The 143,528-nt window shown below is 43.7% G+C and overlaps 5 protein-coding genes across 18 annotated transcripts in view; 2 read left to right on the top strand and 3 right to left on the bottom strand.

Moving 5' to 3' along the window:
* VTI1A (vesicle transport through interaction with t-SNAREs 1A) overlaps positions 1-12,713 on the bottom strand; it is a 357,198-nt gene extending 344,485 nt beyond the window's left edge. For 3 of the 9 annotated variants that reach the window (XM_042908243.1, XM_042908246.1, XM_042908247.1), the window contains exons 1-2: positions 12,481-12,710; positions 1,894-1,952 (exon numbers count right to left, since the gene is read on the bottom strand). In XM_042908243.1, the coding sequence (XP_042764177.1) occupies positions 1,894-1,952; positions 12,481-12,574 (153 nt within the window). In that variant the 5' untranslated portion in view covers positions 12,575-12,710. Of the gene's footprint in view, positions 1-1,893; positions 1,953-12,480 lie in introns of all 9 variants that reach the window. The other 6 variants (XM_042908242.1, XM_042908241.1, XM_042908245.1 and 3 more) reach the window with 6 other exon arrangements.
* Positions 12,714-12,987: 274 nt separating this feature from the next.
* Positions 12,988-30,217, top strand: ZDHHC6 (zinc finger DHHC-type palmitoyltransferase 6). Of its 2 annotated transcripts, XM_042908239.1 has the most exons (11): positions 12,988-13,234; positions 14,469-14,949; positions 16,701-16,792; positions 18,238-18,397; positions 19,864-20,025; positions 21,658-21,711; positions 26,200-26,367; positions 27,370-27,411; positions 28,092-28,237; positions 28,327-28,373; positions 29,605-30,215. In XM_042908239.1, exons 2-11 carry the CDS (start codon positions 14,683-14,685, stop codon positions 29,706-29,708), a joined length of 1,242 nt encoding a protein of 413 aa, XP_042764173.1. In that variant the 5' UTR covers positions 12,988-13,234; positions 14,469-14,682; the 3' UTR covers positions 29,709-30,215. The 2 variants fall into 2 exon arrangements, with proteins under 2 accessions (XP_042764173.1, XP_042764174.1); XM_042908240.1 differs by lacking the exon at positions 12,988-13,234 and having other exon boundaries at positions 14,903-14,949; positions 18,330-18,397; positions 29,605-30,217.
* A 1,260-nt stretch (positions 30,218-31,477) lies between these two features.
* On the bottom strand, positions 31,478-76,136 carry ACSL5 (acyl-CoA synthetase long chain family member 5). Of its 5 annotated transcripts, none has more exons than XM_042908581.1 (22): positions 76,121-76,136; positions 56,822-57,006; positions 53,121-53,226; positions 48,318-48,382; positions 48,101-48,202; positions 46,372-46,471; positions 45,197-45,375; positions 44,469-44,501; positions 44,329-44,380; positions 43,514-43,587; positions 42,836-42,913; positions 41,314-41,448; positions 38,704-38,838; positions 38,083-38,178; positions 36,467-36,539; positions 36,099-36,187; positions 35,684-35,800; positions 34,266-34,409; positions 33,525-33,626; positions 32,974-33,045; positions 32,470-32,611; positions 31,478-31,745 (listed from the first exon to the last, which is right to left on the bottom strand). In XM_042908581.1, the coding sequence occupies exons 2-21, from the start codon at positions 56,975-56,977 to the stop codon at positions 32,471-32,473; spliced, it is 2,049 nt and encodes a 682-aa protein (XP_042764515.1). In that variant the 5' UTR covers positions 56,978-57,006; positions 76,121-76,136; the 3' UTR covers positions 31,478-31,745; position 32,470. The 5 variants fall into 5 exon arrangements, with proteins under 5 accessions (XP_042764515.1, XP_042764512.1, XP_042764511.1 ...); XM_042908578.1 differs by lacking the exon at positions 76,121-76,136 and adding an exon at positions 73,713-74,062 and having other exon boundaries at positions 32,465-32,611; XM_042908577.1 differs by lacking the exon at positions 76,121-76,136 and adding an exon at positions 73,713-74,060.
* Positions 74,581-130,419, top strand: LOC122201838 (guanylate cyclase 2G-like). The gene is given in 22 exon segments (XM_042907804.1): positions 74,581-74,856; positions 87,130-87,522; positions 89,193-89,538; positions 91,085-91,194; positions 94,375-94,560; positions 95,987-96,131; positions 97,782-97,917; positions 99,043-99,164; positions 99,810-99,973; positions 101,952-102,089; positions 104,291-104,374; positions 105,109-105,213; positions 105,727-105,798; positions 113,074-113,242; positions 115,054-115,209; positions 121,001-121,178; positions 122,775-122,911; positions 123,816-124,009; positions 125,982-126,156; positions 127,562-127,669; positions 128,908-128,999; positions 130,315-130,419. Coding segments are annotated over 22 exon segments (3,591 nt in total).
* A 4,560-nt stretch (positions 130,420-134,979) lies between these two features.
* TECTB (tectorin beta) overlaps positions 134,980-143,528 on the bottom strand; it is a 16,945-nt gene continuing 8,396 nt past the window's right edge. The window contains exons 5-10 of the mRNA XM_042909155.1: positions 143,510-143,528; positions 143,306-143,389; positions 138,982-139,144; positions 137,400-137,472; positions 136,176-136,208; positions 134,980-135,029 (exon numbers count right to left, since the gene is read on the bottom strand). The exon at positions 143,510-143,528 is cut by the window's right edge and continues 85 nt beyond it. Of these exons, the coding sequence (XP_042765089.1) occupies positions 134,980-135,029; positions 136,176-136,208; positions 137,400-137,472; positions 138,982-139,144; positions 143,306-143,389; positions 143,510-143,528 (422 nt within the window). The remainder of the gene's footprint in view (positions 135,030-136,175; positions 136,209-137,399; positions 137,473-138,981; positions 139,145-143,305; positions 143,390-143,509) is intronic.

Here is a 143,528-nt window from a genome sequence, read left to right as displayed (position 1 = left end):
TCAACTCAGGATCCAAACAACTGACTACTTGTACAGTTCCATTCAGAATGTGCTTGCCAGCTGGAAGGCAGGACAGTCCTGACTCGCAGCTACGCTGTGTAGAAGGTCAGTCTTGTTACACGAAGGCCAGGAAGCATGAGAGAAAGAGTCGAATATAAAAAGAAAAGAAAGTACGGGGAAAAGCACTTGAGAAAAGGGGGCAACTTTCAAAACTGAGGCAGACATTCGAAGCTGGAGTCGGACGCAAAGCTGCTACTATAGAGGCAGTGACAGCACAGCAGAGATGAGAAGTTGATCTTGCAGGGTCCGGAGAGCATCCGACATTCTGATGGCTAGAAAAGAGCCAGCGACAGAGAAGACAAAGTAGCGGCTGTGCAACTCGCTGCCTCTGCGCTCAAAGTCACGGAGCAAAGGTCTGCTGTGCAGTGGGGAATGACAGCCACCTATTTCTTCAGACCCTCTAAAACAGCAGCCCCTTGTGTATGACCCTGTCAAGAAAAGTAACTCAATTGAATAAGTCTGGAAATGCTCCACACTTTAGCTGGCCCCTATAGTCCCTCCTTAGACATCCATAATGCCTCTTAGCCTACTTAAGGGTCCAAGAAGATTCTGCAGAAAAACAACAACCAAAAAAGATGCCACCCTCCAATTCTATTTAAGCCAGCTAGTTTCCCAAACTTATTTGAACTGGCAACAGCACTCACCAGAAACACACTCGGGGAAACTGTTGTAAGGATATTAGCAAGCGGGTACTGAAGGAACACCAGGCAGTGCCCTTCAGTATGTAGGGAAGCAACACTCTCATTTAGGACCCCATTGTGGCCACAAGCACAGTCGCACTTGTAAAGCTTGGCTTTAAAACCCCAAACTGGGAAACAACACCTTTTCAAACTTTTTGTTCCTTGATTTGCAAATATATTTATATCAAAAAGTAGAAGATAAGCCAGAGCTCTGGGTATAGCCTGTTTAAATACAAGCTCTTACCCCACCACTTGTGGCGTAGGACCTCAAAGTTACATAATCTTTCGGGGCCTCAGTTTCCCCACCTACAGAACGGGAACAATAATGGCACTGAGAATCACTCCTCTGTGGGTCTCTCACATTCCCACGTGTCTTGCTGGGCACGTCAGGAATACAAGGCCCTGACTGCTCCTTTCAAGCCATTTCTCAGGGTTGTATTTATAGGGAACAGCCCTGGGGGAGGAAATAATGGGCCCCTCCGGGACAAACAGCAGGCTTGCTCACAGGCTGCCACAAAGCAAGGCATTTCCCAGGCTCCAGGTTCCTTTCCCGGAAGGTATTCTGCTGTGGGCAGACGTTCTTCCAGGCAAACCCGCGTCACTCCTGTGGGAACTGGGGCTCAGGGAACCGAGGCAATTGTGCTGAGACTCGGGTGGCACCTTTTGCTGTAATAAAGTTCTTTTGCCTCTGACCGAGGAATCTCATGTCTTCCACCAGCATCCATGACACTATCGCAAACTTAGCTGTCACAAAGCAACAGGGGAACATCTCAGGTCCTTAACACTTTTTGACAGACAGCCTTTGTCTCACAGCGCTTGTGTGAACATTAAATATGATAAAGCAAGTAATGTGTTTAACCCAGTGCCTGGTACTGAGTATGCCTTTAACAAGCATTAGCTATTTATACCTATTAGGAAACGTATTATGAAGGAAAATAAAGGGGAGTCACTTAATGCATCACCTTCATTAAGAAGAATAAAATCCCAAGAGACTATTAAATTCTCTTCAATGTAAAAACTGATGACTTCGGAATTATAAACTGCTAATCGGAAATGTCTCACGTTTCTACAGTGTACAAAGCAGACTAGAGGAAGGCACCGGCATAAACAGCTCTGGGTTGATGTGAAAACATATCACTGAGTCTGCACATACCAATTCTTTCGCTTCTTCGAGCTGTTTCTCCACGTGGCCAACCATCTGCTTCTTCTCATCTGAAACAAACAAGAATACCAAGGAATTGCTAAGGATACACATCAACTTTAAATTGTATTAACCCATGAGTTAAATGGGTGATGAGTTAAGGAGGGCACTTGTGGTGGTGAGCACTGGGTGCTGTATGTAAGTGATGAATCACGAAATTCTCTACATGAAACTAATATTACACTGTATGCTAATTAACTAGAATTTAAATAAAACTTGGAAAAAAGGTACATTAAAAAAAAAATTCCTAAAACTGGGTGTGATCTTACAATCCTTTAAAAGATCATACTTGTAGGCAGCATGGGTGGCTCCGATGGTTAAGCGTCCGACTTCAGCTCAGGTCACAATCTCACGGTTTGTGAGTTTGAGCCCCGGGTCAGGCTCTGTGCTGACAGCTCAGAGCCTGGAGCCTGCTTTGGATTCTGCGTCTCCCTCCCTCTCTGCCCCTCCCCTGCTCGCACTCTGTGTTCTCTCAAAAATAAATACACATTAAAAAAAATTTAAAAGTTAGTACTTTCATTACGTATTGACTGTAATGGAAGAAATATTTGAAGTCAGAACTATTGATTCTTTTATTTTTTTAAATTGTTTTTTAACATGTATTTCTTTTCAAGAGACAGAGACAGAGTGCGAGTGGGGGAGGGGCAGAGAGAGAGGGAGACGCCAAATCTGAAGCAGGCTCCAGCCTCTGAGCTGTCAGCACTGAGCCCGACGTGGGGCTTGAACCCACCAGCAGTGAGATCATGACCTGAAGTCGGACACTTAACCAACTGAGCCACCCAGGTGCCCCAAGAACTATTGATTCTAAACCCAAAGTCATTACTTACTTGCTGGTTGTGGGATCCTAGATAAGAAAGAGTTTTGTTTTGTTTTTTTTTCTGAGACTCAGTTTGTACTGTCTAAAATGGAAATTTTAGGACTGGATTCTTTTTAGCTCACAAGGCTGATGCAAGTAAAATTACTTTTAAATTATGAAGTGCTAAGTCTCTGGATGTAGTTTATTCAAACTTCACCACCACCAAGTTATAATTCAACTATACTTCCCTTTTCTGAGAGACATGTCCTAGCAGATATTTTCAGAAAACTTCTCCCTGCCCCCATTCCAAAACAATCAGTCCATTTATTCAGAGACGGAACCTAAGTTTTGTGCTAAGCGAATTTACTGAACAATTTACAGTTTCGGTCTAACACCCTTCTTTTCTCAGGCAGTAACCTCACTCTTTTGAGGCTTTCCTCTTCACCAAGCAGGTCAATGGGAGATTCTATCTCCTTCTATGATCCTGCCCCTTTGATCACAGTGACCTAGCAAAGGATGGGCTTCTCACCCTAGTTGGACCAATCCCAGTAGCTCAATCCCTCTTGCCACACTTTTCTGGGGGGTGGAAGTGGAGTAGGCATATAACTCAAGCAGACCAATCAAAGTCCTACAGCAATAGCAAAATCTTTTCCTCTCTCTTGGTAGAGTTATGACAACATAAGTCTAGAAGCTGTTGGCATCCATTGTTTGAGCTACAAGAAGCAAGTTACTTTGCAGTGGTTGAGAATGAAGTCTATATTTAGAAACAAAGCTGAGGGATAGGTAGTAGGTAGGTAGGGAGGTAGATTAGGTACGTAGATTTAGTTAATTAGTTTCTGGTTCCAGATAACTCTGACACAGGTTTTGCTTGACTTTATCATGTCTTGTTTTCTTGAATTAACAGATTTCTTTTTTTGTTTTTAATGTTTAATCTTTGAGAGAGAGAGAAAGCACGCACATGCACATGAGTGGACAAGGGGGCAGAAGGGGGTGGGTGGTGGAGAGAGGATCTGAAGCAGGCTCTGTGCTGACAGCAGACAGCCCAGTGCAGGGCTTGAACCCATGATGACCGTGAGATCATGACCTGAGCCAAAACCAAGAGTCAGACGCTTAACTGATTGGGCCATCCAGCGTCCCTTCTTTTTCTTCATTTAAAGTTAGGTTTTTGTGAACCTAATGACTACTGACGAGCCCCGGGTCAGGCTCTGTGCTGACAGCTCTAGTAATACAAGAAACTAGAGAAATCATGAAGCTTGAAATGGGTACATTTAGTGGCTGACTAGCCCTTCAGAAGGATCGTCAACACTAAGTGGGGAATGTTCAGTAGAAGTTATGATTTTACTAGAATAATGAGGTTCTGCTAATCCCAACCCCTTCCCTTTGATCCCCCTAAACTACGGGGCTAGCTATCACGTACGTTTTGTATACACTCCAAACATTTCACCCTAAGAAAAATGCACATTTGAAATTAAAATTTTGTTTGATTTTGCTTCTTTGAAAAAGTTAAGCCTACATATGGCCAGGTTAAAATTTTAGTACATGACCCCAAATCTATTTCCTTTTGGCACATATGAATCTGCCTGATATCTCCATAAGTTATAATAGAACCACACTGTATTTTTGTACTAGAACAGAATATGAAATAAGACAAGCCCATCCTGGACCAAGAGTGAGATTATGAATTTACAGTTCAGAAGGAACATCTTGTTTTCTTTAAGGTGCTAAGTCCATGCATAAGTCCATGCTTATTAGTCCAGAACTAATAAGCAACAGTTTTTCTCACAAAACAAAACCAGAAGCCTTCCTTGTCCTGTATTTCCCTTTGCTAATGTCTCTCTCTTATACCCACAGTCACAATTGGCCTTCCTCATCTCCCATTTCCTCCCTATAATCTTGCTCTCATCCCCCACCATTCTACTGAAGTGACTCTTAAGTCTGATGACCTTTCCTTTGCTCAAACAAATGGGACACTCTCTGGTCCTACGTTTCCTTAATCTTGTGGCATCAGACCTCCTGCTCCTCCCATCCTGTCACTTTTTCATCTCCTGGCTTCCACAACACTCTGATTCTGTGATCCTCCTACAGGCTCACTTCTGTCTCCATGTCCTCTGCCAGCATCCATTCCCTCCATTTATCCTTTAAGTGTTGGTGTTCCTTGGAGTTCAGTCTTTGCTTTTCTTCTCTTATGACTATTGCCTATGTCCCTGGACAATTTCATCCCACTACCATTTTTAAGCTGCCATATTACACGTTTATGATCCCAAATCTTTATCTCTAATCCTGATATATTTCCAGGACCCAAGACCTTTAATCCCAATGGCTATGCCCACCTCCAACTGTGACTACCTGGCAAACTGCTATTCAAAACTCACTTCAGAAATCACCACCTCTTCAAAGCCTTTCCTAACCCAACAAAAAAGTTAGTCACTCTCCCTTACAGAAACACCTAGAACTCTTACCTGAGTCCAATAATTTATCTATCACACTTACCATCTCCTAGGTTGGGGGCTTTGGGAATACAGGATTCATGTCTTGATTATCTTTATAGTCCTAAAATCTAGCACTGAGCCTGTCATATGATCAGTTCTTGAAAAATGATGATGAATTGAATAAATAATGCAGGATGGTGTAAACATTGACAAAAGAAGCGAGGCTACCAACCACCCTGGTTTCCCTGCCTTCATATTTGCTCCTCTCTACCATTTAATCTCCCCAAAACCTGGCTATGATTGCATCACTTGAGCCTAGCAGTCAAGGTGTTCCACATTCCAGATCCAAGCAACCTGTCCAACTTTATTTCCAACTACTAGCTCTCTAGTGTGTACTCTACATGCTAAGCAGACAATTGATTTTTACCCAAACACACCTCTCTCTTATTTTTGTTCCCCGCTCCAACCCTTTGTTTAAGCTACCATTTAGGACTCTGTGGCTGAATCTAAAAGAATTGAGTCTGGCTAATAACCTAAGCCAAAAAAGGGACTTTATTAGAAAGACAGCTATTAGAATTAGAAGCGGGAAATCTTATTAGAACACACTGGAGTGACTCATAGAGTCAATGGTAAACATGAGCCCCCAAGCTCGGAAAGGACAGTTCCCAGGGTGGCTTGAGTACCAATGGAGCAGGAACTCACTGACAGTCTCTGCAAAGGGAGGGTCTCGAACAGCGAGGCCAACTCTCTTCTCTGCTCACTCTGCTCATGATTCGAATCCCAGCAAACATTCTAGGAATGCACTCACGTGGGTAATGTGTTCACCTCTTGATCTGGATAGGTGGCCTGTCAGTTCCACCAAGACTGGGTTGAGGTAGTTCCTCAATGGAAAATTGAGGTGCTGCTATCAGAAGATAGAATGGAGGATTCTGGGCACCCCCAAAACAACAGATACCTACTGCGCCCACTTTTTGCAACCTCTTTGAATATACCCTTTCCCCATTTTTTGTCTGCTAAATCCCACCTATCCTTCCAGGTGATTTCCTGGGACCGATGTTATCCCCTCTGAACTCCCAGACCTCTGTGCTCTGCTCTAGTGGCTCTGATGGTCATTAGAAACTGGTGTAGTTGTCTCTTCACCCTCATTTCCAGCTCCTTGGAGGCAGAGACCGCTCTTCACACATCTTTGTCCTAATCCTGTATTTCTCACATCTTTAAGAAAAGAATGAAAAGGTGATGATTTAGAAGGAAAGCATGAATGAGGAAGAAAGGAAGATGAATCAGGTGACCTTGGAAATATCTACCAACATTAAGCTTTGGCAACCTTCTAGCACAATTCATACATATTCCCAAGAAAGCTTCATGCTTTCCACGCCAAATGGCATCCCCTTTACAAATGGCATGTTCCTAAGATTCAGAACTTCATAACTAACAGCTATCATTAGTTTCACAGGGCTGTGTGTTGAACATTATCACAGTCAACCCTCAAGACAACCCTTTGGAGATATGAGCATTATCCCATTCTCAGGCAAGCAAACAAACTCAGAGTGATTAAAGAATTTCTCCAAAGTTAAACGGCTAGTAAGTTGCAGAGTTGGAACTCCAACAAGGTCTGCTGTCCAGAACTGAGTCTTCACCACTGATACCCTACATAAAATGCACTATACGAACAAATGTCATCACCTTTTTTGTATATAGGCTTGATGAATGCTGATATACACCTAAGTCTTTGCAGAGCATGACCTTCCCTTGCCCACTCGATATTAACACAAGTGCCTCATGCTTGTGTTACACACAAACCTACATAGTGTGATTTTTTTTTTTTTTTTGCCAGTAATAAAAGAAGGTCTTCACGAGCCTTGTACACCCCCTATAAAGTAGTGCAAGTGTCAGAGGGAACTTGATTTCAGTTGCTGCTACCTGTCTTTGTGCAATGCAGGTATTTTTAGAGAAAACAGCAGTGGAAATTACGTACTGGGAAATGCGGAGTGAAACTACTAACAGAGGAACTTTTTATATTAGAGAACTTAAAAATGGATATGTTACTAATGCTACACTATGTAGCATGGTGGAGAATGGTCACCAGTGAAACAAAGCCATTCTAGAATGATCCATGTAATAACAGATTAGAGTTGGAGACAGCAATACGAACTCATGTTTAACTTACCATAGATGGTTATGCATACAAATATTTTTTGGTATGTATACATACGTGATTCACTGTACACACGTGCATTTCCTTGTCTTTCAGCTGAGGGACCAGAAGCAATAAAACCCCAGGAGCTATGGGCATACCTAGTGTCCAGATCTTGGTTGCTAACACCATTTCTCAATAAAAGGAAGTTGGACTCCTTGTAGAAATGGCTGATCTAGGACTGGTATGGGAAAAGCACAAGATGATGTTGGAGTACCCTGGAGAGTAAGACAGTGCTAAAAAGGAAAAACCAAAAACCAAACCTGCAATAATAGGGGTATATGAAGAGTACACAGAAGCCAGCTGAAGGGGCTTCCCATGGTCAAAGCTGGAACAACGTGAGCAACAAAATAGTGTTGGAATACAAGAGAAGAAAAAAATAAAAGCATGAATCCGTGGATATAAATGATGGAATAAGCAAATGGAGAAGAACAGACAAAATCTCCCCTGCAGAGAATCCCAAATGATTAACACAGATGCTAAGCCTTCAAGGAGGTGGAGTCTGATGCCCAACTCCTGAAGTGTGGGCTATGCATATGGTTTCCTTCCAAAGAATATGGAAAAGAGGAGAAAGAGTAACTTTACAGTGGAGAAACCTGACAAACACTACCTCAGCCAGGTGATCAAAGTTAGCATCAGTAGTGATAAATTAAGTTACAGTATATATTCTTGATGGAATGTGATGAAAATCATGCTTTATTTCTGTACTCTTCTTCCCCCAAACCTGTAACTCCAGTCTGATCACGAGAAAGGCATCAGGCTAATCCCAACTGAGGATCATTCTGGAAAATGTCCTACCAGGACTCCTCCAAACTGAAGTCTAGAGAAAAGCCTGAGAAAATTGTCACAGCTAAGAAGAACATAAGAAGCCACGATTAATAAATGTCTTGTAGTATCCTCGATTGGATCCTATAATAGTAAAAGGACATCAGGTAAAACAAACGAATACACAAAGCAAAAGGGAATCTGAACAAAGTACTGCATGGACTTCATTTAATTGTAATGTATCAATATGGGTTCACTGGCTGCAACAACAAATGTATCATATTAACATAAGATGTTAATAAAGAAAACTGAGCATGAGATACATAGGGTTCTCTATATTATCTTTGTGATTTTTTTCTATAAATCTAAATGTGTTCTAAAATTAAAAGTTATTTTAAAAAAATCAATGAAGAGTTTACTCAGGTTAACTGAATTGTTGAAGGGCGAGAGGTCCCTCTGGGATTAGAGTGCGGGTATGGGATTAGAGTATAGCTATTTCAATTTACTGTGCACCCGGGTTCCTGAACTAGAACTGGAACTATCTCTTCAACTCTAACTCTCCAGAACAACAGAAATGTAATGCATGCAAATCGCACATGAAATTTGATATTTTCTAGTATCCACATCTTAAAAAGTAAAGAGAAACAAGTAAAATTAGTTGTAATACATGTATATATTTAGTTTTAGTAATATTTAGCCCAATATATTCAAAATATTATCATTTCACTCTGCAGCCACATTTCAAGTGTCCAGTAGCTACATGTGGACATTACAGCTCCAGAGCCACATGTATTTTAAGCAAACCACAGTATTCATAAATAAAAGCAAACTTTTCTGAATTCTCCTTCCTACAAACACTACAACTTACAAAGGCAAGAGAGACTCATGGAACATTTATGGCTTCTTCCATTCACAGCTATGCCTAGATGGTTTCCAAAAGCCTCCAAAGAGTGGCATAACTAATGAGCAAGACTTGAGAATTTTCTTCCAGAAAGGATGCCTGTCTTGTCCCATCACTTTCCCTTCTTTCCCCTGCCTCCCTTCTAGATTTCACGAGTTCAAAGCGCAATTTCCATTTCACATCCAAAAGACCGTGATCATTCACATCCTTCCAAATGTAGGCATTCTTCAAGAGAGATTCACCTAACTCTAGTCTAGGCAGAAAAGGAAGCAAGAATTGAGGTTTCCTTGAAGAGTTTAATTAATACCACAAAGTCTGAGAAGCTGGGTCCTGTCTAACCCTGCCAGCTGTTCTTCAGCAGTGTTAATAACATCGCTAATAGCTCATTTATCACGCACTTTTTCTGGTGAAAACAAAATGTGCTACTGTGTTCCAGACTTTCTTTCATTTGATTTTTACCACACCGTAAGTAAGGTTGAAGCAATTACCTCCTCTCGCCAATTTAAAGATGGAGGAAACAGGCTTAAAGGGACCAAGCAATTTGCTCAAGATTGAACATCTCGCGAGTAGCAGAACAGGTGCCATGTGTGAATCTCACAAAGTGGTAGGATTCACAGAAGATCATTTATCTCTCTGCAAATGGTGAAGTAAGCATATAATTGCAAAAGAACATTTTATTTAAGATTCTTGAGGAAGCCTCCCTGATGTAATGGCAACTTTGTACCTGCAAAGCATCCTCCCACTTAGGATTCATCACCAGAAGGAAAGGAACTTCCCAATTAGTATTAGGTATGTTTCTACCCATCCATTTTCCTGACTTTACCACCGAACACTAATCATTAAAATTAAATTCCAAATACAGTGCCATAAGAATATTACCAAGAGAGGGACTGATCTGTTTCATTAGTCCAAGTACCAAAATTATTTAAATTCAAACACTTCAGTCTAGGAACAAAATCTCTTTATTGTTTAAAACATACCACAGAGTAATCAAATTTCTTTTATAAAATAAAGTTTTAAAGTACTCCATCTTTTCTATTCTCTCTGGAAGTAACACTTTAATACATTGTGTATGCACAGCACAGGTTGAAGTTCATGGCAATCAATTCTATTCACTCTACTTCCATTTAAATAAGTTAATAAGTTGGGGAAATAAACTGCTTTGGCTGTAAAGTGTGTTCCAATTGTAAACTTTTTAACTCAAGTAAATTATAGTTCATCTCCTCTAAGTCAACCACTAATGATGTTCTGATGGGGAGGGACTGTAATTACTTTTAATTATACTGTTTTTCTCATGGCTGTACACACTGATGGTCCAGAGACATATCTGAAATTCATAACTGCACTGGATATATTTTTTCATTTTTTCTATTTATCAATTAGAAACAGATGATAAAGAGAGCAAGCATAAGTAACTATTAAGAGGAAAACTACTATATTTTTAAGAATTACTATTATTCAATTAGTCAAGTCAGTAAGCATTTCTCCAGTGCCAGCTCTACGGTCCTTTTTCAGTTCCAATGTAACTGCTATGTTTGGGCCTTATGCCATACTATACGTAAGGTGAGTCAAGGCTTTATTTTTAAGGTACCTAAATCAAAGGTTTCCTTCAAAATGGTAAGAATCACTACATTAAAACATAAAGACAAGGAAGAAGAAAACTGTAACAAAAACTGTTTTCTTGGAAACAGCTTTTACAACTTTGCACCCATGTATGACTTTGTTACTTTATAAAACACCTTCTTAACACAAAAGCTATTCACCCAAACAGAAAATGCTTCTTTGTTAAAACTGTTGCAATCAAAAATGAACAAAAATCCAACTGAAACCACAAGTCCTGATACTCTGCGACTCTGGAACTCAAGTCAAAGGAAGTCGCCTCCAGCAACACCCACAACAAAAATCAAGATGGTCTTGGGCAGTGGAGAAAAGCGGAACTGAAGAGAAGAGGCGAGGTGATGTATCATGAAGTGATGAGGCCATCAGCCACTCTCTCCACGAAAATCTCTGAGGCAGCAGAGCTCGGTGGTACGCTACCTTGATTCTCTCTTCTTGTTCCCTCACTTGGGCTCATAAACCTCTTTAAGACATCATCCACCTCTCCAGAACTAACTGGGACTTCAGGGGATGAGTGGGGTGTCAGTTCAGAGATCCTGGTCTCAAGCAAATGTCCCTATTAATAGAAAATGGGTCAGGGGAGGGGAAAGAAAAACGAAGAAATAAAGGAAGAACATTATTTATAAACACACAAGTTTGGGGGAAGTAGGGAAAGGGAAAGAAGAACGACAACTTAGGTCCAGCAGAAATTATTCTGGCATCAAGGACTGACTAACAAGGTGGGAATAGGGAAGCTGCCCACTAGTTCACAGATCAGTGAGCACCCTTTTTTCTGCACACTATACCCCAGAGCCAAGGTAGGGTCAAGTGCAGATGACAGTTCAGTTTCCCCGGCAAAACTAAGCCACAACTAACAATCTTACCTGCAACTAACTACTCAAATTAAATATGTACTTAGAGAAAGATAAATCCTAAAACAATGTCTCAGAATAAAAAAATATATATATATATATTTATATTCAACTGTTTATTTACTTAAACGTCTTTCTGAGCCCTTTCTAAGTAAATGCTAAGGAAATCAAACATAGCTCCCACATTCAGAGTTGACAGATTAGCATGGCAAGTAAGATATGCTAAAACTTCTAAAACAAGAACAAGAACACTTCTCGATGGGATATGTGGAATCCGAAAAGTGAGAAAAATTATCCTGTACCAAGTTTTACATAAAAGTGGGTTGCAGTCTTCCAAGAAGGATGAGAAATAAGAAATGGGGTTGGGGGTATGAAAAATACGATTATAGCAGCTAACACCAAAAAAGGGCTTTCCCTATGTTAAATCACTTAATCTCCACAACAACTCTATTGACATGTACAGTTCTCACCATTTTACCAAGAAGGAAAGTTGAGAGAGGTTTAAGAAACTTTTTAAGTGCCACGACTCTTAAGTGACAGAGTGGGGTTTTGAATCCAGGCACCATAGCTCTTAATCCTACTTGGCCGAACGTAATAGTATTATTACTAACAAAACAACGGTAGTGCATATTGCAGACCTATGATCTAGGTACGTTCATTCATTCTCTTGTAATACTCACATCTCTATTTTACAAATGAAACAAAACAAAACAGAACAAAAAACGAAGACTCAGAGAAACGTTCCCAAGGTTGTACAAGTAACAAGGCGACGAAGTCCAGATTCCAGCCCAGAAGGCTCAAATACCGAAGGCTCTTTTCGCGGCACTCCACAACCCAGCCTGGATTCTGCCTTTACCCTCAAGCAGGTCAGACTGCTTCGCCGCGGAAGGGCCCCTGAACCACCTAGCGCCCCAGAGACGCTCCACAGCCCGCGAGCCTCGGCGCCCTCGGGGCCACCCCCGCGCGGCCGGGGTCAGGGCTCTCACCAGGAGGGAGTCGGGGGACCCTCGCAATCTTGCTGGTGATCTCTGCCGTGAGCACCGCGAAGTCCTGCTCGTAGCCTTCGAAATCGGATGACATGGCGGCTCCGGAGTGATCGGCCCGGGCCGAGGCCCAGGTCGTGGCAGAGGCCACGCGGGACAGAGGAACACGGTGTTAAGGACCCCGGAGGCGGCCTCGACAGCAGAGCGGAGAACCGGGGACAGCTCCCAGCCGGGCCGCTTCCTGGTTGTTCGTCGCAATCTCAGTCCTCCGGAAATTGGCCTGTATGCGTTTTTAATTGCCCGCTCGGACTTCAAGATTTAAAAAAATTCGCTAAGGAAAAGCACTTCTATTAGTGCCCCCCAAAGCCTCCGAAAATCTGCGCGTTCTCATGGATCACTGGAAGCATTTTTGGCCCCTCCACTTTCTGGAAAGCGACTCTGGCTCCCCAAGCTCTAGGTCCCAGGAACCTGCTTCCCGAGGGAAGTCTGATGCAGCGAACCTGCCGGAAGTGGCTGTCACGGAGACCGCGCACCGGGCGGGAGCAGCAGAGCAGCGGCGAGAGCGCTGGCGGAGAGGCAGACTGGTGGGGGCAGGTCCCGCACTCCAGCTTCTTGCAACCGGGATTTGCTTTCTGCTTGCGCTGGACTGAGGTACCCATGATGGAGTTATCCGAGGAGGAGAAAACCTGTTCCGGGTGAGCCCAGGCCGCCCCGGAAATGCGATGGCCGAGGAGCGGGCACCAAGGACCAAACTGAGGTGGGAGTCAAGGCGAGGGATGTAACTATGATTCTGGCCGTCTTCACCCCATCCGAGTGAACCCAGAATCTCCAGAATGTTGCAACCAGCCACGCTTGCCAGCATGGTCCTCCCCCGAGTGAGGATTTCTAAGCGCTCTGCTCCAGACACGGGCGGGAAACTGAGGCACAAGGCGATGGCATCTGTTGCGTGAAAGTCTTTATTACCCTGTAACTCAGCTCTTCCCTTGACTCACTGCAGTCTGGTCGGAAATACCCTTCCACCGATCTTCCGGCCCTCGCCGGCCCGCCTTCCCTGCCCCTCGCTCCAGAGGCACTTCCTCATCTTTTTTTCTCAAATACTTTAATCCGTGTTCCTTCTCTTGTGTGCCTCCAGTCACGACTTCGCACACACCTCTGTCTCCCCGGTCCGCCCCTCCCCTCCTTTCACTCTGGCTTTGCTTTCACTCGCTCGTCTCTTTACCTTTGGCCCAAATAGATCCTTATGTTGGGGTTTGGGGGCAACCGCAGGCAAATGTGTAGACCCTGCCGGGCTCATACTTGACACTTCGAGACTCGGCAAGAGGCAGTTTAGAGCTCTGTGAAAGGAATTAGGTGGTTTGGTTTCTAGTCTAGGTTCAGCTGTTACTTGTGAACTTTGTGCGATCGCTTAGCCTTTCCAAACCAATTTCCGGATTCAGTCAACCTTTAAAGCCCTGCTCCAGCTCTAAAATTCTCGGTCTCCTCCAACCACCCACTAAAGACAATCACAGTTACCTGTCAGGTTGGAAACAAAGAAATAAAAACAACTATTTTAGAATCATGTATCCAGTTTACTCGCAGTTCAGACTCGAGCCCTATTTTGGATCAGATAAAAATACAGCAAAACCTTGGATTGGGAGTAACTTGTTCTGCAAATGTTCCGCAAGAGGGGCAAACATTTCCAATACATTTTAACTCGGTAAATGAGAAATGTCTTGCAATAGGAGTAGTAGGTGATGTGGAATGTCACATGGTCACAACTGAGTCAATGGTTCTTGAAATTCATTTTGATGTACCAGTGCTTTGGATTGCAAGCATGTTTCCAGAAGGAATTATGCTCGGAAACCAAGGTTTTACTGGCAGTTTCTTTTGCCATTTGATAAGGTACTCATTCCATAGCACATGTGAGATGCTTTTGTTTAAGTGGTTATTGGAGTTAAATATGGTATATAATAAAATTTTTTCACTGAACTTTCTCATTTTGTTTTCTCTAGATGGGGTTTCAAGCCAAGATACTGGATTCTTCTAGTTAAGATAAAGAGCTCTGAGTGTGTAACAGTGAAAATGTCATAATCTGCGTTAACATCCCACAACTTGAAGGCATGACAATTAAGGAACACTCATGGACTTGTGGCACATGGAAATGTGTGCACAGAAAAAGGAAATCTGTGATTTTCTAAAAGTAGGAAGGCATTCTTCCTCACCAAAATGGGTGCATTCTGCTCAGTTATCAAGTTTGAAAATCTCCAAGAATTAAAGAGACTGTGTCACTGGGGTCCCATCATAGCCCTTGGTGTTATAGCAATATGTTCTACGATGGCCATGATTGACTCTGTGTTGTGGTATTGGCCTTTACATACTACTGGAGGAAGCGTGAATTTCATCATGTTGATAAATTGGACTGTCATGATTCTTTATAATTACTTCAATGCCATGTTTATTGGTCCTGGCTTTGTCCCTTTGGGGTGGAAACCGGTAAGAAAAAGATCCCTTAAGATAAGGAACTCTAATGATAATCATATATTTAGTTTATGATTTACCTGCTAACCAATAATATCAAATACAACATACTTTTTGCGTTGGTAGAGACTAAGCATATTCTAATTACTGATCATTTAAAGTCAAAGAATTTATTTTGTATCTACTTGAAAATATTCATCTAAATCAGTACTTCCCAGAGAGATTTTGTTGAATACTTGTACTTCATTAAAAGGAAAGAAAAAGAAAAATGGAGGGGCTGGTGAGTCCATAGTCCTAAATTTAAGAACCACTGCATATAATTTCACAATGCAATTTGGCTAGGATCTTACAATTTCACAATGCAGTTTGGCTAGGATCTTTTTTTTTTCTTAATTTTTTTAAATGTTCATTTGCTTTTGAGAAAGAAAGAGAGCCTGGGTGGGGGAGGGGCAGAGAGAGAGAGGGAGATACAGAATCCGAAGCAGGCGCCAGGCTCTGAGCCATCAGCACAGAGCCTGATGTGGGACTCGAACTCACAAACTGCGAGATCACGTCCTCAGCCGAAGTCAGACGCCACGCAGGCGTCCCTAGGATCTTTTTTTATGTAATACGTTAACAGCCCTCAGAACTGAGAACAAGCCTTTCGAAATTGGTGACTTAAATCGTAGTTTTCAAATCAATGTTAAAATCATAACATTAGGAAGTAACAGTATGAATCAATTTATGGCTTTTTAAAAATTGTAGCAAGTTTATACTCATGAATTTCCATATTCCTTGCTGATGGGCACCACCTGGTAGCTTATTAGAAATGAAAAATCTTGGGCTCCACTCCAGACCTACGAATCAGAATCAGCATTTAACAAAATCCCCAGATGATTCGTAGGTGCATTATGTTGGAGAAACACTAGTGTTCTGTTTAAAGTGAGTACAACGATGAGTAAGATGAATTCATGTTCTGAAAAATCTTATAATTGAGGAGAGAAACCAAGGTAACTTGTGTAAGTAATTACACTATGGAAAAGAATGTGATGAGTGCTGTTGAAGCTAGAAGGAAGTGAGCGTTTTTAGCTGTGGACCTGAAAGGGGAGTGTAAATTTCCATAAATGGGAAAGAAGGCATTTCAGGCATATAGTCTGAAATAACGGACAGGTTATGTACTGCAAATAAGGCTGAAACAAAGGCAGATTCTGGAGGGCCTTAAACACATGAGGGATTTTTAGACTATAGGAAGGTATTAGAGGTTTTCAAGTGAAGCTCTGACATAATCAGAGTCATGTTGTAGGAATATTATTCTGACACTAGTTTGCATTGGAGAGAAGCTATAGTACAGGACAGTAGTTAGAAATGATTGAAATAGTGCAAGGAGGGGTGGGGAACCAGATTTCCTAAAGAGTATCAGCTCTGATGTTTGAATATCCACTTCAAGATACCTGCCAAGTTGACAGCTACCTTTTTTCTGAACTCCTACAAAGATTTTGGAAAAGTAAAACCAGCTACAATCAGTGACGATGGGTTTAGGTGGAGCATGGGGAAGAGAAATGAAAAGTGACTTCTGGGTAATTGGAATAGTGATGCTGCTGTTACCAGTAATTCATTATTTAAAAGTATTTCTGCTCAGATAAAAGGGCAGGAAATAAGCAAGTTCAGATTCCATCCTTATCCCCATCCCCCATAAAATCAAACCCTACGAAAGCATTTTCATAAGGCTTAACTTATTACTTAGGATCAGATATCTGATGGATTTTTGTTTGTATTTTGCTATCAAGGAAAATTCTCAGGATAGCATGTACCTCCAGTATTGTAAAGTCTGCCAAGCATACAAGGCTCCACGGTCACATCACTGCAGAAAGTGTAACAGGTACTGTATGTCTTTGCTACTCACTGGGGACTGATCAACGTGGTGACTGGTCTCCTGTTGTTGTTCTTTCTGTCACATCAGTCCTAGTCTTATTCTCTGCAAGGTGGCTTCTTTATAAAAAACACTGTCAAAATACTTCTGTCCATATCTCCATTGTAGTCTTAAGTTATCAATTCTGATAATAAGTAAATAATCCTCACTCTTTTTTGTTATAAGTGAAAAGCTTTTATTTATTTATTTATTTACTTACTTACTTACTTATTTGGAAAAATACACGTTTACTTTGCTTCTTATCCTGCCAAGAGTGAAAAGTTATGCCTCCAAGTTGTTTCTATAGGTCAGGATTAATCATGCTTGTCTTCTGTCATCTTAACTAGCTTTAAAATTGTTCTGAGTCTAAACTATAAAGGAGACCTGCTTTTTCCATTATTTTGGTTGGCTAACATTTACACTTTATCTATATCTAATAAATGAATTCAGGTGCGTATTATCACAAGTGTTTAATATAAAAAAAAAAGCAATGGAAAGAAAACTGAGTCACTATAAAAAATATGAAATAAACTGGTACCTTTTTATTTTTTTAATTTAATTTCTTAATTTTTATTTTAAAGAGAGAGCAAGTGGGGGAAAGGGGCAAACGGAGGGTGAGAAAACCTTAAGCAGCTTAATGCTCAGTGCGGAGCCTGATACAAGGCTCAATCCCAAGACCCTGGGACCATAAGCTGAGCTGAAATCAGGAGTCAGACACTCGACCGACTGTGCCACCCAGGTGCCCCTGGCACCTTTTTAAATAAACAGCTATTCCACTAATTAGAAATTTGTGATAAGAGTGTTGAGGTTTAGGAGAACGTTTGTAGCAAATAAACGTTTGGTATGAGGCCGGGAAATTTTCTTCTAGCAACAAGGGAAGGAAGCTCAGTAAGACTTTGCTTGTTATACCACACCTTATATTCCATAGTTAGTATGCTTAGCTCAGAGATTCCACATCTGAAGGATGTGGAAGGAAGGAAGGAAGGAAGTTAGTTCGTTCTAGGTCTGCTGGGTCCCATCCACCCCAGTGGAGATTTTGTGGTCTCTGTTGTACTCCGCTTCAGTCACTGCATTTCAGAGCTAGAGGTAAATCTGGAACCCATGCTTATTTCTCTATGATGAACCTCTTAGCAGGACTCCTGAATTCTTTAAGCAAACTCCCTTGTAGCAGACGTCTTTTCCTCAGAAGCTGTTACAAAGCCTGCCTTTTCTTGTGCTGTTTAGAAATTGAAAGAAGTCACTGGTCAAAGTTGTTTAAAAACTCGTAAAGACTTTACTCTCTGTTCCATAGAGTATAATTCCTCTGTGACTCATAGACATGCTGGATTCCTATTTGCTTGATCTTCTGAAGACCAAAGTGATTTAAAGTAGATTGGATTTTTTGCCTCATGTGTTACATAAATTTTTCTTGTTAGATGTGTGCTGAAGATGGACCATCACTGTCCTTGGATCAACAACTGTTGTGGTTTCCAAAATCATGCTTCGTTCACACTGTTTCTCCTTTTAGCACCGCTGGGTTGTATTCATGCTGCCTTCATTTTTGTTATGACTATGTATACCCAGCTTTATAATCGGGTAAGTGACAACGTTTGTTATAAAATCACTTATGCCAGATTAAATGGCAGTTATTATTTCAGGAGTCCCATTGGGAAATAAGATTTCTATGATTTAGGTCGGGAAACAATTTTGCTTTACCTGTGTATGAATTTCTTTAAAAAAAAAAAGTACTAAAATTTAATTTTTAAAATTAACTTAACAGAAGTCCATGGGGGAGGGGAAGGGAAAATAAAAAACAAAAAGAGGTTAGAGAGGGAGAGAGCCAAAGCATAAGAGACTCTTAAAAACTGAGAACAAACTGAGAGTTTGATGGGGGGTGGGAGGGAGGACAGGGTGGGTGATGGGTATTGAGGAGGGCACCTTTTGGGATGAGCACTGGGTGTTGTATGGAAACCAATTTGACAATAAATTTCATATTTAAAAAAAAGTACTAAAATTTAATTTTTAAAATGAGGAAAAATTATTTTGTTTTGGAAACTTACTAACTGTAGTCGAAGTTGATAATATTTTATTACTGTGTATATATAATTTATTTGATCTCACACTTTATAGCTGTGGTAAGAATAATTAGAAGAAAAGGAACAGGAAGAAAAAGACAACACTAATATTTTCTTTCCATTTGATTCGTGTGGCAAGGTGTAGTTCTTTTGTTCCAGTGCCTTGGAAGGTGCCTCATGAAGCAGGCACATGTCCTAAAATATGTAAAAGCTTTGGTTGATTTATGGGCAGGTAGTCATGAGATAAAGTTCAAGGGTCACAAATTTAAGTCCCTAAAGAAGCCTGAAAGTAAATGAGATTCATAGGTCTAATGGGACTGTGGCACCGAGAACACTTGCCCTTCACAGATGGGACAACCCATATTCAACTTCAGCCTCTTTTTAATGTTGGAAATCTAGTCCAATAATACTAGATCTTCCAGTCTTTCAGGAAAAATTAGAAAATCTGCATTTTTTTGTTTAGTGTCTCCTGATTTTTAAATGTTGGCACCTGGCTGAATATTTTAAAACATCTTGCAGGCCAGGCAATAGGCATCTGCAGGCCATATTTGGCCTGCATTTTGCCTGTTTTTAACCTCTGGTTGTGGAACATGAGGGAAGAAACAACTGAATCCTCGGCTATCTTCTTTCTGTGTAAGGTTCCTGTAAATATTGAAAAGCCAGGAGAAGATGGACGCCACAGTCACAATTTAGACTGATGACTAGTGCTGTTCATACATAGTAATGTTAGTGGGCTGTGCCCTGCGCTTTCGAGGAAATAATTAAAAACAAAGTGACATTTGAAAATAACTAAGAACGATATTGCGCATATCAATATGAGTTGAGGCCACAGTAGTAATTAGAAACAAATTGGAAATTCGTTTGCTTTTAGCCACCGCTTTAGGTTATCATTTGTTGATCTTTTCTGATCAAGTGGCTTTAAATGTTCCAGTAGCGTCTGACCCTTTATGACAACTGAATATTTCAAGTGTGTGTTTTTCTTTGTAGCTCTCCTTTGGGTGGAACACGGTAAAGATTGATATGAGTGCGGCCCGCAGAGATCCTCTTCCACTTATTCCCTTTGGATTAGCAGCATTCGCGGCCACCCTGTTTGCATTGGGATTAGCTTTAGGAACAACCATAGCTGTTGGGATGTTGTTTTTTATCCAGGTAAGTTCCTTGGTTACCTCTAGCTAAAAGTTGTCAACTTATCAGGGCTGCCTGTAATGAGAAAGAGATAAAGGCTGCATTTAAGAATGCAGCGTGAAGTGGATATTATTGTAATGTATTCCATCTAGGTAACTAATTTAACCTCTGGACTAGTCAGATAATTTTGAAGTAACTTTGCCAGCATTTCTAGGTAACTTACTTAATTTTTAGAATGTTAACTTGGGAGTCCTGTATCGCTTTATAATTGAGAAAACTCTTCTCCCATTTATGGTCTCTCTTGATCTTCACATCAACCCCCCCAGAAAGAGTTGAAGAGGAGTATTTTCCCTTCCGTACAGAAGAGTAATCAAATCACAGAAAGTGACTTAACCCAAGATCACTCACGCATGTATTCAGTAAACATAATTGGTAATACTATTTTATAACAGCATATATTTAATCATCATCATAATATAGCCAGCGTTTATTGCACACTTATTATGTGCAAGACACTGTCTTAAGGACATCACATATATTAACTCATTTAATCTCAGTAACAACCCCCTGATTTGGATGCTATTGAATGCCTACTCTGATGAATTACTCTGCTAATTTCTGAGAGTACAGTAATGAAAATGAAAAGCGTCCTGCCCCTAGGGAAGTTCACAATTAGTAGTAAACATGCAACTAATACTGGGTGGTGTGAGTGTCATAGATTTATGTACAAAGTGCTGCGAGAACACAGAGGAGGAGGATGTGGCCCTGAAGAGATCACAAAGTGGTTATGATTCATTCCTTTCACCGAGTCAGTTTATTCATTAATCGAAGGCCTGCTGTAGGCCAGGTGTTGTGCTAGGCCCTAGCCTAGGAACACAAAGGGGACTCCTTGCCCACGGGTGTGTCTGTACGGACCCAGCCAGACTTCGAGGAAATGCCGAAATGCTGGACCTGAGGGCTGTGATGCATCGCCCAACCCGTTTACACGCATAGTTTTAAAATACGCCGATTTTGGTTGTACTTCATATATTCTATTAGCCTGGGATCAAATTCTTTGAAAAAATTTCCCCGGTGCCTCTCATTAAGAATCATATTAAAAATAAACTAAAAACCTGTGGTGTAAAAACCCACATCAGTGGAATTAGTCCTAGCTAGGAGGGTCAGTTAATAGAATCAAGACTGAATATATTGGGTTTTTAAGGTAAGCAGAATATCTGGTCATGTTGGGATGATAGGAGTCACTTTCATGTAATAAATAATCATAAATTTAAGGTTAATTAAAAATAGTGATAGATTTTAGTAACAAAATACACAAGTACTGATTAAGTAGATTATATCCATATTTTATTAATACTTTGGAAACCTTGATCAGAAGATAGTACTTAAAACATGAATTTTTATCAAAATAGTAGATTCAGATTTGATTATGGATTGCCGTAATCATTTTATGGAGAGGCGTTGTGGTGCAGTGCTTAAGAACAAGAACTTTAGAGTCAGATGGAGCGCAGAGTATCTTGCTTAACCTCTGTTATCCTGGTATCTTCATCAATGGAACGGAGCAACAAAAACTATCTCCTGAGGTTACTATGAAGATGATAATCTTAAATGGACCAAAGTTTCATCATAAAATTTTACTGTTCATTATTTAATTTTCAGATGAAAATAATTCTCAGAAACAAAACTTCTATTGAATCATGGATTGAAGAAAAGGTAAATTTTAATAATTGTTTCCTCAACATCAATAAGGATTAGTTCATAGGCCAGATTAACTAATAAATGCCCGGAAGTAAAAACTTGACTGCCAGATGGCTTCCTTAAGTCATTTGCATGCCACATAAAAGGTAAATATAGGAAACATTTTGATTTATTCTTTATTTGACATAACTCCCACAGAAATCTGCTTCTCGTTCACCCTGGAGTTGGTGAAGAAGTCTAAACCACACATTAAACCATTTGGCCATTCTTTCTCAGGTTAGGGGAGAAGGCAGACCGTTTGGAAAGGAACTTCTGTCCTATCGAGGTGCCATTAAGGTGTTTTTTTTAGTGCTTTAAGACTAAAAAAACCTTATAAACCTGGATTATAGCATAGCTTGCCACAGACCTCACAACGTTTCCATTGTGATTCTGTTGTAAAAAGTCAGTCTGACTACTCCACTCCCTGCTTAAAGCTGCTCAGAGCCTCACCATCACTGGAGCAGGGGTTACAGACCCAAATGCCTGCAGGGCCAGCCGGTAGATAACCCAGATGGCAGGAACTGGCCTGTGTACAGAGCTACCTAACAGATGAAGCTGAATGTTGCCTCAGGGGATACTCAGCCAGTATCCTGAGATCATCTCGTTGTTTTTCAAGAAAAGCAAGAGATCTGGATTTCTGTGACATCTCTTTTCTATTTTTAAATATTAGCAAGAAATTCTCATTAAAAACAAACACACTTTGTGGGCCAAATAAAACACACCAATGGGACACATTTAGCCCCTGGCAGCCAGTTTGTGGACTTGAATTTATAGCAGCAGCCCTCAGATGTTTCGGTCTCAGGACCCTTTTACATCCTGAAAATTGTTAAGGGCCCTAAAGAACTTTGGTTAGTCTGTGTAATATCGACGATTGCCATATTTTGTGTGAAAAATTGTGAAGATTTATTATTTCATTTAAAAATAACAATAATAAAGCGATTATATGTTAATAAAAATCGCATATTTTTAAAACTTAGTATATTTTCCAAAGTGAAAACTAGGGAGAAGAGTGGCATTGTTTTATATTTTTATAAATCTCTTTAATATCTGACTTAACAGAAGACAGTTTGATTCTCACATCTCCCATATTCAGTCTGTTGAGATATGTTGCTTTGATTGAAGTATATGAAGAAATTCCAGCCTGACACAGATAAGTAGATAGAAGAGGATAGAGTATTTTAATAGGCTTTTTGGATAACTGTGGATATTCTTGGATACTACATTGAAACTTGACAGGTGATAGTTCCTGAAAGGTTAGTTGCATGGGAGATGTGAAGGTACATCAGTAAACTTTGTATTTTTTTACATTTAAATGCATCAGTACATCTTGCTCTGTGAATGGACCTTTTACCCATACAAGATTTTATAGCACCAGGTTTTGGCCATTTGGAAAATACAATTTCACAGAGTTATGAAGATTTTCCAAATGGTGACACATTCATTCACATCACTACCAAGTTTATGGGGGAAGATCTTTAAATTCTGGAAAGCTTTCAAGCTCATAGTGGTGGATACAGATTTTCCAAAATTCTAATTTTCACTTGAAAGCCTTCATTTTTTCAGTTGTTTACATTGAAGTAACAGCTTGAGTTTGTTCATTTTTGAGAAAATTTCTGCCAGGTACTGACATTTCAGTAACCTTACTGTGTTTCATTATTCATTCTGTCAAGTAAAAATAGCGTTGTGTGAAAGAAGCTGGCTCCACAGCTTTTGTTAGTCCCAACTCAAACAGATGTTCTCCTTGAGACAAACACATCGGAATGCTTTATGTGCACTTTCCATCTTGTCACACAGAATATTCATAGGACATCTACTTGAGGTTGAGATTTAATAAAAAAAATAATTTTTATTGCTTCATCAGGGGCATTCTTATGTAAAACTTTTGTTTGTTTGTTTGTTTGTTTTTTTTAACTATGAGTATGTACCAGTGAAGAATATGATAATCACTAATACAGAGGGGGCCACTGTCTTGATTCCTGCTCAAGGTACTGGCAATTTTACCCACTATTGCAAATGTCAACACAATGAAAAAAGCAAATGACATCTTAGTATTATGATGAAAGTTGCTTGACTTTGTTGGACCCCAAGAAAAGCTCTTGGGGACTCAAAGAGGTGCGCAAAGCATACTTTGAGAACGGCGGATAGACAAGTTTAAGTCCAAGCTCCTTAGCTTATACATAATCAAACCGTTCATGTCTTCCCCTTACCTGTTTCTTCTACCGCAGTTCCCACCCCTCCCCACCCCATTGCACTCTCGATACCAACTAATACCAGAAACCACAACTTATATTTTGTACATCCTGTGCTTCTATATCTTTCCACATGTCATTCCCTCTGCCTAGGACACTCTTGCTCCCTCTTTTTTGCCTGATTTCTTGTCCCTCAAGATTTAGCTTAGGTGCCATTTCTTCCTAAGAACCTTCCTTGACTCTCCCTACACTAGTTTAAGTACCTTGTTTGCCTTTCCCATAGCATCTATCACATACCTCTACCTTTTAACCCAGTATTGCTAGAATCCCCCCAACTTCACCGAGTGCTTCTCTTAGGCAGAGACCATGCCTCAGTCATGTTTAAACTACACTCATCCTGAGAATAGAAAAAGGAATAGATGTGAAATATAGTCTATATACAAAGTCTAGTCAAATAGTTGATCTGTACATAGGATTTCCTATATAAAGCGATTTGTATACTTCTGAAAAATCCACTTATGGACATTTTATATAAAGGCATGAATCCCAGTGAATGGATTTATCACAGAACTAAGAAGTTGAGAATTATCTACAGCTGTTTGCATTTAAAGCTTTTACTCTGAACTTACAAAGCCCTGCTGAACTTCATAAAATTGAACTTCATAACTTTGAAGAACTTGAACTTCTGAACTTCATAAAATTAAACTGTATGATCATAGATGCGTATAGTGGCTTTTCATGAGATGCTTTGTAGAAAGTAAGTAAAATGTTTTCAATTCTGGAAAATAAATAAATAAATAAATAAACTACACTCATCCTTAACCACGCTTTGTTTGTTAAGAGCCGAAATCTGTTCTTTGAGACTCTTATCCGTTGTGAAGACTCTGAAGCTTTATAAAAAGAGAAAATAAATTATCCTTTACTTTTTGGGTGGGGATTTATATAGTTCAGTAGATTCATACATACATATAGCTTGACAGTTCTTTTAATTGAATTTAATTCTTTTATTGAATTAACATCAATATTACTTTATAAGTAATTGCGAGAAGTTTTCCCTAAAATACTGTCCTGTGATAATAAAATATTTCAAGGTACCATTTCTAGTTAGCATAATATATCCTGATTATATTAATAATTTTTTTTGAATGGCCAAGGCTCTTTATAGAATACCATGCTAAATTTAGAAGTTATTGTATTTGTAATATTTCTTTAAATGTTTATTTTTGAGAGAACGTTAGCGTGGGAGGGGCAGAGAGAGGGGGTGGGATCCAAAGTGGGCTCTGTGCTGACAGCAGCGAGCAAGCCCGATGTGGGGCTGGAACTCAGGAACCATGAGATCATGACCTGAGCCAAAGTCAGACGCTCAACCGACTGAGCCACCCAGGTGCCCCTAGAATGTATTTTAAAACTGCACTCTGTTGCCAAGTAAAAAATACAAATAAATGATTATATTAAGTTCATAGAAAATTTATCGAAATCACCACAACTAGAATTTATACAAATTTCAACTGGGTTTGTACGCTTATTATAGGAATAAATAATGTATCTTTGTACCACTAGGTGTCAGTGGAACTTAAGAAATTCTAAGCCAGTTTATGTCCTTCTGTTAAAGCTAACAATTAAATTTAAACAATTAATTTATGCAACCTGAATATTTAGGTATATGCATAAAATGTATGTATAAATGCATATATAAGTGAATGTATATACATGTGTGGTGGTATAAAAAATGAGAGGAGATCTGCACATATCTGCTAATTAAAAAAAAAAAGTCAGAGAACGGTGACTCCCCTGGTGCACCTGCCCTGGCCATTCCCACAGGTGTCGCTGCCACCCAGGATGCACCATTACATTGTAGAGCACCCCACGCAAGAATTCTTCTATCCTACATAAACTCCTGCTGTTTATCAACAGCCCTTCTTTACACCTGGATCCTTTTGCTTTGCTAAACAACCAGGAGCAATGAGGATTTTTTATATGTGGAGTAAAGCTGTTAACTCTTTTAATAAGCATTTTTGAATACTTGTTCTGAAATAAGCCCTGTAAGACATTTCCTGAATGATCTACGAGGTTGGTGCTGGGTAGCAAGGTCCTCTTCAGATAAATTTGTCTATGTCTTCTGTGTACCCTAACATTACAACAAGGAGGAAGCTTTTCTAGGAGTGATACAGATGTGGGAAGAAACGTATATTACTGTCAATACTGCCAACAGTATGTTCCTTAAAGCCAGTGAAGGCAGAGGCGTTTGCCACTTTAACATCTCTGTTCCCCACAGGCTAAAGATCGAATTCAGTATTACCAACTAGATGAAGTCTTTGTTTTTCCCTACGATATGGGAAGTAGATGGAAGAACTTTAAACAGGTATTTACGTGGTCAGGGGTCCCTGAAGGAGATGGGCTCGCGTGGCCGATAAGAGAAGGCTGTCACCAGTACGACTTAACAGTGAGTATTTCTGTTCAATCTTTCCTTTCTGTCTCATTTTCTTCCTCTAGTTCCTCTTAACTCAAATGACGTTTTGTAGTAAAATAATGATTTTTTTTTTCAGTAAGGCACTAAGGTAACAGTCCTAAATCACTCCTTGTATCATGTCTTTCTGTTAATTTAAATCTCTCTTTAATTCTGCATATGTGTGAGATAAAGTCCTGATCCGTTCACTCAGTCCTATAAAATCTGGCCTACAACTGCCCTCCCAACTACTTCCTAATGGGAATCACCGTGTCCAGTCAACCCGGCTTCCTCGGTGAACTCCTTGTGCGTTCCTGCCACCTAATTCTGTCCATACTGTTTTTTCTCTCTAACATGACTTCCCTATCAGAAATAATATTAAGGTGAGTTTCAGCCCCACCTCATCGGAATTCGACACTTAACCATCTACTCTTGTATGGTGCTTGTGAAGTCTAACATTTTATTTATTTCTTAGATCTTAGACCTGTAATTTGACAAGATTCTGGCACAGAGGCCATGAGCTACCTCGATTTCCCCTACTGTGTCTCATATAGTACCATTTATTAAATTGTTGCTAAATAAGTCAAGAAAAGTGAGTCGTCATGATGACTTTTAGTCGAGACTCATGGATGAATCTCGCAGTCTGTCTGCCTTGTCTCTAAAGGATCTATGAGTCTGTGTATCATCCTCACCTCCGGGACTAGCCTAGAAGCCCCAGGAGGACAGAGAGCGCATCTCCCTGATCCCTGGGCTGTAAGGAATAGTCAGTGAGTAGTAGACACAGATGAAGATTGTAGAGGATACTGAGAAAAGAGCCCGTCAGCTCCTGCTCGCGGTCGTAGGGCCCTCTTTCCTCGCTATGAGAAACATGTGGCCTTTGAATTGTCAGCACTGTGAAGTGCTCGAAAATCAGGAGTTTGTCATGTCACTCTGATGCAGTAGATGGCAAAAGGCTGTTTTTCAACCCTGAGATCGTGTTTTTTCTTTCTGTATCTCCAGATTGAACAGTTGAAACAAAAAGCAGATAAGAGAGTCAGAAGTGTAAGTAATTTTTTGCAATGATACTAGTTTCTTTCTCCTTGTTGTCACGCTCTACACTTCTGTATAGTTTTTCAAATTGCCTTTGAGTAGAAGGCAACTGTTGGCTTTTATTAAATAATATTTCCTAACATAATTGTTGAAATTTGATACAGTTCACTTTTGCTTTCACTTACATAGTTTGGACTGGCCATTTGGAGGGAATGTAGTCAATTTACATTGCCAACAGAAAAATAATTATCCTCAGTCTAGCTCGTTAGTGTGAAACCCATCCTTACACTTCTGCTGTATAATATCACGGCCACTAGCCACATGTGGCTATTTAAATTAAATAAAATCAAATAAAATATTCAGTTCCTTGGTTGAACTAGCCACATTACAAGTGCTCAGTAGCTACACGTGTCTAGGGGCTAGCACATTGGATACCACAAATATAGAGCATTTCCGTCACTGCAGAAAGTTCTATTGGCCAGCACTGTTCTAGAATTTAATTCTTAGCTAAGTGCTTGAAATGAAGGGTAAGAAAAGCCTGGAGAACTAGAAACGTCAGTTGCCTCCTATAAAGGAACTGGGAGGGAAAGACTTGTCACCTGATACTTTGGGTCCACCTTTAACAATTTAAATTCAAACTTACAGAAATTCAGGGGTAAATGTTAGATTGTTCTTCTCATTACTGACGCCAGGTTCGGTATAGAGTAATAGAAGATTACAGTGGTGCCTGCTGTCCTTTGAATAAGGGAATCAAAACCTTTTTCACGAGTCCCTGCACTGAAGAGCCTCGAATAAGGCTACAGAGAGGGGAATTCATTTTGGCCACAAGAGGGTTACGGTAAGTGATAAAAGTAGTGAATTTCTTCTTTAATGACAAAGTTATCATCTCTCCTAAAAAGATTAATTTTAATCTCTTAAATATTTCAGATACTGGTTGTATGGAGATAAAATTCTCGATGATTCCTTTGTAGAAGGTATGGAAATGGAAGGGGGCGTTTAATAGAAAAGACTGCTAGTAATGATTCCATATTTAACAAGAATAACCCCTAACAGTCACTTGTCACATGCATCAGGGCACATAACAGACACATCCTCAAGCAACAGAAGAGGCTTCTTATGTTATTTCTGTACAGCACTTCTATTTTTCAGGTCTTTTTAATGGTTGCCAATATTGGAGCTCATTGTCACCTGTGTGACAGGTACTTGTGGAAGTGCCACTTGCTTCATGTGTGGTATCCAAGTCCCCAGCAGCCCTCTGAGGGAGGTACTAGCATTTACCTCTCATTGGCGAGGGAGCCAAAATGCAGTGAGACTGAACACGTTGCCCAAGGCCGCCCTAAAAACAGATTAGAGCCAGGGCTCCAAGCCAAGTGGCCTGTGTCCCAGATGCCTGTGCCACACACTCCCCACTGTGAATGAATATTCCTATTAAGTATTAATGGAAACTGATGGATTGAAATTTTCCGTGTCTCTGATTTTATTTAAGTTTTAGAATTGTTCCTTTTTATTTTTTTTAATGTTTTTTATTTATTTTTGAGACAGCGTAAGCAGGGGAGGGGCAGCGTGAGGGGGACAGAGGATCTGAAGCAAGCTCTGTGCTGACAGCAGCAAGCCCGATGCGGGGCTCGAGCTCACGAACCGTAAGATCATGTGTGACCTGGGCCAAAGTCGGACTGAGCCACCCAGGTGCCCCTAGAATTGTTTTCTTTTTAAGTAAAGATTAATCCTGGATGCTTTCTTAAAAACACTGGGTTAACTGTTAATTAACCCCATATGACTTCTTGGGCAGCCTTGATATAAAAATTTACATGTTAGGAAAAAACCTAGAAAGGAAATTCACAGAAGCTCCAGGGACATAGTTCCCTGAAACAGATAAAGTATGACAGTGTGCCAAAAACCCCACAATCACACATGTGTAAATGAATGCCCAAACTGGGACATTCCGCCCCGACTCCCCTTAGGGGTTGTCCTAAACCACATTAGCACCTCTCCCAGGTAACAGAATTTGAGAAATAGTGATTTTCTAGCTTGTTAGAAGCATTTAAAAACCATTTTTTCCCTCAAATTATGCTTATAAAAGATGGTAAAGGGCGAAAAAAGTAACGCATAACTAAAAGCTTATTGATTTGGAGTAATAGGACTTATGGGACTCAGCAATATCATTGCCGTGGATCTATTTCACCTCAATTTTATTTTCTTCCTCAGGTGTTTCAAGGATACGAGGCTGGTTCCCTAGAAACTGTGTGGAGAAGTGTCCCTGTGATGCTGAAACAGATCAAGCCCCAGAGGGCGAGAAGAAAAATAGATAGCTACGGTTATACTAAAATTATTCTTTAAGTCCTCTCCATTACTTGAAAACTGTACAGATTACTAAAGAATTATGCAATGAGCCTACTCTGGTTAAGGTGTTCTTTTCCTCAAAGGTGCCCTAGTGCCATAATCTAAATATTTTTATTACATTTTGAAATGGAGAAGCCATTCTGCATATGCCTTTGAATTCTTACCCCTTTTGCCACCTCTTCCTCTCCCCAAAAGGAAAAACACTTCACCCAAGTAAGTCAGTTGCATTTTCTCTAGGACTTTTTTTATGCGCTGCACACTACGGACCTCACCTGCAGATACAGTTCCCCCTTTGCCAGGAGCATCTGCATGTGATGCTTTTATCCTGTTTGCCCCTCAGTTGATATTTCTTATGTGATATTCTAGATACTATAGAACATAATATGTAAGATTCAATATAAGCTTAAATTTTATTACCTGTCTTTTAATAATGCAGATTTTGTCAAATCAAATAAAGATCAATGGATGTTCTGTATAAATCTAGTTTTTACTAGTTTCTTTTGGCTGACTAAAAAGGTTTGTCTTAGTTCTTTATGGAAAAACTTCTTTACAACCATGTGAAAAATTTGCACGTTTGAGCTGCTCATTCATTAAGCGAACCCTATTAATGGCATATTGTGATCACAGCATTCTAGGAAACTTTCAACCTAGTGAGCTCCAGCTGCTCGTGTGTGCTTGAATCTATCGAAGCCGGAAGCTTATGTGACTGGTAGGACCTAAGCTGGTGGATTTGGATGCTTAAAGTTGGGCTTGTCTAACACAAGTAGAATTATAGAAGTCACCTACTCTGATACTAATTATTTCCAAGGCAGGGAATTTGAGCTCTGGGCGGGGGATCAGGCATGTAACAGCACTTGGGAAAGGGCACTTGGCAGTGAATAAAACATGACTCTGTCCCATTCTAGTGATAGGTGGGGAGGTGGACAGAGAAGCAAAACCTGCATCACATGGAGCCATTGATTATGAAGAAAGCGGGTAAGATGGTCTGATGGAAGGGACCCGAAGCAGTTGAGGGGACAATCATGTGCCTCTGGGAGCAGCTTGCGTTTCAAGCAGAGGGAATAGCCAGAACAACAGGCGGGGATGTGCCTGGCATGTTTGAGGAATGGGAAGGCAGCCAGTGTGGTTTAGTTGGAATCAGTGAGTTGGGAGTAGGAGAAGAGGTCAAGGAGGTGATAGGAGCCAGGCCATGGAGGGACCTGTAAGTTAATTCTTGCCTTCCTTTGTTTCAGATACTCAAGAACAGACATTCAGCTTTTCTGGGCTCAGGGTCTAGAAAGACCATCCAGGAACATTCTTCTTACCTCCAGTTAGAGGACAGAAAGGAGCACTGTTCAAGTCTACTTAGAACACAACAAAGATGGTAAAAGATGAAATGATGAATTATGTGCTTGGTTGGAGTTGGGACCCGGCTGGTATTTATTTTATTACTCATAGCTGTGGGATGAGAAGGCCTGGTTCTCTAGACATTGCCTTCAGTAGCCACCAATCCTGGTTGCATACAAGAATCACCTAGGGACCCTTTGAAAATCCCAATGCCCAGGCTGTACCCCAGACCATTTCAGTCAGAATCCTTAGGGAGGCAACCAGCCATTATTAGTATCTCTTTAAACCCCTCAGGGAATTCTAGTGTGCAGCCCAGTTTGGGAGCCACTAGCTTACTTGACTGTTAAGCGGTCCTTGTCTAAGACTGATTCTGATTCTCATCACGGTCCGTGAGGAAGCACACCCCACAATGTAAGTGTTTGCAGTGGTTTATTTTAAAGACTTTACAAGTGGAAGCAACACGTGTTGTCTGAGGGTGAGGTACAGCAGGAACTGGAGTCCAGTAAAGATCAGTCAGTTCCTTCCCAGAAGATAAGCCTGTTGTGAAGGCCTCATGCTTGTCCATAGGCCTTTGTTCCCAGTTCAGGAGGCTTTTCCTCAGTGCTAGCTTCATTTACTGGAAAAGTGCACTTGACATAAGTTTAAACTCCTTCCCCTGTAGCTTCCGGCTCAGCAGCAAACTGTAAAGAACAGATTTAGTCACCAGATACTACTGGAGAGAACACTTCATGAACATTCTTTTTGGACAGGTTACAGGCCCACTTTTTTTTAATTCTCCCCAGAGAAACCAGTAAGTTTAGGAAATGTTCAGTATGATCACACTTCCCTTCTGTTGACAGATGTTAGTATACACAGAAGTACATAGGAGTTTGTCTCTTAATATTAGTTATAAGAAAAGGTTGATTAAAAATTTCAGTGGTTTTGTGGAATCGTTAGAAAACATGAATTACAAACCACTTTTGAGAGCTTACAGGTCTCTTAATTTGAACATCGGAAGACCTAAGTGTTGGGACTGTCAACAAGTTAGGCTTACTGTAAAACCGTAAGGAAGAAGTCATTTTGGCTCTTGAACTAGTGGTCACTTAGGCTAGAGATCGTGGGGGAGGGACAAAGAATGACAAATGGGCCTTGAATAAAAGTATGCTGATAAAAGTAGACCCAAAACCTAAATGTCAGCAATATTTAAGATGGAAAGGACAAATTTGTGTAGTTCAGGGCTGAGCTTTTACATGATAAGTCTCTCAATATTTTTTAAAAGCCCCAAAACTATGGTTTTTATTAATTTAGTAGGTAAAATAATAGGAGGAAAGACAAAAAATGAACATAAGATTAGTATTTATCCATAGTCCATACTCCTACAAGGCAGGCTACCGCTGAGCCCCGTCCAGCTGCCAAGTACCTTACCCTACTCCTGGATATTTTCATACAGGCTATTGATTTGGGTTTGAAAGTACTTGGCAAGCTCTCCGCGCTTTGCTTTCAACGTTGGGGTCAAGAGCCCATTTTCAATGGAAAATGGGTCTGGATGAAGAAAGATGCTTTTGACCTGGAAGAGAAGATACACACACACATGTTTATTAGCAATTCAGACTTTTCTGCAGAGACTTCTGCATGCTATGTGAAGAACTTTATAAAAGTGGGGTTGATGAAGTAAGGATAAAGACAACAGTAACGCATGCCCATTCCCAAACTGATAATTTGGGAAACGAGAGGGGAGAACGGATAATTGACAGCAAAAAGGACTCTACAAGCAACTATAAAAAGTCACTGCCATTTGTATTTAATGCATTAATGGTACAAAATCTCAAATCAATTCCTTGGGAACTACATTAAAACCCCGTTATACATGCAAACTTTAGAACTTTCTAGTGTGACTTGAGATAACTAGACAACTTCAGTAGTACATACCTGTTCAAAGGATTTAAGACCACTTTCTCTCCCAATTTTCTGCAAGTCTTCTAAAATGGCTTTATTTATAACCTAAGAAGAGAAAACAAGCTTAAAGCACGGCTATTTGAAAAAGAGACCACAAGAAAGGCTAAGCGTGAACCAACTCAAAATGCGTACAAAAGGTCATCAGGGTAAAAGCAGGATATAGGTGTATGTATGTACAAGCACATTTTATGCTTAATAATGCTCAAAAGACTAATGAGAAGGAAAGGCAAATCTAAATGTTAGCAGATTTTCTCTGGATGGTATTTTTTGATTCTCTATTCTCCACATTCATGCTTTAAAAAGAATAGAGGGTTTTTGTTGTCGTTTGTTTTTAACTCCCCATCCCATCCTATCCTCCTATCTAATAAAACCAGTCAATTTCAGCTACAGCCACCTATCCTAAGTTCAAGAACAGCCAGTTCTTCCAGAGAGGATGGCATCATTGGTGCCTGAGTTGGTGGGGCCTTTACTCTCCCACGGTGGGCCCCGTGGGTATGCATAGAACTTTCTTAAGCAAGACTTACTTGGTTTTTGCACAGTTCTTCAAGGGAGCCTTTAACCCCAAGTTTGGCTGCAAAGGAGGGCAGCACTTCTGGGTCAGGAACCACCACTCCCACTAAGGAGGACTGTGGAAGGCAAACCGGGAACAAGAACATGTGAGAGCTAGGATAGCGGTGGCCCACAGTGGATGACAACAGCAGGGTTATATCTTTGGAATAGATACTTCCCAAGACCTCAGCTCAATATAGTGTCCAACTCTTTCCTCACCATACATTTAAAACCTTCATGGAACTCGGATCCCATTTTCCTACTCAATACCTTTTTACAAAGATGTTCTATTCGATATCGATTACTCAAAAAGAAACCGTGTTCAGCCTGAAGCCTAAAGCATCTCTGGCCTCTTTGCCAACCCTTGCTCACTCCCCAAAAGCTAAGTTTACGCACGGTATATACAGTTTGTAGCTCTAGAGGAACTCCCACTGTAGCGGGAACTAAGTGTGACATGAGGCTGTTTCTTATCAAATGACTACCCATTGGTGCAACCATGACAACAGATGCCATCTGTTTACAGATGCCATCATAGTTAGACCATTTTTGTTTTTTACATTGTATCGCCTTATTTGAGGGTTGAACTGTGGCTTCATTTCTTCGGTTTTATAAACTCAAATCTTTTCATCCTAAACCCGTTTATACAGATTTCCTGTAGCTACAAGAACCGGCATGGCCTGTGCCTGAAAATGGCTAATGTTGAAACAGTATATTACCCGTAAGCTATCCCCGTGCACAAAAACTTGCAACACCGGTCTACTCCTGATGTAGATATTTTCTATCTTCTCTGGAGCAATGTATTCTCCTTGGGCCAGCTTGAAAATGTTCTTTTTACGGTCAATGATCTTCAGAGTTCCATTCTATACGAAACAGAAAACAGCATCAGTGTTTTTGAGCCCCAGAAACGATGTCAGCGTAGAGGGGGAAGAAGTCACAGGTATTTTCCTTCTACATCTTGACTTCACTACAGACTTTTGAGCAAGCTTTCATTTCTCTTTTTTGGCTTTGGGGAAAGGGGAGGGGAGCAGCTTCCAGCAATAACCTATAGTGTTATGTCCTTGTGGAGGGTCCACGTGCAACCTCGGAAAACATCCCCAGGACCTGCTGAAGTTGTGTAAATGGTTGCCTCATCTAATGAAGAAGCTTTGCAGCTGTGAGTTTCCAAATAACGTAATTTTCAATTATTCCATTTCCAGAACTCTCAGGAATAGGGAAGGACTTATCTTTTTAAGACAAAATTTTTTTTAATGTTTATTCATTTTCGAGAGAGAGAGCATGAGCGGGGAAGGGGCAGAGAGAGGGAGATACAGAATTTGAAGCAGGCTCCAGGCTCTGAGCTGTCAGTACAGAGCCCAACTCAGGGCTTGAACCCACAAACTGGGAGATCGTGACCTGAGCCAAAGTTGGATGCTTAACCAACTGAGCCACCCAGGCACCCTGTGGGAAGGAGTTATCTTTCTTAAGACTTTTGAATTAGTTAGATCTCCCCCTCCTTGACTCCCTTCCATGTATCCCTCCTGTTAGATCCTGGAGCAGGCTAAGATAGCTTCATGGTGCTAATCAAGTCAATTATTGTGCTTCGTGAGACTGAAGCAGGGCCGGCGAAGGCTCTCTGACCAGCCACCAGAGGTCATGCGCAGCTTCATTTCTCTGAGCTTATTGGCCTGAGGAGCTTAGGGTCTTAGGGATTTAAATTGTAGAACTGGGCAAGTGGCAAATACAATCCACATGATCACACTCTAAGTAGGACAACAGACTGAACCAACCATGGAACCATCAAGGAGGTTGACTCCAGAAATTAGCCATCAAGTCAGCCTAACAGACATCATCTGGAAGTGACTGATAAGGCTCAGCCTTCGGTAGTGTGAGGGACTTTCTCAGAATTATATTTTTGGTCCATGGGAGAGCTGGGTCTAGAACAACAGATCTCCCACCTGCCAGCCTAGGTTCTTCAACTGTATTTTCTTCTCTTTATAGTATGAGGATGCCACAAGCCGGGTAGGATTCAGACGTAACTCCTCTAAGCTGCCTCAGCTGATTAATCTACTCATATCTCTGCCTGTCTTGCTTATAAGCAGGTAATTCTCTTCAGTCCAACGACAGAGGCTCCTGGCAATTTTGAAGAAGCACCCACCGGGAGCCAACGACCAATGTCTCCTGTGTGAAGCCAGCCGTCCTCATCCAGAACCTCCTTGGTCTTCTCAGGGTCCTTCAGGTATCCTTGGAATACATTGCTGCCCTTGATGCAGATCTGCACATAAGACAGCACAAGCTGGTAACAGTGGGAAAGGCTGCAACTCCCAGCAGAGGCACTTCACAAAACGCCTGCTCCCACCTCCAATCGTTTGATGGTTTCCACTACAGTGTGAAGACCACCAAATTTTACTCCCTGTTGTAGGGGATAGGAAAGTGAGACTCAGAGATGTCCATTTCCTTGGTCAAGATCTCAAGTCAAACCCAAGTCTCCTCCTCACAGTTGTGTGCTCTTTTTGACATAAATAGATTTACTATGGATGTCTGGGCATGACTACAGAGCACAACCTACCCACCTCTCCTTCACTGTTCACTGAAAAGTAGTTCATGTCAGGCACATCTTCTAGCTTCACATGATTGCAAGCCAGGGGAACTCCGACGTGGCCTAGAAAACACCACCTTGAATCAGCTGGGAAACCATGAAACAGTGATAAATGTCCAGGAATGTTTCTGACTTATTTATGGATTGACTCTAAAACAAGAAAACTGAAAAGTCATCCAGTGCCAATGCTGGATAGCCAAGATAGAAAGGTCTGGACTGAAACTTGAGTTTGGCATTTGCCACATTTGTCCAAAGCACTGAGGTTATCTAACTCAAGCCCTAGTTCCTTTAGAACCCTCCTGCCAACAACTGCATCTCCCACCCAGTAGGTGGAGAACCTACCTGATGTCCAGTCTCCAGGTAATGTAAATGTACAGCCAGCAGAACATTCTGTTTGGCCATAAGCTTCAAACACCTGGGGAAACCAAAGAAGGGTTTGAGACTTACTCAAGAGAAAGCATGAGGTGGCAATACCCTGTGGAAAGACATGAGGAAAGCAAGGTCTCTGAGGCTTGGAAGATACTTGGTGTCCTAACACCTTCAATCTGCTGGTCGGGGGCAAACAAGCACATAAGCTACTGCACTGGGGCGGGGTGGGAGGGGGCAGTGAGGGGGCCTGTGATAGGCAGACTTTGTAGAGATGGAGAAGAGGGCATTTCCAGGAAGGGTGTGACAATAGGACCTACGTATCTGTTGGTTTTAGGGGCTGAGGGAAATGAAGTCATTAAGAATGGCCAAGAGGGTGCTAATTTGAAAGAGTAGATGACCTCTAGCCTTGGCCACCAATTAGAATCATTTTTGATGGTGGTTATATACAGAAGGGGACACTATGAGGACACAGTGTTTCATTTGTGCCATGAATGTTGGTCAGATGGATGAACTAATTAGCTATTTGGGGGAAAAGAGAGAGAGAGAATGTCTACACCCAAGCACTTGTACTAAGTTCCAGATGGAACACAGGCTTAATTAGGAAAAAGTAAAACCATGAGATTATCAGAAAATAGGAATGAAAGCAGTCTTATGAAATACTGGAGTTAGGAAGTCCTATCTAAGCAATTCAAAAACCACAAATAGAAAAGATGAATCAGTTTGATTATGTAAACATTTGAAACTTTCATATAGCAATACACAAGGCAAAAAGATGAGACTAGGAAAAACATTCACAAAAAAACAAATATTACTATATGAACTCTTAGAAGCAATGTGAAAGAGAACTTTATTATCCATTGGCCATTTTTCTAAAAGAAAATAATAGAGTAATTCCCGGAAGAAATACAAGTGCCATTAAGTGATAGAAAAGATGTTCAGTGTTAATAAAAGAAATAGAACTGCAGTGAGACTTTTCACACATCTGCTTGGCTAAGCTTTAAATGACTGGGAAAGCCTGACAATGGCAAGAATGTGGGGGAAATAAGATCTCGTGTATTATTTACAGGAATGTATGAAAAGACAAGATCTTTCTGGAGGGAAGTGTGATAATCTACATTCATATGTGGGAAAAAAAAAACCCATATATTTTGACCCAGTAGTCCCTACTTGCAGGCATTTAATACCCTAAATTGGTATTTGCATCAATACTAAAGGATACACAAGTATCCTTATCACTTCATTGATTATAACAGTGAAAAAATAGCGACTTAAATGTCCATCCATAGGAGACTAGTTACTTAGGTACATCCAATAAACTAATAACCATTAAAATGATGTTGGTCTTTATTTGACCAGGACCAATGTTGATGGGGCACTGTTTAACAAGTATTTTAAAACTGATGCCAGTTTATGTAAAGGTATGTATGTATGTATACAGATGCATAAAGAGAAGGCTATTTTCTCTTGACTTTGAGATTTTTGGTGACACTCTCTTTGGTGCTTTTCAGTTGCGTTTTCATCTTTAAAAGAGTGAGCTTTTTGTGTGCACAAGTGAAATAGGCTATTTTCAAAGAAGGTGCTTGGCTTACCGGACATCCTATTGCCGCCCGGAGGAACACCAAAACTGGGCTGGAGATGGGGGCAGCTCCAGTGACCATGAAGCTAACCCTCCCGCCAAGGCTGTCCTGTTCAGGAGAAACAAAAGAGCTGCTGAAACCTATGCCCTTGGCTTCAGTTTCTTCTACTGCAAAATGGGTAGAACAGCCTACCCAGTGTTTTTATAAGAGTTAAACTAGTTAATTTACAAAGCACTTACACTAGGGCATGCCATTGAGGAAAAGCACTTAAAATATTAGCTTTTATTGTCACTTACATCCCTAGCTGAGACTAGACTTGCAAGTTTTTAAAAATTTCCTCAGATGATTTATATTCCCAGACCCTTCACATTACTTATAATCTCAACAGACCACCCAAGAGAATAAGACTGTGTGCCAAAACTTAAGAAAATCCATTTTCTACTTTTTGACCAATTTCCTTTAATGACAAAGTTGTCCCAGAGAGACCTCACCTCAAAAGGGGAGTAAACCCAGTAAGTGTGAAAGGATATCCCATTAAAGAGACACTCAGCCATCAGAGAAAAAGAAAAGTATGATAAGCTAGCAGGAAGCCCAGATATTTGCCTGGCTCTGTCCTGTACCCAACCAACCTACCTGGATCTTTCCAAAGATGAGCTTGTCCCAGAAACTGTCACGCCTGATGATACCCTTTTTTACTTCACTGAATTTACAGGAAACAGCCAGGTTCAACAAGAACTTCTTCAAGGGTGTCTTGGCTTCATTGTGTACCTGGAAAATGATAGTTCCTCTTAGTTGGAAACCTACTGGAGATACTCACCAACGCCATTCACCAGTGAGCAAAAGATAGTGCCTTCTTGCTTCATACGGAAGTGACTTTCATGTCATGAACTGCATTGCTAAATAATGATGATTCCAGAGAATTAGGGCCACGCTAAGAAATAAGTGCACTGAGTGTATAGGTACAGAATTCCAGCTCCTCCAGATTCCTTGTCCTTGGCAAACAACTTTGACAACTGAAATAAGCGTGTCCTCAAAATGTTGTCAACATCTGCCTACCAAATCACCTGGGGGTACTAGATAAAAAACAGCTCAATGGACAACACCTTTAGGGCTTTGATTTAATAGATCAAAGAAAGGCCTAGGAATCTCTCCCTCCTATCTCTCCCTCCCCTTGCCCTATAATGCTTATGTACATTAAATATGGAAAAATACCACTCTTATCTGTAACTAAAGTTTGTTTAACCACACCATACAAAACCCAACAGATTTTTCTATTTATTTATTCCCTTTGGACTTAATTATGGCACCATCTTACCAGCTCATTATTTCCCTAGACTCCCTTACTCTTGCCTCACTGTGACTAATCTATAAACCATGTACCTGCCAAAGGGGAGCTTCAAGTACAACTCGAAGAAATCCCCTTACTTCCAAAATGAAATCCTGAACCCCATATTCTGGCCTTCAGGACTCCATCCTACCAGAAGTCAGATTCAAGGAAATCAAAGTTCTTTTCCAGTTCAAAATTGGAAAAGAACTCTCTAGCCATCTTCCATATTTACACTTCCATTTTTAAGCCTTTAGCTAAATTGAGCTATTCATCCTTAGCCCCTAATGCCAACTGTGCTCTAGGTTCTAGGCATCTACTTATGCCTATACCATCATTTTGTCAATATCTCACCACCTCTCTCCGAGATCTATGCTCAAATGTTGCCAGCATCCTGTCATTCCTGATACCTCTTTCAACCTTAAGAGATTTATCTTCATCATTCACAAGGCAACTTCCTCCTAATATATCACTGACAGAGGCTGGAATTTGTAGTCACAGTAATAAAGTCCTTCATTTTTAAAATAAGTTGCAGAGTAAGCTGTGTGTTTAGTATTACCATATCATTAAAAAACTATCAAAAGTAAAAATGTCTAATAACATGAACCAAAACCATAACAGCCGCCAAATCTAATAATTCTGTAGCATGCTGACAGCTGCTAGGGTTGTTAACAATTCTGTTAAAACTAGCACTTTCAATATTCAGGGGTCATCTGTGTGCTAGAATGCTGCCTGCCCCATCACCAAAGCCCCAGGATAGTACTGAGATTCACAAGTGTGAAGGGGAATGCTAGAATCTCAGGGGTGGAGTCCAAAGCATGTGCAGAGTGGCCATGTGTTATTTCCTCGGGGATCCCATGTCTATGGAATTGTGAGATGATCAAATATCTGATTAAGAGCCTGGACTCTATTACTATATTGCCTGGGTTCAAATCCCAGTTCCAAGGACTCCTTGGAAAAGTTAGACAATCCAAGACTTGGGTGAGAAACACAAAAGATAAGCTTGGGACATGTTATGGGGAGTTATGTCAAAAGGACACATGAAGAACTTGATTGGGCTCCCAATTTTGATGGTGGGACAATTTGAACATCAGAAAGAATGACTGAAATGGATTAAGCATACAACTATGCAAATCACGAGTTCAAAATATTACAAATGAAAAATCTTGGTCATTTCTGAAGATCTGTGGGGCACCAATTCATTATTCTAAAGATTGATAAATAAAGGGAAAGAACACTTGTCACGTCTTTCTAGAAGAATCTCAGCTAATGAATGCAGGAGAAATGATTAAATTGAATTAGAAAAATCACCGTGTTGTAAAGTTGAATGAAAAATAGAGCAGTGATCAATGACAACTAACTACTATGTGACAGTTTGATTCTGGCCCAAACCCTTATTGGTTATGATTCTGGCCAGGTTTTTTTTTTTCTTTTCTTTTCTTTCTTCCTCCTCTCCCCTCCCCAAGGCTCAGTCTCCTCAGCTGGAAGTTGGGAACAGTAAGTGTGGATGGGATTTCCTGTGTTTTTGCAAGGATTAGATAGTGGAATGCATATGAAATGTTGCCCATGGGCCTGGTACCTCAGCAAGAAACTCAAGAGCCTATAGGCATTATGAAAGCGGAGTAACACCTCCTCAATAAGTCAGCTTAGTTTTGAGGGGCTCCCTAAGTCCCTGACTTGAGCTCTTTCTCCAGATCTGGTCCAAACGATCTTATCCGCATGAAAGGAGTTTTCATTTATTGTGGTTTTTTACAGTTGCATTTGTGAATGTGGCTATTAGGTGGATGCTCATGGGGAGTAGGGGGCGTATGTGGGAAAACTTTCTTAGCAACGTAAAGTCCCTAAAAACCTTAGTCAGGCCTAAGCCACAGACCGTTCCTTCATCTCCAGGGCAAGCCCCACAGAAGCAAGGTTGGCACCTTATCGTAGATTCTGTTGAGTAGTCGAGGCACAGAAGGAAACACTGTGGGCTTCAGAGTTTTCAGGTCATCAGGAAGCAACCGAATATCTCCTTGGAAGAAACCGACTTTGGCACCACAAGAGTACACGACAGTCTAAAAGCAAAACCAAAGAGCAGGGCTCAGAGCCAAAGGCCCACTTCATGGTGGCGGGAGGGGGGCTGTCTTGGGCAGAATTGAGGAACTAGGTTGCCATCCACAGGCACTTTTCTCTGTACAGCACCCTCCCCACAAATTTCAGATACCCAGAACTCTGAGAGCCTGTGCCCAAGACAGGTTGGAAACTCATTTCTGCTGAGGTGGCAGGACAGGGAAGACAGACCGTGAGATGGAGGGCCCACCCTATTCCACCTGTAGCTCTGAGTGACAGTTCGAGACACTGTCCTTTGTAAGAGACCGTCCATCATGTAGCACTAAGAAAAACCCTGCCACTGAAACCAGAACATGCCTATGGTTGGAAGACTATCTCAATGTCGGAGGTGTTAGAATGTGAAAAAGTATGCTTATTAGAGTTCATATTTTATTAATCAGATGCCAACACTTTTAGCCCAAGGAACTGAATTGTTCATTTTGGCATTTCACGCATCAACAGATAAACTGGTTGAAGAGGTATTTAAGTGAGTAGCAGCGAGGGGATTTTCCATCCATACTACTGCATGTGTTTTGGGAAGGCCAGCACTATTTTCCGTTCTCAAATCAGCCCCAGAATTGCCTGACAAGCCTGGAGTCCACTGACAGAAAGGCAGCTCTCTGGCATTCATATGATCCTAACTGGCTCTACTTTGACACATACTGAACATCTTACCCGGATCAAATGTTCCTTCTCTGCACCTTTGTGGGAAACTTCCTTTTCTCTAACCCTAGGTCTTTTTTTTTTTTTTTTTTTTTAATTTTTAATGTTTATTTATTTTTGAGAGAGAGTGAGAGAGACATAGAGCATGAGTGGGGGAGGGGCAGACACACACACACACACACACACACACACACACAGAATCCAAAGCAGGCTCCAGGTTCTGAGCTGTCAGCACAGAGCCTGATGCGGGGCTCACCCCCACAAACCGTGAGATCACGACCTGAGCCAAAGTCAAACACTCAACTGACTGAGCCACCCAGGTGCCCCTAACCCTAGGTCTTTTAAAAAAATTCTAACAAAAATAAAATGTAAAGGAAGAAACAATATTCCTATCCCAAAATAGAATTAAGAGCAGATAGTAAGCTCCTGGCTATGACGTCACTGGACTCACAGGCCCCTGGGTAAAGACAGGAGCAACCATTAATTCTGCTGGACATATATAGACACAACTAGAAAGGCTTGCAGCAAGTGTAAATGCCAGGGTTAGGACTCAACTGCACCAGCTCCCTGTGTGCTTCTTTCCAATTAGAGAAAGGATCACAAATGTTGTGTAGCTGCCTTTGAAATAAACATGGAACTACTAATCAAGACTGCCTTTTCACATACGTGGTAGGAACATAGGTCACTCACCTGTACAATCCTCTCAAACATATGAGCCAAGGGGAGGTAGGAAATGGACACATCCTCAGTGGTGGGCTTGAAAATACACTATAGATCAGAACAAGAAAGAGACACCATTGGATTAGTGCTAACTTTCTATTCTAAAGGAGATTTAAAAGCAGCTCCTATTAACTACAGTTAATAATACTGTGTTGCAGATTTGAAAGTTGTTAAGTGAGTAGATCTGAAAAGTTCTCATCACAAGAAAAAAAACTATGTGTGTTGATGGACTTGGAATTTATCACAGGGACCATTTTGCAGTATATGCATATATGGAATCACGTTGTACACCTGAAATTAATATGTCAATAATATCTCAACAAAATTTTTTCTTTAATTTTAAAGAAATTGCCAGGATTGCCACACATAGTTGCACAGGTTGTGCACTGTATGACTGAAGTTAAGGTGCTCCTTTAACTTCACTGAGTGTAGATACATGCAGTGATTCTAAGAGACCAAGGCTGGAAAATGCACAGTCCTCTGGACAAAGATGCACCAGTATTTGTCCACACTGATTCATTGTCAGGCCTTTAACGTGGCTTTTGGTTTTGTTTTGTTTTTTTGTCTCTGCCTCCTCTAACATCAAGATTAAAATCTTATGACGGATTTACATTTTAATGAATACCTCTTTTTAAATTGACCACTGACCTCCATACATTTGAGAAAAGCAGAACTGTTTGCAACAATATTTTCATGGGTCAACATGGCTCCTTTAGGGTCACCTGTAGGAAATAGGACATGGAAAAAAAGACCCTTTAAATAACTAACAGGTAGCCTTTGGTTGTGAAATAAGAAGCTGCATTCAAACGGTTCTGTTCCAGAGAGTCAAGAGCTTCTCTGGTCACTGTGTCTTTTTTATGAATGGTATAGGACTCCGTTTATGAATGATTAATGCACCCAGAGACACTACTGCTGACAACATTGCTAGACTTCTACTACCACAGAGGGTACAGCCACAATCTCACATTGCAACAGTCGAAAATAAAACTCCAAGTGACCCCCCCCCCCAACCTTGCACTGTTTTCATGTTTAAGACTTCAGACCTAACTATATTTCCTAACTATCACATTACAAACTGGCACATGGGGCCATATCTAAATCTACTCGGAGTTATAACAGATAAGTAGCTTCAGGGGTAGGGATGGGCACACACTGATCTGTGTAGAACTGTCCCTGAGTCACCTTGATTGAAACCATTCTGGTGGGTCAAGTTGAGAGAGTGGTGGTTGGGGAAGAAAATTGACTCTGATGCCATCTGTATGGTTCCTGAAGTCCATAGCATGGAAAAACCTCCCCATGTGTTCCATGAAGTTTACTTGCTTATACTTACATTTTTCCACGTGGGCATCCATACTCAAAACTTGTATGACCCTAAGGATAGGGTATATTTACCAGACCAGTGGTGATTCACACTATGTTTTTGGCTGAGCAGAGGCCTCTGGGACAGCTTCATGGGCACTGACCTGTGGTCCCACTGGTGAAGCAGATGATACTCAGGTCTTCTGGTCTAGGGGGCTAAAGGAGGAAGCACAAAGGATTAATCTACCAAGAGCTTTGGGAGTTGAATATGGCAAGACTCAATTTTGGGCAGAAGAAAACTTACCATAGGTTTTCTGAAGTTCTCTTTGCCTAGATTCTACGTGAACAGAAAGCCAAGAAAGGAAGTCATCGGTTAAGATGGACAGACTTATGACAAACACAGCCCTCTCTTTCCTTTTCCATGTAAACACCTCCCTTTTCTGTGGGAATCAAAGCAATGCTCTAACCCAGATCAGGCCTAGAAGCCAATATTCAGGCAGGGAAGAACATAAGGTTTCCCTAGAATACCAGCCTCAAGCAGGCAGATTTCAGATGTCCAAACTTCCCATTGTATTCTTGCGGTCCAGTCATCTAGGACCATTACTAAATCTTTCTGAATAATAGGAATAGTTGACATTTCAGGGCTCACTATATACCAGTCGCTGTCCTGAACACTTTATATAGATTGACTCATTTAACACTTTACAACTCCTCTGTGAGTTAGGGACTATTTCATCCTTATTTGACAGAGGGGAAAAGGGAGATGTGGAGAAACTTGCCTAAGGTCACCTGACTAATAGATGTGGAGCTGGAATATGAACCCTGTAACCTGACTCCAGGACCCACATCCTTAACTACCACTGACCTCAGTATTCATAAATCCTCCACTTAGAAGACTGTGCCCATTGACCACAGACCTTTCTTCTCCTCTGGCATGGCTTCTGAATTGTTTTAGAGAAATAATTCTCAAACTTCACGGCATGAGTCTCATTTACTCCTCTTAAAGCTATTATTTGAATTTAAAGCCCATACCTCAGCATCAAACAGCAATAAGATCTCAACTCCATTTTTCTCTCCTCTTTCCTTTAGGTCATCCTCAAAGGGATCCATGAGGATGATCAATTTCAGGCCTGGGGTGAGGCCCTTCTTCACATTCTCTATCAGGAGAGATGCCTTTTGGGGAGTGTCACAGATCACCGCAGAGATATTAGCTGGAAGCAGAAACAGAGCCAGAGGTCACCTTCATGGTACCTGCTAGGTACCTGATTGCCTTGCAACAAGGAAGAGATTTTTGAAAATTTCAAAGCTAGTGGGTACCCAAAGGAGATTATGTCTGCAAATCAGATTTATAATGCAGAAAACCTGAAACATTCCATCGATAATAAACGAGCTTAATTGAAACAGAAGCACCTAGTTTTCATGCATGCTACCAACACAGTTTACAGTTTCTAGAGTCATGTAATTCTTTCTGCTTAAGAATACAGACAACAAACATGGATCACTTAGGTGTGGTCCTGTCACTGTGTTTTATTTTGGGGAGGGAAGTAGGGAGTAGAAGAGAAAAGGGACAAATGGGATTTCAGCAGACAAACATTTTATGATTCTAAATGTTAGCATTTGCTGTGATAGTTGTTTGTAAAAATAAAAAAACGACAACAACTGCTGATTATGTTTATAGTTTAAATGGGTCTACTCACTCAACCTACTAGTTCTGGGACAGAAGGTAAGATCTTGGATATGGGAAAGAGCTGTTACTTGACCTTTGAGCTTGTACTTATTTCTCTAACCATGGTAATCTTTTTCTACAAATTCACCATGGACATTGGTGCATGCTGGCTAACTGTACTGACTTGGATTTACAATGATAGGAAATGAGATCAGAAGTTCCATAGTGATTTAGTCGATTAAATGACTTAGTCACTCACTCGATGACCTTTTATCCAGTGTGGCCAAAGTAAGGCATCTTATCTCTAAACTATACTGTCACACCGTGCCACCTTGAACATTTTATTGAACTTTCTATCTGTACATATCCCTGCTTGTGCTTTTGGTAACTTCCTTGTAAATTATAGCCTCGGTACTACAGGACAGGAAAGACTTGAGCAAATTCTGGCCATAGCATTCCAAGTCTGTTAACCAAAGCAGATATTGAGGAATCACTCAGCATGAACACAGAATCAAGTTATAATTTAATAGCAAAGCTTTACCCTTGTTGACAATGTATATGATGGCGTCTGCTCCCAAGGTATCATACAGGGGGACGGCTACCATGGAGTATGTGTAACAAGCCAACTCAGAGATGATCCACTGTATGGAGAAAAGCTCCAGTAAGAACTAGAGAACGCTTTGAAAGGGAAGAGTATTACTTCAGTCATTCAGCCCACAAATGCTTGTTTGAGGCCTTCGTGTTGAAAGAAATCACGTGGGGCCCTAGAGGCTTCCATTGCTAATGCTGTAGAGTACAGCTAAATAAAGGAGATAAGCTAGGCGCGGAGACGACTACTACACAAAGGACCAAAATCCAAAGGTAGAAGTGCAGTAAGTTCTATCCATAAGAGGTACAGAAAGCATTCGTTTTAAGGAATTTAAAGGAAGGAGAGATCACTTTTGGGGTGGCGTAAAGGCCATCTGGGACTACTTTGGGGAAAGTGATGGAAATGGGGCAGGGCTTTGAAGGACTGGTAAGATTTGACTATGGAGGTGGAGGCAGAGCAGGCATTCAGGGAAGAAGGAAGTGGATGAACAAAGATAGGATAGCACAACATCACTGTATATACATCAAGAAGCGTGACGGTTAATACAAAATGAATTGGAAAGGTGGGTCAGCATCTGCGAGTGGTGGGCCTTAAATGTCAGTCTAGGTGTTACGGACTGAGTTGTGTCCACCCCCCAACCCCCCTGAAAATCATGTTGAAACCCTAACACCCAATGTGACTGCTTTGGGAGATAGGGCCTTTCAAGAGGTAATAAATAAGGTCCTAAGGGTGGAACTCTGATCCGATATGACTGGTGTCCTTAAAAGAAGAAGAAGAGGCACCAAGGGTAACAGAAGAGGCCACATGAGGACTCATTTTGAAGGCAGCCATCTGCAAGCCAAGAAGAGAAGCCTCAGTAGAAACCAAACATGCTGACACCTTGGTCTTGGACTTTCAGCCTCCAGAACCATGAGAAAATAAAGTTCTATTGTTAAGCCACCCAGTCTGTGATATTTTGTTGTGGTTGCACAAGCGGACTAATATCCCAGGTTTGGCATTAAGTTCCTAAATTAGAGTCAAGGATATCCCTTCCTATCGAGGCTGGGTGTAACAAAGTGGAGTGTGTAGATTCACCCAAAAGTGCAGCCAGTGCCCTCTCAGCTTTTAGGTTAAGCAACTGGCTCTAGTAAGCATAGGACTTCCAACTATTCTGAAGCATACAAAGGCTTTCTCTGAAGATACTGGCCTAATGACTTAACTAAAGCTTGAGTCCAATCATCTTAATGTCTACGTCTTCTTTCAACTCACTATATAAAGATGGTTATAGCCACTCTCAGTAGCAATGGGTACCTTGTTTGACAAGTTCAAGTACAACATGAATGTTCCAATTCTAATACAAACACCTCCCCTCCTTTCTACAATGTCCACAAGCTCTTATTTGCCAGCTCCCCACAGCGTCCTTACTTTCTCCTCATTTGGCAGAGACTGACTTAAAGTGAATCATAATGGGCTAGGAAATAAGAGAAATCCAGTTACCAACTTAGATCATTAGACATTCAACCAGGGATTAAGGAGGCTCTGAGCTGTAACTCTTTACACTGGAACAATATTTAAAGAGTAGGAGGTCTTTAAATAGTTTTGGTAAGTCATCAGCAAGTATAAAAGTATTGGTTTCAGGGTGGGGTTTAAGTCTTTAGACCTAGCCCTGACTCATTTCTGGAGTTAACTTCAACATGGTTACCTCTGGCCTATTCTGAGCAAAGATGCCAATGAATTGGTCTGTTGATGGCCCATATCCTTTATGCAAGAGACAGGAGCCCAGGTATTCTGCTCGATCAGACACCTACAAGACGGGGGTGGGGGTGGGGGCAAAAAAAAAAAAAAAAAAGCAGTCAAGAGACCAAAGTAGCTCAGAATACCACAGTAAGAATCTATCCAATACCATGGGCATGACTTACCTGCTTGTAAGACAGCCATCTGTAGGGCTGGTTTGGTTTTCTATATCCCAAGCAAGGCCCATTATCTAAAAACATAACATTAAAAGAAAATCAGTCCATCTGCAAATCCTTTGGACCAGAGAAGATAGCAGGAGATTAGGAAGAGACAAGACACAAAGGAGGAGAAATCCAGTATGAATGTGAGCTACTCTTGTGAAGGAAATTCAAAGGCAGTAAGTACTCAGTTCTCAAAGGCAGAAAGAGTTTTTACAAACTACATTAGAAATATTTAGAAAGTGCATTTGGAACTACATTTGAAACATTTAGGAAATGTTTTCAAACATTCAGGGTGTTTCGGTGTTGGAATATGTGACCCTTATTGGAACAGACATTTGAAGAAAACTGGCAGGATGGACAACCCATATGATGTGAATAAGTAAAATCCCACAAGAAACACAAAGAACCTATATTGGATAATCTTGGATTGAGCTTCCTTATAATAAGAGAAATGTATGCTCATAAAAAATATGTAAAAAATCAAAATATGAGCTGTCAATGATTCCATCACCTAAACACCATTATCATTATCAAATATCAAATTATCAAACACAAATATCATTAACACTGATCTTTATTTTCATAGTTCCTTTGTATAATTTTACAGGGTTATGTTCATTCCACATATACACTTTGGATCCTGCTTCCTTCTCCCATCTGATTTAAAAATTCCCATGTTGTCATGTCTTCTCTATAGAGATTTCAGTGGCCTTTTATGACCATCCGATGAAGGGTTCTACTGCAGTTGAATTTATCTCAGTATGAGTATTTAGGTTGTTTCCAAATTTGACACCTTAAATAATGCTATAATAAATACTCTCAAATCCTAATTTCAAGTTTAGGACATTTTCTTGGAGTCTCTGAAATGAAATAACTTGGCTGGGGAGGGCTTGGGGGTTGTGGCGGTCAGTGGAGCTCTGCTGCACGAAGCAGTTGTGACAATTGGCTTTTCTCCCACCAGCGACATATCAAGTAGTAGACACTAAATAGTATCTTTTTATCATACTTCTGGTTTGATAGGCTTAAAAAGTACTTCCGTCTAAGTTTCTTTAACAGCTATTCAGGTGGGACCTTTCCCCTCATTTCATTTACTCTCTTGAATCACCTGTTGATGTACTTAGCCTGTTTATAGAATGTCTTCTGAGATACTGAGACTCATAAGGAACCACAGTGACATATGTGCACTTGTGCACACACAGTTGCACACCTGTACACACGCACACATACGTTCACCTTTTATTTTTTTTTTTTAATTTTTTTAATATTTATTTATTTTTGAGACAGAGAGAGACAGAGCATGAACAGGGGAGGGTCAGAGAGAGAGGGAGACAAAGAATCTGAAACAGGCTCCATGCTCTGAGCTGTCAGCACAGAGCCCGACGCGGGGCTTGAACTCACACACCGCGAGATCGTGACCTGAGCCGAAGTCGGACGCTTAACCGACTGAGCCACCCAGGCGCCCCGTCACCTTCGATATTTTTACAATTGTGGCGTACATTTGGCAAGAGAAGAATGAAGCTTCCTAATTGCTGAAGGTTGGGAGCTCCACTTGCTAGAAACAAACAGTAAATGCGGCTTTGAAAGTCACGGAAGTGGTGTTGTCCAGCTAGGGAGCAACGCTAACTAACGGAGAAGCCCCCTCATCCAAGCCAGAAATAGACAGAGTTATAAATAGAAAAGTGGAAGTGAAGGAAATTTTACCCAGAGGATCTAGCCAAATTGCTGGAGGAATTCGGATCTTGCCAAAAGGAAGCATTCTGAGACAGAGTTACTAAGAATTCAGAGGTAAATAAGTGAACTTCCAGCCTAAGTGACAGAAGGAAAGGGAAAGAAAGCCAGGAAGAGAGAACCACTCTGATTAAAGACATATTTAAAAAATGAATGAGGAGACTGTCCACGGGAAACATTGCTACTTTTTCCTTCTGCTGAAACAGCTGCACGAATGTGCAAGAAGTCAAGCCTGACACTAACTTTCCCGGAAGCCGGGCACGTGCTGGTCTGCAAGCTGCTCCCAGCCACTTCTCCATCCCGGAGAACGCACCTCCCATGGCCTACTGCTGGGATCCCTTGTATTAAAATCCTCACTAGTGATAGCTAGCACCGATGGCATGTGACTCTGGGCACATGGGTAACTATTGTTACCCCTAAGGCCCAAGGCATCATGAAGGACTGGGGCAGTTTCTTCAAGCCCACTCAGTAAGAGAATGGTGATAAATGTGGAAATGCCATTCTGCATCCCATCACTTCCCTAATGATGAACATTCTAGCAGAGGCCCACGGCCCAGGAACAAGTCAAATAATTGGCCCAAAGGGGCACCAACTGAAGCCTCATTAAACTCGGTGCCCTAATCAGCTTCAGCCTGATTAGCCGAAGTCCTGACCAGGCAACAGCCTCGCCTTTGATTAGCTTCGTCCCTCTATTCTAAGGTGCGGCCATCTATAAAGAGCCCACCGGTGAACAATTTCTTGGCCAAATTGCTGCCCTCAGCTAAGTAGAGTGGAAACTCTGGCTCCCAGAGCCCCTGGGAAGCTTTGTCAAAGATTCAGATTCTTGGGTCTCACTGTGTGGAATTCTGATCTGCTGCAATAGCGCAGAACTAGAGGAGAGTGTAAACACTCTCCATAGATGATTCGCAACAGAGACCATCTATTGGGTAGGCGTTAAAAGCATATGTTAGGGCTGATGTTTTCATCTCCACTTGGGACCAGACGTGTCATTTTCTGTTTCACGTGCCTGCTTCCACGAGAAACCCTTTTAACTTTATCTGCTTAGTTTTAATTTCGTATCAAAAAACATCTTCCTTTTTTTGAAAACTATGTAATGTTTCTTAATTTTGTTTTTGGGATAGACAGAGTGCGAGTGGGGGAGGGGCAGAGAGAGAGGGAGACACAGAATCCGAAGCAGGCTCCAGACTCCGAGCTGTCAGCACAGAGCCCGATGTGGGGCTCGAACTCGCAAACTGTGAGATCATGACCTGGGCCGAAGTTGGACGCTTAGCCGACTGAGCCACCCAGGCGCCCCTTGAAAAACCTCTTCTCAATGAAGTATCATACATGCCACTTATCATGTGCTAAATGGCTTGTTTCCAGTTACAATAACAACACAGTAAAGAAAACTCACTGAAGCAAATTTTGAAAAAGGGAAAGTTCTAGGGGCGCCTGGGTGGCTCCGTCAGTTGAGCGTCCAACTCTCGCTTTTGGTACAGGTCATGTTCGTGAGATGAAGCCCCGCTATCAGCACAGAGCCTCCTTGGGAATCTCTCTCTTTCTCTCTCTGCCCCTCCCCCCACCAAAAATAAATAAAGAAACTTAAAAAAAAAAAGAAAAAGAAACTTCCAAAGGAAAATCTTTTATGTTAGCCATATTGTATCTAAAGTTGCCAAAAAGTAAAGAAACTGATGGTTGGTTGGGGGTTTCTTTGTCATTTGCACGGAAGTCTAAATTAAGTGCTGACCTAGAGCCAGAAATAACCAAGTACAGTCCCCTTTGGAGACTTCAGAGAGAAGTTTGCTTTACAATAAGCCTTTCTTTGTCTGAAGGAGCAACTACTTTTATAAAACACTTAAGAGCTGACTGAAAATAGAACAATCTAGTCAAACGGTCAGATTTCAGAATCAGCTGCAACATTTTCTCGTTCCATCACCTTTGGAATGTCCCCGAACCTCTGACTTGCTGTTTCCTCATTTTTAAGAGTAGAGGCAATAATAACTACTCCTGAAGGTTTGGCTAGATGCGTGTAGTGCCTGCACGGTTTGCACCTGGCAGGAGTTGGCTGTTACATATTGCCACAGGTAAAAGGCAGAAGGGAAGAAGGGATAGGAAGTCACAGAGGCAAGGGCGCCTGGGTGGCTCAGTCAGTTAGGCATCCAACTTTGACTCAGGTCATGATCTTGTGGTTCATGAGTTCGAGCCTTGTTTCAGGCTCTGCGCTGACCGTGCAGAACCTGCTTGGGATTCTCTCTCTCTCTCTCTCTCTCTCTCTCTCTCTCTCTCTGTCTTCCCCTCCCCCACTTCTGTTCTCTCTTACTCCCTCAAAATAAATAAATAAAATTAAAAAAAAAAAAAGATGTCATACAGGCAAACCCATGTCTGGATAAAATGTCACCAAAGACTAAAGATGTAGGGAGAGCTATAAGCTGGTTGATTTTGGAAGGAAACTAGTGTGCCTCGCCTTGTGTTCAGTAATACAGATATAGGTAGTGAGCCTTGGTATGTACCAAATGAACCTGCCAAAGTGCATGTGGTGGTGTTTCTAAGGAGGTCCAAAAGATAATTGCCTTCTGCGATACTAAAGAGTAGTGGCATGGACCAGGATCGGGGTCAAGGACAAGGTAGATCGGGAGCCCTGGATGCCAATTCCGGCTCATATGCTGCATCTGTAAATTCAGGGAATTGCATTTACGAAAATCCCGTTTCTGAACAAATATAATGGACCCGCGAGCTAATCAAAATACTTCCCTCCACATTATTGTCAACTCTTTACCAACTTGCCGGGGAGGTCCTCTTTGTGTTAAGTAAGGAACAGATTCAGAGGCAAAGTGATTTTGCACAAGGTCACACAGCAGAAAGGGAAGAACTGGTTTTAAACTCAAGTCTGTCTGACACTGGTTCTCGCCCCCCCGTTCTGATGCTATGTCCCCTGCATTTTGTATGCCAGCATTCTACTCAGACTACCGTTGGGTTTAAGAAGGGAGACAGGGGAGAAGAGGTATACCACAAGACCACACGTTGGTCTTCTTGCAGTCAAGGTTAGACTTCCAGGCCTACCAGACACAGCAAGTCCTCTTTGGAAAGTTTCATACAGCGTCCTGGCATCTGAGAAGTAGTAATGCAAGTCATTGTCCTTCTGGCCAGCACCCTTCCGTGCTCCTCCCTAAAACACAAGACCAAGTTTAGGCCAAGCCTGAGTGTCTCCTACCCTTTCCAAACCACTATGGATTGAATTCTTCAATTCAACCATATATTATATATTCAACCATATATTATATATTCAACCATATATACTGAACATTGAGGTCCCAGGAATGGCCCCTTTATTATTGAATGAAGTTTTAAGTCTCAAAATAGTAGTATCTCCACATTATAGAAACCCAGTGAATGTCACAGTTACATTTTTGGCACTCTCCTTCAACCCGTCTAGACACACACACACACACACACACAGAGGAGACATAATACTATAATTTTATATTTAAAAAAAATCACACCAAGTTTAAACATCTGTCAAATGCATACTATGTTCCAGCACTGTGCAAATACTGCAGATGCAAAGTGAGTTAAGACAAAGTCACTATCCATCAGCATCTCATAAATGAGAGTCTACGGAGTGGAGGTGAAAAGGGAAAACATGCGACTATAATACTGTGATGTGCACACTGTAATACCAATGTACATTCTGGGAGATGAATAATGCTACCCACTCTGGGTTAAGTAGAAAGGTTGCAAAGAAATAATACTTAATAGAGACTTTGAAGATAAGTAAGCACTTACCAAAAAGTTTTTTTAATGTAATTTTATTCTTAGGGATTAGGTGTTTCTTAAAATTTTTTGTAATGTCTATTTATTTTTGAGAGAGAGACAGAGTGTGAGCAGGGGAGGGGCAGAGAGAGAGGGAGACACAGAATCCGAAGCAGGCTCCAGGCTCCGAGCTGTCAGCACAGAGCCCGATGCGGGGCTCAGATTCACAAGCCATGAGATCATGATCTGAGCTGAAGTTGGAGGCCCAGCAAACTGAGCCACCCAGATGCCCCTACCAAAAAGTTATAGTTTGGTAACTTTGGTAGAGGGGAGGAAAAGGAGAACAATTCAGAGTGAAGAAACGGTCTGGATAAAGACGCAGAGGTGAGAAGACACATTGCCAAGCCTGGTGGATAGCTAGAGAGCAAGGTGTTAAAGAGGGATGGTATTGGGGCGCCTGGGTGGCTCGGTCAATTAAGCGTCCGACTTCGGCTCAGGTCACGATCTCGTGGTCCGTGAGTTCGAGCCCCGCGTCAGGCTCTGTGCTGACAGCTCAGAGCCTGGAGCCTGTTTCAGATTCTGTGTCTCCCTCTCTCTGTGACCCTCCCCCGTTCATGCTCTGTCTCTCTCTCTCTCTCAAAAATAAATAAACGTTAAAAGAGGGATGGTATTGTGGCTGGGGATATGCCTAAAAATGTAAGTTACTGCCGAGAAAAGGGCCAAAAAAGTACAGGGGATAACACATGAGGTTATAACAAGAGATCTAACTTAGTCTAGAGCATCAGGGAAGATTTCCAGGAGATGGCACATAAAGTCAAAACGTCAACAACAAAGTTCCCTGTCTAGCAAAGGAAGATAGGATCTTAACTCTTTGTTTATAAGGAAGAAGGAAAGATGATTCAGACTCAACTTTTGGTAACTGGATGAGAAGAGATGCACTTAACTGAGAGCAGAAGGAGAAACAGGAAAATGTGTGTGTGTGTGTGTGTGCATAAGGGAGAAGATATGAAATATAGAGATTTGTTGAATTTGAGTGTCACTGAGATGGACTGGAACTGGGGAGATTTCAGAACTAGAAAGTCAGATTCAGGTGTCATAACCTTTTAGGTACAGGGGCGCTTGGGTGGCTCAGTCGGTTAAGCGTCTGACTTCGGCTCAGGTCACCATCTCACAGTCCGTGAGTTCGAGCCCCGCGTCAGGCTCTGTGCTGACAGCTCGGAGCCTGGAGCCTGCTTCAGATTCTGTGTCTCCCTCTCTTTCTCTGCCCCTCCCTGCTCATGCTCTGTCTCTGTCTCAAAAATAAATAAAAACATTTTTAAAAAATTTAAAAAAGTAACCTTTTAGGTACTCAAGTCGTGAACGAGGGATTTCCTCAGCTGGGGATTGGCAGACTATAATCTGGGGCCATATCTGGCTTGTCATCTGGTTTTACAAAAAAGGCTTATTGGAACACAGCATGCTCATTCATTTACATGCTGTCTGGTGATTTCATGTTACAGCAGCAGAGCTGAGTAGTTGTAACAGAGCCCGTGTGGCCTGCAGAGCCTAAACTACTCACCGTCCGTCCTTATAGAGCATGTTCACCAACCCTTGTGTTAGAGAAATCAAGAGATGGTGAGATGGAAACTCTAGACGAGGGGGAAGAAAGAAGCTAAGTGACAAAGACTGTCTTGCAATTAGGAAGAGATCTCACTGAAGGATATTATGAAAGACAAAAAGAGAAGTTTTAAGAAAGATGAATTCTCAAGTCAAGTGAGAGGAAGGCTGAAGGAGAAATCATTGAATGTTGAAGTTAGGTTATGCGTGAGCCAGAGGAGTTTGGGGGAGATGGTAGTAACAGGTGAGATCTCAGCGGGTCAATGGTCAGAAAAGGACATCGACAGGCTATTCTTAAAGAACTCTGGTGGAAAACGGGAGGATTGAAAGGAGGTGGTGATCTGAAGCTGCGGGATGAGCAGCATAGGAAGATGTCAACGAAGAATGTGCAGACATCCCAGGATAAAAGCGGGGTGGTGGAGAGTGGAGGCAGCTTGGAGGAGATTCTCGAGCAGAGGAAAGAAGTTCCTGAAACGATCAGAAGAGGTTAGCCTTATAAAGGAACAAAAATGCTTTCTTCTCTGAAAAGGAATGAATGTGAAAAATGAGGAAGAGAACATTCTGGGAGCTCTGCCTTTGCTCAGAGAGGTAGGAAGCTGTGTGACTTGCTGAAAGTTGGGGAATTGAGGCGAAAAGCCCTCTTCAGCTTCTGCCAGTTTTAAGAATGAATATGGACCCAAAGCCAGAATTTAACTTCAGGAAATAACCTCTTTACCATTCTCAGGTATTGGGTATCTCAATGACGGCTTTCTTCTGCCACCAACACCGGCTCTATCGCCTAGATAACAGGTCAGCAAAATTTTCCCGTAGAGGGCTACATAGTAAAAACTTGGGGCTTCGTGGTGCACATCTCTTTTTATTTGGTTAACATCTCTTAAAAGATGTAAAAACCATTCTTAGCTGGCTAGCTGCTCACATAAAGGTGGATTCTGCCCACGGGCTGTAGTTGACCAACCCTGATCCAGATTATTAGCATCCTAAAACCTAGCTGTGGTTTTATGGCTGTTACAAAAGAAAGTACGCCAGTAATAGAAGTTGAAATTTGTAGATTTTCTGGCGATGGTTAACCTAAAAGGCTTCCTTTCCAACGCTATACCTGATTCTCCTCCTGAGTTATGCCAAGGACTTGGATTACATTTTGCGCTTGATCAAACTAGAAAGAGGAGGGGCGCCCGGGTGGCTTGGTCAGTTAAGCGTCCGACTTCGGCTCAGGTCATGATTTCACGGTCCATGAGTTCGAGCCCCGCATCGGGCTCTGTGCTGACAGCTCAGAGCCTGGAGCCTGTTTCAGATTCTGTGTCTCCCTCTCTCTCTGCTCCTCCCCTGTTCATGCTCTGTCTTTCTCTGTCTCAAAAATAAATAAACGTTAAAAAAAAATTAAAAAAAAAAAAAAAGAAAGAGGATTGGTCAGTTACCTCGATTCCCACCGACTGGTTGTTCAAATCCACAGGAGGGAGGACTGGCTGCGGTCTGTTGATCAGCCACAGGAAGATGGCAGTTCCTAAGGTCAGGATGCAGATGAGTGCCGGAGTTGGAAGTGGAGAAAACAAGAAGTTAAAGATAAAAAGCATCTTTGTGAATAGCAGCAGGAAATTCAGGCCTTAAAAAAAAAAAAAGAAAAGAAAGAAGAAAGAAAAAGTTAGAGGAAATGGCCATATATATATTTTTTTACTCGATAGTTGCGTTTACAAAAGGACGCACACACATACACGCGTGCACTCGCGCACTTCTAACCCTCCAACAAACCAGGGTTGGACTTCTCTCGGGACAGAATTTCTCTTACCGTTTACTTCAGCAAAGTTGAAAATAATACAGTACATTCTCTACCCCCCCCCCCCACCCCGCCTGGCCACAACTTGACTATCCTCCCACAAGGCAGAAAGGATTAAAGGAAACAGGTTAATCATTTCCTAGACAATTTTGCAAAATGATTGCCTTTTTGTTTTTTGGCCCAACAGGGCCTAGAAGAGCCTTTCTGGATCCAAACTAAGCTGGTTGTCAGAGGAGGGCACCCTGGAGAGCTTCTCCTGCCCAGTCAGACCAAGGGTCAGGAAGGACTCTTCTGGCTGGATTTTTCTAGTACAAAACAAACAGAACAGGGAACCTCTGTAGAGGTGACAGAGCAGATTTTAAAAATCAAGCTTTCTGCATGAATGACATTTCCTGCTGACCAGCTACACCTTGCTCATTGCTTTCTTTCTTGAAGCATCGGGAGAGTCTCAGGGATCAACAGCATCTCAGCTTGCTGTGTCCAATGTCCTTTCCTCCAGGAAGCCTTGGAGAAACCATTTTTACTGGAGGCAATGTCAGCCAGGTACATGGAAAAGGTGCTGGAAAATGCACCTGATGCATGGTAGCAAGTGAGCACTGAAGATTGAGGCCAGGAGGAGATCTCAGGGAACTGAAAGCAGCAAAACTTTTTCCCCAACCCAGCTTTTCTTGTAGCTTCTAGCGATGTCTGGCTTCAAACTGCTCTAGTAGAAGGAGCTAGTGTTTGGGCAAGTCCTAGGAATTTACTCTGGCTAAGGCCATCTCTCCCATCTCTTGCCTCACAGCTTTCAGACTGGATTGTTTGCGAAAATCGTGGAATTTAATCCAACCAATGTCATGACATAGCATTTTACAGATAAGCAAATCGGAGCTCCCAAGGGTAAAGTGACTTGTCCAAGTTCACTCAGCATTTCCTGCTGCCGCTTCCCCATCAAAATCTGCAAAACCCCTCTTTCATCCCGAGTCTAGCTTTGGAGTTCAAAGAGACTGAATCTGGCTGGAACCGTAGAGGTGACGGCAAAGGAACATCTGAGTGTTCTCAAGAACACAAATTCTGAATTGCCTTTACTGTCACCTCTAAGATTCAACGGATAAAGAAGAGGTGGTTTATATATACAATGGAATACTACTTGGCAATGAGAAATAATGAAATCATGCCATTGCAGCAACGTGGATGGAACTAGAAGGTATCATGCTGAGTGAAATAAGTCCGTCAGAGAAGGACAGATATCATATGTTTTCACTCATATGTGGATCTTGAGAAACTTAACAGAAGACCACGGGGGAAGGGAAAGGGAAAAAATAGTTACAAACAGAGAGGGAGGCAAACCATGAAAGACTCTTAAATACAGAGAACAAACTGAGGATTGACGGTGGGGGGGCGGGGGGGTGGAAGAGAGGGGAAAGTGGGTGATGGGCATTGAGGAGGGTACTTGTTGGGATGAGCACTGGGTGTTGTATGTAAGCCAATTTGACAATAAATTCTATTAAAAAAAAAGTTTACTGCAGTGCCTTATGGAATAGTATCTCAGAGATGAGACCAAACATTCCCACTTTAAAATTGAGAGAACAAAGCAAGCCTGAGAGAACAAGTTTTATCAGATAAAGATCATAGTTGCCCTGAGAACTCTGAGAACTTTGGGGCTGCTGCCATTAGCTGGAATCTGGAACTTTCTCCCTCCACCCCAGCAAAGGCTAACCGAGCTCAGGAATTGTGTGTGGGAGCAGGCATGGTCACAAGAATGCTTCAGCCATTTTAGCATTTTTCTGCTCCCTGATTGGCTATTACCTGAATTTGGAGCAGTCCCTTTTCCATTTTATGGAGGAAAACTGACCTTCCAGAGACTGGGATGACTGTCCCCAACTCCTTGGTGTCTTCCACATTGTGTTTAGGGGAAGAAAAAGATGACAAAACAAAAACAAAGGCAAGGCCCCACAGGTGCTAGGTCACATAAGGACTGGGGGTGTTACCTACTGTGACCGCCTGCCAGGATTGTGAGAGCTGGGATTTTTAGAATCCAGCCTGTCCTGGACTTGTGAAGTGGCACGAGCCAGCCACCCCAGGCGGGGAGGCGGGCCGCCCCAGGGAAAATTATGAAACTGACAAAGCAGGTAGCAGAGCTGAAGCGAGGAGAGACCTGCTCTGTGCTCACCCATCCTGCCACCGCCAGCCCGGTTCCTGAGCTTGGGGACACTGCCACAAGCCTAGTATCTTCTGATCTGGGATTCTCTCCTCTGTCCTAATCTCACCTTCAAATTAAGAGATTCTTACCTTCACTCTCCTTCTCACCTATGAGAACAGCCTGTCACACTGAGGACTTTTGCTCCCTTCTTGCAGACGGCAGATTTACATTTTAACAAGCGATTTTGCAAACTTTGTCTTCAAAAGAAGGGCTAGAGGTGAAATTTCTGTGGCAGGTGGCAGCCAGGGATGCGGGGAGGAGAGTGGTCAAAGAGTTGGGCAGATAGCACAGAGAGAGGCAAGGAGAGAGACAGAACCCGTGAGCAGAGCAAAGTCAGCACCTGCTGTCGACCCGGGCTGGTTGTTACCACACGGTAATGTGAACCCACGATCACGAGATCATCAGATTTTGTGCTCCCTAGAAAACCTAACACACTGGATTTTTACGAATCCTCAGTTTTAACTACAGGCCCAAGCAGTAAGAGTCTGGTATGGGATGAACAAAAAGACATCTGGATTAATCTGGACCATGGTCTGTCAATTCTTAAGCCTTCCTTTCAGACATACTGAAGTTACACAGCCCATGGATGTGATGAGACTGGCCACTTGGATACAAACAAGGGAGATACTTATGAAAGCCAAGCCCACAGCTTCAGGAGAATGAAGTACCTTGCTTGCATTGGCAAGGGATTTTATTTGGAGAAGTCACTGAGAGATATATCTGTTTGTCAAGTGAAATAGCTTACTCACTTTGTTTGCTATTGTAAATCAGGTATTGAACTCAAATAGGACATGTGCAGAATATCAGACAGTTCCTCTCTGCCTCTCCACATTGTTAAAAGTTTATTTATTTTGAGAGCGGTGGGGGGGGGGGGGGGAGGGAGGAGCAGAAAGAGAGGGAGGCAGAGAATCCCAAGCAGGCTTCATGCTGTCAGCCCCTCACAAACTGAACTGTGAGATCATGACCTGAGCTGAAACCAAGAGTCAGACGCTTAACCGACTAAACCACCCAGGCGCCCAGCCGTTTTAAAATGTACAATTCAGCAGCATTTAGTACATTCATGATGTTGTACAACCATCATGTCTAGTTAGGTCCAAAACATTTTCATCACGCAAAAAAAAAAAAACCCCAAGTGCCCCTTAAGCAGTTAGTCCCCCTCTGCCCTTCCTCCTCAGCCCCTGGCAACCACTGATGTACTTTGTTTCTATGGACTTACAAATTCTTAATATTTCATATAAATGAATCGTGTATACGGGACTCTCTGTGTCTGACATTTCTCACTCAGCATATTTACAAGGTTTATCCACGTTATAGCATATATCAATACTTCATTTCTTATGGCTGAATAACATTCCATTGTGTAGACAGACATTTTATGGATTCATTCATCAGCTGGTAGATTTCGGGGTTGTTCCTACATCTTGGCAATGGTGACCAGTGCTATGAACATTTGTATGCAGATTTTACTATTTTCAGTTCTTTATGGTAAATACCTAGAAATGGAATTACTGGGTCACATGGTAATTGTATATTTAAACCTTTTGAAGAACCACCAAAATGTCTTCCACAATGGCTGTGCCATTTTACAGTCCAAACAGCAATAGACGGTTCTGATTTCTTTATATCCTCACCAACACTTACTATTTTCTGGGGGGTTTTGATAATAGCCATCCCACTAGGTATGAAATGCCATTTCCCTAATGACTAATGATGTTGAACATCTTTTCATAAGCTTGTTGACTATTTGTATTTCTTCTGTGAAGAAAGATCTATTACAGTCCTTCGCTCATTTTTAAATTGGGTGGTTTGTCTTTTTGTTGTTGAGTTGTAAGAGTGCTTTACATATTCTGGATACTAGACCCTTATCAGATATATGATTTGCCAATATTTTCTCCCATTCTTTCTTTCTTTCTTTCTTTCTTTCTTTCTTTTTTTTTTTTTTTTTTTTTTAAGTAGGCTCTAAGCCCAGTGTGGGCCTTAACTCGTGACCCTGAGATCGAGTCAGATGCTCTATCAACTGAGCGACCCAGGTTCCCCTGCTCCCATTCAGTAGTCTGGATAGCCTTCTTAAGACATACACATATTTTTAACCTTATGATGCTAGTGCTAGAGAGGATTTGCAACTATATCACATAACTCTCTCATTGTTCAGTTGGGAGAAGCTGAGAGCCCAAGAGATGGTAAAACCTTTGGGCTACACCACTACTGAACTGGGAAGCTCTGGTTACCATCCCAACCTTTAGAATCCATTACAATTTCCAGATATGTTCAAGTAAATGAGGAGAAAAGCTACTGTCTCTTTTGTCACGTGTCCTTTGTCATTCAAATTACAATTCTGGTTCAGTCATTCAGTGGAACCCTCCACAAGGAGTTGATGTGGCGGCATTTCCTTCTCTCTTTATATCACTATTTGGGAAGGAATGGAGGAGGGGAAAGTGTGAAGGTGGCAAAGAGGAAAGAGAGCTGTGTTACACCGTACGTAGGAGTGCCTGTTCCAGGTCATCTACAGATTGTTGAGCAAGCCATACTACACATTAAAATGGTTAGGATGGCCCCAGGTGGAAAGCTTCCTTCACTTTTTGACGTGGTGATAGTGACATGCTGTAGTCCCTTCCACCAGGATGTCCATTTGTCCCCAGTCCTCCCCTTGGCTCCCTCCAGGGTCTTCCCTCCTCTGTGGTATGAAGTCACTCGTCTCCTGGCTCCTGACACATTTAGTTCCCAAGCTAGCTGAAGGATACCTTCCACCTTTATACCTGCTTGCAAGCTCCCAGGACCAGCCCCCGTGTCTAGGTTATGACTACCCCATATTCAGCTCTGAGTTTTGCTCCTTTGAGGATTTGGGCCACCATTTCTTCATGAAGTCTCATTTTCTGTGAATGAAGTCCCCAAATGGACCCTTCTACTATTCTAGTTTTTGGTCAACTATGTTTATTGCCATGAAGCTTTCAGGTTATCTTCGACCTACAAATATTGTTTTGTAGTCCCTTTTCTTTGAAAGATCTTATTTTTCCTACATGAATTCAGGTTTCCACCCATATGTCAATTCCCTTCAAGCCTCTGTATTTGCTCTTCCCTTTGCCTGAAACACTATTCCCCGGATCTGAAACAGTGTGTAATACTTATAGGCTGGGCCTCAACTCAAATGTCACCTCCTCAGAGACTTACTCTCTCTGATCACCCTACTTAATATTGCCTTTTCCACTCCAGTCACCACCACAGAACCTTGCTTTCTCTTCTCCATGATACTGTTCACTATCTGAAATAGTCCTAGTCCCTTATCATCCGTTGTCCCTACTGAACTGATGTTCTAACTAGAACAGAGATTTTTGTTTTGTGCACTATTGTATCTCCAATGCCTCCACCATTTCTGGCACATAGTTAGCTTTTGATGAGTGGTTCTTGAATAAATGGCCAGTTTTCTGGTTTAGAACTGTCTGCTTTAAATCCTCTGTTAGACCACGTTTCCCTTCCTAAAACTCAAACTCCCAAATCTTAGATCATCAAAAGTCACTCTGGCCAATATTGAGATAGGTACTCCCATATCAGTATTTGGCACAGTATTGGGTTAGGAATGGTAGGAAGTGAAAAGGAGGCATTTCTAACACATACCCAGGACTACTCAGGATGAGAATATACCTCTGAGCTTGAAAGACTCTACAAGATGAATCTTATCAAATGATGTCATCTACAGTAGTAAGTGAGCAGGAAATCCAGCCTAGAAAAAATAATTGTGTCAAAGAACAATAAGGCAAATTATCTTTGCTTTTAGGCCTGAAGAACTAACTATTTTCTGTGTGGTAACGAGATATAAATTGCAATCATAAGCTTTTGGGGAAAAAAAAAATCTACCTTCTAGAATAGTATACTAATTTGGATTTAATTGGTTTCTCTGTTCCCCTACATGTATGGACTCATTTTGTGGTGATAGACAGCTCATTAAAAGGGAGACCAGAGTCCCCAGGTTCTTATTCCCAATTAGTTAACACATTCTTCTGTACTGAATCACTTAGTTTCTTCTAGGGACTAGGTCACAAGCCTTTACGACTCATAATGACTCCAGAGGGGCCTGTGTGTTATTTAGGAGGCTGTATATGAAAGTTATGCTTTCTTAGTTGGGCTTTAAATCACCTGCCCAGGCTCCATTGTTAGTTTCCCTAAATCCCTGCCTCCCCCTCCAATGTAGGAAGCTTCCACCTCAGTTCTTAACCACATAGTTAATATTTCTAGACAAATTCCAAAGTAATGGCAAAGGTCAATAGAACATTACAAACATACAAATAGCTTCATGAAAATAACTTTTCCTTAACATGCAGTGAACATGAAGCAGATGTGCATTCTATTTCAAGACCCTTCACCAGTATCTTCAGAGGTCTGGAGCTAAGGGTTTTCCACCTTTTCTTACACCAGTTTACTCTTCTGCATCAAATATAGTTTTCTGCTTTTGAAAAATAAAAGATATGATCCTGTTTCTTAAAACTTAAACAGTCAGAAAACCCTGATATTGGAAAAGCATTGACTTCAAAAGAGGGTCAATCTCAGCTACTCATGCTATTTAAAATGATGTAAAGGTCAGAAGGGCCAACATTCGGTTATATCTGAGATAAAATTTGTTGTCATATTTCCCAATTAAAAAAAAAAAACAGCTGAGAGGGGAGTCCTAAAAACTCTCTAAGGAAATAAGAGGCAATTAGAAGCCATGAAATAATTCAATAACGTGGCTAGTTACCACATTGGTAGCTAGAAACTCAATAGCTTTACTTTATTTCATGCAAATAGCTGATTCAAAAGTAATGGGGGAAAAGTCATTCACAATAGCATATATAAGAGTAAATGCGTAGGGGCGCCTGGGTGGCTCAGTCGGTTAAGCGTCCAACTTTGGCTGAGGTCATGATCTTGTGGTCCACGGGTTTAAGCCCTGCGTTGGGCTCCTTGCTAACAGCTCGGGCCCTGGAGCCTGCTTCAGATTCTATGTCTCCCTCTCTCTCTGCCCCTTCTCCACTCACCATCTCTCTCTTTCTCTCTCTTAAAAATAAACATTTTTTTAAAAAGAATAAATGTGTAAAGTCTCTATTTAAAAAGTTTAGATCTGAGGGACATAAGAAAGGCTTGAAAACTGGAAACACATGCTTGAGATAGTCAAGAGGACCCCATATCCCTAAATGTATCTATACATTTAATGTAACTTTAATAAGAACCAACAGAATTACTTGGGAAATGAAAAGTTGATTCTAAAGTTCACCCAGAGGGGTGCCTGGGTGGCTCAGTCTGTTAAGCCTCCCACTTTGGCTCAGGTCATGATCTCATGGTTCATGAGTTTGAGTCCCGTAGCAGGCTCTGTGCTGACAGTTCAGAGCCTGGAGCCTGCTTTGGATTCTGTGCCTCCCTCTCTCTCTGCTCCTCCCCAACTCATACTCTGTCTCTCGCTCTCAAAAATAAACATTTAAAAAATTTAAAAAAATACAGTCCACCCAGAAAAATAAAGCTTATTAATAAAAGTCAGAAATTTGTTTTAGAGTTTATTTATTTAATTTGAGAACAGACAAGCATTAGCAGAGGTAGGGCAGAGAGAGGGAGACGGAGATCCCAAGCAGGCTCCACACTGTCAGCACGGAGCTTGATGCCTGGCTCAAACCCACCAACTGTGGGATCATGACCTGACCCAAAAGCAAGAGTCAGAGGCTCAACCGACTGAATCACCCAGGTGCCCCAAGAATCAGAAAAGTTTTGAAAACCAACAGGAATTGGGGCTAGGGGGGGACCAGAGAGTTCAACATTACCACATTTGCTTCTGATAGAGCTAGAGAAGTTTTCTATTGATCATGAATACACAAAACTCTGAACAAAATGATCCTGAAACTCCCAGGGGATATATTCACATATACTAAATTGCATTTCAAATAAAGATAGATTTTTTTTTTACTTAAAAGTATCAAGACAACTGGTTAGCCATTCAGAGAAAAGACATCAAGCTGATCACTGTCTTACCCCCCCAACAAAAATTAGCTCAAGATGGATCAAAGACTTAAATATGAAACAATGACAACCGTAAGAGTATTTGGGGATAAAAAGTATAAGAGAATGTTTTCTTTTTATAATTCTGGTAGGAGGAAGACTTGAGATAGACACAAAGCCTAGAAGCCATAAATGAAAATGTTGGCAAGCTTACATAAAATTTTAAAAAATATTTGCCTTGCAGGAAAGATACCAGAGACAAAGATAAACTGGGAAAAGTATCAAATACTTTGCCTATCTAAAGAGCTCATTTCCTCAATAAGGAATGCTTAGAAGTCAACAAAAAACAAAACACAACAAACACAATAAAACACAAAGCAAAGGTCACAACCAGAATGTTCACAGCAAAACATTATTTATGAGAAAGACATTTATCTTTGCTTAGCATTTAATAAATGCAAATTTAAATGAAATGCCTTTTCCCCCACCCATAAGAGTAGCAAAGATGAAATAGTATAAAATGCACTGTTAGGGAAACGTAAATTAGGTGCGGTCTCCTTAAAGACGTGCTCATTGCCTTCTAACACAATTTAAAATGTGTGCCCTTTGAACTAATGACCCTACTAGTAACTCATCCTGTAGAAAGACATCAGTTCTATAAAATATATTACAAATGGCTGTTCAAGGTACTGGTTAGGAATGTGGTCCCCTACCCTGTGTGAACGTTTTTGTTACCCGCGTTAGATAACCTCTGTGTGGTTTCTTTAAAAAAAAAAAAAAAAAAAAATTTTTTTTTTTAATCTTTATTTTTGACAGAGAGACAGAGACAGAGTGCGAACTGGGGAGGGGCAGAGAGAGACAGAGAGAGAGAGACACAGAATCCGAAGCAGACTCCGGGCTCCGAGCTGTCCGCACAGAGGCTGACACGGGGCTCGAACTCACAAACAGCGAGATCATGACCCCAGCTGAAGTTGGATGCTCAACCGACTGAGCCACCCAGGTGCCCCTGTATGGTTTCTCATCTGTAAAATGGCAATGAAAATATCTTCTTCGTGATTAAAGGAGTTAATGTACCTGTAAAGTACTTAGAACAGTGCCTGGTGTATAGAATCAAGTATCAACTATTCTGTTCACTATTGTTACATCTACAGGATTTTTTTTTTTTTTTTTTTATAATGCGGGAGACCAGGAAAGCCTACCTTGATAGGAGAGTAACCAAATAAATCAGAGCACTGTCACACAGTGTGCTCTTGGCAGGTATTATAAAGAATAAAGCAGATCTGTATGTACTGATGTGGAAAGGGCTCTATGATACATTACTGAGTAGAAAGAAAAAAAAAAAACCCACTTGGACAAATGCCTATGTGTTTGTGTTTCTGAAAGTATATTCCTCATATGAAAAGATGTATGGAAGAAGAGAAATCATGAGTGGATTTTCCCGGAAAATTTCAAGTATTCAATCATTCAGCCAAGAGATATTTAAGGGCTTGACTGTATATTGGTGTCATTCCAGGTGCTGGGGACATGGCAGTGAAACCCTGCCCTTGTGGGGTTGTATTTTCTTGGGGAGTTTGACAAGTCTGACCAATGACTAGATTATATAGGATATGGAATTAAAAAAAAAAATAGAATCAGGGAAGAGGATTGTGGACAGCAGGGGTTAAGTTTTCAAGCAAGTCTCATCAAGAAGGTAACTTGAGAGTAGGCGCTGTTTAACGTGAAATACGTGTGCTTTACTGCTTTAAAAAAGACGAGCAAAAACCCAAGAACAAACAAGAGCTCCAAATGACCCCACCTCGACCTGAGGCAGCTGATCGAGAAAGTTCCACCACCTCGGTTGTTGACAATTCATGTGCCTGTGCCTGAGAACGTGGCCTCAGCTTCATTTCTGCAAGTGCAGCCTTCCCACCACCAAAGCCACACTGAACGTGGCCGTTCTGAGCGCTCGCGTTGTGTGCAATCCTCTTAGCCACAGAGTGAGCCTGTTCGGACAGCAGCGCTGGGGGTGGAAACGTTTTTCATCCATTTCTTTAGCAGATAAAGAGAGCAAAGGTGAAGTTTGAGTCACAGGGCCAAAAGGGGCCCTGAAAGGGCACCTTTCAACATTCACTGCAAGGAGCCGAGAAGAGGCTGGCGTAAGATCCTGACCTAGGAGATGGCAGTTGACTTTCCAGCCAGTCACCGCTGCCCAGGTGCTCAGGCCACCACTCGCGCTAGCCTTCTGCAGCAAGCAGTTCCAGGTCACTGGACACAGACCGCTCTCTCCATCTGGGGCCTGGTACCCAGTGTGCTCGGAGGCACACACACCAGGCGATGTCCCCAGGCAGACAGCAGAGGGCCGCCTCCTCTCCACGGGCTCAGGCAGGACAGAGCAGGGAGACTGTATTCCCAAAGGGGACCCCTATGAAGTCCCGGGGGGGTGGTGACTGAGCGGTCATTTCCACAGCATGGAAATATTCTGTGAGTGTTTAATTAAAACAGGAAAGCGATATCAAGGTCACACGCCTTGCCCTTCCCCGCCCAAATGCTAGGCCATAGCCAACAACTCCAATTTGTAAGGCAGCTGGCAGGGAGAGGGGGAGGGTTAGGCTTGAAATGGTTTTCCTGGCCTGCGAGCAAGCACGCTATAAATAAATCAGGATGTTTTTAATGCATATCCATGGGTAATAGCTTTGCTGCTGAATCACACACGGAAAGCTCCAGGAACCAGAGCTCAGGAGGCTTGTACGAATCGGAGGCGGCTCCGTTCTATCCTGAGGTTTGGGCCTCAGGAAAGCTTCCTGTGACTCAGTGGACGCCTTGGCTGTGAGTGTTCCCAGGCAGTAGCTGTCTGAGCCTTCAGGGTCTACTACACCCTGCACAGAGCCTGAGGTCCAGCAGGAACCCTCTAGGTCCCAGCGAGCCACTCGTTCCTTTTGCTTACCAATGGCACAAGTTCAGAGGAGAGAACGAGGGAGGAACATCTGTTGAAGGAAACAGGTTGCAGCATTCAGTCCCACAAGGACCCAGTGTGCTCCTACACACACAGATGGGGCAGAGGTGGCTGAGTCCTCTTCTGAAACGCCACAGCCAGGGGCCACATGCCATGACATTGACCACACCAAGCAGCTTGACCTGAAGGGGCTCAAGGGTCACTCATTCTACAAGCGTTTGAATATTTGAGCACCTACTATGTGCCAGGCAGTGTGTTCGGCGTGCGGAAAGCACGCTGGGACTTCACGGTCAAGGAGGAGATAAAACCAATTCCCCAGGCAGTAAACAAATGCTTAATGGCGTATACACCAGTGTTGGCAGAATCTGGTGGACTGGAGAGCTCCATGTGGCAAGAGAGAGATTTACCCTCTATACTTTATTTATAAAATTACATATTTTGTTTTAAAAAGGAAAACAAAGGTCTTGGACCAACTGTGTGCCCAGCACTTTGCCATGTGCAGAGAGACACTTAGAAGACCTACCCCCTGCCAAGAGCCTACTGAACACACTTACAGAAGGATTCAGTGTGGGAGACGCAAGTGTAGACTGGACTAGGTGAAGGGGGCTGTGTGGAGACTAGACTCTCAAGGATGTGTGGTTCTTGATCCCCTAGGTTTATGGCCAATGGTGTCATTTCCAGGGTCAATCAAGGAGGATGACCCCACCAATTAGGCCAATGGCTAATAAGTCCCCAACTAGGATTCTAACCATGATTCTGTCAAACCATCTTTCTCAACTGTCATCTCTGTCTCTGTTTGTTTTTTTTTTTTCCACAGAGAAGGGAGGGGAGGGGAAGGGAACACCCAGATGTGGGGGCAGAGGTAGAGTATGACTAAAGGCGCTGATGTGGGACAAGCATGATACCTGGGGAAGGGAAATAGTGAAGGGGTGTTTCTGATGCAGGTAGAGGATCCATCTTTAGTTGAAAGGAAGGTGGGGGAGAAAAAGCCTCCAAGAAGACTGAAGGTGACAGTATCTGGTACTTGGTGGAGACACCATACAACTCAACTAGAGCCATTTCAGTTCATAAATACCAGAGAGCCCTAGGGTGCCAGGCCTTGCCCTGGTGAGTAGGATTTAACAAAAAAGCCCTCATTACATTAAATACCACAAGCCTCTTAACTCGGTCCATGAAGACAGCATAGGATAGTTGAGCCACCCATAGGCTGACAGCCAGCAGTGACAAATCCCACTGGGTCTCAGATTGACACAGTCAACCTTAATCTACCAACAAACCACAGCCCAGCAGCCCTACCCTGAGGAAAACCTTGTCTCAAAAAACACCCCTCAAGGCTTCCCAAGTGTGTTGCTCATTATGAGAACGGGGATCAGGAGACTCAGCACCAGAAGTTCATGGGACTTGATAAGAGAGCCTGTAAAAAGATAGTCTGGACAAAGTGCTAGGCCCCCATCACCCATGCAGGAGAAAAACAGTGAGTTGAAACTTTGTGAAAGGGGCCTTCCTGCCAGAGCTCCTGCAGAGTCAGCCCTCAAATTACCTGGTTGGCCGCCGGTCATAAGTCACCAGATTCAAAGTGCAAACAACAAGCTTTATGGCCAACAGTCTCATTTACAGCAACAAACTTTGAAGGCCTTTGCCCTTCCAGGTGCCAGAGCAGCAGCCCTACCCCTCGCGTGGCCCTGGGGATAGCTACATAAAGTCAATGGCGTCAGTTTCCCTCAACTGCACGCAAAAGGGGACAGGTAACCGTTCCTACTTAAAAGGGGTACTGTATACGGAGCCCTCTAGGCACTGCTGGTCATGAGAGGTCCTCAGGAAGCCGGGATCTCTTTCCCACTTCCGCTTCCCCCCCACCGCCCCGTTCCGGACTCCTGGCCAAGTACCAGGTGTCCTACCCGGAGGCTTCCTGAAGGAGAAGAAACCAAGACCTTCATACTGTCACTGCCCTCCACCTTGTGAGCCAAGGTCTTAGCAACTCCTTGTTTCTATTTAAACGAAGGATTTCTCGTTGCAGAGGGCATCATGCACCTCTGAATTCTGACCCAGGTATCTCCTCCGACCCTACCCCACCCCTGCATCCTCTTCCACAGCTACCCACCACTTCACACATCCTAGAGGAGACTGACCCACGGAGACCCAGAGTTTGGCTACCAGCTCCCCCAAAGAGGGTCAATACTATGGCCTGACCACAGAAGTACAGGGGCTGCTTCGCCTTCCAAACTCCAAATCTCATGTATTTATTGAGACATCATGGATTAAGAGCCTAGGAACTATCAGGCCCTGTGTCCTGGGGAAGAGTGAGCGAGAGAGCCCTTTTTCGATGCAGAGGCATGGTTGCTTAAAAGAGATGAAGACCTGGACGTATTTACAGCAGGTGTGCTGAGAACAATGACGGCTGACTCAGGGCTGCTGGGGACAGGTCCCCCTTGCAGGGTGCTGCCACGCATGAGAACCACCTCAGACTGCACCCCAGCTGAGGGTCCATGCATCTACTGGCCAAAAATAGGAAACAGACAGGAACAGAAACTTCATTCCTGGTTAGTAAACAATTGCCAAATCCTGGTTTGGTAAGTCACCTTCCCAGAAGCAAGAAGATTGTTTTTTCTTTTCCCAGGTTCAGTTCACATACCATCAACCATTTAAAGTGAGTAATTTTGGGGCAAGGGGGCGCCTGGGTGGCTCGGTCAGTTAAACGTCCGACTTCGGCTCAGGTCCTGATCTCACGGTTCGTGGGTTCGAGCCTCGAGTTGGGCTCTGTGCTGACAGCTCAGAGCCTGGAGCCTGCTTCGGATCCTGGGTCTCCCCCTCTCTCTGCCCCTCCACCTCACCCACTTGCATTCTGTCTCTCTCTCTCCAAAATAAAAATACATCAAAAAACAATTTCTTTTAAACAAAGTGAATAATTTCGTGGCATTTAGTACATTCACAGTTTTGTGGAATCAACCACTTCTATCTAGTTCCAAAATACTTTCATCACCCCTAAGGGAAACCCTGGGCCCATTAAGCAGGTACTCCCGATTCCTTTCCCGGTCCCTGGCACCACCCACCAATCTGCTTTCTTTGTCTACGAATTTGAATGGGAAGGATTTTCAAAAGAGAGATTTCTCCCAGTTTCTAGTTCTTTCATCACTAAACTAGACCAGACTCACTGGAACGGAGGCACAGTTTGCCCTTCGGTACTACACGAGCCAGGATTCAAATCCCAGTTTCTACCTTTCCTTAAGTGTGTCTAGTTTCTGTACTCGTAAACCTCAGTTTCCCCATCTGCGAAACAACCCACCTGCCTCCCAGGACCGTTTTGAAGATTAAAAGATAACCCCGCCAACACGAAGCCCAGCCTTGCCCCATAGGAAACAGTCAATGAACGGTAGCTGTAACATTGGCAGTTCTAGAAAAATGTCAACCTGAGAAGCATTAATAAGTATGTGAAGTCAAGATCTGCCCAGGTCACCACACAGGAAAACCTTTTCACGAATGCAATTTTCTAAGAGATCTGAAGAAAGGCTAACTCTGCACCTGACTGGTTGGACCATGGTTTTTCATGTCACACAGACAGCTTCGATCTCTGATGTTGGAAAAGCTACTTATTTCCCTGAGCCAATTCTCTCAGCCGTAAGATGGTGAAACCATCCATGTCATAAGGTTGCCTTAATGAAATGTTAAGAGCAGCTATTATGAGCTGGTGCTTAACTCTAACTGGCCTCATCTTCCTCTTCTCCATTCATTCTCGGACCCCGAGCCTCTCTATAGAATCTGTGGCCCTCACTGCATGTTTAGCACGGAGGCATTCGATCATATACTAACATTATAGTAGGGGTTTTTGCCCTGAAGTGTTAGAATATAGCCTGAGAGAGAAGACTATGTTAGGTCAGGACCTAGCCAAATACCTGGCTGAAATATTCTGTTTGGCCTTAGCCGTGTGTTGTTGTTTTAAATTAAGTTGGAATGTGTTTCTATCTGGGGGCACATCTACCTTGCATTTTGCTAGAGACCCCACCATCTGCATTTTCTTACCTACCATCTATTTAACTCTATGATCAGCCTGTTCCATAAATATCTGTGGCCCTTGTTCTAATTTTTTGTTCCTTTTATTGTGTCAAGCACACAAGTGACGTCTACAAGAATTTAGACCATGCCTCTTCTAAGAGGATTCTGTGTTCATCTCAAATACTCATCAATTGGAGGGGACCACTACAGAGTAACGCCCATGCTGCAGTAGAAAGGGAACGTTCAAGTGAAACCAATTATTCTGTTTTTATTTTTCACTAAATAAACCTTTTTTTTTAAGTTTATTTATTTTGGAGAGAGAGAGAGAGGGAGACACAGAATCCAAAGCAGGCTCCAGGCTCTGAGCTGTCAGCACAGAGCCTGACGTGGAGCTTGAACCCACAAACCGTGAAATCATCGTCTGAGCCGGAGAAAGATGCTTAACTGACTGAGCCACCCAGGTGTCCCTAAATCAATCTTTTTAAAATCAAATGACATTTTATTATTATTTTAAGTTTACATATTTTAAGAGAGAGCATGCATGCAAGTGGAGGAGGGGCAGAGAGAGGAGGAGAGACAGAGTCTCAAGCAGGCCCGACACGGGGCTCAACACCACAGTTGTGAGATCATGTCGTGAGCCAACATCAAGACTCGGATGCTCAACTGACTGAGCCACCCAGGTGCCCCTAAATTGTCTTATTTTTTAGGACTCTGCTGCTGTTAGAGAATACCAATCATCTACAAATTGGAGCGATAGATCGATAGATTCAATCTTACTTTTCAAACCACCAAAGAAGATTAATACCCCAGAAGGTAGCAATCCCCAACCATGGAGTCCCTTCCCAAAGCTCACTCTTTTTTTTTTTAAAGTTTACTTATTTTGAGAGAGAGAGAGAGATCAGAGAGGGAGATAGAGAATCCGCACCGTCAGCACGGAGCCTGACACGGGGCTCGAACTGGTGAACCGTGAGATCATGACCTGAGCAGAAACCGAGAGTCAGATGCTTAACTGACTGAGCCACACAGGCGCCCCCCCCCCTCCCCACAAAGCTCACGCTTTGAAAGTCCTTGAAGTTCACCTTAGATTCAACATGCGGCCCTACCCCTTAAAACTGATCTAAGTCCGTTCAGAAACCATCCATCCCTCCCTCACCCATTAGCTCTCACCATAGGAAGGAGTCAAATTTCACAATGAAAACTGAAGAGGTCTCGGTTCTGGTCCATCTCCTCCAAGAGAGACAGGTGAAAGAAAATCCAGTCCACATGCCCCACATTCCTCCTTCCCTTCACCCCTCCTGATAAGGACAGTTTAAAAGTGTCCATTAGAGAGCTGGGAGAGAGAGAGAGAGTGCTGACACGTGCCAGGCACACAGCAGGCTCTAGACTGGCTGAAGCTGGGGGTTGGGGCGGCCCCTCGCCTCTGCCCCGTGCTCACAAGACCCCTTGCTAAATACTCCCTCAGGAAGGTCCCCTTACCCTGTGAAGGGGTCGCATCTGTTGGCGCTTCCTGCAAATGGGGTCTCCTGGCTCCGGGTTCCTCCTGGCACAGAATCCTTGTCCCTCTTCCCTCACCCCCAGTTCCTCCAAGGATAGGCTGGCTCCAGAGCATCCATGCAGAGGGATGGCTCGGCTCCCAGCGTCCCCAGTTGTGCCCTGTGTGAGCTGTCCCGAGTCAGGCCATGGCCAGGCTTTCTAACGTGCTCCGGGACTTCACTTCCTGGTTTTTCTTTCACAACTGAAAGTGGAAGCGTTCTGAGCAGGAGGAGAAAAGCCGCCAGGCTGCCTGGCTCCTTTTCAAAGCCCTTAACCCCAGCTCCTAAAGGCTGAAACAAAAGCCAGCCCGAATCGCACCATTCACCCTTGGCTCCTGTGACTGACTACCTTGAAATGAAGATCAAAACAAAACTGGACTGACTTGAGGTGCCCGGAGCAGAGCACCAATGCCAGAAAGGGGACACCGCTCCCCGTCTCGACTCCCAGGACAGGAAGGTCCAGCCCGCTGTTGCATCCCTCCCGATGGTGGGGCACCTGGCACAGTGTCACCCTCCTCCAACCTCTGTCCTCCCTCCGCCTGCCTCAGTCCCCAAGCGCTTCTGATAAAGCCAGTGGAACCAGCAATGACAGTGACCCAGACGGAGAGCTTTTGTTCTTTTCCTCTGACACAATCAGCTGCCCATCCTTTTCACACCTTGAAATCTAAATTAAAAAATAGATTCTGCTGCCTCCTTCACCTCCAATTAAAGCTGGGAACTTTTGAAACCACAGGAAGGCAACGAGTACGTATGTCCTTAGCTGTCCAGTTGATCTCGTATCTTGCAGCTTCTGGAAAACCCACTGTACGTGCATGAGCCAGTTGACAGGAAAAGGCAAGTCACTTCTCAGTGTTACCGGAAAAATTGTTCCGAATGTGCAGACCCCTAAAAGGGTCCTGGAGATTGGTCTGCAGGATGTCAGAACCTATAGTAGCTTCAGAGGATTCACCTCGGGCTGTGGCCACAAAAGGGCGCAGGAGCTCCCATTCTCGGATTCGGAGGCAGAAATCATGAGTTCTCCGGCTTCTTCCTCCTCACCCCCCACCTTACCTCCCAGATGCCCAGTGGTCCCTTCAAGAAGGCTCATGGTAAGTCTGACACAAGCCTGACCCTTTACCAGAGCTAGATGAGGGTTCATTTTGCTCTACAGAGAAGAGATCCTAAAAGCCTCCAAGCTAAAAAGCAGCCAGGGCGAGCCAGGTCAATCTCAGAGAATGGCACCTGATCCCTGGGCCTCACAGGAGCCCCACTTTAGACGTAGAAGAAAGACTAAGTACGGGAAGAGGAGGTTAGCCACCCTGTCAGTCTAGCTTATTGGTCATTTCGTGGCTGGAGGGACACTTGGCATTGCTTAGTTTCAGGAGCTCATTCCTTTGAGAAGCAGCTCGGTCCAGCAGAGGTCAGAGAATGGCAGAATGGATGTTAAGTCTCAGCTATTCTAATACCCTGAGTGCTGGCTTCTTTTACCAGCTGAATGGAGAGCGCTCAGGGCCAAATGAGCTTTTTCTTTTATTATTATTAATTAATTAATTTACTTTTTACTATTTTCCTCCAGGTGCGGGTACTCAAGTTGAGAAGTGCCTCGATCATTTACAAATTCTAGCAGAGCGGCATTCCTATTTGATCGTATGCACACGTCAATAACACTCTCAAGATTTCAGGAAATAACGGGAGGTTTTGACAACACAAGAATTCTGTATTCTATAGCAGCAGCCTAGGGCGACAGGACTGGTCAGAAGTCTAGTCTTAGCCACACAACCTTCGAACTAGTTAGCCCAGGCCAAGTTGTTGAACAGCCCAGACACACTTTATTCATCTATGAAATGGGAACAATACCACTTACCTTCTAGAAGGTGGTGAGCAGATGAGGTAACACAGGTCACACACCTAGTACAGACCTCAGCACCCAAGGGAACGTCTGCTGAGGACTGAAGGTCTCTCCCCCCCAGTCCCTTCCAAATGGGAATCCCTGCCATCAGCAGCTGGCAAATAGCCCTTGTAACCATGCTGACACAGAAATTTTTGAATGGAAGATGAAGGAGACATACATCTTGGTTTTGTAACTCTTAAAATGTTTGCCTATTTTAGTTGGATTCAGTGAAATTAACAACTTTCTCTCCCAAATCCACCTCCTGCCAGCATTCATAGAGCCTTGATGTCTCCACGCCTTTCCACTTGGTTTCTGCTTTGCCTCCCCACAAGTCAGCTGAGATTACTACTAAACCAAATGTAATTTCATATAGTAAAAGAGCTCCAAGGCTGAGGAGAGACACGTGTCTTCCCTCCCCACCCCTGCCCTTGCCATCCTGTCGGTGTAGAAACCAGAGAGTAGATAGTGTTATTGCAGCTTACCTTGTAGGAATAGGCAAACTTCCCGGGGCCAGGAAATGAACCCCTGACAGCTGGCAGCACTGGTTCAGCACCACATTCAGATACCTCTGTCCTTTCCTCAGCTCCTGCAATGAGCCCACATCTGAAGCCTATGCGTGCTGCCCTGAGAGTCACCAAAGACTCTCCTGGAACCTTTGTACCTGTTGCAACAGAGGTTCAAAGGTAGAAGTTACCTGTTCCAACACTTGAAATAACATCCAACAGCGAGAAGCACAGAATTTGGCAAAAGGTTAAAACAGAGATGGTTATGCAAGGGCTTAAGAGGAAGGAGAAGAAAAAAGATAGCCCTCTGCTCAGAAAGCTAACATGCAACAAGCAAAACCTTTATAAAGCCCATACCTCAGGGGAAAGAAAGTGGACAGACAGGGCTTGGCATCTGCCTTTGGGACAGAGTCCCTGAGACCATGATAGCAAGAGGGAGGTCCAGTGCACAAGAGGGAAAACTCGTTCCTTGAGTTGTGGTTGAGCAAAACATGAGAAGCCACGTTAATTGGCTCAAGCTAGGACTTTACGGATCAGATAAGAGAGGTCTGCATTTCGAGATGGGCCTTTTTCTAGAAGAGGCCAGTGACCCCTCCAGAATTAGAACGTCTCCAAGACAATGCGATGAGGCAAGTGACTCTAGCATCCAGACCGAGGGACAAACCTACCTGGGTCATATTTAGAATGCAGGATCATGGATACAGGCTGCACCTCCCATGGATTTCTTGTGTGCCGGGCCAGCAGAAACTCGTGGAAATGCTGTACTAGGTTTCTTCTCATTGGATTCAGTCAAGCAGCCAGTAATATCAACATCAGAACCCAGTACCGCTTCCTGTTGACTCCTGTGTGAAGCAGTGGCCGCCACATTACCAGTGAGGCCTTATTAGGTCACATTCTCTTCCAGGTCTTAGGTGCATTGATTCTTGAAAGTCCCTTCTTTGCACACAGCCCTAGTCCTGCCTTAGTACTTGAAAGAAAAGGGCTTTCTAAGAAGTGACTAAAGGAGATACAATTCAACCAGAACTGAGGCCGTAAGTCCCACCTGATTGGATTCATGCCAAGTTGTGTTAACTGGCAACCTACTGACGGCATACCTGCTGGAGAGCGAGATACTCCAAGCCGGTGGTTCTCAGGCGTCAGCGAACATCACGACCCCCTGGAGAGCCTGTTCCAACACAGCTGGTGTCGGAGCTTCTGATTCAGTAGGCGTGGGTTAGGGCCTGCGAATCTGCATTTCTAATAATTCCAGGTGATGTGGATGCTGCTGGTCTGGGAACGACGCTAGGAACACACTCGGAGCCACTCTGCCTTCAATGAGCCCGACTGTTGAGATGTCAAGAGGGACTGTGTTTGGGGTAGTCTTGGTTATGGTGACCCTGCAGTTGGGGGGCGGGGCGGGCCATTTGGCACAGAGTAGAACTCACCGTGTGCTCCAGAAGAGAGGTGTTACTCAAGGTCAGTAGGCAGACCAGTCCCAGAGTAGCGCTTTGGCAATAACAGGACGTATTGCCATTCCCTGCCCCACTCCTCATGTAAATATATATCAAAGCCGCACAGCATGACAACTAGACAAGCCACGTGGGTATGAGCACAGGCATATAGGGGGCATCACCTGATCCAACAAACTTAGCTTTATTCTTAGGGTACCTGAGACAGTAAAATTGAGAAACAGCTGAGGCATGGACTTTAGTAGGAGAGGGGAGTCCAGAAGCCAGGTCTCCAGTGCCCCATCTCTTGATAAATCATCATTTCCCATAACATCTCACTTCACAAAAACACGTGTGAGCTAAGGCTTCTATACCACATCCTCTATTTCTCCCTCCCTTCACACAGCCATATGCATTTAGAATTCAATACAAGCAAACTCCTTCTGGGCTTGAGCTCCCGTAACCCTGACAAAGTGCAAACCTTAGTTATTGTTTTAGGTCATTTATAGGCAATGTGCTCAAGATGTGAAGAGTCTGACCCAACAGCTACAGTTCGGACACACTCACACATGGTGCTCTGGTCAGTGTGTTTACATGCCCTCCCCTTTGGTAGGGACAAAGAAACGACAAATCACCTACACAACAGTTCTAGAAGACCAGGAGCCAATACTCTAGGGTTTTGTAATACAGCCTTGAAAAAGCCAAGATACATCTCAGGATAGGGGCTGACAGCTCTTTAGAAACAGAACCCAGGTTTTCCCCATTTTTGAAAGCAGGGAAAGACAGACCTTATAAGCAGGTCAACTTTTTAAGTAGCCCCACAGTGCATTGATGAAGCTCCTCCCAGTTTGTAAAACTTTCCCAATCTATCTTTTAACAAACCTGTGAGGTATAAACGGGGATGCTGCAAACCTTCGGTGGCTGTTGGGGCCCGTGACAAGGGCAGTTACGATTCGTGGCTTAAAGAACACTTATTTAGGAAGGATCTTTGCCTGTTCTAACAGCTAATGCAAGTCTTTAGAAGTAGGGCAACATGACCCAAGAAGAAAGAGAAGAGTTCTAGACCTATCAACTGAACCTACTCATGTTAACTTAATACTGATGGCTCAGAAAGAAAGGTGAGATGTTCCTCTCTAGAGGTGGCGGAATAGGAAAGACATTGTGGTGGCACAGAGTGGGGGACTGTGAGGGACTGACCTTTAGCTTCCCACATGGCAGAGCTGACTTTGAAGTTTACCCTTCTACTGAGATGTGAAAAGGAAGGGGCAAAGTTCCTTAAACTCCTACCAAGTGTGCCTTAATCAGCCATTCCAGTTATCAGAACTCCATACCCACCCTTTCCCTGGTTATCTGGTGTTTCAAAAGGCTTATGGCATTCAAAGTACACCTTGCCAGGTAGCAACCCAAGGTTCTCATGCCAGCTCCTTTCTGAAGGCATTCGAGATGTTCATGAACATTACTGCGCACCTCCCGTGGGATACCGCTGTTCTAAGAACTTCATCTGCATTATCGTATTTAATCTCACTGCATCTCCACGAAGAAGTTGTTATTTTGCAGAAGCAAAGCTGAGAGGCCAATTAACTTCCCCAAGGCATGTGGCTAATAGCGGACAGAGTCTCAGAGTCAGATATTGAATTGAAGTAGCCTGGAGTCCAGAGTTCAAGGGTGTATCTATGAGTATGATCCATTCGATGAACCCTATGCAATCTTGTGTATATATATAACTACACACACACACACACACACACACACACACACTTATCTTGGGAACTTTCATTGGTCTCCCAAAGAAAATTAAGAACCATGGTCCTAGAGGAAGCAGGACACAATGCCAGCCATATGGTTCTGATGCCAAGGATGAAACAACAGCTACCTTTTCCCTCCTCAGAAGGGCTTTTTATCTGCCTGGATATCCTTCCTGCCACTGAACTCATTTCCCACGCACGGCCTCACTTCACACAACTAGAGGGGCCAATACACTATACATCCAGTTGCGCAAACCTCAGGTTGTTCTGCTCAGTTGTCACAGCTCCATGCTGGGCCCTGCTATCAATCCTGTACCATGGGGCATCACTGTACACGTGGGAGAAGCTGGCCCCCAGCTCGTTTTCATCAACCTGGGTCATGGACAGCTTGGGCACCCAGGCTCTTGAGGCCCACTTGCTCATTCTTTGTGGGAAGGAAGTGTTACTCAAGCACAAGCACTTGGTTGATGAGACTGATGTTTGCACAGATTGCAATAAGAAGTTTTCCCTAACCCCAGATAGGCCACCCCCGCCCCCTCAAAGAACACACACAGCAAATTGCCTCATAGACTTATTCTCAGGTTCATGATGTCAACAAGGTTGGAACACAGTGACACAGGCAACTTTCTCCTTTGTTAGCAAGAGCTTTCCAAGAGCGTTTCTGAATCAGACAGAAAGTGGAGAGATCCCCGGGAGAGGGGTCAGCTCTAAATTCCCAGAGCCCACAACAACCCCATAAAAATCATCGCTGTTTCCTGGCAGGTTAGAAAGGTAGCTCAGAGGGAAAATGGTGATCTGTGTGGTCCAATACGGTAACCAGGGCCTGCATATGGCTGCTGAGCACTTGAAATGAGTCAAGTCTACGTTTAGAGGTTTACAAAACACACACCGAATTTTGCAGACTTAGTTTGAAGAAAGTAGCATAACATCCCCGATTTTAAAATGCTGATTACATGTTGAAGTGATAATATTTAGGATGCACTAGACAAGTAATTCTACCTGTTCCTTTACCTCTTATAATTATGCCTGCTGAAAAATTTAAAATTAGGTATGTGGCTCGCACTGTATTTTCCTTCAACAACACCGATTAGGCCCATAAGTCCTCGGCCTGATGCCTACGGAATATAAACAAAAGGTGGCATCACCCAGCGGCAGCAGCAAATGTGTTATAACTGCTCTGGATGAACTTAAAGGCAGCAGGGTCTTCTACCTGTACCCCTGGTTTACACATCCAACAGAGTTTATGACCCTGACTGAATCAACAGTCCCTTATTATAAAACTGTTAGCATTCCTATCATTCCCTGAGTGTTGTTCCATGCCAGGCACCGTGCTGTGTGTCCTACACCTAGGACTCCATCTAATCCTCACGTGAGCTCATCAGGGTAATTACAAATAAGGAAACCAAGGTTTAGACACTGTGTAACTTGTCCAAATGAGCTCAAGTCTCCTTCCAAACCTGTGCTCCCAACCAACTCACTACACTGCATCCTCCAGGAGAGTGGGTGACAAACAGTAGATGGGGGACATCAATACTCGGGGGGGGGGGTATGCCAACACCTCCTTCACCATGCCTTCAAGGACATGGTCCTCTGCTCCGCAGTCTTGGTTCACTGGGCTCTCTGCATGAGAGAACAATCCTGAGTGTGTGGCTAGAGAGCCATTTGGGAAATTTTCACATGAGTGGTTCAGGAATATCAGGAAGTGGGAGGGGTTCTGGTCTCTCCAGACAAGAAGCCAAAGAGGGTGGAGGAGTCAGAAGGGACATCCTGCCTTGCTTCACATGATTACATACCAGAGAGAGGCTGCCCAGATGACCAGCCGGCCCCTTATTGGATGGAGAAGCATATCGTGCTTAGGAGTTAAGTGCATGCTCACCAGAGAAAGATGTATTAAGGCAGGGGCAGGCTCTTTATTTGCTCAGTGTTTGGGACACTGTGGCACAAAGGTGTTCTCGGAAAACTTACAATTTGATTGAAACTGGCTTGGGAAGTAATTGTATCACTGTTAATCATTTAGGATCTTTGATTACTGAGCAGACAGCTGCCCTCCCCCCCCCCCCACCGTCTGAATGTTTTGGGTCTTCATGCTAAGGCTTTACTGGGGGGTCAGGAGCCGTCATCTGGGAGATAGGATTGAAGACCACAAAATAAATATTCAGATCAGAAATATGGCATTTAGGCCGGATCCACCTGCTAAACTTCAGGTTATCCCTGTAGCCAGAAGAAAATTTGAAAGTATTGATCAGAATCCCTAGAAGGTGAAAAGCACTGGCCAGGTGTCAAAGACACGTTCCTGGTGGAAACAGGTGTGGGAAAGAACACCACATCACAGGTCAGAAGAAGTCTTTTAGCAGCACAGAATAAATATCAGGTGGTTGAGGTATATAAGAGGTCACGTCCCTGTGAAAGAGGAATCTTTGCCCCTCGCGTAAACATTTTCAGACACATGACTGGCATGTCTCCCTCAGAAAGCCAAGGTCAGTGGCCCATCCTTGGCCTGGTAGGAGAAGTGTGCTCATGGTTAACTAAAGGAATGGCTTTGGAACCAAGGAATCTGCCTTGTTTCAGTTTTGAGAAACACAAGTTCAACTTTTTCTCCCCTTTCCTATGCCTTGTTGAACACTTACTTACTAGAAGCTTTGTATTGACTGCATCACAACTATTTACAAGAGCTGAGAACACGACGGGGAAGTTGAAAGTTCACACTGAAGAGGTTAATAGCTACCTTTTCCTTGCTCTTACTTCCAGGATGGCTAGTATAAGGTGTGGTAGATCTCCAGGAATGCTTCATTTAGGAACCTGTAAGCAGGACCTGGAATGAAACTTGCTGCCATCATCAAGCACGGAGCACTTGGTTCGCTAGAAATCTACCAGAGTCCTAGGGTTTTAGGACAAGAAGCTCGTAAGGTCAAAGGGCTCTGGCCCCTGCCACTTTCCTACTTCACCAATAAGAAAACGGAGGCTCAGATTCAGTCTTATTTACTTGGCAAAACCTGAGGTTGATGCCTTTGCTGAGAACACACAACGAGATGCGAGAGAGTGTGGGAGAACGGGGGTGATGGTTGCCTCTCCTTCGGTCTTTCCCTCAAGGTGATTACAGGCTCATCTTGGTGTATTCCAACACCTTCTTCTGCTTCTGGACAAGTTCAGATCCACACATGCCAAACCTTTACTTCTTCTCTACACGTGATTAGGCTACATATTTATAAATTGAAAGGAGATGGTGGGGGCTGGGGGGAGCAGGAGGGGAGGGAGGGCCGCTGGAAAAAAAGCCAGAGGTCTTACTAAAACTCTACCACCCTGGACGCAGCTAATCTTACCTGATCATGGATATTGAACAGCTGGCTCTGAATCTGGTTTATGGCCCAGGCTGGTCAGCACTGAGGAACCCATAAGTCAGGCTAAAAGAACCCTCCCTCTGCAATAATCTCTTTAGGAAATAGAGATGGGATAAAGTAATTAGGAATCAAAGCACTACCCCACTGACATAGAGAACCAAACTCTGTACCTCTGCTGGCCATGCACAGTCTACCTTTGTTTTAAACCATCATCAGGTGGAACAATGTAGCTGCCCCAATCCACCACCGTGGCACTGGTAACTTGCCGGCATGAGAATCTCCTAGAGTGGAGGAGGGCTGGAGAAGCAAAGTGGAGAACCGAGTGCCCCCTCCTTGACACCACAGTGCCTACCCGGCCCCTTAATCTGCTTTTAACCTCAGACCTTCCCACTCCGGCCAGTCAAACGCTTCACACAAAGTGGGTGGGCCTGTAACCATGGCCACCTTTCCACATGATGATTGCCATTACCTGGGCCGTTGCATCTGTTTCTCTCCCACTCTGAGGGCAATGGAGAAATGGAAGGGACTGAGCTCAGCAGAGAATGATCAGAGCCTACGGAGGTAAGCCAGGTGCCTAGAGGTGTGTAGACTCAGGCCTCTGTGAGGTTCTTCTGGCCTGAGAATTCAGATACCATGAGTTAGAGCCCCTGCTTTTCCTCCCCAAATCCAAGTCTGTAGAGTTTAGTTTTTATTTGTCCCCCCCCCCCCCATCTCCCAGGGAGAGAAAGAGCATGCATGAATGGTAGAGGGAGAGAGAGAATCTCAAGCAGGCTCTACTCCCAGCGCAGAGCCTGACAAAGGGCTCGATCCTATGACACGGAGATCGTGACCTGAGCTGAAGTCGAGTCTGGATGCTTAATTGACTCAAGCCACCCAGAGGCCCCTGGAGGGCTTATTACTAATCAAAACTTTCACTTTTCTTTCTCATTGCAGACATGAAGACAAAAAACATGAGAAGGAAAGTAAAGAGAAGAAAAAAACACCCATATAATTTCCCTCATCCAGAGAGAGCAACTTACAGTGATTTGGTGTATGCAATCTTTGCTATACAAACTTGTGTGCCTCCTTAAGAAAATAAAAATGGAATAAGGTACATCCCACTTTTATAGTGTGCTTCCTCACTTAATACTATCTAAGTCAATAAATGTACATTTAAAATATCATTTTCGATGACTGCATGATCCTCGAACATATGGGTTTGCTCCATGTTACTGATCCAGGCCCCTACTGTTAGACATAAAACTTGTGTCTGATATAAAACAATTTTTTTTGTTAATGTTTATTTATTTTTGAGAGAAAGAGAGGGCGCGAGTGGGGCAGGGGCAGAGAGAGGGAGACACAGAATCCAAAACAGCCTCCAGGTTGTGGGCTGTCGGCACAGAGCCTGACGCGGGGCTCGAACCCACAAACCGCGAGATCATGATCTGAGCCGAAGTCGGACGCTTAACCGACTGAGCCATCCGGGCGCCCCGTCTCTAATTTTTTAGATTAAAATTTTCCTTTTAATTCCAGTTTAGTTATCATACAGTGTTATATTAGTTTCAGGTATACAGTGCCATTGTTACGTTTTATCGTATGATCTTGTTCTTTAGGACGGATCCCCAAAAGTGGAATTTCTGAGTCAAAAATGCATATATCCTAAGGCTTTTGGATGCATGTTGAAAAACTGCTACCAACTAACATTTCTTTTTTTTTTTAAACTTTTTTTTAAATGTTCATTTATTTTTGAGAGAGAGAGAGAGAGAGCAGGGGAGGGGCAGAGAGAGAGGGAGACAGAATCCCAGGCAGGTTCCATGCTGTCAGCACAGAGCCCGACGTGGGGCTTGAACCCATGAACCATGAGATCATGACCTGAGCGGAAACCAAGAGTTGGACGCTTAACCAACTGAGCCACCCAGGCGCCCCCCAACTAACATTTCTATAAGCAGCGTATGTCTGTTTATCAGACCCTCACCAACACTGAACTTCACTGGTATCTTCTTCTGGTTTTGACCATGCCCACTTGTGAGCACTTACAAATACAAAACATATTTATACTTATTATGATTAATATTAATTTGCATGTTTAAAGGCCCAACACTCTGTTGGATCTGAGGATCCAAAAGGGGACACATACAGTCATCTTGGCTTCAGAGTTTCTCAGAAAAAGACACTCTGGAAATGTGAAGAATCTAAAATTATCTAGAGTGGGATTATGAGCTTTAAGAAGTTTGTATATGGGAGGGGGAGACGGGATGCAGTGTATGTAATAAGACATATCCAGACTCCTAGCTTTGACATGACTGGTGCAATGATACATCCATCAGGGATGTTCCTTTATTGAGTTCCTACTAAATGCAGAGCACTGTGCTGAGGAATTAGGTAATCTCACAATATCTTTACAACATCCTTCTGTAAGGGGTGTTATCGTGTTCTTCCGAAATTGAAGAAACTAAGACACAGATGTAACTGACTTTCCCAGGATCACATACATCTGGTAAGCATAGGGGTAAAAGAGGTTCATGGAATTCTAACTATGGTCAGAGCACGGGAGTCCACACTTGATTTTTTGGCCAATTGACACAGAGCTGTCCTAGCAGAGGAGAGAGAGAATCTGTAACTGGGTGGAGAACCAGTTATGATGAGTTTGGTTTGGAGAAAAGCAACCCCTCTAATGCACAGGTTTGAAAATGGACCTCTGAGGTAGGCTAGACCTAAGGCTCAGTAGTCCCATCCTGGGTGCTCGATACTGAAGGAAGGTAAATAGATAATGAATAGTGATTGGCTATCCTTTCCTTCCTCTCACCTCAGACTGTCTCAAAGTCTCTCAAACCTTAGCGTACCTGGGGATATGTGAGGGTCTGTTAAATGCAGATTCCAGGGGCGCCTGGGTGGCGCAGTCGGTTGAGCGTCCGACTTCAGCCAGGTCACGATCTCGCGGTCCGTGAGTTCGAGCCCCGCGTCAGGCTCTGGGCTGACGGCTCGGAGCCTGGAGCCTGTTTCCGATTCTGTGTCTCCCTCTCTCTCTGCCCCTCCCCCGTTCATGCTCTGCCTCTCTCTGTCCCAAAAATAAATAAAAAACGTTGAAAAAAAAAAAAAATTTAAATGCAGATTCCAAGGATAAACCCAAGACATTCTGGTTCAGAGGGTCTGCACTGGGAGCCTGGAATCTATACATCTGACCATCAGGAGAGACTGAGGTAGGTGGTCCTTAGATCAAGCTTTAAGAATCACAACAAGGGGTGCCTGGGTGGCTCAGTCAGTTAAGCGTCTGACTTCGGCTCAGGTCATGATCTCGCGATCTGTGGGTTCGAGCCCCGCGTCGGGCTCTGTGCTGACAGCTCAGAGCCTGGAGCCTGTTTCAGATTCTATGTCTCCCTCTTCCTCTAACCCTCCCCTGTTCATGCTCTCTCTCTCTCTGTCTCAAAAATAAAGAAATGTTAAAAAAAAAATTAAAAAAAAAAAAAGAATCACAACAAGCCTACAGTGCCGAAATACATAATCCCGAGGTGAGTTGGAGATGCCAGCCCCTTCTCTGCCAGTGGGATCTAGAAGAAAGCTGATGGTAGATGGGGAGTGAACCATTTATACTTATGAGCATTTGCCCAGCTGGTGGCTGGGTCATCTTACCTGGGGATAGCGATGGCTCCCCAAGGGGCCTGCCATCCCTGCAATGTAAAGCAAAATTTCTCTGTAAAATATTATACATGTAATATATCACATGTAATTCATCAACAAAGACCTGTCCTCAGCTCTGCCCTGAGCTGCGCAGCGGGAGAGTTCGTGTTCATCCATCAGTAACATCTCCCTGGTGCCCTAGGCCTGGGTGAGGGATACAGACTATACCAGCTGTTGGTAATCCCACTCACAGCCATCACTTCACTTAATCTAGAAGAATTTCCTGGAAGATAGGTTCAGCAGGTGATAATAATCATTGTGATAATGATATCAACATCATCAATCACCACCATCATCTAACATTGACGAAATGGCTCTTTGCCCAGATATTATGTCAGGCACTCGATCACTTTTAATCCTTACCATGTCACTTTGGTGAGGATCCCTTTGCAGTCTTATCCCCACTTTATGGATCAGGAAATGAAGGCATAGAGACGGGAAGTAACATGTCCTAGGTCACACAATATATGGTGAAATCAGAATTCCAGCCCGGGCCATCTGTCCACACTTGAGTGGTTCTCGTGATTTTTATTTTACTAGCAAAAGGCTAGTGGAGATGGAGTGGGAGTTACGTGACCTTTCCAGGACCATTATTTTGTCAGAGGTGTCACTGGACCCATTACCAGGGCTTTGATGACTCCTTGCCCCAGTTTCTTTTTTCAACACTGCTGCTTCTAGAGGTGTTAGGACAGACTCTGAAAAGGGAAGGTTTTGGTTAATTAATGCCACTGACTGGAAAGCAAGCTGCGGTCCTCAGGGAACTCTGCACAATCATTTAAACTCCTGCCTTGAGTGGTCAGGAGGCTCCTGCTGTGATACAGGTGTTAGCTGTCATCCATGGCTCCCAGGGTAGGTGCGGAGGCCTCAGATCTGAGCTCCGTTGGGGGATTGAATGTCATGTTGCCCACCCAACACTAGTTCTGACACTCTTGGTCAGCATGCTGGTGACTTGGCTTGAGGCTGCTAAACTCACCATGGGCTTCCAGGCCCCCTGGAACATCTCTCACCCATTCAGCGTGCAAAAGCTGGGTGCGGGCCTCCAGATGGCCATGGACAAGATCAACTCAGAGACAGCAGATTTTGGAAACTTCAGCTGGGAGTTCACTTATACCAACTCAACCTTCAGCACTGCAGAGTCTCTTGTTTTCACCAACCAGGTTCAGAGAGAACGGATTCCTGCCCTGTTCGGACCAGCATGCCCAGAAGCAGCAGAGGTAGAGTATAGCCTTTCAGAAACTTTGGCTGAGTGTCCGTTGGAAGGGATGGTTTTTTATTTTTTTTTTTTCAACGTTTTTTTTTTTTTTTTTTTTTTGGGGACAGAGAGAGACAGAGCATGAACAGGGGAGGGGCAGAGAGAGAGGGAGACACAGAATCGGAAACAGGCTCCAGGCTCCGAGCCATCAGCCCAGAGCCTGACGCGGGGCTCGAACTCACGGACCGCGAGATCATGACCTGGCTGAAGTCGGATGCTTAACCGACTGCGCCACCCAGGCGCCCCAGGGATGGTTTTTTAAATGATGGCACAGGGGCACCTGGGCGGCTCAGTTGGTTAAGCAGCAGACTTTGGCTCAGGTCACAATCTCACAGTCGGTGAGTTCGAGTCCTGCGTCGGGCCCTGTGCTGATGGTTCAGAGCCCGGAGCCTGCTTCAGATTCTGTGTCTCCCCCTCTCTCTGCCCCCTCTCCAGCTCACACTCTGTCTCTTTTCTCTCAAAAAGAAAGAAACGTTAAAAAAATTAAAATGATAGTACAGACTGGAATAATCTCTTGGCAAGGGTGACGTTATACATACTAACTATGTAGGTCTTGAGTACCATTTCTTTGAGATGTAATGAGACCATGTAATCATAACAGTTAACATTCTCTTTAAGGAAAGCCTTTCAAATCACTAATTATTAGTTCACTCCCTAACTTGTTGATTGTTTAGACTTGGTGCTATTGTACGTAGAACCTTCTTATTCACTCTAATGCTGTCAGCCACATGGCTCACAAAGAGTAAGTGGAAAGTGAATGCTTCGTTTCAAACAGAAAAATATCATTTGCTTGTGTAGATTTCCCTTTGGTGTGTGTAATAAATTATTCAGCGATGGTAAAAGTAAACGGCAAAGAGTGAAGTATGACATATTGCAGTAAGCCAGAGCAAGCAAAGTAGACAAACACATGGCTTGTAGCTGTTTAGCTGATGAGATTAGCTTTGCGGAAGTCCTTGGCATCCCGTCTCTGACAGGTGTTAATGCAAAGCTGACTAGGAAGGAACATCACTGTCCTCACTCTCAAACATACCGGGGAACTATCAGTACTGGGTGCTAACAAATGAAGTTCACATTTGAACTTGGATCTTGATCTCTTCCGGAATTTTTCCTTTGACATATTTCTAGCTTTCCAGAGCCATCCAATTTCCAAAGGCAAATTCAAAGGCCGTGGAGTGTGTCTTCATTCCTCCACCCTGACCCTTCACATCCCCAATTCCCAAATCAGAAGTAATTTCTTACTTAACTCCTATAAATCTATAGCCGGTAAGTATTGAATGGTATACTTAACTCTAAACTATTTTTATATGCCTTAGCTCCTGAAAGAGTTGATCATAAGCTCCTTTAAGAGCAAGATCTCCACAGTTCCTTGTAAATAGTAGGACCCTAATGAAAAGTATTGAGAAGTAAATAAGGAACAAATCGATCAATAAATGTTCGCTATCGTTATTCTTGTCCTTTGAGGTTTTGCATCCTGAAGATGGATCCAAGACATTATCATCAATATTCCAAAAGAGAGGATTCAGTCTGACCCATAGACTCACTGAATCCAAAGTTTACGCAGACACCTTCCAACGGGGTTTGAGTGTAGCCTAAACCGAGTTATGGAAAGGTATCCTTTTGGTTTCTTTCAAGATTATTGGCTTGTTGGCCTCAGAGTGCAACATCCCTGTGTTGGACTTTGTTGGACAAACTGCAAAACTGAAGGACAACTTATATGACACGTATGTGAAACTTGTGTCGCCCATGCACAAAATTGGTGATGTGCTCCAGAAAAGTCTCCGGTACTTGGGCTGGAAACACATTGGGATGTTTGGAGGTCACTCTGGGACTTCCTCCTGGGACAGAGTGGATGAATTATGGAAGGTTGTAGAGAACGGACTCAAATCCCATTTCACCATCCCTGCCAGTGTGAAATACATCAACAGCGATCCAGCCTTCCTTCGAGAGAATCTTAGAAGTGTGCCATTGATTGTCAGAAGTAAGTAGGAAAGAGTCTTCCATTGCTTATGTTTATAGAGACAAATAGGAAAGCAGATGGTTTGGAAAAAAAACTAAGAACTTCATTTTTCTATGGATGTAAAAAGCAGAAGGAAATGGTGCAAAATTAATGATACATAAAAGCATCACCAAGAACAAAGTTATTTTTTCTTTAATGTAAAGTGAAATCTCTGATGCTATAGTGTTATGATGCACAGAGCCAGTTTTGGAAGCATCTTCCAGATGGGCTGGGTCTTTGCATTTGGGTTATCGTTTAGAGATGGGCTGTGGAGATAGAAAGCTCTAGGTTTGAAACCAGCCTCTGACACTTTCTAGCTGTGTGCTCTTGAGCGAGTACATTAACCTCTCTGTGCCTCTGGTAAGATGGAGACAATTATCTTAGCTACCTCACAGAATGGTGAGGATTAAATGAAGTCATGCCTGTGAAGTGCTGAACACAATAACTGGTCAGCATGTGATAGCAATTATTTTTGTCATGGTACTTATGAGGCTCTGCTTTCTGGCATGAATTAGTAACTGACTCCTTTCGTTCTTCCAATAAACTAAGCCTTTATGGCCTTTACGGTCTTGGGACTTGGGGACGTGCTGATCCCTTGGCCTGGAGTGCTACCTGCAATCCCACCCCACCCCACCCGGCCCTCTTTCTGTGGATACACAGCTTCCTCTTCTCCTTCCAGACTCAGCCCAGAGCCCACTTGCTCCAAGGAGTCTTTTCGGACTACCTGACCTGGAGCAGTCCCCCCTCCCACCACCACCTCACCCACATCAGTATGAGAGCATCCTTCCCCCCTCACTAATTAGAATCTTAAATGCTCTCGGTAATCTCTTCACTTGCATGCCTTGTGGCTGTCAGCTCCCTGAAGGCAGGGGCCTTCTCTCTTGCTCACTGCTGTATCCTGTCTGTAGTACAGTGCCTGACGCACAACTGGGACTCAAATCAGCAGATTATCATTTGCCTCCTTTGAAAAAATAAGTCACTACTTCATTTGGGTGTCAAAATGCATGCTGATGTGTTTGGACGGAGTAAAAGCACCGTGACCTCTGCTTCCTGTCCCCCCCCCCCCCCCCCCCCCCCCCCCGCCCATCCAAAGTCAGAAGGTCTGAATGCTCCTGGTTCTGGGTCTTCTGTGAACTCCTCCTAATTGCTGTGTGGCTGATGAGCCACAAGCCAGATCTGTTGCTCTGAGTGAATTATGTGAAGAAATGAGAGCCCAGAAAGTGGGCTTCTTTTGGCTTGTACTTTGGGAGAGAGCGCAGTGAGGACTTTTGTGACACCAGCTTATGTACTGCTGGTGTGGTTCCGGAAGTGCACATGCTGGGAATAGTCTGGGCTTTCCTATTTCCTAAAGCATGCTCAAGGAAAGAAAAAGTCCACGTCTCATTGGCTCATTTGGAGTGGCTTCAGGCTGGACTTTACAAAGTGTGTGTGTGTGTGTGTGTGTGTGTGTGTGTGTGTGCATGTGTGTAGTGTGGGCACATGTGCATGTGAACATGTACAACTGGCTGACTTTGTTTTCTCTTCTTAGTTATCATCTTAATCGGCAGCTCAGAGGATGCAAAAATTATGCTGCTGGCTGCAGAGAACCTGGGACTCAACACAGGAGAATTTGTCTTCATTGTTTTGCAGCAGTTGGAGGTGGTGCTCATGAGCCCTCTATGCTTCCCACAGTAAGAAGTAGCAAGCAAGGAGCACTTGCTATGCACCAGATGCATCAGCTCTCTGAGTACTCACTACTATCCCATGAGGCGGGTGCCCTCGTGTTCTCCTTGTAGGATCAGGACCCTGAAACTGAGCTGAAAGAATTTACCCAGAGTTCTTCTGCACAGTAGGTGAGAGGTCTCTGGTGGAGCCCTAGGAAAAGCCTCAAAAGGCCAACATACTGGTCCCATTAGACAATTCTTAGGTGGTTTGGTTCATTCGGTAATGGTCGGGATGGCTAAAACGTACCCTGTACCTCCTCTAAGTACCAAGGTACACATATTACTTGCCTCATTGCTCTCAACACTCCCAAGGGTCCCGTGGGACAGCTATTCCATGCATAATTTACACGCATCATGGCTCTCTTATTTCCAACACTCTCGTAAGGTGGATGTCACTAGCATTCCAGACAAAAAAAACAGAGGCTGAGCTAACTAAGATACCCTACCCAAGAGCTCAGAGTTCTTGAGGGGAATAGCTGGTCTTCCAAATTGGGTCTTATGGACACTGGGACTGAGCTCTTTGCCCCGATAGCTCTGCCTTATGGAGTGTTTACTGGATGCCAGGCTCCACCGCGAGTATTTGACATAGTAAAACCCATTTCAGCTCACACCACCCCATGGAGGGCTACTTTTTATGGGTCCTCTGTGGACTCATAGATGAGGACTCATAGAACTTGTAGATGAGGAAACTGAGATCCTGAAAGCTGAAATAACTTACCAGAGGCCACATGACTGGTAGGAGAGAGAGCTAGTATTTAAATTTTTTTTTAATGTTTATTTATGTTTGAGACAGAGAGAGACAGAGCATGAACAGGGGAGGGGCAGACAGAGAGGGAGACACAGAATCTGAAACGGGCTCCAGGCTCTGAGCTGTCAGCACAGAGCCCGATGCGGGGCTCGAACTCACGGACCATGAGATCATGACCAGAGCCGAAGTCGGACGCTTAACCGACTGAGCCACCCAGGCGCCCCAAGAGCTAGTATTTAAAGCCAGTGGGCTGTACATTTAATCACCACACCACACTAGCAGGCCACTTGTACTTAGCTATGGACACACTGTATAATTTTTATGGCAGTTTTATCTTTCTAAAATGAGCTTGTTTTATACAATCATGAGCTGAAATAGGGCAAAAGGGAGTAAAGAAAAACGTATAATAATGTTCCAGATTTCTTTTATCTTTTTATCAAGAGTATTTTCGATTGCCCAAAGTGTCTCAGATCTCTCTGGGCAGCCAGCTGGAATTCTACACATATGCCAGACTTCCCAGAACATCCTCCCACCTTCCCTTGTCACTGCTGGCCACCCCTTTCTCTTCATTTCTGTCCCCTCTGCCTTCAGACAGATGAGGAGATGCTGGGCCAGTCTCGGTATTGACAGAGAAGCCCTTCAACACCCTTGCTGCTTTTTCCCCAAACCTTGATGATCACATTCCAGTTGGCTTATAGTGGCAGAAATCATATAGAAGTAAAAACATACCACACAACGTCCATGCAATTGAATTCATGCTGCTCTAAAAAAAAAAAAAAGAATAGCATAAATCCATTCTAGAAAAAGATTCCCAATGTAGGCTTAGTGGGGGACAAATCAAGGTGCAGAACAGCATTATAGTGTGATACTACTTAAGTAAAATACACACGCATACGGAACTGACAGGAGGGAGCCATAGGGGAATCGGGGAAGATTTTGTGGTCTTTCATGTATATACAGGCAATGAGTGGGCATTCATTTCATAATAGTAATAATATAGATAATAATGATCATAACAAACCACCTAAACCATAAGAAGAAAATTGAGAATCAATAGTCCTGATGAATGGATAACGAAGAGGTGATATATGTATATATCACCTCTTTATATATATATATATATACACACACACACACACACACACGCACACAATGGAATGCTTCTCAGCGATGAAAAAGAATGAAATCTTGCCATTTGCAACAACGTGGATGGAGCTGGAGGGCATTACGCTAAGTGAAATAAGTCAGACAGAGAAAGACAGATATCATATGTTTTCACTCATATGTGGAATTTGAGAAACTTAACAGAAGATGGGGGAAGGGAAGGAAAAAAAAGTTACAAATAGAGAGAGAAGCAAACCATAAGAGACTCTTAAATACAGAGAATAAACTGAGGGTTGATGGGGGTGGGGGGCCAGGGGTTGGGGAAAATGAGTGATGGGCATTCAGGAGGGCACTTGTTGGGATGAGCGCTGGGTGTTGTATGTAAGCAATGAATCATGGGAATCTACCCCCGAAGCCAAGAGCACACTATATACACTATATGTGAGCTAACTTGGCAACAAATTATATACCTATCTGTATCTATATCTATCTATATCTATCTATCTATCTAAAGAAGTAAAAATGATATTACAAAAAAAAATCAGCAGTCCTAAATTTTTCAAGTTTTTTGCCACCCATTGCTAGAAGGTAAGGTTTCTGCATCTTAAGGTCTTGACACGCCAGGTAAGTTATTATTATTTATTTATTATTTTTTGGCTTACTTCCCACTCTTTCAACGCTAGCTCGAAAATGGGTGGGCTCCCAGGCCCCCTGGAACATCTCCCATCCATTTAGTGTGCAAAGGCTGGGTGCAGGCCACATACAGTGATAACAGCCAGCATTGACTGAGGGCTTAACTTACACCAAGCTGGGCGCCAGGAGCTTCCGTGGACTATCTCACTTAATCCTCACGCAACCCACAAGGCAGTGCTATCACTGTCTGTATTATATTAGATAGGTGAGTAAAACCAGGGCAGGAAGGCTGTATACCTGTCCAAGGTGGCAGTCATCAGCTGGTGGAGCCAGAAGTCATAGTAAGGCCTGCCTTTCTCCAGGCCTCGGGTTCTTATTGCTGTGTAACACTGAGATGTAATTAAGCAAAAGTTAAGAGCTTTGCACATAGTGTGTGCTCATTAAATGCTAGCTGTTTATGTTTTCTTTGGCTTATCCCTCGCTTAATAAATTAGAGCCTAAACTTTGTCCTGAAAGTTGTGTTTCCAAGGATCGCAGTGAAGAGATTCAAATTCGACGTTGACTTTATGCGGTTCCGTTGAACAGGAGTATTTCGTACAGAATGACTATGTTTATTTCATTGTGTTTCAGGACAGTTTTTGGAAGGAGGTGTTGACGAATCAGAAGGCGATGCACTCCTCCACGGTCTATGAGTCAGTGTTTCTCATAGCCTTTGGCTCCTATGGAGAAGGCCCTGGAGGTGAAGACTTCCAAAAACAAGTCTACCAAAGGCTGAGAGGACCACCCTTCCACAGCTCCATATTCACGGACGAGCAGGTCTGATGTGGGGCCTTCCTGCACAGGCCCCTGCCCCCTTCTTGAAGGATGTTTGTTTGGCTCTGAGAGTCTCCCTCTTATTTCCCCTCTGCTTGCCTCACTCCCCTAACACACACACACACACAGACACACGCACGCAAATGTGTCTGTGCACACACACAGCCACACACTTTCTCATCTTCAACAGTCCAAAATATACAGTAGTCTGATGCTGTCTTGTGAAATCTGCACCCCAGGACCATAAAGGAGGACAGAGGTCACGAGATGAGAGGTCAGTGGCCTTTGGAATCAGAGACCTAGGCTCCTATCCCAATTCTGTTATTTACTAACTCTGGGCCTTGAGGTGAATTGCTTAATCTTCTACACATCTGTGTCTCCCCCCAGAAAATGGGACTCATAATGACATCTGCCTCTGGGGTGTGGTTTTGAGTATCTAATAATACAGAACATGGAATTAGCAGAACTGATACCAGTGGGACGTCAAACCTCAACAATTTCCTTTCCCGGCAGGATGCCAGGAGCAGGAACCAGAATGGAGGGATCAGAGATGTGGAGCTAGGACAGGTCAAGGCAAGCAGGTGGTCTGGAACAGGGAGAAGAAGGTCGGGAGAGAGATTAGCAGCCAGTGGTGGTCTCTGTATGTGTGGGATGATGGGGGAAAGTGTCTCATTTCCACAGAGAATTCTTTATAGAGACACCATTGGCCAGAGCTGGAACCACTTCCAGGGTGGGGCTGAGCTGACCTTGAAGGTGGTGATGGGTCACTGATGACAGGCCTTCCATTAGGAACAAGGTGGCCCGTTGTGGATCCTCACACAAAAGAAAAGATGATCAACTGACAAATACTGGGGGAGTCGTCTACTAAGTGTCATCTCTGTACCAGGTTCTCCAGGGAGAACCTGCCTGGCCTCTAGTCAGCACTTAAATTTTTGTGGACCAAGTGGGTAGAAGAGAACATGTATTGAAGACCTACTATGTTCCAGGTAGTGAGAATGGGAGTATACCTATTCTACCTCATTTAACTATCCTTATCATTACCGTGACAGCGGCCTTCTCATTTTGTTAATCGTGAGGTGAGATTCAGAGAGATTCAGAGAGGTTATGGAACTTACCCCAAGACTCAACAGCCAGTAAAGCAGCAGGGCCAGCCTGGCTCTGAAATCTGCCCTCTTTCCATTAAACCATACTCCCTCCCACCCGTGGCCTAAAGAGCCGTGCCTGACCTGCAGGATCACGTGATCTCCCCGGGCCCAGGAGGCCCCAAGAGGCCAAGTGTGGTCCGTGCTATGGGATTTGATGGCACAGGCCCGGACACGTGGAGGGCCCTCCTCTCCCTGGGGGACAGCGGGGACCACGGGTGTGTTCCAAGGTGAAGAGGACAGAGAGAGAGAGAGAGTCCTCCCTGCGTTTGCCTCCCTCCCTGAAGGTGAGCCCTTACACTGCCCACCTTCGAGACGCGGTGCTGCTCTATGCCCAGACGGTGAGGGAGCTGGTGGCAGCCGGGCGAGATTTCCGAGACGGGCAGCAGCTGGTGGGCACCCTGAGAGACTCCTGTCGCGCTGCACTGCGGGGTGAGTGGCTTGCCCGCTACTGGGTTTCCTCGACTGGGGCCTGCTGCTGCTCCCATGGGCAGGGCCCGGAGAAGCCGGGCTGTGGCTGGAGGCTTGCCTCACCGAATCACAGGGTCCCTCTTTCTTAGGGAGATTCTTCTTCAAGGGCTGGTTGAGGTTCAACCTCCCGGCTTCCACGGGCCACTCTTCCAGGTCTATCCAGAAGGCTGCCCGGACCAGGGTAGGGGGCCTCGGGGGCACATCATCCCCCCCGTCCCCGGCTGCCACCACTGCACCGTGCAAAGTCTCTCCCGCCAGCTCCTTTTGAGCCGAATCTGTCTAGAATGAAACTCAAAGTCTGTGAGGACTGCCTCATGGGATTGCTTCCACAATGCTTCCCATCCTCTGCCCTCTCTGACCGGGGTGCTGGGCCTGATTCCCGAGAATGACCTCTAATGATGGGACTGCCCGGTCTGGTTCTGCTCGCAGGGGTGAGGATAGGCTGGGAAGCAAATCACCCTGGGTGCTCAACAACGGTTACCACCTTTCAGTGCACTCCAGTTTCTCATTCCTAAGACAGGGATAATACCCCCTGATCGGACTGGCCCTGGACAGAATCAGGATATTTGTCTCTGCTTCTTGTATTCGTTTCTGCCACACGGTGGCGGGACCACAGCCACAGAACTAGTGAGTGCCAGGGGCCTTCACACCAATCGAAAAGAGGCTCTTGGCCAAGGAGGTCAAATTAGGAGATGAACCCCCGTCGCCTTGTTGCGCCGTGCTGAAAGCAGCAATTCGGGTTGTTGCATTTGCACCAGCTCTGTCTCCGTGCAAACCTCAGCAGGGAGCTGGGCTCGGCCCTCGCACTCGGGATGCCAGCACGCGTTCGCACGGCCCGGCAGCGCGGGGTCCTGGGGAGAACACGGCACTTGGAGCCTAACAGGCCTGCCTCTTCCTGGCCCTGGAAACTCAGGGGAGTCTGCCTCCAGCCTCTGCTTGTTAAGGAGTGGTGCCTCCCCGGAAGGGTCCGCTGGGGCTAGTCGTGTGAAATCACCATGACCCGCGGTGCTGGGCACACAGCAGGTGCTCAATAAATGGTCATTTTGTGTCCTCTCCCCGGTGGGAACGAAGCTGCGATAAGTCCTATGTCAGACCGTACGTCCTAGTCGCTGGTATGGAAGAGCCGTATTTTGCTGCCCTGGAATCTCTAACATGTCCTTTGTGCGTGGGGTTGAGCATATCCTGGGCCAGGACGGGGCACCATGTCGACACCAAGCACAAACCAAAACTAAGAGGGAAGAGGCTCGCTAAGAACAAACTTTGCAAACTCATGCCCCGGGGGCCTGTCAGGCCATCTGCCCCCTTTTGTCACATCTGACTGTGGGTTGTTTGGTTTTTTTAAATGCTGGATGGGCTCCCCAGCATAGGCCTAACAACACACATCTGCCTGCCCAAAGTGCCCTGCCCCACCAGGGGACCACTCTGAACCACCTTTCCTTTTTCACGCTCTTCCTTGACACTGTCTCAGATTTCCTGAAAGGACAAGAACCTCACTGCTGGCTTTTGGTGGCTGCTGGGCGGGGCTTCTGCTCATCTGAGCTGACAGACTGGCATTTCCAGCCACATGCTCCCCTCTGTCCCCCTCATCGTAAGCATCTTCTTTCTTCCCAGGAATCACTGGCCCCGTGTTTGTGGACTCCCAGGGAGAAAGGCACGTGGATTACTCAATCTATGCTCTACAGAAATCTTGAAACGGGTCCCGCTTTCTTCCTTTTCTTCAATATGACAGCGATCAGAAAGTAATCAGGTACTGTTGGGATCTTTATGTTTAGATCGTGCTACAGGAAGGGACCTGGGAGGGGGCAAGGGCTGGGGGTCCTGCCGGGAGGCCAGTTTGGGATCCGGCTCCTAGAATGCACCACACAGGTTGTCTGTTGCTCCTGAACTCAGGTGAAGGTCTACTCTGGGCCTTTAAAATAATCTTGCCCTTGCTTGTGGGTGTGGCTCAGCCACTTCAGATCCTAGTTTAGAACACAGCACCCCCCAAGTGCACCTCCACGGGGACCTAGGCCTCCTCTTGCAGCCAGGCAGGTCCCACAGCCCACGGTCTCAGGGACAGGCCCTGACCTAGGGGTGGGGGAACACAGCACCCCCTGCAGGATCGAGTCCCCAGCCAGCCAAACCCACTCAACCCAGGCGGCCTGATTCCCAAACAGACAGCTTTGTGGACACCAGGACCTGCGTGCCATCCCGGCTTCCTGTACCCAGGAATCCCTGGGGGAAAAAAAAATCTGTTTTTGTTCTCTCGGCTATAAATCAATGAGAAAACTAAAAGGAAACCTAAAGCTTAATTGAATTGCTACTTGTCCCCACCATCACCACCCCCAATCCAGATTTGATTTGACACTGTTCTCCCTCCCTATCCTTATGGAATTTTAATATGCCAAAGTAAACTGGCCCAGGAAATGAAAAAATCATAATCCTCAGTAACAAACAGATCTTCGGTATTGTAGGAACAGGCATTCTCCACGAAGGGGGCGGTGTTTTGGTGTGTGTGATGTCAAGGTGCTGTGTAACAAGAGTTGTCTACATCAAACACGGGAGAAAATCCCAGCAACACCGGAGCATTGACACATCACTTTTAAATCAAAAGTGACAGGGTTCCAATCAAAAGATGAAGTCAGCTCTTCTCCCCAACAGAATGATAGTGCCCTTCCATGAATTAGATGATCTGCAGGTGAGTTTGAAGAGTCTAGGTGAGGTGTGAAAACCGGATGGGTCACCAAATGTTTGAATTAAGAGACCAAGGCCTGCTTCTTGCAAATGACGTGCATGTTTCAGTTGCTTCTGCCCTGCCTAAGGTAGTGACAAAGCAGAATAAATGCAGTGGGCACTGACTTGTAATTGTCTTTTTTTTTTTTTTTTTTTTAAGACCCGCGAGGAATCTCTCCACTCTTCCTTGGCCCCGGGGCTCACTTCCTGAAGACAGACCCAGCTGTGGATTTGACAATGAGCTCTGCGGAAAGGCGCCTGCTTCTACAGGTCAGTGCGGGCGCTCAGAGAAGGCGGTACGTAGGGATTCTCCCCAGGAGGGTATCTCAACAGCGGTGGCACTGTTGATGTTTGGGGCAGGCTACTCTTTGTGTGCGGACGTGTCCTGTGCACTGAATAGCTGCATCCCAGGCCTCTACCCGTTACAGACTAGCCACGCTCTCCAGTTGCAGCCACCCAAAAAATCTCCAACATCACCTGCCTCCCCTGTAGAGAACCTCGGCTCCAGGGAAACCTGGCCCCTGGGATGTGAGTCTCAGGGACTTCATTTCTAAGGAGTTAGGGAGTCTGAACAAGGGAGTATTGCCTGGTGCTCCTGGAATTAGGTGGATCATAACAGAGAACAACTCTAAGAACTCATAGTGAGCGATCAGTAACAGTGGTGGTGGTACTAGAAGTCATCCCCATTGTCTACAATGGAAGTTTCTATCCACAAGGGGAGGTGGGTGCAGTTGCCATGGGAACCAGAGGGGAGGTCAGAAAAGAATTCTTGGGAGAGACAAGTCTGAGTGGACCCAGGACATCCTAGCTTGGACCCAGGTCTGGATAGCCTTTGAGGCATCTGTGTGGCATGACCAGGCTGGGGCCAGGACGTGCTCTCTTCTGTTCTTCAGCAGGCTGTAGTGATGACATATCCCTCTCCTCCAGGCGTGACTGCTGTGATCCTCGCTATGGCCCTCTTGATTACTGTCTTGGGAGCTGTCATCATAGGTCTTTGGTTAAGGATTCAGAGGGGAAAATTGCAAAGGCGAAAGGAAGACATTTGGTGGCAAATCAATTATGATGACATCACCATTCTGCCCCCAAACAAGGTGAGGCCACAGCCGGCCCAGATATCCACTTCCTGCTCACGGCTAGTGATTTGTGGAAGGGACCTCATCTAGGAGTTTCTGAAAGCCGAGGCTGACTCATTGATAAAGTGGGTGCTTAACGGACCCTTTAGCCCCACATTCTGGCTCTGGGCCTCCCACTTCCTTGATGAATATCCCTGGGAATGTCATTTCTGGGCCTTAGCTTCTGAATCCTTATAAATGATCAGATGGTCTCGAAGATTCCCTTCAGCTCTATTACCCTGTGGGTGTAAGGACTCATATATCCTGCTCAAATATCAAAGCTGTCTCCTGGGCAGCATTTCGTTATTTTGAAAACCACATGAACTCCTTTAACTGGCTGACGACGAATATAGTAAGAATCATTTGCTCAATGACCTCTTCTGAGGGAGGTGAGCCCCACGGAGGTGTCTATAAGGTGAGACAGAAGCCCCATAAATGGAGTGAGTAAATGTCTCAGCCGCATCTTCAGAAAGCAGGTGACATTTGGGAAGAGGGATTTGCTAGAGATGACCAGGAGAGAAGTAACGCAGGGTAAGCCAGGATTTATATATTTATAAATATATTAAATATTTATTTAATATACATTTAATAAATAAATGTATATTTATTACATTTAATAAACATAACATTGTTTGATAAGGGTGTAACATTTACATAATTTCAAAAACTACTACCATGACTGTATCTTATGACTCCTTGTATTTTAGCTTGAAATTTTGAAGTGTCTTTTCTTTCTTTTTTCTTTTTTTTTTTTGTTATTGATATTAAACCGGGCAATCTTTGCAAGCATACATTGATTATTTGGGAGGATTTATTGCCCTACTGGAAATGTTAGTAAGAAATGTTCTTTAGATTAGAAAGACGGATTCAAGTTTCTATAGGTTTTTTTTAAACAATTTTTTAAGTTTATTTATTTATTTTGAGACAGAGAGAGAGAGAGAGAGAGAGAGAGATCACAGGGGAAGGACAGAGACAGAGGGAGAGAGAGTGAATCCCAATCAGGCTCCACACTGTTAGCGCAGAGCCTGATGCAGGGCCCGGACCTACGAACTGGGAGACGATGACTGAGCTGAAATCAAGAGTTGGGACGCCCTGCCGACTGAGCCACCCGGGCACCCGAGTTTCTGCAGTTTAATAAGAGCTCTCTGTTCCTGGGAAGAGGGAGAGGGAGGGAGTAAATTTTGATTTCATCTCAGTTTATTAAAAACCTACAACTGAAATGAATTTTAAAGATCAGCAATTTTAGAATTTCAGAGAGTACTTGCTCAGGAGTACATGCTACTCAAGATATCAAGAGAATAACAAGAATCTACGTATTTGACCAGATTTATGAGTCTTAAATATCTCAAAGCAAAAGAAAAGTGTTCTAGAATGTTGGTGCTTGTTAAAAAAATAGCACTAAAGTGAGACCAAAGTAGATAGGTTTGTTCTCACGGACATTTAGATTAACTGTGAAGATAAGGAATGCATTATGGGTCAAAATCAAACATCTCTGTCATGTTATATATGCGTTGTTCCTGTTATATTGGCTTTCTTTTCAAAATTGCAGTTTGTATTATTCATTTCCTTTTAGTGGCATTCTTGAATGTACTATTCATTCACTAAATGAGTTGTGACTTTCAAACAATAAAGGTGACTTAGAGTAGCCGAAATCAAGGAAGCTCCAACACGTTAGGACCAGATCTAATTAAGCGCCAGAGCCAGAACTTGAATTTGGGCCGTCTGACCCCAGAGCCTTATCCATGACAACTGTCTGTGGTGGTATAGACACAAGAGTGACTCATGTAGTAGCCAAACACTCACACTTTGGGTCAGAGGGATCAGGACTTAAGGCCTGACTTTCCCCACTTATTAACTGCGTGACCTTGGTGCCCATTTTCCTGAACTATAAAAGGCACACTCTCTTCTGTACTTGGTCGTGCTACGGAGAGCAATCGGGTTGCGTTGTGTTTTACAGCCATCCCAGAGATGCACGCCCGTGTCGAGAGGAAGCAACAGTAACTCATCTAGTGTGATGATTTCTGGGGATGCCAGTTCCCTTGTCAAGAGCCAGCAGGTGGAAGAGGTCTTTTATGCCCCTGTAGGGCTTTACCAGGTACTATTGAGGGCAAAGTGACTGCATGCACGTTGTAGTGTGTGTCTCTGTCCCCTGTCCTTTCTGCCAGGCAGGGCATTGTGAATAGGGGAACACTCCAAGGAAAAGCCAGGGTGTTCTTGTGGCTCCAGAGCGGTGCGTCTCAAACTTCAATGTGTACATGAAATACCGGGGCTCTTGTTACAAAGCCGATGCTGTTGAGTGGGTCTGGGGTGGGGCCTGAGATTCTGCATTTTCCCTAACAAGCTCCCAGGTGATTCCTACGCTGGCTTCTAGACTAGACTCAGCTCCGTCCAAGAGAACTTGCCATAAAGAGGAAAATATTGCAAATCTGCGTGGTCCAGTATGGTACCGTTCTAAGACTATTAAACATTAGTGTGCTGGGGAACCGGTTTTGAGTTTTATATCATTTTAATTTGGGGGGAACCTCATGTGGCTAGTGGCTACCTTATTGGACAGTGTCTTCGTAGAACATGTATTACTGCCTCCTTGGTACCACTTCAGCACTGACGAATTGGCTGCTGCAGTATAAGCATGGACAGCCACCAGAGCCTGCGACATAATTCCTGCCTGCCCTTTGTCACCCTCTCTTCCACTCCCCAGACCGTTATGGCTGCCTGTGCTTAGCACTCCTCTAGAAGTTCAAGTCCTCTGGGTGAAAAATATGTGATGAAAAAAAATCTCATATATAGTGTTTGAAATATACAAAAAAAAAAAAAAATATTATCTGGGAGGTCCCGGAGAGCAGGGGCCAAAAGCTGCAAGCAAGGAAAATTTTGTTCCTTGCTCTAACTTGGGTTTCATGAAGATTGGAACCAAAGCATTCCTCTTGCAACTGGACTTATTTTTCTAAATGTTTACTTGGGTTTTCGAACTACAAAAAAAATTGTCTTGAATATCATCATCCATAAAACCCTGAGCACCTTTATTCATACAAAACTGTGTATAATGGTCCAGTAACCATTTAGAGATGGCAACCAGGAAGCCACAGAATATCTCTATTGATTAATCTCCCTGAAATGTTTGCTCTCTTCTCCTTCAAATACCATCACTGGGGTCCCCAGCTTTTTATGGTAGTGTCCAAACTCTTTAACAAGGGTTCAAGGCTGTCTACTGCCTAGTCCCAGCCTACTTTCAGAAAAATTGTTTTTCGTGGCTGAAATCCTATACTATCCAGTCGGTCTTACTGCTTATGCCATGTGTGTTTTGCACCTTTGACGATACCATGACTGCTGCCCCTACCCCACCCCCTCTAGAACCTTCTTGCCCTTCAGAGTTCAGCCTTAGCATTACCTCTTCCAAGAACCCTCTCCTCTATCCCACGGGGTGCCTTCCTCCTTGGAACCCCCATCACAGACCAGAGTCTTTTGCAATTAACCCCATACTAAAAGTGGGAGATCTTGGGTTGGCATTTAAATTGTGCTGAGGCTTGTGTGTCCAGATTCTACCTTTTTTTCTATGCAGATTTCCCCAGGTTGTCAGATGATTTGTGGCAATTTATTGACTCTCTTAAAGCAGACTTAATAGGTAATGGCAATGAGATATGCTACTTCCTGAAAGCCTGATATGTGCCAAGCATTGAATTAACAGTGTTACGTATTTTAACTGATTTAAGCGTTGTAAGAACTCTATGAGATAAGTTTCCTTTTTAATCTCCATGGTACAGATGAGGAAATGGAAGCTTGGAGAAGTTAAATCCCTTGTTCAAAGTTAGTAAGCTGTAAGCAGTAAGAGGTAAGCAGAAGTAAGGTAAGAGCAGTAAGGTCGTAAGCAGTAGAAATGGCCTTGACCCAAGTATATGACTCCAGGCTTACTCTTAAGACCTCAGCTCACCATCCCTTTGAATGAAAATGGGACATTACTGTGTAATAGAGTGTAATCTTGGAGTCAGATGTTCAAATTCTGGCTGTATTACCTACAAATGTGTGACCTTGGACAAGTTACTGAACCTTAGTGATCCCACCCGGAAACATGCCCGTCTTGCAGGGCTATGATACGTGGGAAATGAGATCTTATGTGTTAAGAAGCTAGCTGAGCACCTACAGATAGCACAGTGCCACCCTGGCCTGATCTGGACTCTGATGTCCCTTTTGTAGGTGGATTTCTTGCTGGTTTTCCTGCTTCCCTTCCTAGTCTTTTCTGAGTAGAGCTTTTCTGGATCATCCTGGATTAAGAGCATTCCACTTTGTCTCTGGTTCCAGGGAAACCATGTGGCCATCTGCTACGTGGGTGACCAAGCAAAAGCCTCAGTCAGGAAGCCGTCTGTGCTGCAGGAAATCTGACTGGTGAGGCTCCTCCCCACTCTCCCTGGGAGAGAGAAAGTGGCGCTGATCTCTGGCTCTCTGCTGCCAGCTCCCTCTTCCCATCTGGGAACACCCCAGTCCAAAGGATCAATGATGGGAAGTTTCTTCCCACTACCCCCAAGCTTATTGGCCCACTACCCCCATCCCCTGACAGCCCAGACATTAGGCTTAAGACCCTTTAGGCACCTGAAATCTGGGACCCCTTCCAGCCTTGCCCTTTTCCCTTAAATTCCCCCTGGCCTTCATTCCACCTCTCCATCCTCTGTGTCTGTGAGGATTGTTCACCTCTCTTGAAACTTTTCCTTGGATGGAGTCAGATTCATGGGGTCTGACTTCTTGCTCGAAATCTATGACCTGTCATGGCCCAGACACTGTGGCATTGACAGCCATGAACACCAGGAAGCAGGGCCAGGTCTGTTTACTGTGATGTGGTTTTAGTTAATCCCCATGGCTAAGGTTAGACTTGGATCATTCCTCTGGTTTATTTGCTAGAGGCAGACTGCCTGGATTTACCTCCCAGCTCTGCCACTAATAAGTTGTACGATCTTCAACACATTATTTTACTGTTGAGCATCAGTTTCCTCATCTGTAAATGGGAACAGTCAGAGTTCCTTTCTCACAGGGTCTTTGTGAGAATTAAATGTATGTAAAGCACACAGCAGAGTTCCCAGCACAGAAGACGTACTACGATCATAAGCTATTATTATTATTTTCAGGTATATGAATTAGGGCACGAAAACATTGTCCCCTTCTTTGGCATTTGCACAGAACCACCCAATGTCTGCATTGTCACCCAGTATTGCAAAAAAGGGAGTCTTACGGTAAGCGAACTAGTAAACCTTACCTCAGGTTAGATTAATAGCAGCTAATAAAGAACTCGTCAATGTTTTGTCCTTTATCCAAGAACAGTCCCTCTCTGGTTTAATTGCAAGACCTGCATTATCTTGTTGGGCCGCCTACAGTTAACAGTGGAATTGCCAACAGTCAATTTTTCTTTGCTCTGGGTGGAGATTGCCTGAGCCTGTTTTCGTTGCCTAAGACACTATTGCTACTTCTGAATTGTGTTTCTGGACCCCTTCCTACCCATAGTATGTGACCATCATCTTTATGTCTGGAAAAAGGAAGTATTTATAAGACTCCAGACTTAACAATGAGTCAGGTTATAATATCTCCTGGGAAATTTCGAGTATTGGCTGTAGAGTACTCTGCCTCAGGTGGCTCTATTGGTTCTGGTCAAAATCATCCAGCATATTAGAATCAAAACCATTCAGCACACAAAACTCCCTGTGCTTCACGTTGAGTCAATGGTGATAATCTGAGTAACTGTCTTTCAGGATGTTTTGAGAAACTCAGATAATGAGATGGATTGGATATTCAAACTCTCGTGTGCATATGACATTGTCAAGGTGACTGTGGCACAAAACTTAAGGAACAAATACCATAGCGTTTTTTGAGTTGTTCCGTGTTTTTGGTGAAGTTGAACTGTAATCTTTCCTGAAAACTCTGATCTTGCTCAGATCTCCTCAAAGTGATTGCACTTAAAACTCACCACTTCAGTCAGGTTTTCCATTCTTTTCACCCTCCTTGATTTCAAGTAGGCACACTAAAGTTGAAAGGGATGCTAGGTTTATCCAGTACCCAAAGAGCAGAGTATTTACATTTCAGGGTAGAACTTTTTACCCCGAAGAAAATCTAATTACTAGGCCATGAAGCAAGCTGGGGAGGAAGATTCCTAATACCCCTTCTTTCTGCCTAGTTTTTGATTCCTTTCCCCAGAAAATGGGAATTGGTGCCACAATTACCTCAAAGCTCTTGACCTGAGAGGTGGGCTATGGATGCAGATCTGGAAGCTGTAAAAGCAGGCAGCAGAGTCTTTCCTTTGGGCAAAGAGGGCTGTGGTGTTTGAAAAAAAAAAAAAAAAAGTAATAGTAGCAATCGCAGTACTTGTGGCCTTGTAGCTGAAGTATATTTAGTGATTATTTTTGCCTGCTTTCTACCACTTTGTGTATTAACTTATTTAATTCTCACAACAAAATATGAGGTAGATCTATCATAGCTCCATTTCACAGATGGAAGGTGAGTATGGGGAGCAGCACGTCAGTGTGGACCAGCTAAGTCTATCCTCCTCACCCTGGGCTAAAATCCAGCCTCATTTTGTAAACTTGTCCTGCCTGCTTTCACCATCAGAGGGGACTATGCCCACAACCTGGGAGTGGGTCTTGGTGAGGAAGTCCCTCAGTCTGACACATGGGCAGCAGGACAGGGCTGGCCATCATGTCAATCAACAGTCCATTCATCAACCAACAGACTCCTTTAGGTTGAGACTTGGCCTGGGTGTTGTGAGGAACACAGGGTGAAATATAAGCTCTGCCCTCCTGCAGTAGTGACTGGTGAGTGACTTTGGAAAGTCACTTCCCCTCTCTGGACCTCAGCTTCCATGTGCGTTCAATAGATGAGGTTGGCCTGACTAATATCAAAGAGGTTTTTTTCTTTTTTCTCTAGGATTTGATTGCTCCTTATTTTGGAGAAGCTGAATCTTACTGGCCTTGTGAAACTTCGGTTTCCTGGGCTTTAGTGGAAACCGGAATATTGTAATTACCAAGAAAGGTAGACAAACTGAAATCACCTATGACTGGGTCCTCCCGGACAACCTTGGGCCACCACTGTCATTATTTTAGTAAAACTGTATGGAACATCTATTAAGGGTTGGCCTCACTCTGGGAACTGTCATAAGAAGACAAGGACTTGTTTTCATCGCTAGATGGAATAAAATCTAGGTACAGAAAAAAAAAGTTAGGAAATATACATATAAAATTAAATGGTGGGATAGTTATAAATAGGATCTGATGTGGCATCCTTTTCTACCCTGGACTCCTCTCTCCTTCCCTTCACCCACATTCTCTTCCCTTCCTACCAAGCCCAGAGAAGTATTCTAGACTCCAGGGATCTGTCTCCTGCCCCAGCCAAAACGGATGACATCATGTATATTTGTTATGAAGAGAAAACGAGTAAGTTAGCTGTCCCCAGGTAAGATACAAATAGCTAATAGATTTAGCTTTTTCCATCGGCATTTGGTTTTTGAGAGGAGTTAACCCAAAAGTTTCTCTGGAGAAATGCTAGGGTAGGTGATAATGGCACTCTGAAAGGAAAGTCTCCCTGGTATTAATCAGTCCTTTCAGGTCACTGAGTCTCTATCCCCTGCTCCATGCCAGGGGAACCAAAGACAGCTGGACACCTTGCTTTAGAAGGATTGTTGTCTTCTGAAATGGAGCGTGCGCATTATGGGACAGTGTAAGGAAGTCATAATGAGTTCAGTCAAGGCACATTTAGGCACTTCAAGGTCAATTACTCTGCCAGAATTCCTTCGAAAGGGACTAGTAGTAACATGAAATTCATGAAAGCTTCTCAGAGATTTCCCATTGGTGACCCAGGCACTGGGCCAAGCTCTGTGCGTCAGATTGTGTTTCTGGCCATCACATATCAATCATAAAAACAATTCCTCTCCTGATGTTTATTTGACCAGAACACTCTTGATGCCAGGTACCAGAGAAATTCCGAGATGCCACAGACTTTTCAAGTCAACCAACATATATTGACTGAGCACCTAATTTGACTGAGACCCAATTCTGGGCATGGAGGGCACAGAAGAATTGGCTCATTGTCCTGTTCCTGAAGAGTTCAACCCAGTGGAGCCAGCCAGGGAAGGAGCTTTGGAGATTATAATACTCTTCTCGAGTGAGGGATGGGACTTCAATTTCTAAGTAAGAGAAGTCTTAATGAATTCAGAGGAGCGCAGTTGGCATTGAAGTTGTCTTGGGTGTTTGAACCCTGGCTTTCCACTACTGACCAGGTGACCTTACCTACCTTAAGCCTCAGTGTCCCTGTGTATAAAATAAAGATAACAACAGTCCCCATCTCATAGAGTTGTTGCGAGAACTAAGATATGCTCAGCACTGTGCTTACCCGTTAATAGGTATATACCAAATATCATTTGTTAGGTGAAGCAATAGGGTTGCTATTACCACAGATAACTCCATCCCTAGTACTAAAAAAATGTACAGTCAAAGAATTTATTCCCCCAACAGTCCTATGGGATGAATTAGCACTGTCCAAAAAATACCAGCTGTATGTGACTACTAACCACTGGTAACGTAGGTAGCTCCAACTGAAGTGTGCGGTAAGTGTAAAATTCACACCAGATTCAAAGAATCAGTAAAAATATCTCACTATTTCTATATTGATTACATATTGAAATAAGTTTTTTAAATACATTGGGCTAAGTAAAATATATCCTTAAAAGTAATTTTACCTATTTAACTGAACAAGTGAAAATTATACACATAGCTTGCACTGTGTTTCTATTGGACAGTGTTCTTAATAATCAGCAATTCATGCCACTATTCGTTCACTTTTAACTCCAATATTAATAAAATTAATAGTTACTCCATTTTCAAGAGGAAATAAAATGAGGCTTAGTGAAGGTGAAGTAACCACCCAACTGGTAAGAGGGAGGTTGGGATTTGCAACCAGTCTGTCTCCAAAGGCTGAGTTCTTCCTTCCATGTTCTGCTTCTTGCCTGTATAAAGTACAAGAGACCCCAAATGTGGGATGCAGAAATGAGAGCACTGGGGGTACCCCCCACTCAACTTTCCAGGAGGGGAGTAAATGTAACTAGCAGACAGGTCGGTAATAGAATTGCAAAAACTGCATGAGATCTGGCACATAAATCATAAACCTCTCAGTTCTACGTGGCCTGTGACAATACACATAAAATCATACTTTTCCACCACAACAGGAAAAGAAAAAGAACTGAAGAGATGTGTGGTGTCTCTTAAAGAGGACTCCATTGGGGCGCCTGGGTGGCGCAGTCGGTTAAGCGTCCGACTTCAGCCAGGTCATGATCTCGCGGTCCGTGAGTTCGAGCCCCGCGTCAGGCTCTGGGCTGATGGCTCGGAGCCTGGAGCCTGTTTCCGATTCTGTGTCTCCCTCTCTCTCTGCCCCTCCCCCGTTCATGCTCTGTCTCTCTCTGTCCCAAAAATAAATAAAAAACGTTGAAAAAGATTAAAAAAAAAAAAAAAAAGAGGACTCCATTTCTAGGATTTCCACTGTATCCCAAACATCTCCTAATGGAATGTGCTCTGTTAATAAACCTGGGCATCAGGAGTGATCAGTGGTGACCAGATGTAAAATGTCTCCTGCCTAGGGTGGGCCTGGCTCTAGCAAGACCAGGGACAGTTGTGAGTGTCAGGGACAGTCCTGCTGCATGGGGAGGTCTCCATGAGGTGAGAGAGAATTCTTGATTGGACAGAGGTCTCCCCAGATTGCATGCCCAGACCTTGGCTTGTTGAGCCTCACTGGAGAATTCCAGAGACGGCCCCCAGACAGCCCCCTCCAGGTTCAAGTGAGTGGGTTGCAGTCCCAAAATGTGATTGAACTCTATCATCTCAAAAAACACACAAGCCTCCTGAATTTGGGGGTGGGAGTAGGAGTGGTGTGTCCACTGCCTTGGGCGTTTCCTCACTGCTTTCTGCATTAGCCTGTATTTCTTTTTTTTTTTTTTTTTAAGTTTATTTATTTATTTTGAGAGAGAGAGAGAGAGAGAGAATGAGTAGGGGCGGGCAGAGAGAGAGAGTGAGAGAGAATCCGAAGCAGGCTCATACTGTCAGCACGGAGCCCGATGTGGGGCTCGAACTCACGAACTGTGAGGTCATGATCTGAGCTGAAACCAAGAGTCAGACACTTAACTGACTGAGCCACCCAGGCACCCCAGACTGTATTTCTAATGCATTATTGGCTCAGGAGTTTTACTAAAACAGGATGGTGACTCAGACTATGATCACTGCCTGAGGGAGAGTGAGTCCCTGAGCTGGTGACCAAGAGGCCCAAGGACCCCATCTCTGGGTGCAATAGTCCACTCAGAGCCTCCTCACATTCATCTTTTCTGGAACATTGAGTGCTATGTACCACACCCATGGGTGACATCACCCCCACCCCCCCTCAGCTGGGCTTGAGAGTCATTTGAACCTCCTATCATGGTGTTAGGAGAATAGGTGTGCTTTGACCGCCCCACCCCCCCAGCCTCCTGGACAATCACCAGGACACCGGAAACAATAAAAGCTAATGATTTAGAAGCGGCTGTGCCTTGAAGGCAACCCAACCTGGGTTTATATCCCAGCTTTGCCCTCACTCTTCAGGAGCAGTTTAAAACTGTGAGTTTCCTCATTGGGAAACAGAGAATGGGAATATTAATCTATCTCCAGGAAGACCAAATGCGATAACATGTATAAAGCACCCTGCACAATGCATAGTACAAAGTGCTCAAAGAAAGGTTTATTGATACTTATTTGTTCATCACAGATCCACATCACAGTGAGAATCTCCATGGACCCTGGTGGCTTCAATGCAATGCTCAGTCACTCCTCACTCTCTGCCCTTCAGAGCTTTCTTTCTTCAGTCGAGGACATTTGTTCAGTTGGTCGAGGGCAGAGACTCGGGACTCGGACTGTACTTATTCCCAGTCCTGCTCCACTGCGGGCCAGCGATGTGACCTGGGGCAGGTTAACTTCTTCATTTCTCCCTTTCCCTATTTGTAAAATGAGGTCAATGACAATACCACCTGACTCTACAAGGTCACTACGGGAATTACACGAGCTAGTTTAAGTAAGGGACTTAGAATGGATGTCACATAAGGTTAGCATGATAACCTTAAAAAAAAGTATCCAGTAAGACCCTTGAGAAAGACATTGTCATTTTCACTCTTGCTCTGAAACCTCTTGGGTGAGGCAGGTGTGAGGAGATCCGTGCTACTCAGGCTAATGCAATTAAAATGGCTCTGTGACAGCCCCATACCTGTGACATACTCAGGTTGCTGGCTCTCTACCAGCTCCCATGCTAAATATTTGAAAATGAATGGTTCAGAGATTCAGATCAAAGATCTAAAGAAACTTTATGTAGGTATTTCAACTCCAAGAGACAGGAAATGTTGAATAAATATTACAGAAATGTCTTATTGCGAAGCCATCAAGGAAGGTAAGGAAACAAAGACGCCAGGATCATAAACAGTGGGTCCCCCTATCCCCCTGCACTGTTACAGTTACTTCCAAAACATAGTCAGCCCATCCCCTTAGGCTTCGTTTCATTGCTTCTAGGTCTGCCCTTGGAAATTTCAGAGAAATACAAACATCCATCAATCAGATCCTGCTTCAAATGTGACCGTTCTCATTTTCAAATTCATTTCTTCTCTATCTAGCCTCCCCAAATACCTGTTTCCCTCCTCAATCCCAGGTCTTTCTTTAAAGCCCTTCCCTGCCTATGGAAAGATCTGTGCACTCTGCCCTCGTCTCCTTGCCAAATGAGTGTGCCCTTTGCCTTCATGACTCACCTCCTTTAGCAAACTCTTCCTGTTGGCACACTTTCCCCATTCTGATTAGTGTCTTTGGGTTCCTTCGCATCCAGCTTGGCTTGTGCCACACACAATCCATAGTTAACGTAGGCTCTTCTGTTCAGGTCCAACCATTGGTCTTTTCTTTTTAAGCTCCCCAGGTGATTTTAATGGGCGGCCAAGATGTGAAACAGTAGAGGAGGCCAGCTGTTCTCAGACTGTGTGCACATGAATCTCCTGGGGACTGTGTTAAAATGCACAGTCTGATTCGGTACATCTGGGCAGGGCCTGAGACTCTGCATTTCTGCCAAGCTCCCAGGTGCTGTTGGTGCTGCTGGTCCCAAGGCCATGTTTCAAGTGGTGGGGATCTAGACAGTCCTATCTTGTAGATGATGAAATTGAGGCCCAGCGAGGTGAAGTGTCTTGCTTGAAGAGACCAAGCGGTGAAGTGGAGATGTGATGTATGCCTTCTGACTCTGGTGTTCTTTCTGGGCCTTTCATAAATAATGGTACTTTATTATTGCATAATAATAATAGATATAAACCTTTAAGAACATGGCAGATGACATGAGAATTTTCCAACGTTCCTCATTTTATTGCTTTTCCCCGCAAAGTGTTCAAACAGGACCCTAAAGTGCGTATAATATAATATAATATAATATAATATAATATAATATAATTATAGAATCATTACATGTAGGTAGGAATAGAATATAACTTGCAACATGTAGGTAATAAAAGAATATTCTTAATTACATAGGTTGTTTCCAAGTTGATTTTTTTTATCGTTTTTATACACATTTTTCATGATGATTTTTGGTGGGTGTTTACTTTGTGTCGTGCACCATGTCTGGTGTCTCATATGCATTATTACATTTAATCTCCACAGCCTCCCTCTGAGGTAGAGATCGTCACATCCATTTTGATGAGAAAAATGAGGCTTATGGGGTCAAGTAACTTGCTCTCTGCTAAGTGTTAGAGCTGGGATTTCAAGTCAGGAGTCTGACCACTTAGTCAGACTCTATTTTGTTTAGCTTATTGGAGCTTATTTATTTTAGGCTGGCCTTGCCTTCATGGCTGCACACTGGGGAGCCAGAAATAGTTTCCCCTACTTGGGTGACACTATCCAGGTTGAGTCAAGGACAAGGGGCTGTTAGTGGTTCTTGAACAGATGAACATAGAGATGGGCGGTTCCCCTCCTCTGGGTCGTGTTTCTGCCCAACTGTTTCTGTCTGTGTCTTCCAGACACAGGTTCCATTGGCCCCTACGCTAATTCATTTGCTTATTTTCACTCTTCCAGGGCATGCTGTTCCTCCACAGGAGCCCCCTGGGGTCCCACGGCAACCTTAAGCCTTCCAACTGCCTGGTGGACAGTCAGATGCAGGTGAAACTGACAGGCTTTGGGCTGTGGGAGTTCAAGTACGGCCGGATGTACAGAGCATACAACGAGGAACCGACAGACCACTAGGGTAACCACTGACAGATCGTGTACCCACTAGCCCATGTGGTAATGGGGCACCTGACCCCACCCTATTTCCTGAAGCTCACTCACAGGTGCCAGCAGGGGGCCTTCCTCTGGAGCTGACAGTGCGTGGTTGTTCTATTCACCCAAGGGAGCAGGAAAAAATAGCCTCCAGGGTGGTGAGTCCGTGGTGTGACGTCTGAGTTAGAAGGTTAGGGCTCATCCTGGCCAGGCCAGGTGGCTCGAAGCAAGTCACCGGTCTTCTCCTTAGCCCTCTATACCCCACTACACTTCACCTGTGTTCTCAGCACACCATCTGCAGGCCCTTCAAAGACCATGGGTTCAGCGGTCCTACATCCTCTCGCTGCTCTGGTATCACTTGAGAAACTTTACAAAGTATGTGGGTGGCTGGCTCTCACCCCAGATATCTGAAGATGAAATCTGGGCATCAGCACTGTTTCTTAAAAACTCTCGGGGCACCTGGGTGGCTCAGTCGGTTAAACATCTGCCTTTGATTTCGGCTCAGGTCGCCATCTCACAGTTCCTGAGTTCACGCCCCACGTTGAGCTCTGTGCTGATGGCACGGAGCCTGTTTGGGATTCTCTCTCTCAAAAATAAATAAATAAACCTTTCAAGTAAAATAAAATTAAATAGAAACAAAAACTCTCAAGTGATTCTGATGCGCATCTCAGGGCAAGACCTTCTGCCTGGAGTCAAACCCTCCTTTGCATATGAGCAAACTGAAGCTCGGACTCTTCCTTGTCCAAAGCTAGTGAGCAGTCTTGAGTCTTACCTTGCATGTATCCCAGCCATCTGAACTCCTCTCCCTGGGGCAGCACATTGCCAACAGCTTTGCTGCGCGCATGCGAGGAGGTTCTGTAACACGGGATGAGGCCTTACAGAAAAAAACAGAGGGGGAAATTCTGAAAACCTGTTGGTAGTCATCCTACTTCCCCATCCCCCAGTATATTTTCTTTTAATGATTGTAACCTACAATGAAATAAACCCATCAACCTCACACCAACAAATAAATGTAGGTATATAAAATATCAGGAGCATGGAAATCTGTAAAGACAGAATGTGGACTGGTGCTTGCCGGGGGCTGGGGGTATAGGAAACAGGGAGAAACTGCTTAATGGCTGCAGGATTTTACTTTGAGGCCCTGGAAACGTTTTGGAACTAGATAGGGTGGTTTGTTGTACAATCTTGCAAAGGGGCTAAATAACTAACACTGAACTGTTTGCTTTAAAAGGGTTCATTTTATGTTCTATGAATCGTACCTCTGTAAGTTGGTTTTTTAAATGTAGACAATACAGGAGCGCCTGGGTAGCTCAGTTGGGTAAGGATGTGACTTTGGCTCAGGTCATGATCTCGTGGTTCATGAGTTCAAGCCCTGCATCGGGCTCTGTGCTGATAGCTCAGAGCCTGGCGCCTGCTTCAGATTCTCCTGCTCTCTCTGTCCCTCCCCCACTCACGCTCTCTCTCTGTCTCTCAAAAATGAGTAAATGTTAAAAAAAAAAAAAAATTTTAATGTAGACAATCACAGAAAGGGGAAGGAAAATGAAAACTTCTTGTAACTGCACAATCAGGTGTTAACCACAGTTAAGATGTTAGTGCTTGTCCTTCTTGATTGTTCTGTCTGCATTCACGTACCCACAGATCCCTTTTCGCTCTACAAGTCAGGCACCATTAGGGAGGATTTTTCGGGGGCTGGATACTTTCAGTTCTGTGTTTTCCTGAGAAAGAGGGGTGACTTTTCCGGTTCTGCCTGTCCCTCTCCCACTCCATGCTTCCCTCATGACACCCGTTGCTTTGCAGAGCTCTACTGGATGGCCCCAGAGCTGCGGCGGCTTCCAGAGGCACCCCGGTCAGGGACCCCAAAGGGAGATGTTTACAGCTTTGTCATCCTGATGACGGAGCTGATCCACCACCAGAACCACGGACCTTTTGCTGACCTCAACGAGATGCCTGACGGTAAAGCTGAAAGTCTCTTTGGCAGGCTTTGGTCATGTGGGCTAGCTTTTATTTCTTATATTTGCAGGGGGCGGGGGGGGGGGGGGGGGGCAGTGGCACGCTAGCTTTTAAATGATAGTTTTTTATGAAGTGTTCATCAACTTATTATTTATTCCACTGTTTTTCTGTCGTAAAGTTTCTTTTTTTTTAATTAAAAAAAGTAGTTGCCGTTTGCTTACAAAAACAATCAAAGAGCTCAGAACTACATACTTCATTACAGCAAAGTGATCCCGTTGGAAAATGAGTCAGGTCATGTCACTTCTGGTCACAACATCCTCCCCTGGCTTCCCATTTGGGGAATGAAAACTAAGCCCTTACAGTGGCCGACAGGACCACCAAAGGCCTCTGATCTGGCCTCTGACATTCTTTATTAGTGTCCTATGGCTGCCATACTAAGTTAACCACATACCTGCTGGGTTTAGTGGACAGAAATGTATTTTGTTACAGTTGTATAAGGCACAAGTTCAAAATCAAGGTTTAGCAGGGCTGTGCTCCCTCTAGAAGCTTTAGGGAAGATCAGTTCTCTGCTTTGTCCAGCTTTTGGGGATTGGTCCAGATTTCATGGGCTTGTGGTCACATTTCTCCAATCTCTGCCTTCACTTTGACGTTGCCTCCTCCTCTGTATATGTCTCTTTTGTCTGTGTCTTGTAAGGACATTTGTCATTGGATTAGGGTCCACCTGGAAATCTGAAATGACCTCCTCAACCCAAGATAATTAACTATACCTGCAAAGACATTTTTTTTCCAAATAAGGTCACATCGTAGGTTCTAGATGTTAGGACATGGACATATTCTTTGAGAAACAAAGTTCATCTCAATACACCTTTCTAATTCCATCTCCTATGGTTTGCTCATTTCAGTCATGCCGGCCACCTTCATGTGCCTCCAACATGCCAGACACATTCCTACCCCAGAACCTTTGCACACACTGTTCCCTCTGCCTGGGTATCTTTCATCTCATATGTGTATACACAAATTTACCTCAATCTTTCTTAAGGACTACAGAATTTTCATTGTAAGGATAGGCTGTGTATTATTGATTGATGCACAGTTTGGTTGTTTTCCATTTTTCTTGCTATTACAGTTGATGCAGTGAGCAGCCTTGTATCTTTGTGGGCTTGAGATTGAAGAGATAAATGTATTTTAAGTATATTTAATTTTTTAAATAAATGCTGCCCAGTTGTCTTTATAGGATATATTTAGGCTCATTTTTTTGCTGAGTTGTCTCTTAACACACATCCCGTCATGGAATTAAGGGCAGAAGCTGGGGAGATAAAGCAAAATTTGATCAAGAACGATAAACAACAAAAAAAAAAGAATAGTAGGTGTAACCCCCCAGCACTGTTATCTTCCACCTTGGCTGTGCTCTGGAATTACCTGGGGAACTTTAAAAACTACTGATGCCTGGATCTCGGCCTAGGAGGTGCTGATGCTATCGATCTGGGTGGCTGCCTGGGCATCAGCATTTGCAGGTGATTCCAACATGCAGCTCATGTTGAGAACCACTGTCTGAGAACAAGCATAGGGAGGTGTGCATGTATCAGTTGCTAAATCAACTCAGCCCACCTTTCCCTCCTGGTTTTTCTTCTTTATCACCACGCCTACTTTTTCTAGTCCATTCCCAATGGCCACCCTCAAGTTTCATTGTTAGATCATGCATTCCCTGGAGAATTTCAAGTCAGGATCCTTTCTCAATGTATATAGTTACTTTAAAAATGGATTCCACTTTCTAATTTATGGTGAAGTGAAAAAGAGGGGAGACTAATCCAAAAAGGGTCATTCAAATCCAAGGGCAACTGACTTTAGAACCAAGAAGCCACTCAGATATTCCGAGAGCGAGCCCAGGAAGGATCCCAGCCACACTCACTAAGCTCAGCTGCCATCTGGTTGCACCAGGTGGGGTGGGGGCGGGGGTGGGAAGACTGTACCCAATTGGTATATTTGCCCCTCATTGTAGTCTTATGCCCACAAAGTTCAATGAAAGCTGGCCATATGGGACTATGTATACACAGGACTGCAATCGGGGAAAGTACAAGGTGCACCTAATTTGTGGCCAAACACGCTTCTCCCATTAACATCTCATACTTCCCTACAAACAGTCCTGGTGCTGGGGACTGAATAGATATTGATGTCCTATGCACACTAGACCAGTGGTTTTCAAATGTTAGTTGGTGTCAGAATTACCTGTAGGGCTTGTTAAAAAAAACAGAATTGCTGGGTCCCACCCTCAGGGTCTATGACTCAGTAGGTCTGGGGCAAGGCCTGAGAATTTGCATTTTTCTCAAGTTCCCAGATGATGTTGAAGATCCACAGTTTTGAGAAGCCTAGTGCAACCCTAGACTAGCAGCTTCAGCATCCCCTGGGTACTTATTAGAAAAGCAAATTTTCAGGCCCGGCTCCAGGCCTTTGGAATTGGAAACTGTGGGGATAGGCCCAGAAGCTCTGCTTTAAGAAGCCCCCCACCCCTGATTCTGATGCACACCGAAGAAGAAGAACAATGACAATAGAGTGACTGGTGACTGGTGGATTATGGGATGGCTGCACGTTAGTAGCTCATGAACACGTGTTCCGAGGTGCAGGCCCATGATGTGAATTTGAACCCATGGTTCAAAGTTTTATATCATTTTATTGATTCTCTCATGATATTTCTTAGAGCTGAGGATAAGAAAGCAGAAGATGCAACAATAGTAATTCTTCAGTGACTTCTTTTAAAACCATTGTTGTCCCACGTCTCAAATTACACTTCATTTGGGATGTAAAACACAATTACCCATAGAACTTTCTTATGTGTAGTCCTTCAGATTTTTAGGCATTGAAAGTGTGCATTTAAACACAAGCATGTAGGGGTGCCTGGGTGGCTCAGTCGGTTGAGCGTCCGACTTAGCTCAGGTCATGATCTTGCGGTCCATGAGTTTGAGCCCCGCGTCGGGCTCTGTGCTGATGGCTCAGAGCCTGGAGCCTGTTTTGGTTTCTGTGTCTCCCTCTCTCATTGACCCTCCCCCGTTCATGCTCTGTCTCTCTGTCTCGAAAATAAATAAACGTTAACAAAACAAGAATTTAAACACAGGCATGTACATTTACAAAAAAACAAGATCATATTTTACACAGTGTTATAACTTGTATTTATTCTTATTCTTTTTTTCATTTTTTTAAATCTTTACTTATTTTTGAGAGAGAGAGACAGAGTGTGAGCGGGGGAGGAACAGAGACAGAGGGAGACACAGAATCTGATGCAGGCTCCAGGCTCTAAGCTGGCAGCAAAGAGCCTGACATTATTTCTCCTCCTCCTCCTCCTCCTCCTCCTCCTCCTCCCCCTCCTCCTTCTCATCCTCCTCCTCCTTCTTCTTCTTAAGCAAAGGCCATACTCTTTTAGATTCCCTTAGTTTTCAACCCAATATCCTCTTCTGCCCCAGCATCCCATCCAGGACGTCATGCTGCATTTAGCCATCATGTCTGTCTAAGCTCTTCAAGAATGTTCCTTAAACTATAATTCTAATGACATTGTACTTTCGAGGAGTACTGGCCAGATATTTTGTAGAATGTTTCTCATTTGGGATTTGTCTCATTATTTTTCTTCCTTATGATGAGACTGGACTTATATGTCTTGAGAGGAAGGCTACAGGGGTAAATTGTCATGTTCATCACATCATGTCAAGGGTACATACAACCAACATGACTATCTGTTGACTATCATGTTGACCAACATGACTGTTGATATTGACCTGGCTGAGGCTTGTCAGGTTTCTCCACTGTAGAACCACCCTTGGTTCTCCTCTTCCTATACTGTCCCCCGAAGAAAGAAGTCACTATGTGAAGTCCACACTTAAGGAGTGGGGTGTTGCACTCTACTACCCTGCGTGGAGACTATCTATGTAAACTATTTGGGATTTTTCTCCACAGGAGGTTTGTCTCTTCTCTCCCACTTATGTATTTATTCAATTATTAGTATTATATTGTATTGTATTATATTATTATGCATATCTATATTATAACATATGTGTCCATTTTATATTATATATTATACTATACCTTTATTTTATCCTCTGAATTGTAATCTAATACTACTTTATTTTACTGTTCCAGTTGTTTCATCTTCGGCCATTCCATTTCAATTGACTTCTGTGTACCTTTGATATAAACCCATTGCTGTGTTTTGATTTGGTTTGTTTAGTACCGCCTTGCTTCCTGGTGGCATGAGAGGCTTCAGCCTCCTCTTGTATTTCCCTGCCTCAGTCCTAGAATCAGCCATGTCTTCAAGGACACTGGTTCTTTTTTATTGGAGGGTGATATTAGAAACCAAGACCTGGGTGCTGACTGTGCTCATTGCAACCAGGGTGTTGTTGCTTCTAGCGCCTCTCAGTGGACAGAGTAAGGAAAAGCATGTGCACACTAACCTCCGTGTATACACATTCTCATATCTGCGTCTACCCATCTGTATCTATACTAAGCTAAGCATGAGTTCATATTAACATCTCCAACACCATTACCACCACACGGTTCATTTATTCCAGTGTCCCCCCCCCCCCCCCCCCCCCCCCCCGCCCACCTCTATCCATAGCCTCCCTTTCCAACAGTGAGATCCTGGCTCCCACCATCTGCCATCCATTTATTTATTTATTTATCCAATCCCAGTATATGTGTCTAGTACTTGCAAAGTTTTTCTTCTGTCCCCAATCTTGCCGTCTACAATACAGCGATTGTGAATGGGTCCTTTTGTTTAGTCTTAATGGTCTTGAGTCATTTCAGAAGTGCCTAAGTCAGCAGGTGATGTCATATAGTTATAATACATCCCCTTCAGCGAGGCAATGTCATACCATTATAATACAGTTAGATTCTTTTGTCACAGTTTGCCTCTATCTTGGAGTTGTCCAACCTCCCAACTGATATTGTTAAAAATTTGTGTTCTTTGGGGTCTACTCTCTGTGCAGTAAAGTTCTATGGGTTTTGGCAAATACACAGTGTCATGTACCCTATAGACAGTCTCATCACCTTAAATAAGTCCCTGGTGACTTACGTGTTCAGCACCTTCTCCTCCCCAAGCTCCTAACGGTATCTCACCTGTTTTCTGTCTCTATAATTTTGCCTTTTCTGGAATGTCATATAAACAGAATCATACAGAGTGTAGCCTTTTCAGACTACCCTTTTATACTTAGTAAAATGCCCTTAAGATTCATCCATGTTGTTACACCCACAGTATTTTTACACAAAAACATGTATACGTTATCCTCAAATTATTATTTCCTCTGAAAAACCTGGTATAGCAGAATATTTAATAAATGTCAGTAGAAGCCAATGCAGAAGTGAAAGAAAACAGGTTTACAAAGTTGGACACTGAGGCAGCACATGATGGTGACATTTATTATTTGTTAAAATAACTTTTATGTGACATTTTATATGGAATGCAAATTGCAAAAGGTGTGCTTTGGGGATTTCCCATCCCAGATGCTTATACACTCCTGAAGTCACATAGAGATATGCTTTACTTCAAGAAAAGTTCCATTGGAAGAAAAACGACTTAATCTAAAAACAGATTCATTAGAAGGTGCTGATATGTTTTACAGTAGGAGTCTTCATTTTCCACGAGGATCTCAAATATTTCTCATAAAATGTTCAGGTTTCTCTGAAATTCCAATCTATTCAATATACTTATACATTCAATTCACAAATTTAAGAGCACATATGTTTAAAGTGAAGTGTACTACATGGCCCAAAGCTCAGACATTTTGCTATTTAAACCCCAAATGAATTTCAGAAATCATCAGCCGTATCAAAGACCCCACGGCCTCAGTTCCACTCCGACCTTCCCTGTCAGAGGAGAAGGGCAATGAAAAGATTGTGGCCATGGCGAGAGCATGTTGGGATGAATCTCTAGAGAAAAGGCCCACTTTCTCTTCCATCAAGAAAACTTTATGAGAATCCAGTTCCAAAGGGTGAGTTAGATGTGTGACGTTTTCTCCCAATCATTTAACCATTCGAATTTTATTTTTTTATAAAATATCTTTAATGTTTATTTTATTTATTTTGAGAGAGAGAGCACAAGCAGGGGAGGAGCAGAGAGGGAGGGAGAGAGAGATAATTCCACATAGGCTCTGCACCGTCAGTGCAGAGCCGGACGTGGGGCTCAGTGTCCCGAACAGCAAGATGGTGACCTGAGCAGAAATCAAGAGTCGGATTCTTAACAGACTGAGCCACCCAGGTGCCCCTAACTATTAGAATTTTAAAACTACATGGCTGTGACTGGTTCAGTGTGGCCCACCCCATTCATTCATTCCTCCACTCATTCAGTTATTTATCCATTCATTCATTTATTCATCATATACCCACTCAATGCCTGTCACATGCAAAGCACCGTGTTCCATGCTGGCTAGAGTTGGGTGATAAATTCTCCCTTTATTTCATTAATGACACAAAAATGTATCAGACATCAGCACATCCATTGTCCTCCTTTGTCCATTCCAGATATCTCTAATCAATCAAGGCTCTCTTTCCCAGGGAATTTTGACATGCCTTCAGAATGTTTTCCAAACCAGCATTCCAAAGGTCATGGCTCATCAGTTGGGGTTGGGCTATAGTATAAGAAACTATTCGCCAACCTTAGAGTAAGTCATCAGCTTGAATTATTCATGCCTCTCAAACAACCTCCTCAACAGTAGCTTGTTTCACATTTGGATAGCTGTGTCATCTTTTGGCACATTGAACATAGGCAGACATAGCCATGATAGAAGTAGCCTGAGTTTATAGAAGGACCCTGGGCTGGGATTCTGGCATCTACTCCTAACTTGGCCAGTCTGCTATGCATTCTTAACACAACAGCCCTGTATTCTGTATTTTCCACATCAAAATTGTTTTGAATGATATGTCTTGGGTCAATCATGACTTTTGCTTAAAAAAATCTGGTCCCCGATGTTAAAGCAAGTCTATTTCCTATGTGAGCCTCAGTTTCCTCATCTGAAAAATGGGGTAGTTAAATGATTTTTCTGAAGACCCTTCTAAAACAAGAGCCTACAGGGTCTAGAAGTGCCCCCTTACATATGTCATCCAAAAGGAAAATAGCTGGTATTATTCAGGGGGGAAAAAAAGACCCATCCTGAAATATACATTTTTGACTGACCATGATGATAATATGGAGCATATTGGGAAATGGGGGAGTGCCAGTGAAGGCCACCATTTGCTGAGTACCTGCTGAGTGCCAGACACAGCTGTGGGCACTGTGTACCCATCACCTCCCTGGATCCTCAGAAAAGCCCTATGAGGTATGCATTATTATCCTCATTTTCCAGATGAAGAAACTGAGGCTTGGAGAAATGAAGGGTGTAGAACAAGATCACAGAGCTGGTAAAGGGCAGTCTCTGTCCCACCCCATGGTTTCACTGCCATTGTCGTTCCACTACTGTCCATTGGCAGCCCTTAGGTAGGAAACCTTCAGGGTGATACATGTTTTCTTGGAACGTATAGCTGGATGTTGTGCTCTACTGTGACCCTAATGTTCTTGGAAAAAAAGATGTTCATTTTGGGTTCTTTTAAAGCCATGTGAACATCCTAGACAGTATGGTGAGCAAGCTGGAGGTGTCCTTCCACCTGAAGGACGTGGTGGAAGAGAGGATCAACCAGCTGATGGCGGAGAAGAGGAAGGTGGATAGGCTTCTGTCCACAATGCTGCCAAGGTACTCCAAAGCACTGGGGGCCTTGACAAAGGACCCAGAAAGCAATAGCATCACCATCTAAGGGGCCCCATGTACAGAGTACTTTTTTGTTCTTTTCCAAAGAGGAACTCAGGTTCTTCTAAATGAGTCAAGCATTTTGCAGGCAATTTGGTACACCCTGTAAACGGAGATAGAGGCAAAGGCCCTGCCTGAAATCTTGAATTCACAGGAGTAGAGAATGTCTCTTAACAGGGAAGATGGCGGATGCAGCTATGGGAGACAGACCACTAGATGGCGCTTTAGTTTCATGAGTCTGATTAATAGCTAGTTTCTCAGTACTTCAGATTGTGCTCCAAAGGCTTTGCACAGTACAATACGCACCCATGACTTCAGATTCAAAACTTGCTTCATTTTTGGCTCTGCCTGCACCTTTACACTGTCTAAAAACTTGGCAGAAGCGTCGGCTATTAAAACTTCTGCACCCTTCTTGCGTGTCTTGACAAAGAGATGGAGTTAGGGATTTGAAGGTGTTAATGTGAGATTGGTTGATTGAAGCAAACGCATTGACTTGTGGATTGATGGATGCTTCCTTTTGCTTCACATCTGCAAATTGCATTTTTACACTCAAACTCTATAACCAATAGAGAAAAATGGGATGCCCTCCGGGAGAAAAATCCTTACTGCAAAGGCATTTCTGTGACCTGTCCCCCGCCTCCAGTTTATACCCACCAATTAAAATATCTCTTCGGAGAAAAGGCAAGTAGAAAAATGGGTGTCAAAAGAATCCCTTTAGATGATGGATTTTGTTGACCGAAAATCTAATCCACTGACGCAAAAGGACCTATCGGAAAGATTTTGCAGGGGTTTGTAGGAGGCAAGGTGAATAAGAGTCCGCTCAAAACCAATCTCTATTCTTTGGTTTCGGCTTCACTGGAGAACAGCTCATAGCTGGAAGGTCCGTGGCACCAGAAGATTCTGAGTCTGTGATAATCTTTTTCTCCGACATTGTTGGATTCACAAAACTGTGTTCTCTCGGCTCCCCCTTGCAAGTGGTAAAGCTGCTTAATGACCTGTACAGTTTATTTGATCACATCATTAAAACATATGATGTGTATAAGGTGAGACATACCCCGGGGCTGTGAGGGAACACGCTCCTTGTCCGCCGACTCTAGGGCGTGAGTAAGGATGGACCCAGCCCTAGATGTGAGCCCGGAGGAAGGCTCTATTTCAGGCTGGCAGTCCATCTCAATTCATGGCAGAAACTCAATATTTTATTCCTGTTCGTTTTCTTGGAAAAGGGCTTGATTAATCACAGATGAATGTGCTTGTCAATAATCCCCAGTTGCTTCTTGTTTCTTTCCATTATTTTATCTGGCTGTTAACACATTTCTAAAGAGGCACTGCCCTTCTACTGGCTAATCCCTCCAGTTCCCTCCAGAATATATTTCCTTCAGATTCAGAGAGGCTCACCTTTCAAGGTTGTTTTTGGACCTTGTGTGAGTCTCACTGCTGTTACCGTGATCCTTAGCAATGCAGGTGAAGACAGACTCCTAAGTTTAGATGATCAGAATTGTGGCTGAAATGAGAACGTCTGCCTAGTGCTACTTGGGGGTATGTATGAATATGGTCACCCGGAGTAAAAACTGATTTTTCAGGGAAGGATAGCAACAACGAATAATTTAGCTTCATTTAAGTGGTGAGGATGATGGTTGCTTCAGGTGTTTTCTGAGTTTTCTGATGGGGCCACATCATGACTGCAGGGTTCCCAAGCTCACTTGTGCCTGGGGCAAGTCACAGGTGCACCAGCTCCGATCATGATTGCAGGGCTTTACCTGTGGCCTGGGGTCTGGGGAGATTTGGGGGACAGTGTGGTCATGTCCCCCAGTGACATGCCCTTATATCCCTAATGTTCCCCCCACAGATATTGCCTCTGTTTAAGGGTGAAAGAAAAGGTGTGTGGATAATCTCCAAGAGCAGATCACACATACCTCAAAACCAAAGCTACTCTGCTTAGGAGGGCTTCCTCTGGGATTTCTTCTTGGCATTGTTTTCTGGGTTATGCTTTGCATGAGTTAATACTAAATCAGTTTCAATGTCCAAAGGATGTACCCATGGTGGGGAGAGGTAGCCTAGAAGCAATCTGACTTGTATATGGGTTGATTTTGTGTAATTCTGGGGTGACCGGTAGACAGAGGTGTTTTCACTGCCTGGCTAATGCCTGAAATTCCACCTTTACCACATCATCTTTGGACTTTGCTAAGATGCAAATGTATCTGGAAAGGGCTGTATCTTTAATTTTTTTTTTAACGTTTATTTATTTTTGAGAGACAGAGACAAAGCAGGAGCGGGGGAGGGGCAGAGAGGGAGACACAGAGTCTGAAGCACGCTCCAGGCTCTGAGCTGTCAGCACTGAGCCCAACAGGGGACTCAAACCCATGAACTGTGAGATCATGACCTGAGCTGAAGTCGGAGGCTTAACTGACTAAGCCACCCAGGCGCCCCAGGGCTGTATCTTTAAAGTTGACACTGGTCATTGGTTCTCTAATGAGAATGAGGAATCTGAAAGCTAATTTTATTAGGATTTATTAGGGGAGAGAAGAGGACAGATCAGGCAGATACATGCATTTATACATAAGTGTATATATTGTGTATAATGTATAGATATGTATAAATGTATTGAAGAGCCATTGTATGGGGTGAAGACATTTCTGGTAGGGTAAGATGAATTCCACTTGATGGATGCATGTGATCCCTCAAGATTTACCCTATTCCCACACTACTGTCTGTTTAACTGGTTTTAAACTTGCGTTGAGGAAATATGGTCACCACCACTATCAAATTTCAGAGGAGAAAACAGTGACTGTGCATAGGAGGGCTCAGGGAAGAAAGGCTTTGTGGAAGAACCAGGACAAGAGCAGAAACGTGAGGAAATGCTGGGACATGGATGGAGTGGAGGTCAGGGAGTATGACTCTCCAAAGTGCGGGGAATCAAAGCAGGGCTCAGTAATGAAGGGCCTTGGTCTCTGACCCCGCCGCTACTCCAGCCTTTTTCTTGGAGAACACAAGGCCACTCTGTTGCGTTATTTTCAGGTTGAAACCATTGGAGATGCATACATGGGTGCTAGCGGACTTCCTATCCGCAATGGAATCCAGCGTGTGGACGAGATTGCCACGATGTCCTTACATTTCCTCAGTGCCACTGTCCACTTCCAGATTGGGCACATGCCTGAGGAGAAGCTCAGGATCAGGAACGGCATCCACACAGGTAGCCAGCCCTGATGGCAGGTGGCCTTGTGGTCCAGGTATGGGAGCAGGTGGTTCTGGATTCAAGTCCTAAGTCTGACGTTTTTAGGACCTGGAAATTGAATGGTAGCATCTTTTGAGGGAAACAAAAGTTCACATTGTCTTTGCACACGTATTTCCAGTTAGCCGGATTACTTGGTAACAGCAAAGATACCCAGAGACTCCAAGGTGTTAAACCAAAAGTTAGGAGGAGACCAAAAAGTAGGACAGTTATACCAGGCTACTCTCCCCCCATGCCTCTGCATCAAATGCCCTTTGATCTGGTCTGGTTTTTGTCAAACTCATGGGCAGGTGACCTGTGCAAAAGTGACCAGCACTTGGCTTAATGCTCTTCTGTCTCAATTTCTTAGTTATTAATATAATAATATTATAATATTAATTTTCTCAATTTCTTAATAATTTTTGAATGAGGCGTCCCTTATTTTTATTTTAGACTGGGCCCTGCAAACTATGTAGCTAGCCCTGCTCCTACCTGTCCTCCAGGGCTTGACTAAAATAAAACCTGACCCCTAGTCAGCATTAGTGCCCCAGTTGTTTTGTTTCCATCTCCAGTGCGTGAATAACACTGTCATTAATTTCTGCCTTAGCTTGGTTGTCATAACAAAATACCACAGACTAAGTGACTTAAACAACAGATATTTATTTTCTCACAGTTCTGGAGGCTGGGAAGTCCAAGATCAGGGTTCCAGCATGGTCAGGGTCTGGTGAGAATCCTCTTCCTATCTTGCCAAAGCCTGCCTTCTGATTATGTCTTCATATAGCGGAGAGAGAGAGCCTTGCGGTCTCCTTCTCTTCTCATAAGGGCACTAATCCCACCATGAGGGCCCTACCCTCATAACCTCATCTAAACCTAATTATCTCCCAAAGGCCCTACTTCTAATACCATCATATTGAGGGTTAGGGCTTCAATATGTGAATGAGGGAGGGGGTTACAAACATTCAGTTAATTATAATGGGGCACCTGAGTGGCTCAGTCGGTTGAGCGTCCAACTTTGGCTTGGATCTTGATCTCATGGTTCATGGGTTCGAGCCCCACATCAGGCTCTGTGCTGATGGCTCAGAGCCTGGAGCCTACTTCGCATTCTGTCTCTCTCTCTCTGTTCCTCCCCTGCTCACACGTTCTCTCTCTCTCTGACTCTCAAAAATAAGTAAGGATTAAAAAAAAATTTATAATTGATTATGTCGTTTTCCACCAAAAGTCTGTGGGTTCTGTAGGTTGCCTCTTTGCAGACCCTAAGATCTATTGCCAACCTTTGCCTAGGCACTTGAGTATTTGTTGAATTGCCTTTGTTGACTTAATGTGTATCACGGAGTCCAGCACTTGGGAAATGCAGGTTGGCTATGCCCTTCTGTTCTTCTCTTCGTAGGTCCTGTAGTGGCTGGTGTGGTGGGAATCACCATGCCCAGGTACTGTCTGTTCGGAGACACTGTGAACATGGCATCCAGAATGGAAAGCAGCAGTTTGTATGGGTACTGTTTGCAGAACTTTGCAAATACAAGATCACTGTCCCTCTAGTCTCCTATCTTTAACCAGAGGGTGTTTTTAGAAGACCCATTTTCATTTTGTCTACTATTTTCTGTTTGGAGGATAAGATCATCACCTCAGACAACATTGATCACAAACTTTGTAGACAGGGTTTTGCATAGTGCTTGCTATGAGAACACATATGACTTCCTTCCAAGATTTTCAATTCTAAACGGTCAAGGACACATATAATAAGATCATTTAAAGGGAGAGCAGAAGTTGGCAAGCTTTTCCCATACAGGGCCAGACAGTAACTATTTTAGGGTTTATGGGCCATAGTCTCTGTTGCTTAACTACTGTTGTAGTATGAAAGCGGCCATTTATAACATATGAATGATGGGTAAGGCCATATTCCAATAAAACTTTATTTGTAAACACAAGTGGTGGGCTGGATTTGGCTGGAGGGTGGTAATTTTCCCATCCCTGATGCAGAATATGGTTTTGGTGGTGCAGAATTGATCCATGGCCAGGAACTCCGGGGGATATCATATTATTTTGCTATTGCTAGACAATATATGCTATTTATGAGCTGTTTATCAGCTAGAAAAAATAATTACTTAGGGACTTAAGTTTCACAATGTTTAGGTTAACATTGTTTTGAACTTGTAAGTTTTCCACAATATGTAAAACAATACAAAAATATTTTCTCTTCTGATTACTTCATTATTTAAGCTAATCAGCCAAGTCTCAAACACTGGTTTAAACCTCTCCTTGAACTTGTAAGTCAAGATTTTAAGAGTAAATTTTGAAAGTGGGAGCTCCAAATGTAGGCTCCAAGCCTGATTCTGGTTGCAGGGCTGGTTGTGAACAATGTTTTCAGTGAGGTGTCCCAGCTCTGGTACCACCAACTCTGGTATCCTCAGGAACCTGAGGAGCCCAGCGGACCTCCATCCATGGGGAGTACCAGCTTGCATATGGAGTCAGTTCTGCCTACTGTTTCTAAACTGAACCTGTTAAAGCTTGAGCAACACTAACAATGTCTGACCAATGTCTGCAATGTTTGGGGGTGTCCCACTGCAAGAGTCCCAGACTTCAGAGAGGTTGTCTGTGATTTGCTTTCCTAAGAGGTACTAGCAGCCTAAGAGTGTGAGCAATGCAGCATTCCCTCTCCACAGCAGCCCTGCCCCCTGACCCCCAGATGGAAGCCACAACCAAGGTAATAACTAGGCAATAACTGGTTTATGGCAGCTCTCCGGATTCATGTCTCTCAGAGCACCGCATCCAGCCTGCTGGCATTGGGAAGGTACGATTTGCAAAAGAGAGGCACCATCCCAGTCAAGGTAAGACCAACCTAGTGCACCCTGCCTGCCCCATTTGTGTCGCTGATGGAGATGTTGAGAAAGTTGATGGGATGAGTGTGTCTCTGCATTGTGGTGTGTGGAGACTGCCAAGGTCTATGTGGAGGCTCTTGTGACCGCCAGGTCTTCTTCCCTCAGAGAAGACTGTATGCTTCCCTCAAATGGTCAAACATGGAATCTAAGACAGAAAACACCTTAGCTTCTACCTACACCAACCCCCTAGGGGGTGCCTCCTTTCTCTTGACCACAAACGGTCTCCTGGCTTCTGCTTGAATACACCAATCTATTCTTTCACAAAGCAACAGCAAGGACAAGCTCAGAAATTATCATGCCCACATTGCCTCCTATGTCTCTTCTGATTCGAAAGGGCCCAGATAGAGAAGACAGAGGCCCATTGGTTTGGGGGCACCAGGACCTCCTCTCAATTCATTTAAATACCTTTTCCCTTCCCCTCTGCCTTCTCCTCTGTCCAGTCTGTCTGAAATACACCATGATGCATTCTCAACTTTCCCTATAACACCGGCCTTTGGTGGGGTGGGAAACGGATGCTCCTCTTGAGATGTTCTGAAGAACATCTTGGAGATGTTCCTGGTGGAAGTGGTGAGTGGTTACTATGATGTTAGGTGTTTGGGTGGGTATGGGGATTCCTGGGAAGAAGTGAAAGGGAAGAGGATGGCAGCAACTCCCCAGTTTGCTGAGCCTGAACCTCACACGCTGTACTTGATCAATAGACTTCAGGTAAGAGGCAGATTTTTCTAGAAGGCGGCAGTATAGACCTCCCTTTGAGTCGTGTCCTACTATTCACTGGTTGTCTGATTTGTGGGCTTGATTTTATTGCCAGTCAAATGCGAATGGTGACAAAGTTGTCCTCAAAGGGGAGAGGCAGGGGTTAAATGTGGACACGTATATGAGATGCTTCACCTGGTGCTCTGCTGATCATAAGAGCTCAACAGATTTTATTGTTATTTTTATTATTTTTTATTTTTTTAATTTTATAATTGTTTTTAAAAGATATTCAGGGAAATTGCTGGGAGATTCAGCCTTGACTGGCCCTCACCTCCTAGAACATTGCTGACTATCCCTTTAGGCTTATCGGCAAAGCCCAAGGAAATCAAGGTTTCATCTATAAAGAGACCTTTCCTTCACTGAGGCAGCTCCTGTCTACATGCAGTTTTGGCTAAGAACAACATTTTCAGTAAACAAGCAAGGGACACCAAGTTGTCTGCCCAGAGCCCACACTTCACAGGCAGCCTTTCCACCTGAGTGATTCACCAGCACTCTCTTCTGCCTCCCACAGGGCAAAGGAGAACAAACAACTTTCTGGTTGAAAGGCAAGGAAGGCTTTACTATTCCACTCCCTCAATTTATGGAAGAGGAAGCTAAAGTCCCAGAGATCTTCTGAGCTATTTTCTTTAAAGATGTTTATGGGGTCCCATGAAAGTCTGAGGACCATTCTGTGAGATGCATTGAATATCCCATTCAGGAGGTGTAGATCTGGGGGAGCCAGTAGGGGGAGCCATCTAGCTGGCCTCCCCTTCCTGCCCTAGAGTTCTGTGGCCTAGACCAAATGAGGAGTTCGAAGAGCTGGATATAGTGAACTCATTTTCTGGGGGACCAGGGCTGGGCTGTTGCTTCCAGACCTGCCAGTGGACTTGTCCTGGCTGCCAGATATTTCCGGCCTATTAGCTTGTGAATTTGCAGTGAACCCAATTTCATTCGGAGAGAGAGGAAAGCTAGAACAAAACCTGGGGCTGTTGGCCCCACCCTGTGCTGCCTTCCTTTGCAAGGGGCTGATCTCTCACCCTTAGTTATCAGAAGGCATCTCAGGAATGTTTTGGTGGGGGGGATAAAGCTCTAGCTAAGGTGCGAACAACCACTGAAATCCAACAGAATCAGGCCATTCCAGGTACACCAGATCTTGGCAGTCAGTCCCTGGAAGGCCTGGTCCTGAGCTCTGATTTTCCGTGAGCACAGCAGCTTTCAAATGGAAATGTCCCATTCTCAATTTATTGCTTAATTTCTTTCCTATCCAAAGCAAAGGAGCAAAGAGATAGGCTTTTCTTCCAATCAAGGCTTGAGTTTTAAGTGGAATTTTTCATTCACTTATGAATTGCTATTTTTTTTCAATCTCTGATAGACGAAGATGAACCCATCCATTCTGTGATAAACATTTTCCCCTTTACATAAAGAACAGGATTTCATCATGCCTGTCAAGTGGTTTCTTGTAGTAGACTTACTGAACCACTAATGAACTTACAGTCCTTTTTTTTTTTTTTCTTTTGATCCCTTGCAACTCCTCACATCCAGTTTTTCTTCCTTGTGGCTGCTCTTAAATATGGGAGAGTGCTTCAGATGATATATTGGGTTTGAGACCTTTTCCTGGTGAATTTCTCATGACTGAACAAGTGAGAATCAATGAGACTGGGAATGTTGTCTTTTGTACGTGACCTGTGAGCTGCCTTTGTAGGGATATTTTTGAGCTCTGTACAGGAAAATAAGCTACTTTTTGGTGAGTTTAGAGCCATTAATAACACACTTTACAAAAAGTTTGGTGGAATTCTTGCCTTTTTTAGGAAGAGAGACACTAAATAGGGGCCAAGGGAAATGCTTTACAAACAGTCCCATCTTCATGGAACTACTCTGTGCTTCCATTGGCAGGACTTTGCTTCTGCCCAGAGATAGGCGACTGAGCTCTAGGACCTTCACAGACTCCATTCTCTCTAACATGATCCCATTTTTTATTGTGGTGAGCTCTGCTCCTCTCTCTAGGCCTTTCATCCAAGATTGAAAGTATTAGTCAAAAGAAGGCATTTATCTGAAAGTGACAGGGGAGCTTCCCTTGCTACCTCAGCATAGCGACAATGGACCAACATTTGTCTTCTCATCCTTCAGGACTTCTTCCCTTATTTGGGAGCAGGGCTTCTGGATTCCAAACTCTTTGTTCTACCATGGAAGGGAATAGAACAACCTCTGCTATGAGGTCTTTCAGAGAAATAGCCCATTCCCCATCCATCCATCCATCTATCCATCTATCCATCTATCCATCAATATGACATTTCATTTATTCAAAGAGCATTTATATAGCACTTACTCTCTGCCAGGTACCATATGGTGGCTGGGGTGGGGTGAGGGGGTGGAGGGGAAATGAGGATATGACACTTTCCTTGATCTTTAACTCTCAGTTTAGTTGAAGAGAGGTGACACAAGTTTTAGTACTGTTATATTAAGGACTAACACAGGTATATACCAAAGTATAGGGAACTAAGAAGTCCAGTGTTGTTGCATTTAAAAAGCATTAGAAAATGATACACAGATGTAGGGGTAGGGTGGGACATAAGGATTGTCTAATATTATCCCAGCTTTGTATTTGTATGTAGTGTGTGTGTTTGTTCCCTTCCAGCTCTAGCCCACGTGCTGACACAAGTAATGTTTATACAATAAAGACTTTGCTACTTCTGCCTTTTTCATGGAACATTATAAACATTTAGCATCTACGCTCATACAAACACATAATACATATATCTACACATGTGCATCCACATACATTCACATGTGCACACACATGTACATGTATACACACATGAATGTCTGTCTAAATCTGTCTCTTTTGGTTGATCAATAGGTAAAGATTCATGTGTGTATATTCAGTATATATGTGTATATATATATATATACATGTCTGTCTATTTTTTCTTTATATTACTCAAGCTTTGAGAGAGAAGGAGAGTCTTTAAGGATCATAAGCAGGAATTTGATAAGATTAATTTCCTAAAATCTACATCCAATGTTTTTTCTATGTCAACCAAGGATACCTAAGGGAAAATATACTCTTTATTTGTTCTATAAATATATCTTATGTTTGACACTCACAAGAATTTATAACAGATTGAGTGTTTTCTCTTAATTCCTTGATAGAGAAGTTAGAAGACACGAAGGACTTGAGTTAACCTGAGATTGAAACATTTTTGGTTGTTGGTGATTGACGTTAGGGCATTAGAGACGTGGAGAGCATACAGATGGCTTTGCCTCCTTGCCTCAGAAACTGAATGCTAGAAGTTTTGGAAAGTAAATACAGGGTAGAATGATGGAAAGTCGGTGGTATGTATGTGAGTCTAATAAGTTCTAGTTGTAGGAACCTCTGGGAGGGTCGACGAGTTGGCTATCAATATGACATATTAACACTGTAAGCTGTAGCCATAGTTTAATTATTTTAAGGCATTTTATTTATTCCATAGCACCAGGTGGAAATACAAGATCATTAAACAATATGATAAAATAAAGCAAAACTAATACAGCATTGTTTTACTCTGACAGCCAAAGATATATGATAATGTCTCTATGCTATTTAAGAGTTTTTGACTAGAACCAATAAAATATGTCTTTTGTCCTTCCTGACTATAAAAATTCTGAGTTTGGGAAGAAGAGATCCCACACTAGTTGGAACTCCGGCTTTGAGACCAGTTTAAGCTTCCTTGAGTCACTTGAATCTAGTCTGTTGCTAAATAAACACGTACTCCCTGTGATCAGAAATTTGGGAACTAGCTGAATTTCTCAGTTTCTTAACACAGTTGTAAAAGCCCCAACAAACTACAGATCTCAAAACTTCTCAAATACATTAAACATGGAGATACAAACTGATGTGTTTTCAAATTATAAGGCCACTAATTAAGTCTGTACAAGACAAAGGAAGAAAAAGTAGAGCTCTGGCTTTTTCTAGCACATTCTAGCTTCTAAGGATTTGCCAGTTCTCTATGAGGATTGGTTCATTTACTTTTCTTATCGTGTTGACCATGTGCATCATTAAAATCAACGTCTTCTGGATCACTGGGGTGGCAGTATTATCAGGGTGCAGCACCACGTGATTCCACGGGCCGTTTTTGCATGTGTGTTTCTGACTTTTGTGTGTGTGTGTGTGTGGGGGGGGGTTCCATTGTAATGATCAGAAGTTAATGAGACAAAGACAGATACCTGCTTCACTGTTAAAGTAAAGGCTAAATGAAGTCAGTCCATTTGGTACTGATGATTTCTTAAATCAAGTAGAAAACAAATAGTGAGAGCATCGAGCATCACAAGGTATAAGGTAGGATTGGGAACTCCAGAGACCTTGTCACCGATGTCACTCCAGAGTCATGTTGCCAGCAGCAGGTTTCATTTAGGCAGTGCCACAGTAGGAGGTTAAATTTATGTTGATGTGAGTTTTATTCTTTTTGTAGCTTGATTCCTTTTTCATCTGTAATTTTCTTTTGATTTTAGAAATCAATCCAATATAAAAATGAGTCAGTTAATACCTCTATAATGTTTATACATATTGAAGAAACACTATAATAAAAACAAATTAGGTTAGCACTGGGGGCCTCTCAGGAATTATTTTCTTTTATAATACTCAGGTTTAAGCAAAACTATTCTATTCCACTCTGATTCCCACATATCATCATTTGATATCATCATTTGAAAGATTGGAACCCCCTGCCTGGTGGCTCAGCCCTGGTTCTTAAATAAGCATTGCACAACATCAGGGACAAAGGCCCCCTCTTGGCAAAATTGGCTATTCCTGTGCATTCTGTACTTAGCACTGACTTGGTGGTTATGCCCTACATTCTCGTCAAAATGTTCAGCTGCACTTGGTTGGGTGTGCTAGTGTTTTAAAATTAGAATGGCTTTCAAAGGAGTCCACTGCAGCCCTGACTTGAGCCTGGGGAAAGGAGACTTCTCGGCCAGCTGCCGGAGAGAGACTGTAGGATCTCAGAGCCACGGGAAGTCACAAGAGGAAGTAGGCCACCAAAGACAATCACTGAAAGGCGCAAACATCATTGGAACACGTAATTGGCAAAGCGCTATTCTCCGCTCCTCAACGGTATGTTCTTCTGTTTGTTCTTGTTGGCAGCACAATAAATGGGAGTTTGTCATCGACACAGGAGATGATGTTGGGTGGAGGAGATGCCACTGCCTGCCTGGCGATCCCCTACAACACGGCACAAATCCCCAGCATCACGATGAGGTGATAGAGGACGTCTGGGAACCAGATAGGAAAGCAGACACAAACATTTTACATGGAGCAAGGACGGTGGCAACAAAGAGTTAACTCAACAGAAGAGGCAACTCGGGGGCATTAAGTAGGTTTACATAGACCGCTGCACATTTTATACAAAATCAGTTTTGTTTATCTTTTGGGGTTTCCGGAGCTTAGTTTTGTCAGTGCAAGGAGCCCGGCAGATTGACCTGGGTAACGGACCTCTGACAGATGGGACTCTGAACATGGATAACACAGTGACAGCACATTTCACCATAGGGCTTTCACTGTAGAACTTCCTCAAAAATGAGGATCTGGAATTAGAGTCTCAAAAAGTTGGTTTACGTGATTTCCTGTAATCGTGAGAGCAAAGTCTACATCTGTGAGTTTGTTAATAAATAGAACCGTCTTACCCCATCTCCTCACATAGTTGTTCTCCTTCTCATCATTCGGGTGAGATCTTGGGTCTTAGCTGAAACGTTTCTTCTTCTGAGACGCTTCCCTGGCTGCTATCTAAATCACTCCTCTACCCCCACCCCGACGCGTCCCACTAGTGGGAAGGGCAGGGGCTTTGCCCATCTCTCTCTGCAGAAGCGCCACTGCCTGGAGGAGTAATCACGGCTGATCTTTACTGGATGTTTGCCGTATGCTGGGCACTTTTTGGCGCCCGTAGCTGTAACATTTAATCCACACAGCAGCTATGTGTGATAGGAGCAATTGTTAGCCCAAATTCAAAGAGGAAACTGGGGAGGGGAAGGGTGACTTCATTGCCCACGGTCATTCAGTTAATGAGGGGCAGAGTCATAGCAGGGACTCAGAAATATTTGTGCAAAAAACAGATCGTTGAAAACCACCTTCTCTAAATGCAGGAACCCAAGCAAAGCCCCTGGTGATGTTGTGCTGAGAAGCGCGGTCCAATTCTGCCTCGTCCGATTTAGCCCCAGCCCCACCCTGCCTGCAGAGCTCTGGGGCCGGCTGGAGAGACATCTACCTCCATCCCCCTCTGTCCCAGTCAGGTGTGTTTTAAACAGCAAGTTTCAAGTCCTGAAGGTTTCGTTGGGGCCAAAGGTGAGCCTCTTTTAAAACACACGTCTACGTTGTAAAGGCATTACCCCATGACGTTTCCCAGAAGTGCCTCTTTTCCTTACCTGAGAAGCTATAGAGACTGGGGAATCCCCTGCCTGTAATGAGTAAAGAGAGAGAATACTGAAGGTTTAAGGAAAGGTCATGGAAGGAGCCTCAGAGTGATGCTTCTTAAGTACAAACCTGACCACATCTCCCCCTGATTAAACCAGCAGACTCCCATTGCCTTTAGGACAAAGTTTATAGTGGGTTTCATAAAAGCTTCTTTGAAAGAAGAAGAAAATCATTTTCTCCTTGGCTTTCTCAGGCAGGAGTTGATGAACTTTCTGGAAGGGACCAGAGAGTAAATATTCCAGCTATGGGCCGTATGGACCCTATTGCAACCACCTGATGCTGCCGTTAGAGCGTGAAAGCACCTGGAGACAATACCGATATGAACCCACGTGAATGTGTTCCCATAAAACTTGATAGAAAACTGAAATTTGATTTTTTGTCACGTATACATGACACGAAACGTCATTCTTTTGATTTGTTTCCAACCCTATAAGAAGGCCATGGCTCGTAGGCCCTAAAACATCAGGCAGCAGCCTGGTTTGGGTCCCCGGCCGTAGTTTAGCAACTGTCCTCCAAGGTATGTAGCTACTAGAGGCCCCAGCCTTCCCGCAGGCCCTGCTCACCATTCACGTCATACCACTCTTCAGGTTGTCCTGAAGGATTACTGACGGAGGTCTTCCCCCGGCCCTGGACGGGAGTGAATCCCCTTGCTGTGAACTCCCATGGCACCCTGCCTCATCCAGCCCCATTGACAGTCATCCGCCTTTCCCTTGGCATTTAGCAACTCTCTCCTTGCTAGATGTAAGTCCTTGAAGACAAGGGCCATGTGGGTCTCCTTTAATTCTGAAACCCCGGCGCCCAGCCCTGCCCAGGGTCAGCACCGACTGCTCTATGAAGTTTTGTCGACTTGAGCTAGATGTCCCCGGTACATTTCATTGTGTATTATCACTGTCGACCACATGCTCTGCCCGGAAGCTCAGAATTTCCTGATTCCTTGCGGGCATTGGAATTTAGGCTGCAGATAGAGCGTTTCTGGGTAGTTCACAAACCTCAACTTCTCGGTTTGGCATGAGCTACAGCTTCCCGGCCCCCCAGCTGGGAAGCCTTGAGTTGCAGGTGCAGGTAGTGTCTACAGGCACAACTGGTTTGGCAATTCAGTGAAAATGCTCAAACCGGCTGTGCCTGTGGACGCAGCCCAGAGTGAACTCAACCATTCGGAAAACAGAGAAGCTTACTACGGAGGGAGAGCTCCACTACGAGGACGCCCCCTGTCTGGTCCCGGAGGAGTCGCTTCCGTTTGTCACAAGTCTGGAGACCCAGGAGCAGCAGAGGGGAGGGGCGTGGAGGAGGGGGCACGAGAAACGAACACAGGAGAGAAAAGAGAGAAAGACAAGAGATTAAAAACAGAAGTCACAAACCTGATAGTCAAAATTCCCCAGCCAACAGGTGTTAGTGACCTTATTTGTCCGCTTATGTATTTACTTACAACCCAGAGCCATAGAGTCCCTTCTCTAACTTGAGAAGAGGGCAAAGCTTTTCTTTATTAACTCTTCAGGCTGGAAGAAATCCCTCTGGGAGAGGTTGTTGGGTGTGGGAGGGATTGGCACTGTTTCTTTTGGTAAGCAAGGCTTTTACCCGCGGTTACTGTCATTGGACACTTGCAAATGTGTTCTGATTCATTTTCTTCTCTTTTCAAAATATAGTAGCAATAATTACCCTTTCCTTAACTGTAAAGCATCTCTCTGCTCCCTCCCTTTTCTTTGTATTCCTACCTGACCATTTTCCAGCCAAGCAAATCAGTAGAAATAGAGATTATAATCTTATTTTGGTTGGTTACTACAGGCTACATGAGCAGGTGTCCTCTTTAGAAACTCTGTGTTCCTCCTGACTGGGGTCTCTTATCCAAATAGACCAGAGCAGGCAACACTCTGTGATTTAGCACTTTTAGGTCTAAGACAGTGGTTCTCAAACCTGAGCATGCCTCAGAATGGTCTGTTAAAGCACAGGTTTCTAGGCCCACCCAGTGTTTCTGAATCAGGCGGTCTGAGAGACGTGAGAATTTGCCTCCCTAACAAGCTCCCAGGTGACGCCAAGGCTGCCGAGGACCACACTGTGGACCAACTGATCTAAGGACCGGGTTCACACCTGGCGGCAGCGGTAGAGTGTCTCCCAGCTGAACTTGCTATGCGTGTTGATGGATTCTGCAGCAGCTCCTTGGTGGGTGATGCAGAGGGGAAAGCTGACCCCCGGCATGGGCTGCACTGAACGTGGCTGTGAAGCAGGGGCGCCACCACCAGGCCCTTCCTCTCCCAAGGTCAGTTCAGCTGTGATGCGTGTCGGGAATTTCTGCGGTATCTCTCTAGTTCAAGTCCCAGAGATGGACCCTTAGGCTGGCCAGGCAAGAGCTAAAAATACCCACCTTTTGACTTCCATCCAGTGCCTACTGCTACCACCTAGGTTTTGAATTTTCCTTGTGCTTTTAACCGTCTCAAGGTATTTCCATGTCTGTCGTTGTGCTCATTTTCCCTAACACAGCTCTCTGAAGAGGGAAGGGCCACCATGACTTATCACCACTGTCTTTAAAGATGAGAAAACCATGCTCCAGAGATTGACATGTGCTAGACCATGTAGCTTGTTGGTGGCAAGGCAGACAGAGCCGGAACGTCTGCCCCCATACCCAGTGCCCTTTCTTCCAGAATGCCCTCAGCACACGCGTACATTGGTCTGGTTACGATTCCCAGCTAAAAATACAACTTCTCAAATTCCGCCCCCACCCCCACCTCTGGTCACATCTCTTTCTGGAGAGAGGTGGCTCACCACTGGGCAGGAGAGCTTCTCACTGTCACAGATGAATGTCTCACAGTGTAACCAAACCTTGGAGAGTTTGGGGATGTTCTGGAACCGGAAAGCGTTGAATTGGAAGGTGGCTCTGTGATCTTTCCCATTCTCATGTACAAGGACTGTTTCATCTGTGGGGCAGCTAGAGCAGATGGGACAGGGGGAGAGAAAAAATTAGCTCATGAACTCCAGCAAAGTCTTCTGAGGTAAATTCACAGACAACAGCAACACTCCCTTGAGCTTCTATATAGTACGTTATCCTCACAAAGCTCTTTGACTGGCAGCACCTTCCTTACCCTCATAATATGAGGTCAAGTTGAGGAGCTATGGGATGGGTGTGCTGGTCCTCATTCTATAGGGGTGGAGAGGAGTGAGAAGCTGCACACCTGGTAAGTCACCATACCTCTGTCCCCAAGAAGGGAAATCCTTGAGAGATGAAGTCGACTGAAGGACTGGGACATGTACAGACTCCCAGTATATGTACAAGATAAAGACACTGGTGCTGAGAAGAGTATTCCCAAAGTACTGCCGTAGCCACCTAAGCCAAGTCATACCCAACATACTTCTCTGTGTACATTGTGAGGGTTTGCCACTGGGAATTTGAATTTATGTTATATTATTTAAATTCTGCATTATATAGTTACCTTTATAAGAATTTGGTCATGTTTCTAATATTGGCATAGGAAAAAAAATGACTGGAAGGATACCATCTAAATATTAACACTGGCTATAATGGAGTGGTAGAATTATGGACAGGTTTTTCTTTCTTCTTATATCTTTATATATTTTCCAAATTCTCTGCATGAAAATGTAATATTTGGGAAATTCCAAAGTCCCAAAGATAATCATTGCAATAGAAGAAACAATAATGACACAGATGGGCATTTTTCAAATTGCCCAAAAGTCAGTGACTCTCACTTGGGGGCCATTTTGCGTTCTGAAGACATTTAACATTGTGGTTGTCATGATAGGGAGACGGTGGTACACATGTAGTAAATAGAAGCCAGGGACACTGCACATCATTGTATAATGCACAGGACAGCACCCCGCCCAACAAAGAATGATCCAGCCCAAAATGTCAATGGTATTGAGACTGTACTTTGTTTAAGCAAAATGCTTTTTCACTTACCGAACACATGCTGCTTCCCCATTTAAGTGCCAGACGTTCAACAGTGTTGGGAACAGACACAGTCATTCTTGGGAATGTACAGTGAGGCCCGCATGAGCTTTGGGAATTGTTGTCTTTAGGTGACAAGGAACACCAGAGTCTGTCCTCTGTGGAAAATGGTCTATGGGCCCAAAAGCTTAAGACCAGTGGATAAACACCACAGTGGACCCCAAAGTTAATGCCTCTCCCAGAACATCTCTCTGACTCCATTGTCAATCCAACTCAGTGTACATATACCAGAGATCCACCCAGCTACCTCAGAGCCTTCGAGATATGCCCTCCTCCATCCATTCCATCCAAACCAGACATCAGGGGGCAAATTAGAGGTAGGACTGAAGGAATGTCAACTCCGTGAGTTAGTGATTGAGATGAGAAGTGACAGTGTGCCTCGTATCTGGACCAGGGGTCAGAAGCCGGGCCGTGTTTGTGGTGACCTCTGAGTCATGACAGAGCTGAAGGCATTTTCCGAGTTGTGAAACAAGACCTTGAAGGATCATTTGTTCAATAAACCTGAGATCCTTGTACGAACTCAAGATGTGAGTCCTTAAAATAGCTCTTTGCAGCTGGAGTGACACCATGCCAGTGGAAAACAATGTAAGCAGAGCTTTGTTGGGGGTGGGGAGGAGGCAAGTCCTGGGCAGGCTTAGATGTCTTGGCTCTGCCGCCTCTTGGCATTGGCTGTGGCACCTGCTCCTCTGTGACAGACATCTTGGGAAGACAGGATGCCCAAGGGAAGCTGTGACAACATCACCACAGGAGCCCCCTTCCCCACATAGGATCAAAATTCCCAATAATATATCTCTTCTAATATCTCCGGGCACTCTTGAAAACTGGGTTTTCCTCGAAAAAGGCCCAGTGGAAACCTAAAGCATCTGGGAGATTATGGGAGTGGACTTTCTCATTCCTCCCCTTGGCACTGTTTTTTTGTGCCAGTATCTCCAACCTCAAGGGGCCATTTCAGCCAAGCACAATATGGAACTAGATTAGGGCTTCTTCAGTTGGACTCTGCTTACATGCAGGTTCCCAGGGTTTGCCCAGGAACCCTCTGATGGGGTAGGTTAACTATGTGCCTGCATGTGTAACAGGCACCCAGGCTGTGTAATTCCTGTGCACACACAGTCTGAGCACTGCCGGTATAGACTACCACAAGGGCACAAGCCTTCCTTTTTTCCTGCTATTTTACCCATCGTTAGCTGGGAGTAGCAGTACCAGAATGATCTGCAGGGAGATGTTTCCATGGTACGCCAGAAACCTTTACCCCAGTGTGGCCATTGCCTGAGAGAGGTTTCAGTGCCTGATCATAATTTCAGGTCCCTGTAGGCCAAGAATTTATTTCACAATCTCCCTGAAATCATTTGATTACACCATTGTCCACAGAACCTAAATGAATCATTCAGTGACAGGTGTGACATCCAAATTAAGCTCCCATCTCTGCAGGAAGATTTCTGGGTTGCGTAGATGTGATTCTGCTGGCCTGTCCTACCTACACTGCTCAGGAAATAATGCTGCGTGAGTTTGAAGCCCAGATCATCCGTTCCCTTAGTGACTCTGGACTTAGGCAAGTTTCTGAAGCCGTCTCTATCGCTGATACTTCTCATCTGTAATATAGTGCTTATTATACTACCTACTATATACTACCTACTATATTATACTCCCCCTACTATATGGGGGGGGGCGCTGATGAGATTAATTATATACTTTTAGAGAGAGGGAGAAAGAGAGAGAGTTGGGGGAGGGAAAAAAGAGAGGGAGAAAGAGAATTTCAAGCAGGCTCCATGCCCAATGCAGAGCCCAACACAGGGCTGGATCTCAGAACCGTGATACCATGACCTGAGCTGAGATCAAGAGTCGCTTCACTGACTGAGCCACCCGGGCGTCACTGATGAAATTTAACTAAATTAATATTTATAGAGCACCTATCTAGAACATGTTTGGTCTGTTGTAAGTGCTGTATAATTTTTAGGTAAGTAAAAATAAATAAAGGCCCAAGGTAAGGTGGCTCCACCTTTGTTGTCTAATTATTTTTGTCCGGGGCCCCAATATTGACTTAGCTCAGATGGGTTCCAGCAACAACATGGACGTGCCTGCCTGCTTGGGTTTGGGGAACGGTCTCTTCTGTATTTACTGTTCTTTGTGTGGCTGTTGCCCACATCTCTAGTCTAGCTCCATCTGTCCTCTGTTTTTCAAAGCTACAATTTTAAGTGTTTCTAGACAATTATCATCTCAAGCTCAACATGACATCCCTGAAGTCAAGGAGAATCCAACACCTTTAGCCAGAAATCTTCTTCCCTAGCAACCAACAGCAAACATTCCTCACATTCACAACCCAGAGGTTTGATGTCCCATATTTCTCAGGCTTTTTGCCCGTCCTTCTCTCCACCCCATATCCAATTGGTTGCTAAATTTTGATCACTTCTCCCTCCTTTGGATGACCTTTCTATTCACTTGGCTATGCCTCAGTTTGGGCCACGGCCTCTAATATGGTCTTTCTACCTCCCATGTCCTGCTTCTAAACCATCCTGTAGATGACTTCCAGAATCATCTTTCTATTGTACAATTCCCATACTTTTGTCCTCTACTCAAAAATGTTAAGAACTCTTCATTATCTACTGAATTAATAATAAAAATCGACAATATTATTTAAATTGATTGGATACTGACTAGGTATTACATGCTATATTTTTTTACATGGATTATCTAATTGAGTCCTCACCAGGGTTCTGGTGTCAGACTAATTGGATTTGAACCCACTTCCCCATAAACAGACACACACACACACACACACACACACACACACACACACACACACACACAGTATGTTATATAACTTATATTGCTTAACACCTCCTGTGACTCAGTTTTCTCACCAGAACAATGGGAATGGTAGGTAATAACCACTACCTCTTGCAAGGCAAATGAGTTAACACATAATAAAGCTCTCACGACAGTACCTGGTACCCAGAAAGCACTATATAAAAGTTTGCTAGCATCAATACTCAGTGCGGAAACACAGAAGGTGTCACTAATGTGACCCTAAGAAGCTCCCCCTCTTCCTCCCCAGCTATTCCAAGCCAAAGTAGCCTTGGGTCTACCTGGTGCCCTTCTCGGCACTGTGCTCAAGGGAGTGGTACTCACCCCTTATTGATCAGCTGCCATTGCAAAGGATACATGAAATCAGCCGATGGTGTGGCCCAGCAGCTATTCAAAACCACTTTAAACCTGGAAATGAAATAAAAGGCATCCCTCTGAACCAGAGAGTTGTATGCCTAGCAACATCTTGGCTGATCTTTTTTCTTTTCTTTGTATTTAAAAATATAAACATGGAGGAAATATACTTACCTAATGCTCAACCCCTTGG

Source organism: Panthera leo, chromosome D2 (genome assembly GCF_018350215.1).
Source record: "Panthera leo isolate Ple1 chromosome D2, P.leo_Ple1_pat1.1, whole genome shotgun sequence".
In the NCBI taxonomy this organism is placed as follows: Eukaryota; Metazoa; Chordata; class Mammalia; order Carnivora; family Felidae; genus Panthera; species Panthera leo.
This window is presented reverse-complemented; position numbering and strand designations above follow the sequence as displayed.

Bases quoted from the DNA above. Each gene is read 5' to 3' on its own strand.
- ACSL5 (XM_042908578.1), bottom strand. From the start codon at position 73,845: ATGCTCTGGAGCCAGCCTATCCTTGGAGGAACTGGGGGTGAGGGAAGA. The intron at 57,007-73,712 runs GTAAGGGGACCT...TTTTTTTTTAAG, and splicing joins AGATGCGACCCCTTCACAGG to GCCTGAATTTCCTGCTGCTA. The intron at 42,914-43,513 runs GTCAGTGGTCAA...TCTGATCTATAG, and splicing joins CTTTTCTCAAATGTATGGAG to TGTATTTTCAAGCCCACCAC.
- ZDHHC6 (XM_042908239.1), top strand. From the start codon at position 14,683: ATGGGTGCATTCTGCTCAGTTATCAAGTTTGAAAATCTCCAAGAATTA. The intron at 16,793-18,237 runs GTACTGTATGTC...TTTTCTTGTTAG, and splicing joins CACTGCAGAAAGTGTAACAG to ATGTGTGCTGAAGATGGACC. The intron at 20,026-21,657 runs GTAAGTTCCTTG...TTTAATTTTCAG, and splicing joins GGATGTTGTTTTTTATCCAG to ATGAAAATAATTCTCAGAAA.